Raw genomic sequence first — 144,179 nt, 5'->3', positions numbered from 1 at the left:
TGCCAATTATGCATGCTTTGTATAGCTGTAAGCCATTTCACGTACTTAATCTTGCATTTCGGGAGAGATTCCATGCATCGGGTGTGTTTTCGCCTCATTTCGGGGCTGTTTTCCCCCATATTTCATTACTGAAAATCTATTAGCATGCTTGCACATCATTCATGTCATTTGCATTGCGTATGCCATTGCCTCGGTTTGCGTGCCCGTGTGCACGCATTTCGAGGCACTTCATTTTCATCCACCGGCCTCTTATGTGAGTGCGGCTGAGGCTCTCTCATGTTAGTATAAGTCCATGTTGCATTCTATATGCCATTTTAGCCATATTACATTGCGTATGCCATTGCCTCGGTTTGCGTGCCCGTGTGCACGCATTTCGAGGCACTTCATTTTCATCCATTGGCCTCTTATGTGAGTGCGGCTGGGGCTTTCTCATGTTAGTATAAGTCCATGTTGCATTCTATATGCCATTTTAGCCATATTGCATTGCGTATGCCATTGCCTCGGTTTGCGTGCCCGTGTGCACGCATTTCGAGACATCTCATTTTCATAGCATTGTGTATGTTAGGATTGTATCTTAGTTGCATTTCATGCATGTCATGCATATTGCATCGTGTTCGGGATAGGAGTTAGCCCGGGCACGGGAAACGAGGTACATTCCGTACTCCGAGTGACGGAATGTGTCTCAATTCCCTAGTCACCGACACTCCGGATTATCCATGATGGAGTTAGGTTTTAGCTGTTTTCATGTGCATTCATTCTATATTGAGTTGTGCAATTCGACTCCTCGGCCATCATGCCTTGGTATGCGTGATTGGTGGCACGAGGATCGAGGCATGCATATATTTGTGAAAATACATTGCTATGCCCCTTTCCTGCTCTCTGTTGCAGCAAAATGAAGAATCAACAACTTTTCAGAGCTCGGCACGCTTTCCAAGAATAACTGCTAAATAGAGACTAATTGGGGCATCCCGGTGGATTTCCACGCAAGACAACCCGGACATGCATCATCCATCAGAAGCAAGGCAGTCCCTGGCTTGCATGCCAGTTTTATTTATTTTCGTAGTTAATTTATTAATTAATTAGGAATTTGTATATTATTTGGACTGTAATATTCTTTTATTTGGGACTGTATTATTTATTCGGACCCTCTGTGCGAGGGCATAATTGTAATAAATGTGCGTGTGTGTGTTGTGTGTCTTCCAACCCCACGTCTTTCTTCCCCTTTTATTTATCCGCTTATGATGGTTAGATTAGGGCATATTTAAATTAGCATACAGTATGACAGCATGTTTGCATCATTCATTTGTTTTGCATGCACTGGGCTCGGCGCATCATACTAACTGCATTGTACTTTCAATTCCGAATTGAATACATGTTAGCTGTAGCATTTCATATGCCATGTTTAGAATAGCCGAGCTTGCTATAGTTGCATTTTGCATGTGTTGCATTAGGCATTTTTTGTATACTTAGGATCATGCATGATTTCTAATGTAGTTTCTATTTTGGCTTGGAGTACTCGGTAAGTTTTATGCTTTTGCATCCTTGCATGCGTGTGAGTGAATGCCATGATAGCATGCTTACCATGAGGCTAATTGCTTATGTGATATAACTGCCTGAATGCCTGTGGGTGAAGGTTGGGTTGTTTAAATTGGAACAAATCATTGACTGTGAGTTTTAAGCCCACTAGATAGTGGCAAAACCATCTCTTCTAAGCCCACCTGAGGGTGGCAAAATCTGCATATTTTAAGCCTACCTGCAGGTAGCAAACCATTTTCAAAACAAACAAACATGAAATGTTTTGTTCCAATTCAGACGACTCAGTCTATACTTGTATGCTGTGCGCATCACATAGTAACCTAGGCTAATAACCGGAATAAGGACACACAAAGTTTTCAAAAATAGATATCATGGTTAGTAGAGGCCGATCTTTGATCGGGCGAGCGGGGGTGCTCACGAAGTGACCTTCCCCAATCGTACCCAAGTTCCCGAGCCGAGGCAACTTTGGTGATGACGGACACATGGCCTTTGGCACCGAGTCAGGGTTTCCTAAATTTCCCATTAAAAAACATTTAGGTGGCGACTCTGTATCTGGCAAAGCAGTCCATGTTTGGCACTTCTTTCAAAATCTGTTTTCTCAAAACGATTTGCCGGATTTGGACTCTTTGGTTCAGACTTAGAACCGTGACAAATTTGGAGAGTCCTGAGCTGTAGTGACCCCAAAATGAACAGAACGGGAGCTCGTTCCTCCCGGGAGCGTTCGGGGACGTCTACACTCACCCTTTAGACTAAATTGGCTAAATGATGGTTGGTAATCTAAAATCGAGTAACTAAAACTTGGAATTAAAAGTGAGCAAGATAAAATTTGGTTGTGTTCAATAGGATGTTACTTGAACACATGGAAACTTGAACCATTTCATACTCATTAGTGATGAAAAGATACATGGTTCCAAGGTCACCACTTTCCTTAATCATTCATGAAAGGGAGGAGGTTGTGTTTTGTTTTGGATTTATTGAACTTGCTCACTTGGTTTCATAAGCCATTATGCAATGAAATTGCATCCATTGATAGTTTGTGAACTGAACTTGATACTCCTTTGATTTGCTCATGAAAAGGAGGAGTGAGTTGTGCAAACAAACCCTTGAAATACCATGTATATTCTTTGTTTGTTCTCTGTTGCAGCAAAGAGAACTGGGCAGCAGTGGTTGGTAGACTACCTTTGATGGCCAGCAACACTCATTACTGGCCAGCCGGCCACTGATGCAAAATTTAGCAGTGTGTTCCTTTAGTAGAGCAGAGCTATTCTGGAAGTGGGCAACAGTGTGTGTGTTCTTTGCGTAACAGAGGCTCTTCGAAAGCAAAATAGTGTCATTTCGGATGGGAATCGAGCATGAGCATGAACATCCCTCATTTCCCGAAGCGTAGTAGTTAGTTGTTTAGTTTAATTACTTATTTTAATTGCACTTGCATTGTAATTATTTAATTAATTAATTAACTAATTAGTTAGTTAATTCATTTGTTATTATAATAATCAGTTAGCTAGTTAGTTAGTTAATTCATTTCCGTTTGTAATAATTAGCTTAATTAGCTTTAGCTTTAATTAGTTAGCTAGTTAGTTAGTTTATTTATTTGGACTCTCCTTCGTGAGAGCGAAATAATGTAATAATGTGTATGTCTTCCAACCCCACATCTTTCTCCCTTTTATTTACTAGCTTATGATGGTTAGTTTAGAGGCATCACGTTTTGTTTAGCATAATTCATGTTTGCATCCATTTGTATTGCATGCATCGAGGCTCGGTTCATCATTCTAATTGCATTGTTAGTTTAAATACTTCTTTGAATGCGTGCTTAGACCGCATGTTATTTCATTGATTCATATGTCATATTAGTAGCCGAGCCTATTAACTGCATATCGCATGTGTTGCATTAATCATGTTGTATAGTTAGGAATCATGTATCTTTTCTACCTTGTTTCTCTTTTTTGGCTTGGAGTACTAGGTGGGCCTTTACTTGCTTTAGCATATCACATACGTGTGATTGTTGCGATGTTTAGCATGCTTGCCATGAGGCTAATTACTTAAGTGCTATAGCTGCTTAAATGCCTGTGGATGAAGGCCAATTGCTTGAATTGGAATAATTTGAGTAATGTTCATATGCGATCATTTTTTCAAGTGGTACATATTTCGAAACAATTTTCAAAACAAACATGACTCGAAACGTTCTAATTCTTGCAATTTAGTCTATACTTGTGTGTGTGCGCATCACATAGTAATGCTAGCCTAATAATCGGAATAAAAACATATAATGTTGATAAAAATCATATCATGATTAGTAGAGGCCGATCTTTGATCAGGTGAACGGGGGTGCTCAATTCATGACCTTCCCTTCTCATACCTAAGTTCCCGAGCCGAGACAATCTTGGTGATGACGGACACGTGGCTTTTGGCACGAGTCATGGGTTTCCTAAATTTCTCCAAAACAAAATATTTAGGTGGTGACTCTGTATCTAGCAAAGTAGTCCATTTTGGGCAATTTGATTCAAAATCGATTTTCCAAAAGATTTGTCGGATTTGGACTCTTTGGTGTTAATCAATTTCACATTGCACTCGTGAGATTAGATTCAGAACTGCGGGAGTCCGAACTGTAGGGCTTATATTTCGAACTTCTGAAATGGGGTGCAAAAAAGCCGAGTTACACCTAGTTAAGAGCACATTGTAGTTAGAAGTAAAGTCTATTACAAAGAAAGTTGTTCCCATTAACCTGGAACCAACCTGAAGCTGTAACGCCACTACACCTCTAGCCTCAGATGACCCATCATCGAAATTACTTATATTCACATCAGTAAGAAACAAGTCATTGACAGATTTCCTAATAGCTTTCAATGTTCTAGAATGAAGAATGTTGACAATAGCTCCATTATCAACCAACACCCTTTCTATTGGCACCCCATCTAGATAAGCTCTGATATATAAAGGCCTTAAATCCCCGATGAGCTTATCTTCTGGTTTTTGTAGCACAACCTTTCTCCATCGACAAACCTAACCACCTCAATTGACCTTAGTGGCTTGGCTTGGCTTGGCTTGTGTCTCAATCATTGCTATCTGAACTGCTGGTTTAGTCAAATCTTCAACATCACTTGCCAATTTACCTGGCTAATTTGGTTTGGCCTGAAACCTCTGAGGGATGGCCATAATCAAATTACATTCCTTAGATGGAGGTAAAAAACCAAAGTGAATGGCAGCCAACTTCTCTCCAAAGTCACCACCAGAACTATCTGATTTAATTTCATCTTCTCTAACTCCTTCACTAACATTCATGATATCAGTGACCATTTCCTGGTCCTGATCATCCTTCATTGCCATATCCTTCTCATTACTGTCCTCTAAAAATCATACATTAGATCATTCTCTAACTCTTTCAGCTTCTGCCTCAACAAAGGCTTCTTAGAAAGCTTTCCAACAGGTCAGTCATTTGCCTTTTTTGGCTCCATTTTCCTTTTCAGAATCTAAACTAGTTGTATGGATAGGCTCTAGAAGTTGAACCCTTTACTTCTTTTCGTCTAGTAACAGGAACCAATCCATTTCTAGTCCATACCAAATCTTGTCTTCCAGCAGGCTTATCCCCTGCAGTTGTGGACATCATAGCATGAAACCTTCTTTGTTCTCTTCTTTTCTGTGTTCTTGTTTCTCCCATTGGTCTCTAACCACTCATGGGGAACTTTGGGTAAGACACTCCTTGCTATCCTAGATGATATGGTATTGGAGGCTTTACCATCCTTGGCTGAACTAATTACATTTCTAGCCTCACTCTTGGGCCATGATGCTGCTGTTAAAATCCCCCAAATGGTCTCACCAACTGTTACTGCCCTCCATGTGGCCTTCTAGTCTGTTGACGGCCACTATGTGATGCACTAGATTGCTGTTGCTGGCCACTATATGGCCTAGCCAGAACCCTTGGACTTCCATAGGGCTCAGAACCCTTGTGTTGCTTGAGCATAGCTCTCACATTACTTAATCCATCAAAGCATGGATGGACAAGAGCTCCTTGGAACAAGAATGGAGCATCATCTTTACCATAATTCTCTGCAAGACCAAATATCCCTGGGTTTGTCCATTATAGAACAAACAATCATTGTCGAAAATCTGCAGATCACCACTACCCATAGTGTTGAACCTCAGGCCAATATTCTTTCCAATTTTCTAAATGCCATCAATCACAATGGCCTTGGCTTTTTCATTCTCAGTAACACATCTGAAACAAATGAACCTCTCACCAGGTTCTTCTTAAACGTTTTTCCTTTTTGCTTCTTTTGCCATCTTCTCCATCCTCTCTTTGTGGAGCTTCTCTAATTTTACTAGGAGAACTCTGGGATTTTTGTCCTTCTTCTTTTGATCAATCGATTGAAAGTCAGTTGATACCATGTTAATCTCCACCATGTTTGGAAATGGGTCACTGTCGACTACGATAACCCCTTTATCTTTTTCAACATATTTCAACATTCCTTTTTGAATTAAGTCCTGCACACAATTTTGAAATGTAACACAATTATTAGTGGAATGCCTGAAAGAATTATGCCATTTACAATACTCCTTGCCAACCCTATCCCTTTCTTTGGGAATGTTGTGACTAGGAGTCAAAGTTAAAAAATTGTTTGCGAACAACTTATTAAATAATGCACCTGCTTTTGATAAGTCAAAAGAGTACTGTCTATGTGACATAGCCACATTCTTTTCGGCTAATTGTGTTGCTAGCATGCTCACAGGTTTATCAGCTTTCCTTAGTGTTTCACAAACTACAGGTTTTTTACCTATTACTTGAGCCACATCTATGTCAATATCCATTTCAAACTTAACCTCTTGGTAATAAGTCCCTAATAAGGCTGCATTCCTCTGAGAATGGCCTCATAACTAGTTGCCCTTGAAGACAACTCAAATAGGTCTCTAAACATCATACCTTCAAATTTTTTCCTAAGTTCAAAGTCTAAACCATTCTGGGCTAGTCTTATAACTTCTATTTCAGGTATGTACACATGACATCTGTTTTTTGCTTTCTTAAACATGTCGATGTACTGTTCTGCACTTTCTCCTTGTCTTTGTTTAAATTTTGACAAATCCACCATTGTCACTTCAGGCTCAGTTCTAAAGAACTGAGCATGAAACTGACTCTCCATTTCTTGCCAAGTATGAACAGAATTTTGTAGTAAGTTAATAAACCATGTAAATACCACTTTCGACAGAGAATGAGGAAAGAGTTTTAGTTTTAAATTGTCATCATACCCAGGTTCTCCACACTGGAGTATGAACTGCCTACATGCTCTATGGCTGATTGTCTTTCTTCCTCTATAAATAAAGTAAACTCAGGAATCCTATAATTTTTTGGAATGGGGGTTGTTTCTACCCATGGAGGGTAAGGACTCCTAAACATTGGCCTATATGGCCTTCTCAATCCTGGACCATACATTTCTTGTATGATGTTCATTATTTGCTGTCTATTATTAATCTGGGGGTCTAAGTATTGTTGTTGTTGTTCCCTTCCTTGGACTTCTGGTTGGAAGTAAGGAAAATGGGGACCAGGCCCTCTAGGCCTTAGATGTATCATGTTGGGTTCATAATATGGTTGCTGCATGGCATGATCTCGTATATTTTGAGGCCTTACTTGATTAATTGGCCTATTTCTTTGTTCTTCCATAGCCTGATAACCTACTACAGGCCCATCAAATGTATGAGTACCATACATTTTTGGCGTTGATTGCCCCGCAGGTCTCATTCCCATATTATTTAAGTTGTGTTTAAACATTGAGTTTGTGGGGTATTCCCTCTCAAACACAGGATTTATGGTCATTCCCTCCTCATATCTTTCTTGGAGTGTGGGAGGTCTATAAAATGACACAGGTCGCTACTGAAGGGTCACAGGAGGTATGAATTGTACTTTATTTACTTGAGTCTCATCCCCAACCCTTCTTGATTGGTGTAGACGTCCCCGAACGTCCAGGGAGGGAATCCCCCCCTCCCGGTTTTGTTCATTGCGCTCACTACAGTTCAGGACTCAATGTCACGGTCCTGTATCTAATCTCGCAGAGTGCAATGCAAGACCGATGAAATCATCAAAGAGTCCAAATCCGGCAAATCGTTTTTGAAAACAGATTTTTTTGAAAGAAGTGCCAAACATGGACTGCTTTGCCAGATACAGAGTCGTTACCTAAATATTTTTTAGGAAATTTAGGAAACCTTGACTCGTTGTCTAAGGCCACGTGTCCGTCATCACCAAAGTTGTCTCGACTCGGGAACTTGGGTACGATTGGGGAAGGTCACTTCGTGTGCACCCCCGCTCGCCCGATCAAAAATCGGCCTCTACTAACCATGATATCTAGTCTTGAAAACATTATGCGTTCTTATTCCGATTATTAGCCTAGATTTACTATGTGATGCGCACAGCATACAAGTATAGACCGGGTCGCCTGAATTGGAACAACACATCTCATGTTTGTTTTGAAAACGGTTTCCTACTCGCAAGTAGGCTAAAATGTGGATTTGCCACCCTCAGGTGGGCTTAGAAAATAAGGTGATTTGCCACTATCTAGTGGGCTTAAAACTCGCATTTAATGAATTGTTCCAATCCAAATAACCTAACCTCCACCCACAGGCATTCAGGCAGTTATATCACATAAGCAATTAGCCTCATGGTACAGTCCGAATAAATAGTACAGTCCGAATAAATAGTTAAATATTACAAAATCCTAATTAATTAATCAAATTAACTAGGAAAGCGATAAATCGGCACGCAAATCTATGGACCGCCTCAGCTCTGTTCCAAATGACGAATGATGCATGCTCGAGTTGCTCGGCGCGGAAATCCATTGCGGTGCCCCGGTTTGCCTCTGTTTACAATTAATGTCGGAATGTTGTGCAAGGCTTTAGAAAGCTGCTGATTTCTGATTCGCTGCAACAGAGAGCAACAAAGGGGCATGGCAAAGTATTTCACATATGTATGCATGACTACTCTTCAGGGAGTGTAGTCCTCGATCCTCGTGCCACCAATCACGCATGTCGATGCATGATGGCCGAGGAGTCGAATTGCACGACTCAATATGAAATGAATGCACATGAAAACACAACAAGTCCTAAACTCCATCATTAAAAACCCGGAGTGTCGGCGACGGGGAATTGAGACACATTCCGTCACTCGGAGTACGAAACGTCTCTCGTTTCCTGTGCTTGGGCTAACTCCTATCCCAAACATAATGCAAATGAGATGACAAACACAATGTGACTAACATACAACCTAGCATACACAATGCTATGAAATGGCATACACAATGCTCGATGTAACATGGCATACACAAAGCTCTAACATGCAACCTAGCATACACAATGCTATGAATTGAAAAGGCATACACAATGCATAATGGACTTACACCAACATGAGTGGACCTCAGCCACACTCACATCAGTAGCCATAAGATGAAAATAAAACCACCGAAATGCGTGCACACATGTGCGCAAATCGAGGACCGAACCTAAGGCACAACGTGTAACTCTAACAAGGCATGGCAAGGCATGAAATATGGCATATAGACATGTAAATTCCAGCACTGAAACATGATGCCAAATGATCCCGAATCATGGATATATGGCACCCGATACATGAGATGAGCCCCGAAATTCAAAACTAGGCACATGTATTGACTTATAGCTATACAAAGCATGCATTATTTGACCATGGAGCACAAAGACAGAGCCAAGGCAGTCCCAAAACATGAACATTTCTAGTTCAAAGCATGACCAAAAGATGCTAGCATTATGGACTAAAATAGCATGCAACTTTGACTAGCGAACATGGTTTACATGGCATATATGTGAAACATGTGAGATCTCACCAAACCAGCAAAAATCAGTGAATGAAACATGCCAACATGTGCAAAAATGAGGGGCTTCTTTGGAAGGCCAATCAAGGGGTTGTTAAGCACATATAAGATAGACACTTAGCATGGCAAAACCAACTCTGGAAATGAGTTATGACAGCCCTAAAACTCACAAAATTGGCCCTGAAATCAGTCAAGGGAACATGCAAAGAAAGGCCTTTTTGAAGGGCCTTGAATGGGATTGATCTACACATGCAACATAGACCTAAAATATGGTGAAATGGGCCTCAGACAGAGCCAAGGCAGACCTCAAAACCCTCAGAATGAGGCCTAGAAAGTGACTTCGATGCATGAAAAATGGGGTCCCTTTGGGAGGCCCAAAAGATTCCCAAACAAAACAAGGAGAGAAAGGGTCACCCCCCTCTAATTTTGGCCCTCAAAAATGCATCTAAGCCACTGAAAATCCACTGGATTTCAGTGGCTAAGAGGCCAAACCATGGCCAATGCAAGTGCTCTAATGCATAGCCTTAATCATGAAGGAATGAAGCATGCATAGGGGAAGATGATCCCAAACAGAGAATAGACCTTAATCAAACATAAAGATGATATCAAAACAAGATTTTTTTTCAGTTTAGGTCGAGGTCTAAAATGGCTCACAAATAAGGCTAATGTATCATGCAAAAACAGCCTTAAAAGAGAGATTGAACAAACAGGGTAGTAAAAGGCCTCAAACAGTAAATATCCCTTCAACAAAGTTGAAGAGGGGCTCAAAAAAATATACTTTACAGTTTATGGAAAATCTCAAATATGCTCACAAATGAGGTTAAAATATGATGCAAAAATAGCCCTAAAAGAGAGATAAAGGGAAAGGGGGAGTAGATGGACTCAAACAGTGAAGACCTTTTCAACAAAGTTGAAGAGGGGCTCAAAACAAGATACTTTACAGTTTGGCTCGAAGCCTAGAAATGCTCAAAAATAGGGCTAATATATCATGCAAAATAAGCCCCCAAAGAGGGATAAAACACAAAGGGGGAGTAGAAGACTTCAAATAGAGAAAAGTCCTTGATAAAACATGAAGATGAGATCAAAATAAGACTTTTTTTAGTTCAGGCCGAAGCCCAAAAAATGTAAGCAAAAGGGGCTAAGATATAGAACAAAATAGTGCAAAAATTGGGAGAATAGGAGCTTACCCTTGTAGCCTAACTTTCCAGCAGCCTTTGGTCCAAGGAAATGAGCTTTCAACCTCTGCAAATGACTTCCAAGGGGCTAGAATGGATGATGGCGGTGTGGTGCTATGGGTTGTAGTGTAAATGGACCAAGGAAGTTAGGGTTTTGGAGCTTGGAATGGTAGAAATGGAGGGAGAGGTGTATAAGCCTTAAGCAAAAGTGTCTAACCTAAGATACAAAGAGGAGGGCCTCTCTTATAGAGAAGAGAGGCCAAAGCTTCCCTTGGAAGCTTGAAAGATCCTCCATACACGTGTATGGAGGATGCCTCAAATGATCTCCAGCTAGCACAGCTGGATTACACTCAAAGAGAGGAAAAGCAATAAGCAGGCCGGCCACTCCCCCTGGTCGACCGACCAGGCATCAAAAGGTTCAAGAACAATTGCTGGTCGGCCTACCTAGAAAGGTGGCCTCCCAGATGAGTAGAACACAACCCTGTGGAGAAAAACCAGAAAAAGTGACCCAAGAGAGAGAAAAGCTAGCTTTTAAACAAGGTTTAAAAGGGTCAAGGTGAACTACTGGTCGGCCTATCCATATTGGTGGCCTCCCAGATGAGTAGATCACAATGGTGGTATGAAAAGCCAGAAAATGTGGCTCAAAAGTGGGAAAAGTCAGCTTTCTGTCAGAAAAATTGGCTTTTGGAGAGAGAAAATGAGAAAATTGGCTTTTCAGGGGAATGGGTGGCTGGCCACCATCCTACCACTCTCCTAATAGTGAATAGGGTCCCCACCAAAAATGGACCAAAACGAATGCAAAACGAAGGTTTGGGGGCCAAAACGCGTGGTTCGGGGCCCCAAAAATAGGCTGTTAGGCACCGGAAGTGGCGTATGACCACGAAGGTGGTCTCTACGGCCACAGTGTTCCTCTAAAGGGAGGAAATAAGGTGTGTGCCAAAAACCGGAGCAAACAGAGGTAGTTAAGCGGTCCCGAACCGAGACACACGGCAGACGGCTCTGAAAATCGAAAACCGGGCTCCAAACGGGAAAAATGGCCTACGACCACGAAACGTAGCCTACGGCCACTGAGAGATGATCTACGAGACCTCTCCCTCCCTTCAGGAAGAGAAAACGGAGAAAACAGGACCCGGTTCGCAAACCGAGACAAAGCACAAAAGAGCTCCGAAGTCTGGAGGCAAGGCTCGCAGCCGAGACTCTGAAACCTCAGAATGAGCACAATATGCAACATCACCGAGCACTCAACTGGTGACGTCTGAGTCTTAAGGTCGGTCAAAAATGGGGTGTCTACAGTTGCCCCTCTTTGACAGAACTCGGAAGTCATACGTGACGGGAGTGAATGTCAAAGCCTAGAGACGACCCATTTTTGACAAGGCCGAAGACTTTGACAAACATACAAGATAACAAAGATGTGCCCACAGGCATGCCCGCAGGCGAGGGCAAAATGCAAAATGATATGCACAACGCCGGATGTAACTCATGATCATGCAAAGCAGCAAGCTATAATGAAGCGCACATGCAACAGTTTTAAGCAAGAATGCAAAGCAATAACTACATTTCATGCAGTTTAAGAATGCGGAGAATTGTTCGATTCTCGCCACGTCTCATACGGAGAAGATACAATACCTGCACGATTTGTCTGGTCACACCAGCTTTCAAATGAACCGTACATACAATATCGTGCCTGAAAGATGAAGAAACTTAACAAGTACAACATAGTTAGCAACACATGTTCAACACTACATCGAATGCAGACAAACAGGATGTTAATGGGAAAGTGCATCGCAATACGAGAGATACGTGCGTAACAACGCAAGCTAAGCGTGAGGGTATAACAATACCAATGAAATGTGCACAACAATGCAGGCGGTATGTATGAGAATGCAAGTGATGTACATAACAATGCAGGATAAGTGCAAATTCGAATGCGTGTTTGACGCGAAACAACGAGCAAAGAAATGCAAGTTTCGACGAGTGTAATTTAATCGCGACCTCCGGTTTACCTCCCGGAAGGGTCACAGTGTGCTTAAAAAGGATACATCTTGCTCTTGACGAGTGACGATAAAACACGCATCGAAAGTTGGAGTTGGAGTTCCTGTGGAGGGATTTCGCGACAAAAAGTGCACTTTTCTTGTACTTTCTCGGGTACTGAGGACTCCAATCTTCACCAAAATTTGCAGAGACCTTGTATACCATCTTGGGAACACCACTGACCAGGTTTGGTCCCAGGGAGAGGTCACCGACCAGGTTGGAGTGCAAGGGGTGGTCGGCCTACCAGAAAAGGTGGCCGGCCGACCACCTAGCCCAAATCCGGGGCAGTTTGGTCTTTTTGCTCCCATTTCTTTAAATACACAAAGCCAAACATCTTTTGCTCATAACATCAAGTCCGAAATCAGTCCCTCTCCCTTCCTAGAGCATTTTCTTTCTCAGATCTGCGCTCTATATGCGTTTTCCAACGCCCCACGCCAAGTTGTTTCGCGAAAACTTTCAGTTCTCTTCACTTTGAACCGATTAATATTTGATTTCGGAGCTTCTTTTCTCATTTTTGCCACTTGAGGTAAGTTTGTCTCTATATTTGGAAGATTTTCTCGGGAGTTGACTTTTGTTGACTTTTTCATTTCCCGAGAGTTGACTTTTGTTGACTTTTTCCAATTTTGGCTCATTTTTGCTCCTTTTTGCAGATTTCTTGAAATGGCAGGTCAATTTCCCCACGGCGGAGGTTCTCCAGGCGCCGGAGGCGAGCCTGACATCATGTCTTTGCATCCGAGGGTTCGTCCCTTCATCCCCGAGAGGTACGATCCTGCGACTCATGTCCTCCTTTGGGCGATTTTTTATCATTTTACCGACTTCGACCCTCGAGCTCCTGTAGACCTGCTATTGCGGGAGCCGGAGTCCCATCTCTCTCATGAGGCTTGAGAGATATGTACTTCACTTTTTTACATTTCCTGCCTTAATTCTGCATTTTCCTTGCATTTCATGTTATGTATGCCTATTGCTCGTTCTGAACACATTCGCATGCCATGCTTCTGCTCATTTTAGCACACAACTTCTTCTGCACGTTTAGTGTATAACACAATACTCCGTCTTGAACACAAAGCTCAATCACTTGAATCCCTGAAATCTGAACACGCAGCCCAAATTTAATTGTGAACACGCAGCCCATATTTGTTGAAAATTGAACACACAGCCCAAACTTTAAACTTCTGAAATCTGAACACGCAACCCAAATTTGATTTGTGAACACGCAGCCCACATTTGATTGAAAGTTGAACACGCAACCCAAACTTTAAATTTCTGAAATCTGAACACACAGCCCAAATTTGATGGTGAACACGCAGCCCACATTTGATTGAAAGTTGAACACACAGCCTAAATTTTAAATTTCTGAAATCTGAACACACAGCCCAAATTTGATGGTGAACACGCAGCCCACATTTGATTGAAAGTTGAACACGCAGCCCAAACTTTAAATTTCTGAAATCTGAACACACAACCCAAATTTGATGGTGAACACACAGCCCACATTTGATTGAAAGTTGAACACGCAGCCCAAACTTTAAATTTCTGAAATCTGAACACACAACCCAAATTTGATGGTGAACACGCAGCCCACATTTGATTGAAAGTTGAACACGCAGCCCAAACTTTAAATTTCTGAAATCTGAACACACAGCCCAAATTTGATGGTGAACACGCAGCCCACATTTGATGAAAGTTGAACACATAGCCCAAACTTTAAACTTCTGAAATCTGAACACGCAGCCCAAATTTGATTGTGAACACGCAGCCCACATTTGATTGAAAGTTGAACACGCAGCCCAAAATTTAAATTTCTGAAATCTGAACACGCAGCCCAAATTTGATGGTGAACACGCAGCCCACATTTGATTGAAAGTTGAACACGCAGCCCAAACTTTAAATTTCTGAAATCTGAACACACAGCCCAATTTTGATGGTGAACACGCAGCCCACATTTAATTGAAAGTTGATTTGATTTGCACACAGCACATTTCCTTTATTTGCATACAGTTTATTCATTTCATTCTGAAACTAAATACATGTGTTTGTTATGAATGCAGACATCCTCCCGCGTTACGCGGGGATAGGATTCTATTGTTGCGAGGGATTGGTACGCGGAGCTCCCGGAGGCTGTCCGCGATTGGGTTGATCTGGCAGGATTCGGGACCTTTTGTACTGGGATATCCCGTTATCCAGCTAGCCGGACGTTAATGGGCGCCTTGGTAGAGAGATAGTGGGACACCACCAACTCCTTCCATTTCTCAGCTGCCGGGGACATGACCATGACCCCATTTGACTTCGCCGTGTTGACGGGCCTTGATGTGGGAGGCTGGGCGATCCCTTACGACGAGGACATGGGCGAGTGGGAGGCAGCCTGGATTCATCTGTTGGGAGCCCGCCCACCGGTCGACCGATCTTCTGGCCGAGTCTGATATACTTGGTTCTCTACACAGTTCAGAGGGACTAAGCCCGAGACTCCTGAGGAGGTTGCACAGTACACCCGCGGGTTTTTGATGTTCCTCTTCGGGACCACTCTGTTCGCCGACAGGGGGAACACCGTTGGGCTATATTGGCTGAGTGCCTTAGTAGACCTTACACAGGTTAGTCAGTACGATTGGGGTGGCGCCAGCTTGGCTACCCTCTATTGCTATATGAGTGCGACCTCCCGCGGACGGGGGAACATACTCGACGGCTATTGGAGAGCCTGGGAGGTACCTTCTGCCCTCTTGATTTACATTTCTGCTTTTCATTATCTGTACATTGCACACACGGCACACTTTATATTCTGTACTTGTATTCTGCTCTCAGCATTCTGTATTCAGATTCTGCACTCAGCATTCTGTATTCTGATGGCTTTTGCCTTGTTTTCTACAGTTATAGGTCTTCGTGTACTTTCTAACGCTAGCCCCGGAGCTTGAGGTGGAGGCCCCTCTCATGACCCCTTATTCACTCGTCTTCGAGGGCCAGTACCGGTCGCGGCCCCGGGAGACTCTCCCTTACCTACGGCAGTATTTTGACACTGTGTGGGGTACCGAGGTATGTCAGAACTCTCAGTTCTTCATGTGTTGATCTTTGATTTATTTTGCACATTTGCGATTTCTAACCGACTTATGCATTGGTCATCCGCAAATCTCATGACAGCCCTGGGCGCCTCTGGGTGAGGATCTTTGATTCCAGTTTGCCGGAGGATGGGCCTCCTCTCGGTATAAGATCTTGTTTGAGGGGCCAGTCGGTAGGGCCTGGTTCTTGAGGGAACGCTTTCTTCGTCAAACTATGGGCTTTCTTGAGCCGAGTGTCCCTTCGGCACCCCCAGACGATATGCAGCTCGCTGATAGGCTTACTCCCTAGGGTGTCATTGATGCCGGGCTGGGCATTGATGTACTGCTGTATTTGGACGACGGGGAGTACGCGACCTACCGTCACACCTACTTGATGCCTCCATTGACAGGTGTTCGTACTCCCTCGAGGAGATTTACCGGCATGCCGTCTTCGAGTCGCACTCGAGCCAGAGACATTCCTTTGGCCGGTAGGGCTGGCACATCCAGAGGTGGGGCTGGACTGGTCCCCCCGATTCCCCCGACTTATCACGATGCCGGATGGCCAAGTATCCCGACTGAGTTGACAGGATGGAGATAGGGGGCTTCCTACCCAATTCTGCTAGAGCCTCCTATGCCAAATCATCCATACACCAGAGACCCTGACTCACCACCGGTATGTTTTACAGCTTTTCTTTATCACTCAGATACTTGGACATTCATTCATTCACTGATGATTTACATTTGCATCCGTAGCCTACCACAGAGTATGCTGAGGGGTTACGCGGGTTAGTGGCCTCGCTCAAAGGCATGGTCTTGCGGAGAGAGGCGCAGCTGTCCATCATGGGCGTCTCGGTACTATTTAGTTTTCTTGCATTTATCATATTTCTGATGACATGCTGAATTTGAACATTTCACTGCATTGATTGACTGACTGTATGCGGAGAACACATCTGACACACACCATATCCATGTACTATATTTGCATACATCCACTCCATGTAGCTTTTTATCTGTACATCCGATATACATATTTTGGACTCTTTCTTTTCAGATGCCTCCAATATATACCGGACGACAGGCCGGGCCATCTGGGCCTTCCGAAGGAGCTGGGCCATCTAGGCTTTCTCGGAGAGTCGAGAGAGGGGAGTCGTCTCGTGGACGAGGCGGGCGCAGAGCACATATTATTCAGGAGGAGTCCAGTAAGGAGAAGGAGTCCGCGCATCGTCAGTCAGAGACATCTGCTGGCAGAGAGGATGACTCTAAGTCTGGTTCTGAGGGCGGAGATGGTGCCGAGGAGGATCTCGAGGATGACGGCTCTAACTCAGATGGCGATGATAGTGCTGAGGCTGTTCCGCAGAAGAGGACGAAGAGGGCCTTTTACTTCTGTGCTTGAGAGCATTGATGCAACTGTTCCTTGCTTTATGTGCCTTTTTTACTAGTAGTTGTAGCACATTGTACATTATTAGGCAGTTTTTATTTTCTGTAAAACTTGTACCCTTGTTGTAAAATGTTGTAACAAAGGAAGCATGATGGAATGAAACAGCTTTTGTTAAAAAAAAAATGTTGTATTTTATGTTCTTGCATCGCATCGCATTATTTTGCACAAAAATGAGATTGAATGGAAATCATGCATTGAAAATTGCCAAGTCAGGTAGTGAACCGACGCAACCAACAAAGCAACTTAACTTACTAAGAAAGAACAGAACCTTAGCAAGTTTACAACTCGATAAGCAAGACACAACAATGTTGATTAAACTTACAACTCGATAAGCAAGACACAACAATGTTGATAAACAAAGAGTAACAACTCAATACACAAAACTCGTCAACTCGACAAAGCTTAACAACTTGGTGAACTTGACAACTCGACAAACAAAGCAACAACTCGATAAGTAAAACAATAACTCGATAGGCAAAACAACAACTCGATAAGCAAGACTAAACAACAACTCGATAAACAAATACATTTTGGACGATCTGGGTGACGAAACGCATCCGAAACAGAGGAAAACTAGCACCTTTAAGGCCCCCAATGCATGGAAATGCTTGGAACTTTCTTCTAGAGGCTAGAACAAGACCAAAACCACCCTCCTCTTGATGGCCGACCACCTAAGGGAGCTGGCCGACCAGCTTTTTGCATTGGAGGGGAGAGGGGTGGTCGGCCTGCCAGAAAAGGTGGCCGGCCGGCCACCTAGCTTGGCAACCACCAAATTTTTGACACGTGTCCTCCGAACAGTGCCTTATCCTCTTTAAAAACTCCAGCCTCGTGGTTCTCTCATTTCATCTTAGTTTTGCACCAAAATGGAAGCATTTCTTACCCAAAATCTCACAACTTGGATTGCTTCTCTAGATGGCTCGGAAAAGTTAAACTTCCGGGGCTTCGGCTTGAATGCACTATTCACGCTGAGTCGTACTTCGCTGCACATTCCGTTCCTCCATGCCGCGATGAGGTTTTGGAATCCGGTAACACACGTCTTTAGCCTCGGCGGGCAAGAGATGTGTCTGACCTTCGAAGATTTTCAAGTTTTGATGGAATCCGAGCGCCATGAAGAGATTTTGTCTCAGCTTCACTTCGGTCATGCCCAAGCTTTAGGACAGATGTGTGGGCTCACCATGCACGATGCTCGGTCTCTGATTTGCAACGGGGAACTGGATATCCTTGGCTTGATTCACCGCTTTTTTGATGCCAGTAACCGCGGCGACCATTATTGGTAAGGTTTTCGACAACACGCCCTTTGCTTGTGCATACTATCTCACTTTTTGCTTGCCCCGGGCTTTAGCGGATCTAGCATCCGTCTGATTGAAGTTGCTCAAGGCTTGAAAGAAGGAAAGAGCTGCATTGCCATGACAATGGCCGAGACGCTGATGGGCTTGGATGCTTTCTATCGCCGAGAGACGACCAGATTCGCGGGAAGTCCACTACTGCTGCAGGTAATGTTTCCCACCCTTTCTCACATATACATTGCTCACATCACTCGACCCTCAGGCTCAGTTTTTCTCACAAAAACCCTTTTCTTACTTTTCTCTCATCGTATATCTCTCTATTCTTTATTCTCTCATTTTTCATCCCTTCCCAGGTATGGTTGATGGATAAATTGCAGGTTGTGGACTCTTGCCCGGCCTACTCAGCTCGCGGCTACTTCTTCCGACAACGACTAGTCGATGCCCTTGATGAGGGATGGTGGTTCGACTGGATGTGCAATTTGTCTGCGGATCACATTGCTTGGCGCTGTCCTTGGCTCAATCTTCCGGCAATGAGCTATAGCATGTCCCGACAGACCGGGATTCAGTTGATTGGTCTGACTCACTGTGTATTCTACTTTCCGTTCCGGTTCCGGCGCCAGTTCGGCCATGATCAGACTTGCCCGCCAGAGGGGATAGAGTATCCTGCTGCATTCCCGGTTCGAAGCGCACAACTTTGTGAAACCCCGTATTTTTATATAATAAAAATAATATATATTCAATTTTCTTAAGTAATTATTCACAATATTTTGAATTTAACAGTTTGTATGTTTTTAAACTAAAAAAAAAAAACCCCCGTATTTTTATAAAAAATAAATAAAAATAAAAAAAAAATAAAAAAAAATAAAAAAAAAATAATAATATTAATATATTTAATCAAACTCTAATGAAAGTCAATTAGACTAATTAAATTAGGTGAGATTTAAGATTAGTTATAATTAACTAATTTTGTGTCAATCAAGGTTCATTAAGACTAGGTATTGCTCAATTAAATTAATTAGTATAATGGCTTAAAAAAATTTAAGAGTGCATGTGGGTGTGGGTGTGGGTGTGGGTGTGGGTGTACTGAAAATAAAGTGTGAGTACAAAGACATCTGTTAGTGTGTGCATGTGAGAGTGTTGTGTTGGGAGCCTTAGATGAGTGCACATGTGTAGTGTGGTGCCTCAAAAGAAGTTGTGTGTGTGTAATACATGTGTTGGAAAGTTAGACTCAAACAGATAGAAAAGAGAAAAGAGAGAACCAAAGAGAGAGAGAGAGAGAGCTTCATTGTTTTTGCATGCAATGTAATTAATCTGCTGGTGCAAAACCATGAGAAAGAGAGAGACAACCGTGGGTGAGAAAGAGAGAACCGTGAATGAGGGAGAGTTCAACTCCTTAAATCTTTGCTGGAAATTTGAAGGAAAACCAAGGGAAAAGTGAAGAAAAGGAAGGAGAAACTCAAGCTTGGCTTGGATTTGTCAAAATTATGCAAGATTAAATGTCTATGAAGACTCTAGGTAAGGATTTGTCTCTCAAAACTTGAAGATCCTATGGTATAGAGTTGGATTTATGGGCCATTACATGTATTTTGCTTGAGCATGTTAAGAAGAAGGTGATTCCTTACATATATACAAGAATATGTTGGATTTTGAAATTATACGTTACATGCATTCTAGGATTGAGTTATGTTGAAGTTCAATCTTATAATTTGAAAGCTATGGAAAGGAATTTAGACTAGATTGATACATACATCATGAATTTTGAAGGAATTAAAAATAAAACTTTGTAGATATTATGAATTGTTAAGATTTGGGTTTGCATGTAAAAATCAAGTTTATGGAAAATAAATTAGAAGGTAACTATTAAGAAATTGATGTTGAGATTAAATATTTGAGTTTGATTTTCTTCATCCTTCACATATTCGAAGTTTTCCATTACATGCATGGTAAGTTTTCAAGATTTTAGAATTTAATTCATATTTTAAAGTTTATGAGTTTGAGATTAAATTCTGATATAAATTAAGAAGTCAAATTATAAATTGAGCTTGATGATGTAAAAATTGGTCGGATTTGGTAAATGTTTTACACATGCATTTTGGATTTTGAGGAACTTAAGGTAAACAATTTCATGTTTTGAAGAGAAGAAGGAAGAAATTTTATAAGAAAAATCAAGTTTATGGAAAATTAAACATTGGTTTAATTTTGAATATAGAAGAATTAATTAGTTTTAATCTTAATGTCATATATGCAACTATTTTCCTAAGGGTCATATAACTTCAATTTCATGTACATTAAAAGGAATTAGAAAAATGGTGTAGAATTGAATTAGATTCAAAATTATAGAAGTTAATTTGAAAATAACCCTTTTGGGTTTGAATTTATTTGTCTTATATGAAATTGAGTCATTCAAGTTCTTTTTGAAGAGATGAAGGAAATGTTTTAAGAAAGTCAAGTTTATGGAAATTTGGAATTAATCCTAAAGTTTTGATTTTATAATTAGATTTTTATTTAATCCATGCATGTGATGTAATTTAAGAATTTTATTCAATTTAGATACATTTTAGAACACCCATGATTATAAATCAAGTATTTGGTTAAGAATTGAGTTAAGTTGATTTTGTTATTAATAGTAAGATTGGATCTATTTGTATTATATACATCATGGAATTTCAAAAGGTTGGGAAGTCTAATTTATATTTTAGAATTGTGGGTTGATGTTACTAAGATGAATTAAAACTAAATTTAGGCAATTGGAACATGATTTTAAATGAATTGTTTATTTAAATTTTGTACAATTGTTTATTATTGTGTGACGTGTGTAATATTTTATGTTCGAATTTTAATGAGTTGGTATAACATTATTTGTGATTAAAAAAAAAAATTGGAATTATTTGTGATTAATATCAAAATTAACTGAAAGGATTAAAGGCATATACAAAGTTAACAATTGACGGTTAATACCGGTTTTCAGAGTGAGTCTTGGTTTTAAAGAGTGTATGAAATCAAGGGATTGACGACTAATACCGGTTGTTCAGGGTGAGCCCTGGTTTTGAGAATTCTCACGTAAATTGTGTTGCGAAACTCTAAGATGGCACGGGACTTATTTGAACCCTTTTCGGTATTTGGTTTTGGAATAAGGGTGGATGTGCCGGTGGCACACAGGGAGGTTACGTACCCCTGGCAGACCGTTTCCTTGGGGCAGACCACGGATGCTACTACTTGGGTATATAACTCCGGACGTGGGCATCCCTGGTAGTTACGGTTGGTAACACTTAAATATTTGACCAAGGGAGGGTTTCAAATTAACCGTTGCCATACTGAGTGGTTGGTGAGTTCAATCTCTTTGGTGAGATTTCAAGTGTTGCCTAATTTATTAAAATTATGGAAATTATTTTAATGGTTATAATTCATGTTTACAATTATATTATTATCTCGTGTTTATAATCTCATTATTTTTCTATTAAAAAGAATGGTAGGTTGGTTATGTTTCCTTACTGTGTTGCAAAACTCATGGCATATATTTTTGTTGCCCTGGCGTTTTATGCCAGGTCTTGGTGAGAAAATAATTGAAGCTGAAATGGAGTCGACGCTAACGTAGAGCCTTGGCTGACCTGAAACCTCAAGTAGAGCTGAATAAATTATATTATTTTATATAATAGCTATTAAGGACGTTATAATTTCATTGGATGTTGTATTTGGATAATTTTAAGTTTTTATCTATTGTTATTTGGACATTCGGTTATGTACGAGAGCTGGATTACCCTATTAAGATGTCAACTTCTGGTTTATTAAGTCATTTTGTTTATTTAATTTCCCTTGATATTTAAAAAAAAAAAAAAAATTTGGGGCATCACAAACTTGCCCGGTATGCCGTAGCATGGAAGATTAGAGAGCTCCTGGCCCCTACTCCCACTTTCAGTTGCACCTTGTCTGATGAGTGCTTGGATTGGCTCAATGAAGAGGCACAGGAAGGGCCCACTTTGGCATCAGAGGCTTCAACCAGCTCTGGGAGGGGGCGCAGGAACACGTGACTTAGCTATGCCCCGGATTTATTGCTTTATTAGAACTTTCAAGTTTTCTTTGTGATTGTAATAAAAAAAGCAACTTCAATTTGTATGCAAGAGCAGGAGAACTCTGTATTGAAATCAATGAAATTGAAGGTTGTAAGTACTGAAAATTTTCCGCTTTGGTCCAAAAATAGTCTAAGTTGTAAAAAGATTAATTTTGAACAAAGTCAACTTTTATTAAAACTTTTCAAAACCATTTTCGATATGGATCAGAACTGGACGTGCCTGAGATCTATCACTGAGATGCACAGCCCTGGATCCCAGCAACTGGAAAGTTGCCCCTAGTCTGAAGAGTACCGCGACACTGCACAGCAACGGAAAGTTGCCCCTAGTCTGAAGAGCACTGCACCGGAGATCATAACCGAACTCTTGAATGCTGAATAGACAAAGATGACTGAGATGATCAAATGGACAAAGTTGATTGGGGAAAAGTTTATGGCTGAACTTCAGGATGAAGTTGCCTACGTATCCCAAAGATGGGAATCAAGCCTTACGTAGTTCAGGCCTAGGTTCACTCGAGTATTTTCACTCTCCTTTTACGCTCTAACTTTTGCCAAGGCCGCCCTTTGCGGGTTTTCAACCTTGCGAGCTCAGTTTTTATATTTTTGAATTTTTCAATGCTCTAACTTTTGCCTAAGTCGCCCTTTCGGGTTTTCGGCCTAGCGAGCCTCTCAGGGGTAATATTTCTTCAACTTGTCCATGTTGATCGGTTTGCGAGAACTCTAAGCCATCTAGGTCCATTAGAACCACAGCTCCACTTGACCAGATAGCTTTGATGATGTAAGGACCAGTCCAATTGGGTCTGAACTTGCCCCTTGGGTCGTGGATGGGAGCTCGATTGTCCTTGAGCACCAAATCTCCTTCTTTTAGATTCCTGGACTTAACTTTCTTGTTGAAAGCCTGGGCGATTCTGCGCTGATAGCCTTGAACATGGTACAGTGCTTTCAGTCTGCGCTCGTCAAAAAGCATGAGTTCTTCAAATCTGTTCTGTTGCCAATCTGTGTCGGCTATCTGACACTCAGCCAGGACTCGCAAAGGTGGAACCTCAATTTCAATAGGTAGAACGGCCTCCATCCCATAAACTAATGAATACGGAGTCGCCCCAGTAGAAGTTCTGATTGAAGTCCGGTACCCCGACAGAGCAAATGACAGCTTGTCTGGCCAATCCCGGTAGGTTTCCACCATTTTCTGCAATATGTGTTTGATATTCTTATTGGCGGCCTCGACCGCTCCATTGGTTTGCGGCCGATATGTAGACGACTTATGAAAAGCTACGTTGTATTTCTCCAACAAGTCAATCACTTCCTTCTTGAAATGGGAACCATTATCTGAAATGACCTCGTTTGGGACCCCATAGCGACAGATGATGTTGTTCCTGATGAACTTTGCAACATGCGAAGCCTTCAACACCGCATAGGATTGGCCCTCAACCCACTTCGTGAAATAATCTATCGTGACCAGGATGAACTCATGCCCGTTAGACCCCTTCGGAGTGACAGCCCCAATCACGTCGATTCCCCAAACTAAAAATGGCCATGGCGAAGTCATATTGTACAGCTTCGACGGCGGGATGTTCATGCGGTTTGCATGGATCTGACACTTGTGGCATCGCTGAACAAAGCCGATACAATCCTCCTCCATGGTGGACCAGTAATAACCCTGTCTGAGGATCTTTCGTGCCAGCATTACCCCGTTCATATGTGCTCCACATTCTCCTCTATGGATGGTCTCCATCAGGCATTTTGATTCTTCAGCTTCAACGCATAGCTTATGCATTCCCAGATGACCTGTTTTGTACAATTTGCCTCCGCAGATGATGAATTGAACGGCCATTCTTCTGATTGCCCTTTTATCCTTGGCATTTGCCCCTGGTGGATACGCCTCTTTCTCCAAGAAGTTCCAAATGTCGTAATACTAGGGGTTCTTATCTTGAACCTCGTCTATAGTAGCAATTGACTCGTAAGCTGGCGCAAACTTCTGGTCAATAATGACTGGACACATCCGGACTCCAAACGGGATGTCTATCATAGAAGATAGAGTTGCTAGTGAATCTGCGAACCTGTTGTTCTCTCTTGCTAGATGAGCAAAGTTTAGCTTCTCAAACCGAGGAATTAACAAGTCCAGGGCCTGATGATACATCAACATCTTTTCTTCTTTGACTTTCCAATCTCCTTTCGCTTGAGACACAACAAGGTTCGAGTCCCCAATGACGTCCAACCGTTTTGCCCCTAGTTCCAGGGCTGCTTCTAAACCGGCAATGCACGCCTCATACTCTGCTTCGTTGTTCGAGACTTTGAACCGGAGTTTGAAGGCTAGAGGGATACGAAAATTGTTGGGTGCGATCAGCGACACTCCTATTCCATACCCATACTGGTTGGACGCTCCGTCAAAATACATCGTCCAAAACTCATCGTCGATATGCAAAATGGCCTCATCTGGGAATAAGTACTCAACTGCTTCACCCCCTTCCACTGGATGATCGGCTAAGAACTCTTCTACTACCCTTCCTTTGACCGACTTGCGCGTCACATATTTTAGATCGAATTCGGAAAGCAACAACAACCAACGAGCTAGCCTACCCGTAAGTACCGGTTTCTCAAAGAGATATTTGATGGGATCTAATCTCGAAACCAACATTACAGAGTGAGCTAACAGGTAGTGCCGCAGCTTTCTGGTAGCCCATACCAAGGCTAAGCAAGCCTTTTCCAATGGTGTGTAGCGAGTTTCATACTCTAGCATCTTCTTGCTCAAATAATAGATGGCCCTTTCCACTTTGTCCTCTGATTCTTGCGCGAGCATGCAGCCCATTATGGTCTCAGTTACCGAAAGGTACAATATCAACGGTCTTCCCAGTTCTGGTGGCGACAACACAGGTGGGTTCTGTAAATATTCCTCGATCTTTTCAAAAGCAGCTTGGCATCGGCCGTCCCACTAGAATTTTATTCCTTTCTTCAGGAGACCAAAAAGTGGTTCACAAGTCAAGGTTAATTTTGAGATAAACCGTCTTATGAATTGCACTTTACCCAGAAAGCCTCGCACCTCCTTTTCAGTCCTTGGTGGTGGCATTTCTAGGATGGCCTTGATTTTGGAAGGGTCGACTTCGATACCTCTCTGTGTAATGAGAAACCCCAGCATTTTCCCCGCTGTAACACCGAACGTACACTTCTGAGGATTCAGCCGCAACCGAAATTCTCTGATCCTTTGAAAGAACTTTTGTAAGGCGGTGTAGTGGCCCTCTCTTTCTTTGGACTTGACAATCATGTCGTCCACGTACACCTCAACTTTTTTTTGTGGATCATGTCATGCAATATCGTGGTTGCGGCTCGTTGATATGTAGCTCCAGCGTTCTTCAGCCCAAGTGGCATCACTCTGTAGCAGTAGGTCCCCCACGGGGTGGTGAAGGCAGTCTTTTCTCGATCTTCAGGTGCCATCACTATCTGGTTGTAGCCTGAGAAGCCATCCATAAACGAAAGCAGAGCATGCCCCGCTGTGAAGTCCACTAACTCGTCAATGTGCGGCAAGGGAAAGTCGTCCTTCGGACTAGCTCTATTCAAATCCCTAAAATCCACGCATACCCGGATCCTACCATCCTTCTTCGGCACTGGAACAATATTGGCCAACCAAGTCGGGTATTCGGATACCAGCAGGAAACCTGCGTTAATTTGCTTGGTGACTTCTTCCTTAATCTTGAGGGCCCAGTCCGAGCGGATCCTTTTGAGTTTTTGTTTAACTGGTCGGGCCTCGGGGTCAAGAGGGATCCGGTGCTGTACAATCTCAGAATCGATTCCAGGCATGTCTTCATAGGACCACGCGAAAACATCTTTGAAATCTTTTAATAAAGCGACTAAGCGCTCGCGTTCCTCCGAAGACAACGTGGACCCGATCTGGACCAGCCGCGGGTCCTCCTCAGTACCGACATTCACGGTAGTGATTTCATCCATTAAGGGCTTAACAAATCTTTCTTGCTCTTGATCAATTAAGCGTTGCAAAACCGAAGGAATTTCTTCCTCGTCGTTTTCATCAAAATTTTGAAAGTCTGAATTAATGCAATAAATCAAGGGCACAGAAAACTACTCAGAAACCACAACTACTTGATTCTCATTAAGCACATCCAAATCGTCCGATTCCTCGGTTATAACAGACTCAAAAGAGAAAGAAAAAGACGACCTGGACAAGACTGTGGCATCCGGGTTATCATCCCCAGGATTACCAGACTCAGACTCAGTCGAGCTGGAACCTGATTCCGACTCACAAGATTCGGTGGAATCAGATTCCGGCTCACTACCTGACCTGGTGTTGCTGGACAAAAATCCCTCTTCATATTGCCAAATGAGAGAGGGTGCGATAGATGCATCCAAAATGTTTGCTGGTAGGCTCGCAGCCGTTCCGTTCCCGATCATGCATACCGAGAAGTTATCCCCAAGCACTTCTGTTCGATCGGAGGATCTGAAAGTAGACATGCCAGCGCTACTCCCATTTCACTTTCGGCGTCCTCAGACTCCACTTTCTTGCTCTACTCAACCTCAACTATTGGGTCTGTTTGCTCTCCGGCAACGTCATCCCCGGGTAACTGCAGGTCAAAGAAGATCTCAAACCCCGGCACGCACTTCTTCTCCGCGTTCAGCCACGGCTCTGGGAAGTAACAGAACGGAAAATCCTCCCCCTCCCAGACGAAGCGTCCGTTTAGGGTACCCTGAATGGGCCGGTGCATTAAGTCAAAAGGCTTCCCCACCTTCTTCGCTCTGGCTCTCCCAGCCATCTCCTTACCCTTCCTTATCCAATCCTCTTTGATGGGCAGATAACCCAAACCAAAGATATGTGGGCTATGTGGCACCTCGGCCGATGCTGCAACGCCCTTCCGGTCGCTCTCTCCCAATCCCATCCCGGGGATATGTTGAAGCTTGTTCATGAGGTATACCGATTGAGCACTGACATACACCCCCTCATTAATAGCTAAGATATTCTGTACGACCCGGGCCTCAGCTAGGGTAAAACCGGATAAGAACACATCCTCCATACCGTGCTCAATTTCCAGAACTGGCGTAGATACTTCCGGCGGTGGATGGATCGATGAATTCCTAAAAACAATGGCTACTCCCTTTCCATGGGGGTATTTCACCATTTGATGCAAGGTAGAAGAAACTGCCTTTACTTGATGCAGCCACGGCCGCCCCAAAAGCAGATTGAAAGTGGCAGAAACCTCTAGGATGTGAAAATCAATTTCATGCTGCCCCGGCCCAACCTTGGTTTGAATTTTCGTTGTCCCTATGGCTTCCCTGCTTATATTGTCGTAAGCCCGAATCACCTGGGCTGTTGGCACAAAGTCCACGGTCTTCGAGCCAATTGCATAGGCAGTCCTGGCTAGACATACATTGATGGCGGACCCTGTGTCGACAAGTACCACGGGTATCCATTTATCTCTGCACTCCACAGAGATGTAGAGTGGCTTGTTATGGTTCGCACCCTCAGGTGGCAGTTCTTTGTCAGAAAAGGTCAACATCGGGGTAGCTCCTCCCGGAAAAACTAAGCCCACCAGCTGTTCGAGCGTGGTGTCTATAGAAAGCTTGGCCTTGTCCATGGCCGATAAGACAGCTTGTCGATGTACTCGCGATGCCATAAGTAGTTCCCAGATGGAGATGTCTGCCTGTATCTTCTTTAACTGCTTCAGTACAGCCTCTTCTTCAACTTGCTTATCTTTCTGTCTCTCAGCTTCCTTATCTTTCCCAGATGCCTCCGGCTGGTCTAGGTGCAGGGGCTTGAAATACCGTCCACTTCTCGTCATGTGATCAACCTCACCAATATACTAAGTATCATCTGGCTGATTACTTCTCCAATCCTCATCCGTGTGAGCAAGACATAAATCATCGTCTTCCCACCACATTCTGTCGGCAGCCAACAGACACCTGTCTGGCTCCGGTTCAAGTGCACTCGCAGTACTCTCCGTCCACATGCTCGCAACACTCTCCGTCCACATGCTCGCAGCATTCTCTATCTTCGTGCACACAGCACTTTCAGTCCCCTCAGGGTCTTTAGCTTTCCTAATTCTCTCGGCATCCTCAAACCTTTCTTGTTCCAGCTGCGTCAGTACAGCTGGCTGTTCAACAATTCCCGCATTCATAATGCCCAAGTCTCGAGTGGAATTCTTAGCACCGGCGCTCTCCGGCGATTGATTCTGACTTTCGGCCCTTCCGACCACCACTGATATGCTCGCCCCTGCCGGGCCCTGCTCCAATTGAGCTTCGTTAACAACATCTGGCAAGTCATTAAGCCAGCCAATAGCCTGTGTCGATTTCTCATAACCAAACCAGTCGACTGCCGCGTTTCCCAGATCTTGATCGTTGAAAAACTGGAAGTTGGCCAAGTCCTCTTCCACAACCGTCAAACCATCTGTCCCCTGCTCAAATCCATCTCCTCGGATCACACACAACTCTGCCCTCTCTGGCAATTCAATATTAGGCTTAAACTGGCCTGCTGGCAGAATGTAATCACTCGGATCGTAGGCTTCCCCAGCGACACTCCCAAACTGCTCAAACCCTGATTGAACAATTCCATCCTCTTCCGAAATCTCCTCTATTCTATCTCTGCCAGTTACCACCATTGGCTCGGGTTGGGTTCTGGAGATGTCCAACATGCACAAAGAGTCAGTGCAGTCAGGAAGGAGCACCTCCGGTTTAGGCAGGTGGGAAGGAGTGATATATATGCTGGGATCGTAAGACACGACCCCAGTCTGGATGAAGTTGATTCTTTTGGGAGGTGGAGCTTGGTTGTGTGGTGGGAGAGGGTTTGTTGTGACAATGGGTTTTTCGGGAGGTACAATCACCTGCTTGTCAATGAGGTCTTGAATCTCATGACGCAATCTGAAACATTAGTCAGTGTCATGACCGTGTTGTTGGTGATATGCGCAGTATTTTGCCGGGTTATGAGAAGGAGGGAATGGATTTGGCAATGGCCTCGACTCAAGGGGCTTTAAGTGCCCTTTCTTGATTAATACCCCTAGAGCCTTGGACAGGGGCATATACAGTGGGGTGAAGGTTCTTTGGCCTCTGGGTTGGAATCGAGTGGTTTGTGTGTTGCTTCCGGACGCGCCGGACAAAGGTGTAGCTGCCATGGGTCTTGGAAGGGGAGGGGGAATGGTGGTGACTACGCTTACTTTTGAAGCTCTGGCATTTGTGGCATTGCTGGTGCCTGTGTTGTTGTTGCAGTTGAAAGTTCTTCGGGATTGCTCTCTATCTTGGTCAATCAGACCCTGTTTCATTGCATCTTTAATTTGTACCCCCATTTCATGTAGATCTGAAAAAGTGGGAAAGGGGAGCACAATCATTTTTTGCATCAGTTTTGGCTGGAGATTACGCACAATCATCCTGATTTGGTCATTGTCGGTAGGCCTCAGGGTTATCATCGAAGCCTTTGCCCTCCACCGAGTTACAAAATTCGAGAAGCTTTCCTTAGGCTCCTGCCTTGTTGTTTCGAGATCTCGGGTTGTAATCTCGATTTGGGTATTATAAGAGTATTGCGCGACAAAGGCCTCGGCCATTTCATCCCAACTCCGCTTGACATCATCCTTTAACTTCACATACCAGATAGCGGCCACGCCCGATAGGGTCCAGCCGAATAGTGAAAGCTTTTGTGGTCTGGTGAGGCCCATTGGCCGTAGTATATCTGAAAATAGCCGGAGATGCACCATGGGGTCTCCAGATCCGTCAAAACGATCAATTTGCGACATTTTAAACCTATCCGGCAGCGTCACAGCCACATCGGTATATCCGTCCTTGATATCCGGAATAGCCTTTACCCCTTGGGATTTCTTGAACAACTTCTCAAGATTGCTCAATTTCAGTGCTGTATGGTCTACTTCGAACTCGAAGGGAGAGTCTGGTTGATTGACAGGCATAGGTGCCTTAGATAACTGGGGTAGAATTGGGGGCGGAGCTGGCCCCGTTGGTATGTCCGTATCTGCCTGGACATTTGGCGCCTCTTCGGGTGCTGGGATTCCTGGTGGGGGAGGAACTAGGTATGAAGCAGATGCCCCAGTTTGCTGTTGCAATCTGGCAATTAACTCTATCTGCTGGGCCATGATCTCGGCCTGTTGTTTAGCAAATTCATCCCGGCGAACAACATCCTGCTGCATGGCTCTCATGGTGTCCTGCATCTGACGCATCATTTCCTCAACTCCTATTGGTCCCGCCATACTACCCTGATCTGTCTGAACTAGTGGCAGGTCTATCTCTATAGCAACAATTGGGATCTCAATCCGACTGTCCACTGATGAGGTAATCCGCTGCTCTGGTAACCTCTGCTTAGATACACTGCACCTTTTTGGCCTCCGTTTGATAACCGGGGGTAGAGAGTGGAACACTGGTTGTCTGTCGACCAGATCCTCAGATCGATTGAGTCGGCGACCTCTTGTCCAGAGTTCTTGGGGAATCTCTGCTTGGTCTGGAGCAATTGTGCTAAACTACCTAGCAAAAAGATAAATAAAGCAATAATAAGGAAATAAATGAGCAGACAAACGGACAACATAACGGCGTAAATAAACACAACACACAGTCGGGTATAATTAAAACGCGATTGATACACTGTTCAAAGACTGATCATTATTCCCAAATCACTGTCCCTAGAACTGAATCTGATACCCGCAGATAACTGATTCCAAAAATACTGAATTGGCGCCCGCAGGCCCTTGATACCCAGAAATACTGAACCGGTGCCTGCAGGCCTGATACCCAGAAACACTAAACTGGTGCCCGCAGGCCCTGATGCCCAAATTTGCAAACTGATACATGCATTCATATAGAGACGCACTCTAAAAGCACATAACAAACAAGTGAGAGCCAAAACACCCCTATATTGGGGTAAGGTTTCCCTGTCCTATTTTGTCAGGAACTAGGGTTTCACTACGCATGCAGCGGTTTCAAACAACCTATAAACGGGTAAGCAACCTGTCCTAGTTTGGAATGGTCACTATGGATTCTGAATATGCACTAGGTCGAATGGTCGAAAAGGGTGCCCCGGTAAAACTGGGGTTTGTGCTCCCATACTGGCAGAGCCCGTAACCGGTCAGCCTTATGGCATGCTTTGACAAAGCAAGCCTCCGACAAACTGTTCAGGAATAGCAGATGGCAAACACGGTGTCCTAGGCGCACCAATGCACATGCAATACAAAGAAACACATAAGTGTAATCAAAACAAGATATCATGAGTTCGAATCAAGTTCTCTAAATCCCCAGCAAAGTCGCCAAAAACTGTAGACGTCCCAGAACGTCCCGGGAGGGAATCCCCCCCCTCCGGTTTTGTTCATTGGGCTCACTGCAGTTCAGGACTCAATGTCACAGTCCTGTATCTAATCTCGCAGAATGCAATGCAAGACCGATGAAATCATCAAAGAGTCCAAATCCGGCAAATCGTTTTTGAAAACAGATTTTTTTGAAAGAAGTGCCAAACATGGACTGCTTTGCCAGATACAGAGTCGCCACCTAAATATTTTATTTTGGGAAATTTAGGAAACCTTGACTCGTTGCCTAAGGCCACGTGTCCGTCATCACCAAAGTTGCCTCGGCTCGGGAACTTAGGTACGATTGGGGAAGGTCACTTCGTGAGCACCCCCGCTCGCCCGATCAAAGATCGGCCTCTACTAACCATGATATCTAGTCTTGAAAACATTATGCGTTCTTATTTCGGTTATTAGCCTAGATTTACTATGTGATGCCCACAGCGTACAAGTATAGACCGGGTCGCCTGAATTGGAACAACACATCTCATGTTTGTTTTGAAAACGGTTTGCTACTCGCAAGTAGGCTAAAATGTGGATTTGCCACCCTCAGGTGGGCTTAGAAAATAAGGTGATTTGCCACTATCTAGTGGGCTTAAAACTCACATTTAATGAATTGTTCCAATCCAAATAACCCAACCTTCACCTACAGGCATTCAGGCAGTTATATCACATAAGCAATTAGCCTCATGTAAGCATGCTATCCTGGCAGTCACTCACACACATGCAAGGATGCTAAAGCATAAAACTTACCGAGTACTCCGAGCCAAAACAGAAACTAGTTAGAAATCAATGTATGATCCTAACTATACAGAAATGCCTAATGCAACACATGCAAAATGCAACTAAGATAGGCTCGGCTATTCTAAAGATGGCATATGAAATGCTACAACTAACAAGTATTCAATTTGGAATTGAAATACAAATGCAGTTAGTATGATGCGCCGAGCCCGGTACATGCAAGACAGATGAATGAATGCAAACATGCTATCATACCGTATGCTAATTGAAACATGGCCTAATCTAACCATCATAAGCTGGTAAACAAAAGGGAGAAAGACGTGGGATTGGAAGACATACATCACACTCACGCACACTTATTACAATTGTGCCCTCACTCGGAGGGTCCGAAAGAATAATACAGTCCGAATAAATAGTATAATCCGAATAAATAGTTAAATATTACAAAACCCTAATTAATTAATCAAATTAACTAGGAAAGTGATAAATCGGCACGCAAATCTATGGACCGCCTCAGCTCTGTTCCAAATGACGAATGATGCATGCTCGAGTTGCCCGGCGCGGAAATCTATTGCGGTGCCCTGGTTTGCCTCTGTTTGCAATTAATGTCGGAATGTTGTGCAAGGCTTTAGAAAGCTGCTAATTTTTGATTCGCTACAACAGAGAGCAACAAAGGGGCATGGCAAAGTATTTCACATATGTATACATGACTACTCTTCAGGGAGTGTAGTCCTCGATCCTCGTGCCACCAATCACGCATATCGATGCATGATGGCCGAGGAGTCGAATTGCACGACTCAATATGAAATGAATGCACATGAAAACATAACAAGACCTAAACTCCATCATGGCTAATCCGGAGTGTCGGCGACGGGGAATTGAGACACGTTCCGTCACTCGGAGTACGAAACGTCCCTCGTTTCCTGTGTTTGGGCTAACTCTTATCCCAAACACAATGCAAATGAGATGGCATACACAATGTGACTAACATACAACCTAGCATACATAATGCTATGAAATGGCATACACAATGCTCGATATAACATGGTGTACACAAAGCTCTAACACGCAACCTAGCATACGCAATGCTATGAATTAAAAAGGCATACACAATGCATAATGGACTTACACCAACATGAGTGGACCTCAGCCACACTCACATCAGTAGCCATAAGATAAAAATGAGACCACCGAAATGCGTGCACACATGCGCGCAAACCGAAGACCGAACCTAAGGCACAACGTGCAACTCTAACAAGGCATGGCAAAGCATGAAATATGGCATACAGACATGTAAATTCCAACACTGAAACATGATGCCAAATGATCCCGAATCATGGATATATGGCACCCGATACATGAGATGAGCCCCGAAATTCAAAACTAGGCACATGTATTGACTTATAGCTATACAAAGCATGCATTATTTGACCATGGAGCACAAAGACAGAGCCAAGGCAGTCCCAAAACATGAAAGCATGACCAAAGGATGCTAGCATGATGGACTAAAATAGCATGCAACTTTGACTAGCAAACATGGTTTACATGGCATGTATGTGAAGCATGTGAGATCTCACCAAACCAGAAAAAATTAGTGAATGAAACATGCCAAAATATGTCCAAATAATCACTGAAATGCAGCCAACATGTGCAAAAATGAGGGGCTTCTTTGGAAGGCCAATCAAGGGGTTGTTAAGCACATATAAGATAGACACTTAGCATGGCAAAACCAACTCTGGAAATGAGTTATGACAGCCCTAAAACTCACAAAATTGGCCCTGAAATCAGTCAAGGGAACATGCAAAGAAAGGCCTCTTTGAAGGGCCTTGAATGAGATTGGTCTACACATGCAACATAGACTTAAAATATGGTGAAATGGGCCTCGGACAGAGCCAAATCAGACCTCAAAACCCTCAGAATGAGGCCTGGAAAGTGACTTCGATGCATGAAAAATGGGGTCCCTTTGGGAGGCCCAAAAGATCCCCAAACAAAACAAGGAGAGAGAGGGTCACCCCCCTCTAATTTTGGCCCTCAAAAATGCATCTAAGCCACTAAAAATTCACTGAATTTCAGTAGCTAAGAGGCCAAACCATGGCCAATGCAAGTGCTCTAATGCATAGCCTTAATCATGAAGGAATGAAGCATGCATAGGGGAAGATGATCCCAAACAGAGAATAGACCTAAATCAAACATAAAGATGATATCAAAAAAAGATTTTTTTCAGTTTAGGTCGAGGTCTAAAATGGCTCACAAATAAGGCTAATGTATCATGCAAAAATAGCCCTAAAAGAGAGATTGAACAAACAGGGCAGTAAAAGGCCTCAAACAGTAAAGAGCCCTTCAACAAAGTTGAATAAGGGCTCAAAAAAAGATACTTTACAGTTTATGAAAAATCTCGAATATGCTCACAAATGAGGCGAAAATATGATGCAAAAATAGCCCTAAAAGAGAGATAAAGGGAATGGGGCAGTAGATGGCCTCAAACAGTGAAGAGCCCTTCAACAAAGTTTAAGAGGGGCTCAAAAAAAGATACTTTACAGTTTGGCTCGAAGCCCATAAATGCTCAAAAATAGGGCTAATATATCATACAAAATAAGCCCCCAAAGAGGGATAAAACACAAAGGGGGAGTAGAAGACTTCAAACAGAGAAAAGTCCTTGATCAAACATGAAGATGAGCTCAAAATAAGACTTTTTTTAGTTCAGGCCAAAGCCCAAAAAATGTAAGCAAAAGGGGCTAAGATATAGAACAAAATAGTGCAAAAATTGGGAGAATAGGAGCTTACCCTTGTAGCCTAACTTTCCAGCAGCCTTTGGTCCAAGGAAATGAGCTTTCAACCTCTGCAAATGACTTCCAAGGGGCTGGAATGGATGATGGTGGTGTGGTGCTATGGGTTGTAGTGTAAATGGACCAAGAAAGTTAGGGTTTTGGAGCTTGGAATGGTAGAAATGGAGGGAGAGGTGTATAAGCCTTAAGCAAAAGTGTCTAACCTAAGATACAAAGAGGAGGGCCTCTCTTATAGAGAAGAGAGGCCATAGCTTCCCTTGGAAGCTTTGAAAGATCCTCCATACACGTGTATGGAGGATGCCCCAAATGATCTCCAGCTGGCACAGCTGGATTACACTCAAAGAGAGGAAAAGCAATAAGCAGGCCGGCCAGTTCAAGTGGCCGGCCGGCCACTTCCCCTGGTCGGCCGACCAGGGGTCAAAAGGTTCAAGAACAATTGCTGGTCGGCCTACCCAGAAAGGTGGCCTCCCAGATGAGTAGAACACAGCCATGTGGAGAAAAACCAGAAAAAGTGACCTAGGAGAGAGAAAATCAGCTTTTAAACAAGGTTCAAAAGGGTCAAGGTGAACTACTGGTCGGCCTACCCATATTGGTGGCCTCCTAGATGAGTAGATCACAATGGTGGTATGAAAAGCCAGAAAATGTGGCTCAAAAGTGGGAAAAACCAGTTTTCTGTCAGAAAAACCGACTTTTGGAGAGAGAAAATGAGAAAATTGGCTTTTCAGGGGAATGGGTGACCGGCCACCATCCTACCACTCTCCTAATAGTGAAAATAGGGTCCCCACCAAAAATGGACCAAAACGGATGCAAAACGAAGGTTCGGAGGCCAAAACGCGCAATTTGGGGCCCCGAAAACAGGCTGTTAGGCACCGGAAGTGGCGTATGACCACGAAGCTGGTCTCTAGGGCCACAGTGTTCCTCTAAAGGGAGGAAATAAGGTGTGTGCCAAAAACTGGAGCAAACAGAGGTAGTTAAGCGGTCCCGAACCGAGGCGCACGGCAGATGGCTCCGAAAATCGGAAATCGGGCTCCAAACGGGAAAAATGGCCTACGACCACGAAACGTAGCCTACTCCCACTGAGAGATGATCTACGAGACCTCTCCCTCCCTTCGGGAAGAGAAAACGGAGAAAACAGGACCCGGTTTGCAAACCGAGGCAAAGCACAAAAGAGCTCAGAAGTCCGGAGGCAAGGCTCGCAGCCGAGACTCTGAAACCTCAGAACGAGCAAAATATGCAACATCACCGAGCGCTCAACTGGTGACGTCTGAGTTTTAAGGTCGATCAAAAATGGGGTGTCTAAAATTGGCTAGGTTTGATGTTAGCCTTCTCAAACAAAGCCAGCAAGTCATCTATCATCACTTGATTCTCATATGCAAACATAGAACCAATTGTTTGCTGAGTATGCAGTAGAAGAGCCCTTCTTGGATCAACAGAAGGACAACTAGATTGGCCAGTTGTAGCCACATTTTGGCCATTTCCTTGGCCTATTTCCTGTTTGGCCCCTGAATGGCCATCACCTAGGTTACTTCTTCAAGTCCACCATCTAACTATTCTCCATCTTCAACCATTTTCTTAGGGTCATCAAAGACTTCATGTTGTTTCTTCCTAGCCATCATTCCAAATTAGACAGGTCCCACAGGGCGTGCCAAAATATGTTAGCAAAAATATGGTTTGGGTCAAATCGACAAAGGTGATTCAACAGAACAACCAAAGTTTCACAAACAACAACAGATCAAGCAACTGTGGTTTGAATATCCTATGCCTTGACAGTTTCAAGGACTTCTTTGGAGGTTGTAATGCGAAGAAACAAGTGTGAATAAACTGAAATTCAATTGAAGAATAAGTAAACTTGCCACTTAATTACAAGAATTAAATTTCAAGTTCAATGTGTATAACAATCGACAGAAGAAAACTTAGCCACAGAGGCTAAATTACAAACAAAAATACTCCTAAGTACAAAGGCTATTACTAATTAAGTTATGCTATTCCTAATTTCACATGGGTTGTGAATATTGTTGAAAAGATCCTTCTTTATTTCGAATTTCCAGCCTTTATGCTGCTGGCCTTGTTACTTCTTTGCTGCTACGTGTCCCACCATGGAACAAGTTACCTTCACTTCTTGTATAAACTACCCATGATCTCTATAACCGCTGGTAAATGCTTTTCTATTGCAACTTTCTCTTGCAAGCAAGACACGTATCCTGTATCATTTGCATGCTTAACTTCATGGCTTGACACCTGAGCCACATTTGGCCACATCCTACTGATGAATCGACAAGGAAAACTGCGCCTGTCACATCTCCTTCTTTAACTGTTTCACTCCTGTCACTTGCTTTGCATTCTGGGACCCGTATCTCATTATAAGCTCGTGATCTTTTCCCTTAGCATCTGTTGGATCAGCTCTCTGTACTTTGTTATGCTTATTCGACAGAGAAAAATAAATTTTAGTGCTAACAAAATAGTTGTTAAATGTGGAGTTGTTTGGATTAAGAGTTGATAAATACATGACTAATATAATGTACTAGCACTGAAGAAAAATATCAATAAGAGGTCTTCATTTCTATATCTTGCTTTGCTTCTGTAAATTGTATGATGATGAATTCATGAATTTCAATACTCCTCTCTCTCTCTCTCTCTCAGGCTTGATTTTTTTTTTTCTTTGAGTTAAAATGTAAGATATTGTTTTGCTTGCTTTAATTTTGGTTTGATTTTAAAAAGGTTTGCTTTGATTTTATTTGCTATGAATGGTACTACTAAAGGCTGGTAGCTGTTGGCAAAGGGTTTGGTCATAGCGGTAGTAAGTGCGGAAACCGGCAGTAAGGTTGGGTAATTGTTGGCAGTGTGATAGTGGTTGATGGCTGTTGCATCAACTGAGTTAATCAATTGTGTTGACTCCAAAGTGTACATCAGACTTCAGTGCATTTGTTCGGAGAATGTAAGTAAATCGTCCATTTTGCCCTTTACTAATGATCATGTGACTTGCACATGATCATTTTCCATCTACAATTCTAATTTCTGTATCAATTGTCCTTAATTGAAGTAAATTGTAAAATTTAGGATCAAATGTATTATAATTGAAATGATATAAACCAAACTGACGTAAGTGTTAAACTTGAGAGACTATTGATGTAATTTGCCCTTTATAATAATAATATTATCACATCATTCGTATTAAATTTTTTAAATAAATTTTATGTATTGTATAGAGTTTTTCATAAACTTATAATTGAAAAAAAAAAAAAAAAAGTCCTTTCTTTAATAGTTAGCCTACTATGAAAAACAAGAAGAAAGAGGAGTGGAATAACCCAGTACCATCATATTTACGTGCATTATTAACCACTCGCGAAGTAATAGAAAGAAAAGCAACTACGAGAGTGGGAGAGTCAGAATTGAAAAGAGGATTCCTCACATCTTTCGCTTATTCAAAACCATGCATTAGTATCACTATGATGTTGATTTTTTTTTTTTTTTTTTGTAGGTGGGTTCGTGGCAATCACGGGAGGCTGCTCTGTGGTAGACTCGTGGGCGTCATCTGCAGGTTTGTGGCAGCTTGGGTGCTAATTGGGTGGAGAAAATCAAGTACGACGATCCATTAGAGGTGGCACAACCTCATTGAGGCCATGTTTGTTTGGGCGGATTGAATTAAGTTGGATTAGCATTCCCATGACTAATAGTCCTAGGACTACGAATCCCTTTGGATTATGTATTCTATCTTATATTTGGATTGAGTTAGGATTATAAGGAAGGACTAATAGCCCAGACTTTAGCTTAGTCCTCCAATATATATCCCACCCCCCTCTATGGGATTGAATAACTTATCATATGTGGGATACCATATCCGGATGGATTGTCAGTCGGTACTTCAATTGTTTAACTAAACGTCGGATTAATAATTTTATTGGATTATTAGTCCAATCCAAAGCTCTTGTCCACCCAAACAAATATGGCAGTGCGGTATATGGGGGATTATCTTCACTGGATTGTTTGCCAAGCAGCAGTATGTGAACGAGGTGTATGCAGGGAGGCCCTTCGGGCTGTTGATAGGCGGTGGTGGGAAGCTTCTTGCCACACATTTTGTCCAGATTTTGGCCATAGTTGTGTGGGTGAGCGTCACCATGGGACCATTGTTCTTTGTTATGCATAAGTTACAGCTTTTGAGGGTTTCTCCTGAGGAAGAGATGGCAGGAATGGATTTAACCAGTCATGGTGGATATGCTTATGAATATGATGGAGATGGAGATGGTGATCAAAAGCATAGAGCTCTAATGACACCAACACATTTTTGAATTTGATTTGATTCGATCTCATTGCATTTAATTAGATTAATTTGCATATTTGCTTCTGTCTCAGTATTTCTCTAGTGTTCACAAAAGTTATCCTGGATCAGTGAATTTCGTAAATATTTGAAAATATTATCTAATATATGAAAAATGGAAAAAATAATTACAAAACTAATGGAATGGAAATGAGGAAATGAGAATTTTGTAGTTTTTTTTTTCTCATTACGTGAAAATTGTTGCACAATTTTCATTTTCACAATTTTATTCCATTAATTTTGTAATTATTTTCTCAGTTATTTATTAAAAATAATACCATTACCCTTAATTATTGTTTGCTTTCTTATATATTTTTTTATTTTTTTAATAATGAGCGATTTCATAAGTTGATGTGACTATTTTTTTAATTTTAAATTTGAATAGTAACTTTTTTGACAGTGTAAAATTACTCGTGTCAATTATAAGCCTAGTTTATGGGTTGAAATGCCTTCTTCTAAATGAGTAAAAATTGAGTGTAACAGTTGGTGAAGTGGTATTATTAACAAATAATAAACTCTATAGGAGAGGGATGAATCTCTACTTATTAAGTAAAAATACATTGTCACATATGCATAAGAAGTAAATGTTAAGATATTATTAAACGATAATACTATTGACGTGGTATTATATTACATTAAAAATTTTACCTTCTAAAGAAGACATTTGTTATAATACATAAGATCATTTTTTTTGAAGATAGAGAATCCATGCCCTAACTTAAGTTGGTGTCTACTTGCGATTTCAACAAATATTAATCGACTGCTAATTGAACTATTAGGACATCATCGAGCACAATATTTATACTAATCTCAGATTAATATGGAACATTATCTGGATTTGTGACGAGAGTGCACAATCTATAAATGTTTAAAACAAAATCGTTTCACTTCCTAAATTCTTAGTACAATGTGTTTGATTTGCCAATAAGAGGGATAACTTATCTTGGGATAAGTTAAGCGGTGTTTAATAACCTAATTCAATACTGTAATGATATTATTTAATAGGTGATAAATTATAATTAATTAATTCTGTTTGATAACGATATTATTTAAAAAACTAAGGTAGTGCTTGGTTTGTTTATATTTACAAAAATTTTATAAACTGATTTTTATTTATTTTTAGAAAAACATAAACTACAAACGCGTTTAGTTTGAACAAAATGTTTTAAAAAAATTAAAAATATAAACTAAAAATTATGTTTGTTCATGCCTAAAATATTTATATTTATTTTTTATTATTTATGACAATTGGATCATACACATTATAATTGAAAAAAAAATTAATTAAAAAAATTAATTGAAAAAAAAAATTATTTGAAAAAAATTTAATCAAAAAAAAATTAATTGAAAAAAAAATTCATTAAAAAAAATTGTTAGTCAAATTTTTAAATTTCTATTTAAAAACCAACATAAACTCATTTTTTGAGTTTACGTTTTTTTCTCAAATTTATAAACTGAGACAACCATTTATAAACTAAAAAAATTATCAAACAAATTTTTATGGCAATTTTTTAAATTTTCATAAATATAAACTGAAAACTGAAAACGAAATGGTTACCAAACAAGCCCTAAGTAACTCTTAAAATTTAGGTTAAAAGTTAAAAAATTTCAATAATATTAAACTTAATTAATTCTAATTAAATTTATAAATATTAAATATACGTATCGACATACATTATTATAAATTTACTACCACCGCCACTAGTATTATCACAACCACCATCACTATTGTTGCCGCTGCCACCACTAGCACTACTACTATTACTACCACTTTCATCACCATTTGTTACCATAAGTACTACCATTATTTCACTAATTTCTTCATACTACCACCACAGTTAACAATTCCACCACCGGCACCACCTCCACTACCATTGTCAACGTTGTTACATCTACTACCATCATTCAACCATTGCTTACCCCCCTTTTTATTTCCACAATATCACCCTTCCACCATCAATACAATCACTATCCCTTAATCTCTACCACTATTGTCATTGGCACCATAACTAAGTCTGCCAATGCCTACTCTACCACTAACAACGTATCATCACAATATAAAAATTATAATATATACAATTTGAAAAAAAAATTAAATTTGATCTTATACATATCCAACAATTTGTTTTAATTTAACACTTAATTATTTGTTGAATAACTTTTCAACTTAAAAAATTCAACATATAGTTTTTAATACTTAATTTTTAATTTTCATTTTTCTCAAACACCACCTTAGGACAATTCTATTTACAATATGATTTTCTCTCATTACACTTATCATTCTTACTTTTTTTTATTCTTAACCAAATCACTGGATAAAAATCTTAAAAACAAAATAAAAATTGTCTCCTTACCCGCTATTATCTCCTTCTACCCGCGGCCACCATTGCCAACTACCACCGACCACCGAATGTCACCATTGTCACCCCTTTCCCACCTCATTGATCACCGTTGCCTTCTCTCTCAACTGCCTCAACCAATGCACTACCAAATCTCTTTTTAAATTCAGCAATATGTGAAAAAGAAAATTGATTGATTATTATAGAAGATATGAAAAAAAGTTAAAAATTGAGTCTTAACTCTTTGATTAAAGTAACACTACTCACGAAAAAAAAAAATTATGAATAAATTACAGTAAACCCTCTTAAATTATGACTCATTTACATTTTGTTTCCTTAGAATTTCAAAACTCAACAGGTTACCCCTCAAAAGTATTATCTTATTACAGTTAAATATTTTTATTTGGATTCTGTTAAGAATTTCTAAAAAATCAAATTATGTGTAAAGTACATGATCCATTTATTAAATTGTTAGGGCAATAATGTCGATCACGTTTACACTTTGTCACTGAGATAAGAGAGACAAAGTGAAAATAAAATCACTAGATAACAGTATTATTATCCTAAAACAATCAATAACTAGTATCATTGTTATAAAAATTTAATAAATGTGTTATGTGCTTATACATGAACTGGTTTTTTTGTAAATTTTGTAACAAAATTTAAAAAAGAGATGAGTAATGATAGAAACCCCAAATATTCTACCAAAAGTTTTACCAAATGTCTCATGGGACCCACATTTTTGGGACATCTGGCATTTTTGAAAAGAGATTAGCTATAATACTATGTTATAAAGGGATTAACTAATAAATTTTGAAAGTACTTATAATTTAGTCACGTGCCTAATTTTAATGACATTAATGGAACGACCAAATTAAGATATATTTAAAAGTATAAAGTTAAAATTGTTATAACTGAAACATAATAAAGAACAAAAGTTAAAAGAATTTTGGTTTGATTTTCAATATTATGAAGGAAAAGTCCCACTTAAATCTAACAAGTTTGTTGGTCTACGATTCTCAGCTACGAAATCTTCGAGAATCTTGATCTTTCCGAAGCCCTTCTAAATCTCTCCATATATTCGAGAAATTACTCTACGAGTCAGGAACATCGTATGATCGTGTGTTTATCTAATGAGATTATCTCATTTTTCTATTATTTTATTGTTTTTAGTTTCATGTATTCCTTAGACCCTGCTATTGATTAGGCACACCGCTAACATGAAATTACAGGCACACCATATATTCTTCATTCACTCACTATCTATAAGCACACACGTGTATATATATTATCAGTAGTAGTAGCATTCAAAACCAAAACTCCATATAATATTCTTCTCCATTCTCTCTCTCTCTCTCTCTCTCTCTCTCCCCAGATCTATCTCATGGCGGCTCTCTCCTGCTCTGCTGCCAATCTAACCCAACTCTTGGGTGGCGCCACCAATGCCACCGCGGCTGCCGAGTTCATTTGCAGCCAATTCGACACAGTTTCAAACAAGTTCATCGGCACAGCCTTCGCAGTCGACACCACGTACCTCCTCTTCTCAGCGTACCTGGTATTCTCAATGCAACTCGGCTTTGCCATGCTATGCGCAGGCTCGGTCCGCGCCAAAAACACGATGAACATCATGCTCACCAACGTCCTTGACGCAGCCACTGGTGGCCTCTTCTACTACCTTTTCGGTTTCGCCTTAGCCTTTGGTGCCCCTTCCAACGGCTTCATCGGCAAACATTTGTTCGGCCTCAACAATTTTCCTACTCCTTCCTTCGACTACAGTTACTTCCTCTATCAATGGTGTTTTGCCATCGCTGCTGCAGGAATCACCAGCGGCTCGATCGCCGAGCGAACCCAGTTTGTGGCATACCTGATATACTCATCTTTCTTGACAGGTTTTGTATATCCAGTTGTATCTCATTGGTTCTGGTCCAGTGATGGTTGGGCTAGCCCTGCACGACCTAATACCCTCCTATTTGGATCTGGGGTTATCGATTTTGCTGGGTCTGGTGTCGTTCACATGGTCGGAGGCATTGCTGGGTTGTGGGGTGCACTCATTGAAGGCCCTCGTATAGGCCGGTTCGATCATTCTGGCAAGCCAGTCCCTCTGCGTGGGCATAGTGGGACATTGGTTGTTTTAGGCACCTTCTTGTTATGGTTTGGCTGGTATGGATTCAACGCAGGTTCATTTCTCAACATATTGAAGTCATACGGAGGAGAGAGTGGTTCGTATTACGGTCAGTGGAGCGCAGTCGGAAGAACCGCCGCCACCACAACGCTCTCTGGATGCATGGCTGCACTCACTACTCTCTTTGGAAAACGGTTGCTGGTCGGCCATTGGAACCTAATTGATGTCTGCAATGGTTTGCTAGGTGGGTTTGCTGCCATCACTGCCGGTTGCGCGGTTGTGGACCCGTGGGCAGCCATCATTTGTGGATTTGTGGCCGCTTGGGTACTCATTGGATGTGACAAGCTTGCTGAGAAACTACAGTACGATGATCCATTGGAAGCGGCACAGCTTCATGCAGGGTGTGGAGCGTGGGGGATAATTTTCACTGCATTGTTTGCCAAGAAGGAGTATGTGAATGAGATTTACTCCGGCAGACCGGGGAGGCCTTACGGGCTGCTTATGGGTGGTGGTGGTAAGCTTCTGGCGGCACATGTGGTTCAGATTGTAGTGATTGCAGGGTGGGTGAGTGTTACCATGGGGACATTATTCTTGGTGCTACACAAGTTGAAGCTGTTGAGGATATCAAATGACGATGAGATGGCGGGGATGGATCTGACCAGCCATGGTGGATATGCATATCACGGTGATAATGATGATGATAACCTGAAAAAGGGGTTCATGATGTCAACAATGGAGCGCACCGGCGCAGGCACAACTCCATGTTATCAAATGGCTGTTTAATTTGATCAACCTAGATGAACTCTGTATATAGACTAGGAAACTGAAAATAATAATAATGATAAGAAACCACTCACCTGCTGCTGTGACGACAAAGGGTATCACTGAAACTTGAAAAATGGTGCCTAAGTTCAGCTGCTTTCTTTAGCTGCTGCAGTTTCTTGCAATCAACTTCTTATTTTCAGCTAGCTTTCTTTCTTTTGCATCTTTTGAATTGCCTATAACTGAGTACCCAACGATTGTCGTTTACATTGAGTTTTTACTTCAAAGATTGCTGCAACTCCTCCCTGAAATATGAATTTTTGTTTTAAAAAAAAATAAAATAAAACTGACCAAAATGCATGGAAAAACTCACTTTGATGTGAGGACTACCTCTGAATCAGGTAACCAAATACAACCGTCCACAGATCTGCAAAAAGATTCGCAGCTGCTCTGTTGAGTCGCAGTTAGCAGTTAGCACGGTTGATCCACACACTTTTGTATCATCACAACCGATTTACAATTCGTTGGATCTATTCAACGTTTTGGAAACTACACTATCTTTCCTGCAACATCATGCACAGAATGCAAATAGACAGCAGTGTCATATAGTATAAGATAGCACAAAATCCTTTCGAAGGATGTAAAGACAGAACACACAAACCATCCTTAACTAGGTTTCTAGATAGCTTGCCCTCGATTTTTCTCAGCCACCACAGCCCAAAAAAACAAAAAAAAACAGACAAAAGGCTCTCTATCAAGTACTATAAGACGGGCGATAGGACCAGACTGACCATTTCATGCCTGGTTAGTGTAATTAACAGAGGTGATAGGACTGGATTGTTCATCTCATGCTTTCATGTTCATCACGCAGCGGAGACAAGCCCCTTCATGCATCAAGTCAAATGCTTTGTTGATCTCTGCAAGAGTCAAATTGTGGGGATGTATTCGTTAACCTTGATTTCCTGTTAAACAAAAAGATTTTAGTAATGACAAACTCCACCAAGGAACAATGGAACTTGTACATAAATGGTATGTATTTAGTTTACCTTCCTCATGTACTTGTTGACAAGCCAAGGCACCTGTGAACGGCTCTCGAAACCACCAAATGATGTTCCTTTCCAAACACAGCCAGTCACCGGCATGAAAGGACGAGTGGAAATCTCTGCACCAGCACCAGCACCAGCACCAGCACCAGCACCAGCAACACCACAATAACAGAGGTACCCCATCCCAGATTTTTTATTTTTAAGTCAGAAAAAAATCAGATGTGTATATATCAACTACAGCAATATATAAGCATGACTTGAGTAACCAAATCAGGACAACTTACTTTGTGACAGCACTCCAAAGCAGCTCTCATTACAGAGACATTTCCAATGCACTCAAAACTGTAGTCAACACCACCATCGGTAAGGTCAACAATAGCCTGTTGTATTGGTTTGTCATGGTCTTCTGGATTCACAAATTCTGTGACTCCAAAATTCTTTGCTGCAAATTAAAATTTCCGTGAAAAGAAAAAATCAGTCCTTGATATGATTGCTTGCTACTCAATTGAGACTCGAATATCAATTATTTGGTTAATGGTCTAAAAGGTCCAATTTGTACCCCTAAGGTGATGAACACATATTAATACGACTGGATAGATAGACCAATCTCTTGACAAAGGCAAGGGTGGATTTACCAAGTATTTATACTCATGAATCATGATAAGTCTGAAACACTGGAGGTGGTCTGACAAGAAGGTTCACATAACAATACATGAGCCCTTTGTATGGTTACTAACAGTAAAAAAATTGCAAATTGAACGATTTCAGAATCTAGAGTATAGGTACTAATCCTTGTTTTTTTTTTTTGATTATTTATTATTATTTATATTGTTAGTGTATAATTGTAATATTAATATTAGTGTATAGCTTTAATTATTAGCACTTTACTTTATTCTTTATGCTTTCGGTGAGCATCCAATGCACCATAACTCTCTCTATAAAGAGAGTGCCTTCTCTTTGTAATATACACATAGTTTTGACAGACAAACAACAATTCATTGTCTCTCTCTCTCTCTCTATCCTCTCTCACTTTCTCAAACTATTATTTCATGGTATCAGAGCCCAGTGTTACATTTCTGGCAATTTTCGATTTTGGTGTTTAGTCCCGTACACAGTGGCACTACATCAAACCGCTCGGAATTTCCTCACGATTCCAACGGCACCAAGCCCGTCCTCAGAAAACCTTCCACGCGCCCACACGCGCCGCCTTTGTCCTCTGCGCGTCACCACTTCCGCCACCACTCTCGCACGCGCCATCTGTTGTTGCTTACTTCCGCCACGCGCCCACACGCCCGCGGCTGACGTCAGCCCTGCCTCTCCCGTACCCCGAGCCTGCTATTGTACTCCTCTCGTGCGCCGCTTCACTAGTGTGCACCCGCGTGCGCCAAAACAGCTACCGTGCGCCGCGCCTGCGCCTGACCGCTATCGTGCGCCGGCGCTTCCTGCTAACGTGTTCCTCCCTACACTTTGCTAACGTGCGCCGCTGACATCATTGCTGACATCATCTCTGTCCAGCATACCTTTCCTTGCTATTTTCGCCCTTTCGGACTCACTGGTACACTCTGTTTTACCTAATTTTGCTCCTACAGGTCTATTCCTATTACTTTAAACCCTACTCAACTAGTATTATGGATCGTCATGATGTCTCCCATCCCATGTCTGTTATTTTGAATGATTCAAACTATGTTCTGTGGGCCCAAGCCATGTCCTCCTTCCTCAAAGGAAAGAAGCTCTGGCGAATTGTCACCGGGGATGTGATTAAACCAGTGAAAGACAGTGACACTAATGAAACTACTGCTCCTATTGCTACATTTGAAGACCGACTTGAGGAATGGGACAGTAAGAATTACCAAATCATTACTTGGTTTCGTAATACCTCTGTTACCTCTATCAGTCTTCAGTTTGGTCGCTTTCAGCTTGACTCTATAGCAACTCCTGCAAAAGACATCAGGGATTTTTTGAAAGAACAATACCAGACTACTGGTCTTGCCCATCAATATCAACTTCAGAACCAACTTCACCGCATGCGCCAAGCATCCACTCAGTCCATTAATGACTTCCTTTCTCAAATGTACTCTGTTTGGGATCAGCTTGCTCTTTCAGAACCAACTTGGCATAACCCCGAAGATGCTGTTTTATTTACTATCTATCGTAACCAGCAAAGGTTGGTGCACTTTCTCATGGCTCTTACTTCCTCCTTTGAGCCCGTACGTGCCTCTCTGCTTCATCGCCATCCATTGCCCACTCTTGAACAAGCAATTTCTGAGTTGCTATCAGAGGAGACTCGTCTCGGTACTTTTCAAACTCATCATGTGGACTCTGTTCTTGCCACTCCTCCGTACCGGCCATCATTTACCCAGCGGACCACTGCTTGCCTCTATTGTCAGAATCGAGGCCTTCCTTCAACCCATCTCCTGGTCAATTGCCCCGTCAGATCCTGCCGCTACTGCAACAAACTTGGTCCTGGTTATCTGCAACAGGATTGTTTTCGCAATCCATCCCGCTCATCCTCCAATAGCCACTCCTCTCACGATGGCTCTTCCCGGGGAAGCTTTTATCATTCCGGGACTCAGTCTCATCACACTGCTACTGCTGCTTCCGGGAATCAGTCTCATCACACTGCTGCTGCTGCTTCTGGGAATCAGTCTCATCACACTGATACTGCCGCTTCTGCGGGGTTCTCTAAGTCACCTGCTCCGTCTACCCCTCGCTTTTCTCCGACGGATGTCGAGGTCATGCTCAAACAACTTCTCTCCCCATCTGGTACACCTCCTCCTACTGCTTTGTCTGTAATCCCAGGTAACTCTTCTTGGTATTTTGACTCTGCCTGTTGTAATCATATGACCTCCAGTTCTACTATCTTTTCTTCCTTATCTTTATCTCCTCATATTCCCCCAATACATACTGCTGATAGTTCCCTCATGTCTGTCCGTCATGTTGGTACTGTTTCCACCTCTTCTTTATCTATACCTCAAGTTTATCATATCCCTGCTCTTACCTTAAACCTTATTTCCATTGGTCAATTATGTGAACTTGGTCTAACTGTCACATTTTCTGCTACTGATTGTTTGGTACAGGACCCTCAGACGGGGCAGACTATTGGGATCGGCCGTAAGCATGGGCGTCTCTATGAACTCATTCGCCTTCATGTTCCTGCCTCTCCTCAGATCGCTGCTCCTACATCTACTTCCTCATTATCTCCCTTTCATCTTTGGCATTGTCGCTTAGGGCATATTTCTATTAATCGCTTAAAGTCTTTGGTTTCTAGTGGTCAGTTGGGTCATGTAATTCTCGATAATTTCGATTGTATACCCTGTTAACTTGCCAAACAACCTGCTTTATCATTTAATAAAAGTACTTCTGTTTCCCTTGCACCTTTTGATCTTATACATTCGGATATTTGGGGGCCCTCTCCTACTACTACTATGGGGGGATCCCGCTATTTTTTTGTTTTTATTGATGATTTTTCCCGGTTTACTTGGCTTTTTCTCATAAAAAATAGGTCTGAACTTAAACACATTTATTATAAATTTGCCCAAATGGTCCACACCCAATTCTCCAAAGTCATCAAAATTTTTCGCTCTGACAATGCTATGGAATATCGGGATTCAGATTTCCTTTCCTTTCTTCAGTATCATGGTACACTGCCTCATCGTTCTTGTGCTGGCACATCCCAGCAAAATGGCCGCGCTGAACGCAAACATAGGCATATTCTTGACACTACCCGCGCTCTCCTTCTCTCTTCTTCCTGCCCTGAAAACTTTTGGGGGGAAGCGGCCCTCACTGCTGTTTACACTATCAACTATGCTCCTACCCCTGTCATCCATAATCAAACTCCCTTTGAACGTCTGCATGGCACTCCCCCTCCTTACGCCAATCTCCGGGTTTTTGGCTCTGCCTGCTTTGTTCTACTTCAATCCCATGAACACACCAAGCTTGAACCTCGTTCTCGTCTTTGTTGCTTTCTTGGGTATGGAATTGAACATAAAGGCTTTCGCTGTTGGGATCCTCTCTCTAACCGTCTTCGTATCTCCCGCCATGTCGTTTTTTGGGAGCACCAAATGTTTTCCTCGCTATCCTCCTTTCACTTACCTGCACTTTCCACTACTGTCCTGTTTACTAATCCTTCCATAGATCTTTTCTCTGCTGATTTTGATACAGGTTCCTCCTTCATCGAGACGCCCTTGCTCACTCCTGATCCTGTCCGGCCTGCTCTCCCTGAAGGTCTACCTCTTATTGCCACACCTCCTTCTTCACCGGTTCTTCCTCCCACCGATCCTCCTATGGGTCGACCACGCCGGGTAACTCAACCTCCTATCCATCTTCGTGATTATATTGTTGGATCTGCTGCCTTCTCTACTTATGAACCTACCTCCTATCGTGAGGCTTGTACTAATCCTCTTTGGCAACAAGCTATGACTGATGAACTCCAAGCCTTGGACAAAGCTCATACTTGGGATCTTGTTGATCTTCCTCCTGGCAAGACTGCGATTGGCTGCAAATGGGTTTACAAAATCAAAACACATTCTGATGGCTCTATTGAACGCTACAAAGCTCGTCTTGTTGCCAAGGGTTTCAACTAGGAATATGGTATTGATTATGAGGAGACATTCTCTCCTGTTGCTCGGCTTACCTCTGTTCGCAGTTTACTTGTTGTTGCTGCTGCTCGCCACTGGGGGCTCTTTCAGATGGATGTCAAAAATGCTTTCCTCAATGGTCATCTTCTTGAGGAGGTCTACATGCAACCTCCACCTGGGTCCACTTTTCCACCTCATCAGGTTTACAAACTACAGCGTGCTCTCTATGGCCTCAAGCAAGCGCCTCGTGCTTGGTTTGCTACGTTCAGTTCTACCATTCATGACTTCGGGTTCACCTCTAGCTCCTATGACTTTGCTATTTTTATCTGGACTACTTCTCATGGTACCACTCTTCTTCTTCTGTATGTGGATGACATGATTATCACGGGTAATGATGAAGCTAGTATTCTCCACTTCAAACAGTTTCTCCACCGACAGTTTGAGATGAAGGACCTTGGTACTCTTAACTACTTCTTAGGCCTTGAAGTCTCTCATGATTCTACTGGTTCCTATTTGTCCCAGGCCAAATATGCATTCGATCTTCTGGCTCGTGCTGGTCTTACTAATTGCAAAACTACCTCTACTCCAGTTGATCCTCAGATTCGTCTCACTCCTCTCGATGGGACTCTTCTCTCTGATGCTACTCTTTATCGCCAGCTCGTCAGCAGTCTTGTCTATCTCACAGTAACTCGTCCTGACATTGCCTATGCTGTTCACATTGTCAGTCAGTACATGTCGGCTCCTCGCACTCCCTACTATACGGCTCTACTCCGCATCCTTCGCTACCTCAAAGGCACTCTGTTCCATGGCCTTTACTTCTCTGCTTCCTCATTTCTTGAACTGCGTGCCTTTTTCGATGCTGATTGGGCTGGAGATCCTACGGATCGACGCTCCACCACGGGATTCTGCTTCTTCTTAGGGGATTCTCTTCTTGCTTGGCGTAGCAAAAAACAATCCCTCACTGCCCGCTCTAGCACCGAAACTGAATACCGAGCTCTTGCTGATACTACTCAGGAACTTCTCTAGCTTCGCTGGCTCCTTGCTGATATGGGTGTTTCTTCTTCTGATCCTACCCTTCTCTATTGTGACAATCAGAGTGCCATTCAGATTGCTCACAATGATGTTTTTCATGATCGCACCAAACATATTGAGATTGATTGTCATTTCATTCGCCAGCATGTTACCTGTGGTTCTGTTCATCTTCTCCCTATTGCTTCCGTTGATCAACCCGCTGATATCTTCACTAAGGCTCATCCTCCTGGCCGCTTCAGTGATCTTGTTTCCAAACTCAACTTGGTTGATGCTTTCCCTCCTTGAGTTTGTGGGGGGATGTTAGTGTATAATTGTAATATTAATATTAGTGTATAGCTTTAATTATTAGCACTTTACTTTATTCTTTATGCTTTATTCTTTATGCTTTCGGTGAGCATCCAATGCACCATAACTCTCTCTATAAAGAGAGTGCCTTCTCTTTGTAATATACACATAGTTTTGACAGACAAACAACAATTCATTGTCTCTCTCTCTCTCTCTCTCTATCCTCTCTCACTTTCTCAAACTATTATTTCATATATAATGGTAATACCCCCTTCAAAAATAGAAAACACAAACAACCATACAGTTTGGACAAAGGCTCTCAAGAGCAAACATTTGTAAGCACCAGGATTCCAGTTTTATGGAATACACTTAATAAAGAATTAGAATACAAGTGCTTCTTGAGCTAAAGCTATTCAAACTGTCTCTGTGTTAGTTGATAGTTTTCCAGGATTGGATGGTTTTTCAGGTTCATTCTATCACTCCATTGAAAAATCTACGGACAGGGTTCAGTGAACTATTATGGGGGTCATCAAATAAAAAATGCAGAAGTATCGTGGGGGAGCTTCAGAGTTACGTATCGAACAAAAGCTTATCATCATTCAGGTTGATAGAGAATCCAGAGGTAGTTTAGTGGAGATCATTGAGAGGAATCGACTCAGAAGTTATTCCATCAAGATCAATTTAGGGGGGAATTTTTTGGGCAATGCATGGTTTGCGACAGGTTTGGAGATGGTGCAAGGATTGACCATTTTTCAGCAAGTATAGCAGCAGTTCAACAGTATTTTGTCTTCAGAAATACAGCAACAAGGGTGGTGTCTTTGTCGAGTTGTCTAAATGGGTGGCTGGGGTACGAAGAAGTAACATTATTCTTCCGGCAGGGGTTGATGGTCAAGGGTGGATGACAGTGGCCAACATGTTTGAAAGAATTATTCATAGAGATTCCAGGGTTAAGGATGATGGGGAAAGGAAGTATCCAAGTGATCATGATTCATCAAGGACTCACACAGGCATCACAAGAGTGGACAGGTCTGATCAGCAGAAAACAGGGGCATACAGAGGTGCTTCGTATGCAGCTGTGCTCAGCTCTAAAATAGATCCCTTGGGAGGCAGTAGCTCTATTATGGAGATGCGCAAGGTGGTGGTCTGCACCAGACTGATTTCTTCAATGAATGGGCATAGATTGAGAAGGAGCTATGTCGATCTTTTAAATCTAATATTTCTCAGTGGCCTTTTCAATTAAACAGCGCTCTGTTTGTTCCAAAAAGCATTGAGGAGGCGGATTACTATGGTGGCCAGGGAATGTGTTTCTTTCATAGGAGCATTGCGGTGAGTTTGGAGAGCTGGTCAAATGAAAAGCACAGAAGGGCCAATGTCATTGCTTCAAATGGAGGATGGGTCTTTATTTGTGATTTACCTTTTAGTTTCTGGCAGTGAAGACTCCAGGAATTTTTGTTAGTGGTGTCAATCAAAAACTTAAATACCATATATCTTACAGAAAATTCACATTAATCATTATATCACATATGGAGAAAAAAATCAACAAATTAATTTAAATTCTAAAATTATAAACAAAAATATTTCAATATATTTATACTATTATTTAAGCAAAAAGACATGCTAATACACGAGCTTCTACAATTGACCACGACGAGATTTCATATTTTGAAATCGTTGCATAATAATCTCATTATCAATACTATCAAATAGTGGGTTCAAAAGAGTAGGATTTAAAACTATGGGTTCAAAATTGTATTTTAGTGGATTCAATTACTAATTTTTTTCCTAAAATCTAATATTTATATAATAATAATAATAATAATAATAAAAATTCAGCCAGGGGGTTCGGGTGACACCCCTGGCCAAGCCTTGGAGCCGCCCCTGAGTTCAAAATCATTGCATAATAAGCTCATTATCAACACTATCAAATAGTGGGTTCAAAAGAGTAGGATTTAAAACTATGGGTGCAAAGTTGTATTTTAGTGGGTTCAATTACTAATTTTTTTCCTAAAATCTAATATTTATATAATAATAATAATAATAATAATAATAAATTCAGCCAGGGGGTTCGGGTGACAGCCCTGGCCAAGCCTTGGAGTCACCCCTGGTTTCTGGACTAACACGATTTTTCAATGGATTGAGACGAAGTGTGGAGGTCTATTAGAGGTGGACAGTAGAACCAGGTCTTTCGGAAATCTCTTTGAGGCAAGATTGAAAATTAAAGGTCTTGGTTATGGGTTCTTACCGGCGACTATTGACGTTCAAGTAGAAGGAGTTTCTGCCGTGGTATGACTAAAGGCATTAACAAAGCCTAGTGGAAGACGCGAGGTTCACCGGCAATGGAGTTTTCAACTAGTTTCAGACGATTCCAGTACCGGAGAAAGGGGACGTGAGGGGTCTCAAGCGACAGTTGTAACGACCCAATCTTGGCAAGGCAAAACCCCGCCAAGAAGGTGCACCTCAAACGCTATAGCACCTTTACACCACAATTCCTATATAATCCTTACATCACATCACCACATCACCAAAAGTGCATAAGACCTTTCAATTGCCCAACATGTATGAGATGATCTATTCAAAGACAAAAAGTATTATCATGCTACAAGATAGTTCCCAAGCATTTCCTCCCCAAAAATAATACATACTATTCACGAATCCATCAATACATCCAACTTCATGAGCAATTATTTACAATCAACCTCCTTCATAAAAAAAATAAAAGATAAACTTACATCCTAGAATGACCCTAAGCAAAACCTCAACTATAAGATGCGCACCTTTGATCCTTCAAAAAATTTCTAGTCTTCCAAGTTGAGGCGAGCCACACAAAAGTCTATGAATCTGAAAAAAAAAATTATTTAAAAAGAATGAGCTAAAGCTCAATGAGTATACCAATACCATAGAGTTATAAAACTTGCTCCTTCCAATTGGGTTCAAAATAAAGATAATAAACATAAGAGTTTAATTGGACTGAAATTTAAACAAAATAAAATAAATAAATAAATAAATAAGATGAAATATAATTTTCATAAAACGTTATCAAGATTTTTCCAAGGAATCTCATAAGGCAGGAAAAAAAAATACATTTGAATAATGAAAGTAAACAAAAATACAACTTTTCAATACATTAAGATCTCATGTCCATCATACGAACCACTACATAGCCTTAGGGTCGCATTACCTCACGACTTAGGTGGTGACGGTACTGTTACCCAAAACATAACCATAGGAACATAACTCATGTCATCGTAGCACTTCAATTCTTGTTTCAACGTTTCGGTCCCCGGGACCCCTTATACATACAACGACCCTTATGGTCCTTAAAACATTTCGATCCCCAGGACCCCAAAGCATTTTGGCCCTTGTGGCCCCGAAGGCTATATTCGGTTATATGATCAATAAAATAAATACCCGCAAATAGCGTTTCATTGTCATTCAATCATCATAAAATTTGAAAGACTCAAGTTAAATAAGTTCTCATAAAAATTAGTGCTTCATTATACAAATGAAATCAGATATTTATTTAAACTCAACCATTGGCCTCAATAATTTTTCTTTTTATGCATATATCATGATGAAATGTACCATTTGCTTCCTTTAATTCAAAATCATCTTCAAACTTTGTAATAAAGATAGAGGTAAGGTAATTTCCATGGTAAGTATACTCACCTCCAAAAATAGCAAAAGTGTAGATTGAGACTCTACAAATTAATTCCCAAGAGGTGTAAAGACGCCTTCCTCCAATCCTAACAATTAATAAAATAGGACCTAAAATTAGGAAAAAGCTTTCAATGAAAAATTACAACATCTACAAAAATGATCCTAAATAAATTATGCTAAGGAATGACAAGCTAAAGAACTCCTCCAACTTCAAGTCACCCAAACAAATAACTTATCCAATCTCCACAACACCCATCCTTTGTACATCTTTGAGTTAGTAACTTTTTAAATATCCAATCAATTTATATGCACAATACCACCATCAATTAACTACAAAAGTCAAAAATCAACATTTTTTATAAACTCAACAACTTAAGTAAAATCTCTTCAATCATTTATAAAATTCCTCCATAGAACATAGAGATACCCAATCCACCATTTATCAAATCAATTTCAACATATAAATTTTCTAACACCAAAATCCCCAATTTTTACATCACATTCAAACCCTAGATTAACCCAAAATCTTAATCTCCAAAACAACCATCAAATTGATCATTTTTCAACATGTAAAACATTCATAGAAACTAATTGAGAGTATAAAATTCAACAATCAAACCCCAAATCATAATAGATCTAAAATACAAAAAAAAAAAATTCATCATCTCTAACTCAAAATATGTAAAACTTTAAACTAAACTTTTAGAGAAAGATTTTTACCAATTACGAGCCTCTAATCTATCAAGAAAATAAACTCCATGCTTTGATTCTTCAAAAGATTAAGAAAAATCTAGAGTTGGTACTTCTATTGTGCTATTTTCGGATGGATTTAAGGAGTGGCCGACCGGACCCTTTTTCCGGCGAGATAAGGTGGCCGGCGGTGGTGGAGATGGTGGGTTAAGGTGGTGGTGTAAGGGTGGAGCAAGGGTGTGGTGTTTGGCCACCAAGAAGGTAAAGGAAAAATGAGAGAGAATGTAGAGAGAAGTTAGAGAAGGATGAATGAAGACAACGAAGAAGAAAAAAAAATCTGCACTTCTCTTTTTTTCTTTTTTTCTTTTTTGTGTTGAAATGGGGTGTTTGGTCACACCTACTATCAAGTTTGGAGTTGGGTTTAGATATCCTAAATGGAGTTTAACATAGGAGTGTGTTTGGCTCTAGATGAAATGTTGGGAATATTATAATTCTACCCCCCTAAAGGAAAATTTCGTCCACGAAATTTATTTATTTATTTAGTCTAGTTCATACCTTGAAAAAGATATGGATATCGAATTTTCATATCATCCTTCCGCTCCCAAGTAGCTTCCTCCAAAGCATGATTTTTCCACAATACCTTTACTAGTGGTGTAGTCTTGGAACGTAGTACTTGATCCTTCATGTCCACAATCTCTATGGCTTCCTTTTCATAAGACAAATCATCTTTGAGTTGGATTGGTTGGAAATCTAACACGTGTGATGGGTCAGGCATGTACTTCTTCAACGTGGATACATGAAACACATTGTGAATGCGAGACAGACTAGGTGGTAAGGCCAAACGATAAGCAGTCTTGCCAATGCACTCTAGTATCTCAAATGGCCCAATATACCTTGGACTTAGTTTGCCTTTCTTACCAAATCGCATCACTCCCGTCCATGGCGAGATTCGTAAAAATACATGATCTCCCACTTGAAATTCCAAATCCCTCCTCCGATTATCTGCATAGCTCTTTTGTCTACTTTGAGCTGCCTTCAACCTTTCTCAAATAATATGCACTTTATCGGTAGTAATTTGAACAATCTCTGGCCCTAACAATTTTCTCTCTCCAACCTCATCCCAACATACTGGAGTTCTACATCTTCGCCCACATAAAGCTTCATAGGGAGCCATTCCAATACTTAATTGATAACTATTATTATATGCAAATTTTATTAAGGTCAAGTGTTCATCCCAACTACCTCGAAAATCTAGGACACAAGCTCTCAACATATCTTCTAAAGTTTGAATTGTCCTCTCGGATTGCCCGTCGGTTTGGGGGTGAAAAGTTGTACTGAATCTCAATTTAGTACCCAAGGCATTTTGAAGACTAGGCCAAAAGTGGGATGTGAAGCGCGAGTCTCCGCCTGAAACAATATACCGGCACACCATGCAATCTCACAATTTCATCCACATGAATTTTTGCTAATCGATCAAGTGAAAAGTTCTTCTTAGTAGCCAAAAAGTGTGCAGATTTGGTCAACCTATCTACAACAACCCAAATACAGTCATGCCCCTTCTGTGTGCGAGGTAGGCCCGAAACAAAATCCATGGCGATATGCTCCCATTTCCATTCAGGTATAAGAAGAGGTTGAAGTAAACCGGCTGGGCGTTGATGCTCTGTTTTAATCTGCTGACATACCAAACACCTTGACACAAATTCTGCTATCTCTCTTTTCATATTTGGCCACCAATAACTTTCTCTTAAATTTCGATACATCTTTGTACTCCCCGGATGCATTGCATAAGGTGAATTATGGGCCTCATCTAATATCTCCCTTTTTATCTCGGGCTCATTTGGAACACATAACCGATTTTTAAACATTAACACACCATCTTCTTTAATAATAAAGTCTGACAGAGTACTATCTTTCACTCGAGCTCGGGTCTTCTCCAAAACTGAATCTTTTCCTTGGGCTTCTCGAATGCAATCCACCAACAAAGGTCTCACTTTAATTGTAGCTAACAAAGATCCTGACTTCCCAACTGCTAGTTTAACTCCAATAGATTTTATTTCATGTAAGAGACTAAATTGAATGCCCTGAATGTGAGTTAATCTCCCTGTAGATTTTCGGCTAAGAGCATCGGCCACCGAATTAGCTTTTCCTGGATGATAATTAATGGTGCGGTCATAGTCCTTAATCAGTTCAACCCATCTCCTTTGTCTCAAATTTAAATCCCTTTATGTGAATAAATATTTCAAACTCTTGTGATCGGTATATATCTCACATTTTTCCCATATAAATAATGTCTCCACAACTTTAAAGCAAAAACAACTACTGCGAGCTCTAAATCATGGGTGGGATAATTGCGTTCATGGTTCTTCAATTGTCTAGATACATAGGCCACTACCTTTCCATGTTGCATCAACACACAACCGAGCCCTTGATGAGAGGCATCACTGTAAACAATAAATCCTTCACCACTTAATGGAATAGTAAGCACTAGGGCAGAAGTTAATCGCTTCTTTAATTCGTGAAAACTCTTTTCACAATTCTCCGTCCGCTCAAATTTGGTATTCTTACGGGTCAAATGTGTTAATGGTGCCGCAATCAATGAAAACCCCTCTACAAATCTACGATAGTAGCCTGCCAACCCTAAAAAGCTCCTCACCTCGGTCACGTTAGTAGGACGATCCCAATTCACCATAGCCTCTATTTTCTTCGGATCCACAAAAATACCTTCACCCGAAATCACATGCCCCAAAAATACGACACGATCTAACCAAAACTCACATTTGCTAAACTTCGCATACAACTTCCTTTCTCGTAAAGTCTGCAATACCACCCGTAAGTGTTGTTGATGATCCTCTTGACTCTTGGAATAAACAAGTATGTCATCAATAAATACAATCACAAATTGGTCAAGGTATGGTTGAAACACTCTATTCATAAGGTCCATAAATGCGATGGGGGCATTAGTTAGACCAAAAGGCATAACAAGAAATTCATAATGGTCGTAGGGAGTTCGAAAAGCAATTTTTGGTATGTCTTCTTCCTTAATCTTAAGTTGGTGATACCCTGATCTGAGATCGATTTTGGAGAACACACATGCTCCCTGAAGTTGATCAAACAAATCATCTATACGAGGCAAAGGATATTTATTACGCACCGTGACCCTATTCAACTGCCGATAGTCAATGCACAATCTCATGGGGCCATCTTTTTTCTTCACAAATAACACAGGTGATCCCCAAGGCGAGACACTTGGCCTAATGAAGCCTTTATCCAATAACTCTTGCAATTGCATCTTAAGCTCCTTAAGTTCCGCTGGGGCCATACGGTAAGGTGTACTAGAAATTGGGGCAGTTCCAGGAATTAAGTCAATAGCAAACTCAATTTCTCGATCTGGGGGTAATCTAGGTAGTTCATCGGGAAAAACATCTACGAAGTCACACACAATTGGTAAATCCTCCAGTCTTAGACCACTCAATTCAGAGTCAACCACATAGGCTAAGTATCCTTGGCACCCCTTCTTTAGCATTTTTCTAGCGGTAATAGCAGAAATAACATAAGATGGGGACGCATATCGATCTCCACAAAATCTAAATTCAGGTTCCCCAAAATTGGAAAATACTACCTCTTTCCTATAACAATCCACCGAAGCATGGTAAGAAGCCAACCAATCCATTCCCAAAATCAAATCAAAATCAAGCATCTCTAAAGGCAATAAATCCGCTACCATCTCCCTATCTCCCAACTGTAATACACAACCACGATATACCTCCTCAATTATAGCACAATGCCCAATAAGAGTAGTAATGGATAAACAATAGCCTAGAGGTTCAATAGGTTTATCAGCATGCAAAGAAAATTATAGAGATACAAAAGAATGTGTAGAACCTGGATCAATAAGTACATGTGCCTCCCTACGGAACACATAAATAATACCTGTCACCACCTCCGGATTAGCCTGAGCATCCCGCTGAGTCAAAGCAAAAACTCTCCCTTGTGAGGTTTGTCTATCGGATTGAACATCTCCTTTATTCTGCTTGCCAAACCTAGTCCCAACCTGACCTCCCCCTCGGCCTCCCCCTCGGCCGGCACCTGAAATTCTATTACTACCAACTCCAGTAATAGCAGATGAAGCGGTTCGTGTGCAATCTCTAGCCAAATGTCCGAGTTGTCCGCAATTGAAGCAAGCTCGTGTATCTCCCAAATTAGTCATTTTAGGAACTGTGCAATCTTTCACCAAATGACCCTTCTGGCCACAACGAAAACACAAGTCGGTACTAGTATGACAAACGTCTGTATGTGCCCGTCCACATTGCTTGCAAACACTTCGAGTAAACTGAGATGCTGTCCCACTAGACTGTCCATGACGCTGATTAGAAATGCTTTGGGTTGGGGTGGGATGCTCTCTATTTTTTTAATATACACTAGAGCTCTTGACTGAACCATAACCATGACCACCTCTCTTTGACGGTCTATTAGATGTGTTCTCATGATGGGATGAACTAAGGTGGCGCTTCTTCTGTTGTTCCGCTAACTTCATTTCTATGACATCTTTCTCAGCTGTTAAGGCTTTATCAACCAAGGTCAAATAGTTAGTTATTCCCAATACTCGGATACGAGATTTGATGTCCAAATCCAACCCATCTGTAAAACGACGACATTTGACCTCCTCATCATCCACAAACGAAGGGGCAAAACGATATAAAGAAATGAACTTAGCTTCATACTGAGCTACAGTCAAATCCCCTTGCTCTAGCCGAAGGAACTCTCTCTCTTTTTCATACCGATAGGTAGCTGGAAAGTACTTGTCATTGAAAACCTTAGTGAATTGGTTCCAGGTCAATCCTTCGGTGCCACCTGCCGTAAGTAGGCGTTGCGTGGCCTCCCACCAATATTCAGCCTCCTCCACCAGCATAAAACTAGTAAGTGCAACTCATTGCCCTTCTGATACTTCCATCACAGAAAATACATGCTCTACCCTCCTTAACCAGGCCTCTGCCTTCATAGGATTGGGCGATCCAGAAAATGATGGAGCCCCCAACTTCTTGAACCTCTCAATTGCAGTGAGGCGGTTCTCTATAGGTTGCACAAATGGCCTAGACTGTGCTGCATTATGTTGTTCAAGAATGCGAGTTTGCCTCTCCGCTAGGCTAGCCACTGACTCTAAAAGGCGCTGCACACTAGGGTCTAAAAATGCTGGAGCTACGTTAGCCCCTAGTGGTATAACTCTATCTGAATGTCCCACATTTGGATTGGCACTTGACTCTTGAGTTTGCTCATTATGCGATTCATGTTCAATCTCTTCTTCCTGAACCTGAGGTGGAACTTCATTTCCAACACTAAGATGTGGCTCTCGCTCTACCTCAAGTACTTCCATAAGGGGGCGACTCTTATGAACTTTTCGCCTTGCCATACGCGCTTGTATAACAAGACAATTAAAACTTAGAATACTGGATCGCTATTAAACATCATCACTAATCGAATTACTAGTTACAATACCTTATCAACTTTGATTCTAAAGTAACTAGTCTACAGATTCATAACCTAATGCTCTAATACCAAAAATGTAACGACCCAATCTTGGCAAGGCAAAACCCCACCAAGAGGGTGCACCTCAAACGCTATAGCACCTTTACACCACAATTCCTATATAATCCTTACATCACATCACCACATTACCAAAAGTGCATAAGACCTTTCAATTGCCCAACATGTATGAGTTGATCTATTCAAAGACAAAAAGTATTATCATGCTACAAGATAGTTCCCAAGCATTTCCTCCCCAAAAATAATACATACTATTCACGAATCCATCAATACATCCAACTTCATGAGCAATTATTTACAATCAACCTCCTTCATAAAAAAAATAAAAGGTAAACTTACATCCTAGAATGACCCTAAGCAAAACCTCAACTACAAGATGCCCACCTTTGATCCTTCAAAAAAATTCTAGTCTTCCAAGTTGAGGCGAGCCACACAAAAGTCTATGAACCTGAAAAAAAAAATTATTTAAAAAGAATGAGCTAAAGCTCAATGAGTATACCAATACCATGGAGTTATAAAACTTGCTCCTTCCAATTGGGTTCAAAATAAAGATAACAAACACAAGAGTTTAATTGGACTGAAATTTATACAAAATAAAAAATAAATAAATAAAAAAAAATGAAATATAATTTTCATAAAACGTTATCAAGATTTTTCCAAGGAATCTCATAAGGCAGAAAAAAAAAATATATTTGAATAATGAAAGTAAACAAAAATACAACTTTTCAATACATTAAGATCTCATGTCCATCATACGAACCACTACATAGCCTTAGGGTCGCATTACCTCGCGACTTAGGTGGTGACGGTACCTGATTAAGGCTGAAATGTGCATCATTGAGGCCGTTAATTAGAATCTCTTAATTTCACTTGTTGGTCAAACTGTATATTTTATGTGTGTTGAGTGTCAATCAGGTTATACATCGTCGGAGCATAAAATGAGCAAAAAGTCAGAATTTGAGCAGAGTTGACTTTTCCCGCACGTGCGTTGACTTTTCCGCACGTGCGTTGACTTTTTCTGAGAAAGTCAAACCGACGTTTTAAACCTGTTTGGACGAGATTGGAAGCATAAAAAGACAAGAAAAAGGCTGGATTAGGGTTCGGAAATTGTTTTGACCTAAAGAGGGAGGCTAGGGTTTGAAAAAGAGGAAGAAACAAAAAGCTTCAAGGATGTCTCCCACGGTGGTTCCTTCTCCTTCTACCTCCTTCCACTCCTCCATGAGTGGCTAGTCTTCTTTTCTAGGGTTTTGATGAAACCCTAGCCATGTAATTATGTAGTTTTCTTTTTTGATTTTATATTATGTAAGGTTTGAACCATTGTATGGTGTTTTAGAAATTCTTTATATATAATTTTCATTATCTTTTCAAATATTTGACTTTCTGTGATTGTTGAATATTATCCATACATGAGTTTTCTATTCCTTCACATTCAAGGTATGGGACGAACCATGCTACGAGGAACGAGTCGTATCACTACCCTAGTTTAGAGTGAATGATTCGTATTGCTTGAGATGGTTCGTGCTCGTACATTGAATGTGATAATCTTCTTGTTAAATGCTTTGAGCTTGTAGTTGTGAAGCATTAATTCGTTCAAACCATAGCATAATTAATTTCAATTGGAAACCCTAATTATGTGGTTAGTGGTGAATTCTCTACCCTAGGATTTTTCTCCCAATTTAGTAAATCCAATTTCATTTAATATTGATAATTTAATTCCTTAGTTTAATTTATTTGTTAATTAAATTAGGTTATGATCATTCAATCTTTTTATCAAAATTAATTTAGGAATTTAACAATTAAATTAGTTTAATTTCACAATAGTCCCTGTGGATCGATACCTGGACTTGCCATTATTCTGATAGAATTTGGTATAGTTTAGTATTTAATTTTGGTGTGTTCAACGACCCATCAAATTTTGGCGCCGTTGCCGAGGACTTATGGCGAAATTAGTTAATTTAAAGTTACATTCTTATTTTAATTTTTAGTTTAGGATTTTATGCTTTTGGTGTTGCTAAGTGTGCAGAGTGTTTGAAATTGGAGCTATCATTGAAGTGTAAGCGGAGCGCAGCCGAGCTTAAATAAAAACCGCAGCACTAAAGTGAGTAAACAGAAGCAAACACTCACAAGCAAAGCACCAAAGTGCTAAAACAGAAGTCAAAGCTCAAACAGAGGTTGGGGACAACGTCTACACGTCAACCATCCGTAAGACGAGTAAAGCATTTTCGTTAAACCGCTGTGAGTATTTCTTCCTTTGGTATTTTGCTTTCATACTTAGTGCACAGAGTCGGAACTTGTTGTGTGTGTTTGGGTAGTGTATGCACGGGCGTCGTTCTTGTCGCCCTGAATTATGGAGTTTGGACCTTGAACTAGAAAGGACCCTTAGGAGACTTAGGACCTCTGCCCGTATTCCTAGGCTTGAATATTCATACATTGAGCCATTAGAGATGGCAGATCCTAATATCCCGAATGAGCCTAACCGGACACTTAAGGATTATTTTACACCCACTGCATATACATCACCATCATGCATCCAATTGCCCAACACCACTGCTGCTCATTATGAGATTAAGTCCAGCACCATACAAATGCTCCCATCATTCCATGGACTAACTCATGATGACCCTTATAAGCATTTGAATGAATTTCTGGAAATTTGCTCGACAGTAAGGATCCAGAATTTCACAAATGAGGCCTTAATGTTGCGATTGTTTCCATTCTCGTTAAAGGATAAAGCCAAACACTGGCTAAATTCTTTACCTGCTAATTCAATCACAACTTGGGACCAATTACAGCAATGGTTCTTGGAGAAGTATTTTTCCATAGGTAAAACCAACCAACTTAGGCGAGCCATCACAAACTTTGTTCAAATAGATGGCGAGCAATTCCATGAGACTTGGGAAAGACTTCGAGACCTTCTCCAACAGTGTCCCCACCACTAAGTGCCTAATTGGCAACTTGTTCAAACATTTTATTATGGCTTAACTGAGCCACACCGCCAAATGGTGGATTCGTCCTGTGGTGGGACATTTATGTCTAAAAATGATGCTGAGGCATGGCAATTGTTTGAGAACCTAAGTGATAATTCCCTTCACCATGCCTCCGCAGCCCGGCAAGTCCGGCAACCCATGGTTGGAGCCCCGAAAAGAGGGGGCATTTATGAGGTCGGGCAAAACCTAGAGTTAGCCCAACAAGTAGAGGCATTGTCCCGCAAGATGGACCAATTATTAGCTACGGGACATGCTCCTACCCAACATGATCAGCCTCAATTTCACGAGGCATGTGTTATTTGTGCGAGCCCTGCTCATGACTTGAGTGAGTGCCCTTCGGCATCACAATTTCCAGAGTTAGTCCAAGAGCATGTGAATGCGGCTCAAGGATTCTCCAACCCGGGTAATAACCCATACTCCAACACATATAATCCGGGATGGAGAAATCACCCTAATTTCTCATGGAGGCCCCCTTCACAAGGCACTTCTTACAATCCGCCACCACCAAGGCAGAATTTCAATAATTTTGCCAACCAATCATCTTACCGACCACCGCAACCGTATAGACCCCCACAACCATACCGTCAACCACAACCCCCGCCTGTCCCTCAGGGCAACTCTGCCTTTGAGACTCAGGTGTTGGAAGTTCTTTCAGAACTTAAGGGGTTAGCACCGATAGTTCACTCCCACACTCACTCTATTGCCAAGATAGAGACCCAATTGGGTCAAATGGCTAACAACATGAATCGGAGAGAGGAGGAAAAATTACCAAGTCAAACTGTGGCTAACCCTAAGGGACAATACGGGGCAGAGAGTTCGGGTGGGAATGGTAAGCAACATGAGCAAGTGCAGGCGGTGGTTGCTCTAAGAAGTGGTAGGGAGTTAGAGCCTCAATCTGTTGCGTCTGATGTAACTAGAGTTAGGAAGGGTGACCACGGTGGTTCACCAAGTGAGAGCAAGGGTGAGGGGGAAACACTTAAGAGGGATGAGTTAGTCCCTAGCACTACATATGTGCCTAAGGCACCCTTTCCCCAGTGCCTTGATACACCGTCCCCTTTTAATAAGAAGGCGGCATCTATGGAGGCAATGATGGAGGTCTTTAAACAGGTAAAAATCAACCTTTCCCTGTTGGAGGCGATTAAGCAAGTACCATCATATGCCAAATTTCTGAAGGACCTTTGTACGCAAAAGCGTAAATCTAGGACACATGTGTCCCAAAAGGTCCTACTCACGGAGCAAGTAAGCTCCATCTTGTTGAATGACACACCTCCTAAGCTTAAGGACCCAGGCGCCCCAACCATTGCATGCATTATAGGGGACCACTTCATTGATAGGGCCTTATTGGATTTAGGGGCTAGTGTTAATTTGTTGCCGTACTCTGTGTACGAGGAATTTGGGCTTGGCGAGTTGAAGCCCACGACTGTTACTCTTCAGTTGGCTGACCGGTCCCTTAAAGTGCCACGGGGCATGATTGAGGATGTGCTAGTTAAGGTTGATAGGTTCTACTTCCCTGTTGACTTTTTGGTATTAGATATGGAACCGGTAGCCAGTTCTAGGAAACAAATCCCGGTGATTTTGGGTCGACCTTTCTTGGCTACGGCCAATGCATGCATTAATTGTCGGACCGGGGTTATGGAAGTTTCATTTGGTAACATGCAAGTGAAACTTAATGTTTTCCAAGGATCACAACAACCTCATGAGAGAGAGGAGTGTTTATTAGTGGATGTTGTGGATGAAATTGTTGAGGAGGCTTTGCCCTCCATTCTTGTAGAGGACCCTTTGGAGGCTTGTCTAGCTCACTTTGGGTTTGAAAATTTTGATATAGATGGGTCAATTGAGGAGGTGAATGTCTTGCTTAATTCTTCTTCTACATCGGATTTTCCTCCATGGAAAGCCCGGTTTGAGTCACTTCCTCCTCTGTCGAGAGAGCCTGCCACACCTTCTTTGGTCACACCACCTACACTTGAGTTGAAGCCACTTCCGGCCACACTCAAGTATGCATTTTTAGGGCCCCAAGATACTTTACCGGTCATCATTGCATCTGACTTGACTGCAGCGCAGGAGAGTCAGTTAATGAGTGTTCTCGTGGCACATCGGAGTGCTATAGGGTGGTCAGTGGCTGATTTGAAAGGGATAGATCCCTTCGTGTGCATGCATTATATACACCTAGAGGAGGACACCAAACCTTCTCACGAAATGCAACGGAGACTGAATCCTAACATGAAAGAGGTGGTGAAGAATGAGGTTTTGAAATTGTTAGATGCGGGTATCATATACCCCATCTCAGATAGCTGTTGGAAATGGTTAATTTTTTCCTAAGTTAGGTCTATTTTTAGGTGGGCCCCGAGTGTCGATTAACTCGGGTCAAAGTGGTAACGCGTTCTATGCCGCGTTGTGATTCACGTGGTATATTTGGTTGCTCAAAACCATTACCGAGTGAATGGGAAATTGAAGCCAAAGTGTGCTCCATGAAAATAGAGTTTTGGTGGAAATTCCTTAAGGTTGTAAATTGGCTTGTCCCACATTGATTTGGTGGGAGGTTTTGAAAGGGTTTATAAGGCTTAGGGTGAGATACTTGGGGTGTGCCCCAAGGGGTACCCAAGTGTTTTAGAGGGAGAGGTTATGGGCAAAATGGGCTAGACCCATTGGACCCAAAAATCACCACACACGCGCGCGCGCGCCGCCGCCGCCGTCCGTCCGGTCGGTCGGGCGGGCTGGGCTGGGCTTGGGCGCGGGTGCGTGGTGTGTGGTTGGGTTGGGCTTCTAATCTTTTTGGGCCAAAAACATTTGAATTTAATTTTATTTTTATTAAAATAAAATCCATAATTCAAATTAAATTGGTTTGGATTTTTTGTTCATCCAAACAGGGCCCTTCCCGGTTTCAAACAGAAATAACCTGTTTTGGAAATAGTGCACACCCAAACAGGGCCCTTCCCGGTTTCAAACAGAAATAAACTGTTTTGGAATTAATGCACACCCAAACAGGGCCCTTCCCGTTTTGCTATCTGTTTGAATTCAAATCCAACAGGTATCATACCTGTTCAATTCAAAACCAAGAGTTACATACCTGTTTAATTCAAAATGAAGAGCCACCTTCACATCTATAAATAGGACCACCCTCATTTGATGTTTTGCATTCAGAAATTTCGTATTTCACTTCTGTTTTCTATTCTTCATCTTGCTGCATTTTATTTTCAAAAGAAAGAGTGTAAACACTTAGTATGTTCGTAAGGCAAACAATTAGTAGTGCTGCTATTGTTTGTGGAAGATCATTTCATCCTGGGAGATAGACGTCCGAATTCTGAAAGCACCGTGGAGAGGACGAATCTGTCTTAAGGAGACAGTGTTAAACACTGGACTTGATCAGAAAAATAATTCGAAGAAATTAAATCAAGTAAGTTATTTAATTACTTTCAGTGTTGGTTTTATTTGTTTATTTATTCAGATTTTAATTTTGTTTTTGTAACAAAATAAAATCTGTTTTGTTTTTTATTTATTTATTTTTATTTCGAGTTTGATTTTTGTAATCAAACATATTCTCTCCTTTTCTCTATTTCTTTTATTCTTGTTGTTGTTTTGTACACAACAGAATTAAATCTGTTTAAATACAGTGAAGATTGTCCTACATCTTAAGACAGATTTCCTTTTTGGGTATCTTCATTGTATTTAATTTTCTGTGTTTTCAAATTAATATTCTGGTTGGAAAAACAAATAGTGATTTATGCTATTTGACAGATAGTAGTAATATACTGTCTCTTTTCTTTGACAACTACTAGTAGTACGATACTGGTGTCATTAACAATTCAGAATATTATTTGGTATTACAGAAAATTCTTGTGATATTTTATTTTTCTAGTTTTAGTAACAAGGAAAATAAAATTATTTTGTTGTTATAATTATTTTCTGGTTTTAGTAACTAGAAAATTAATTTGTGTTTTAATATTTTCTGATTTTTGTAATCAGAGATTATGGCTACTACAACTGAAACTGTATCTGGCAGTGGTACTCCTATTGTTACACCTACATCGGTCCCTATCCAGAACCATGTTCATGTACCAATCAATCATGGAGAAAAACCGGAAAAATTTAATGGTACCGAGTTTAAGAGATGGCAGCAGAAGATGCTGTTCTATCTTACAACTCTTAATTTGGCCCGGTTTCTCCATGAAGAGGCTCCAGCACTTAAAGAGGGTGAAAGTGATCGGCAAGTTGTTGCCGCTGTAGATGCTTGGAAACATTCAGATTTCCTGTGCAGAAACTACATCCTAAATGGCCTTGACAATATGCTGTATAATGTATACAGTCCTCTGAAAACAGCAAAAGAATTGTGGGATTCTTTGGAGAAGAAATACAAGACAGAAGATGCCGGCACGAAGAAATTTGTCGTCGGTAAATTTCTGGACTTTGTTATGGTAGACTCCCAAACGGTAATATCTCAAGTTCAAAATTTTCAAATAATTTTGCATGATATTCATTCGGAAGGTATGTCTCTTAGCGAGTCATTCCAAGTCGCAGCTTTAGTGGAAAAGTTACCACCGGCTTGGAAAGATTTCAAAAATTATTTAAAACATAAACGCAAAGAGATGACTATGGATGAATTGATTGTAAGATTAAGAATTGAAGAAGATAACCGAAAGGCTGAAAAGAGGAATGGGAAAAATCCCATTGAGTCCAAGGCAAATGTGGTTGAACAAGTTCATAAACCACATAACAAAAAGAGGAAGTTTACTGGAGATGGTCCTAAACAAGGCGATAGTAGCAAGAAGTTCAAAGGAAAATGCTATAACTGTGGCAAAACTGGACATCGAGCTTCTGACTGCCGCCGCCCTAAAAAGAATCATGGAAGTACAAGTAAGAAGACCACCAATCAGGCCAATGTAACAGAATTGGATTACATCTCTGACGGAGTGAATGACATCAACCTCTCTGCTGTGGTGTCTGAGGCTAACTTGGTTGGAAATCCCAAAGAGTGGTGGGTTGACACTGGAGCAACTCGTCACATATGTGCGGACAAGAAGATGTTCACTACCTACAATGAGGCTGCAAATGGTGAACAACTTTTCATGGGAAATTCTTCTACTTCTGCTGTGGCTGGACAAGGGAAAGTAATCTTGAAGATGACATCAGGGAAAGAACTGACCCTCAACAACGTACTACATGTACCTGACATCCGGAAGAATTTAGTTTCTGGGTCTTTGTTAAGTAAAAATGGTTTTAGGCTTGTATTTGAGTCTGATAAGTTTGTATTAACAAAGAGTGGTATGTATGTTGGTAAGGGATACATGAGTGATGGTCTCTTTAAGTTAAATGTAATGACAGTTGTACCGAAAGTTGCTATGAATAAGAATAACACATCTTTTGTTTATATTCTTGAGTCAAATTTATGGCATGGTAGATTAGGACATGTGAATTTTGATGCTTTGCGTAGATTAATTGGTTTAGATTATATACCAAAGTTTGAAATTAATCCTAATCATAAATGTGAAATTTGTGTAGAAGCGAAACTAACTAAGGCTCCATTTAAATCGGTTGAAAGAAAAACCGAACCTCTAGAATTAATTCACACTGATGTATGTGATTTAAAGTTTATTCAAACTAGAGGTGGCAAAAAGTATTTTATAACATTTATCGATGATTGCACAAGATATTGTTATGTTTATTTACTTAGAAGTAAAGATGAAGCCTTAGAAATGTTTAAACTCTACAAAACAGAAGTTGAAAATCAACTTGGTAAAACCATTAAAATGGTTAGAAGTGATAGGGGTGGTGAATATGATGCACCATTAAATGAATTTTGTGCACAACATGGCATTATTCACCAAACTACAGCCCCTTATTCTCCACAGCAAAATGGAATTGCTGAAAGGAAGAATAGAACTCTAAAAGAAATGATGAATGCCATGTTACTAAGTTCAGGCTTACCACAGAACTTGTGGGGGGAAGCAATATTGTCTGCTAATTATGTTCTTAATAGAATACCCCACAAGAAAACCAAAAGCATTCCTTATGAATTGTGGAAAGGTCGACCACCTTCCTACAAATACTTAAAAGTGTGGGGGTGTTTGGCAAAAGTTGAAGTACCTGTTCCTAAAAAGACTAAAATTGGACCAAAAACAGTAGATTGTGTGTTTATTGGTTATGCTCAGAATAGTAGTGCATATCGGTTTCTGACTTATAAATCAGATATACCTGATATAAATGTGAACACTATTATAGAGTCAAGGAATGCTGTGTTTTTTGAACATGTCTTTCCTTACAAGAAAGGACAGGAATTAAGTTCACAGAAAAGAACTTATGATTGTACACAAAGTCAAGAGACTAATGACAATCAAACACAAGAGACTAGTAATAGTCTCGACCAACAGGATTTAACTAATGATGAACCAAGACGAAGTAAGAGAGCAAGAACATCAAAATCCTTTGGTCCAGATTTTCTGACATACTTGTTAGAAAATGAACCTCAAAGCTTTAAGGCAGCAATGACAGGTCCTGAAGCACCTTTGTGGAAAGAGGCTGTTAATAATGAAATTGAATCCATTATGCAGAATCATACTTGGGAATTGGTGGATCTTCCACCAGGTTCTAAACCTCTTGGATATAAATGGATATTCAAGAGAAAAATGAAAACAGATGGTTCAATTGACAAGTATAAAGCAAGACTTGTTGTTAAAGGTTACAGACAAAAGGAAGGTCTGGACTATTTTGACACATATTCCCCTGTGACAAGAATAACATCCATTCGCATGCTTATTGCTATAGCAGCGTTGTTTAATTTAGAAATACATCAAATGGATGTTAAGACAGCTTTCTTAAACGGTGATCTAAATGAAGAGATCTATATGGAACAACCCGAAGGGTTTGTAGTATCAGGGCAAGAAAAGAAAGTTTGTCGACTTGTAAAATCCCTTTATGGATTAAAACAAGCACCTAAGCAATGGCATGAAAAATTTGATCATGCAATGCTTACTAATGGGTTTAAGATAAACGAATGTGACAAATGCGTCTATGTTAAAAACACTGACCAAGGATATGTCATAGTTTGTCTTTATGTGGATGACATGCTTATCATTGGAAGCAGTCAAAACATGATCAAATCAACTAAGCAGATGCTTAACAAGAGATTTGATATGAAAGATATGGGGGTCGCAGATGTTATATTAGGAATGAAAATTACTAAAACATCTGACGGATATGCATTATCTCAATCTCATTATATTGAGAAAATTCTTGATAAATTTATCAAGGATGATTTGAATTTAGCTAGAACACCTGTAGACATCAGTCTTTATTTATCGAAAAATAAAGGTGATGCAGTGTCTCAGTTAAAATACTCCCAAATCATTGGAAGCCTAATGTACCTAATGAATTGTACTCGTCCTGATATAGCTTATGCTATAAGTAAATTGAGTAGGTACACTAGTAACCCTGGAGAAGACCATTGGAAAGCGATCATTCGAGTTCTTAGATATCTAAGATTTACTCATGATCAAGGTTTGAACTTTACTCGATATCCAGCAGTACTCGAAGGTTATTGTGATGCCAATTGGATATCAGATACTAAAGATTCAAAATCCACTAGTGGATATGTCTTTACTCTAGGAGGCGCTGCTGTTTCTTGGAAGTCCACGAAACAAACTTGCATCGCACGATCCACAATGGAATCCGAGTTTATTGCTTTAGACAAAGCAGGTGAAGAAGCAGAATGGCTTCGTCACTTCTTAGAAGACATTCCAATGTGGCCAAAACCTGTGCCAGCTATTTGCATTCATTGTGATAGTCAATCTGCAATAGGCAGGGCACAGAATCACATGTATAACGGTAAGTCACGACATATACGTCGTCGACATAATACCGTAAGGCAATTGTTGTCAAACGGAATAATCTCAATAGATTATATAAAATCTAAAGAGAATATTGCGGATCCGTTAACAAAAGGTTTGACAAAAGAGCTAGTGTATAGTTCATCAAAGGGGATGGGATTAAAGCCTATTACATAAGAGTCGTCATAATGGTAACCCTACTTATATGACTGGAGATCCCAAGAACTAAGTTCAAAGGGACAACTAAGTTATGTATGGCTCGCCAGAAATCACCAAGGGATTAAAATTCCTACCCATTCCTATGGTGAGAGTGATATCTGCAACATATGTTGTCTGCAGGGGTATAAGGATAAGCTTTGCTTTTAATGATTACTTATATCTTGATTAAGGCATAAAATCAAGACGAGTATAAAGAGATACTCACAATAAGAATCACCTATATGAGTGTTGAACTGGGGCCGGTTCTATGAGAATGCAAAGGCTAAATTCTCTAGAAACACTTATGAAAACCAGGTGCGTTCAAGGCCAAAATGAACACAACAGTGAGAACCACGATGTGTTAGAAGATATCTTGTGTGAAATCTATTGTCTTGGCTTACACAAACGGCTGAACAATTCAAGGCATCGCGTCCATTGGTTAGCCAGTAAGTCCGATAGGTTATCACTAGGGAAGGTTCAAAGCCGAAAACTACCTATCCTGATGCAAGATATTTTCGACTTATACTCTTTCGTTAAGTCTGCATATTGTTGCATTTCCGTTGTCATCAAATTCCATTCATGTGGGGGATTGTTGGAAATGGTTAATTTTTTCCTAAGTTAGGTCTATTTTTAGGTGGGCCCCGAGTGTCGATTAACTCGGGTCAAAGTGGTAACGCGTTCTATGCCGCGTTGTGATTCACGTGGTATATTTGGTTGCTCAAAACCATTACCGAGTGAATGGGAAATTGAAGCCAAAGTGTGCTCCATGAAAATGGAGTTTTGGTGGAAATTCCTTAAGGTTGTAAATTGGCTTGTCCCACATTGATTTGGTGGGAGGTTTTGAAAGGGTTTATAAGGCTTAGGGTGAGATACTTGGGGTGTGCCCCAAGGGGTACCCAAGTGTTTTAGAGGGAGAGGTTATGGGCAAAATGGGCTAGACCCATTGGACCCAAAAATCACCACACACGCGCGCGCGCGCCGCCGCCGCCGTCCGTCCGGTCGGTCGGGCGGGCTGGGCTGGGCTTGGGCGCGGGTGCGTGGTGTGTGGTTGGGTTGGGCTTCTAATCTTTTTGGGCCAAAAACATTTGAATTTAATTTTATTTTTATTAAAATAAAATCCATAATTCAAATTAAATTGGTTTGGATTTTTTGTTCATCCAAACAGGGCCCTTCCCGGTTTCAAACAGAAATAACCTGTTTTGGAAATAGTGCACACCCAAACAGGGCCCTTCCCGGTTTCAAACAGAAATAAACTGTTTTGGAATTAATGCACACCCAAACAGGGCCCTTCCCGTTTTGCTATCTGTTTGAATTCAAATCCAACAGGTATCATACCTGTTCAATTCAAAACCAAGAGTTACATACCTGTTTAATTCAAAATGAAGAGCCACCTTCACATCTATAAATAGGACCACCCTCATTTGATGTTTTGCATTCAGAAATTTCGTATTTCACTTCTGTTTTCTATTCTTCATCTTGCTGCATTTTATTTTCAAAAGAAAGAGTGTAAACACTTAGTATGTTCGTAAGGCAAACAATTAGTAGTGCTGCTATTGTTTGTGGAAGATCATTTCATCCTGGGAGATAGACGTCCGAATTCTGAAAGCACCGTGGAGAGGACGAATCTGTCTTAAGGAGACAGTGTTAAACACTGGACTTGATCAGAAAAATAATTCGAAGAAATTAAATCAAGTAAGTTATTTAATTACTTTCAGTGTTGGTTTTATTTGTTTATTTATTCAGATTTTAATTTTGTTTTTGTAACAAAATAAAATCTGTTTTGTTTTTTATTTATTTATTTTTATTTCGAGTTTGATTTTTGTAATCAAACATATTCTCTCCTTTTCTCTATTTCTTTTATTCTTGTTGTTGTTTTGTACACAACAGAATTAAATCTGTTTAAATACAGTGAAGATTGTCCTACAATAGCAAGTGGGTGAGTCCCACACAAGTAGTGCCCAAGAAATCGGGCATCATTGTTGTTGAGAATGAAGGAGGAGAGTTAGTCCCCACACGGACCACTACTGGGTGGCGAGTGTGCATTGATTATAGGAGACTAAATTCCTCGACTAGGAAGGAGCATTTTCCCTTACCTTTCATTGACCAAATCCTAGAGCGGTTAGCAGGGCAGGGTTTCTATTGTTTTCTTGATGGCTATTCGGGGTATAATCAAGTCCCGGTATACCCTGCTGACCAGGAAAAGACTACATTCACATGCCCTTTTGGCACTTTTGCTTACAGGCGCATGCCCTTTGGGCTATGTAATGCACCGGCGACTTTTCAACGGTGTATGATGGCCATTTTCTCCGACATGGTGGAGAAATTCTTAGAGGTTTTTATGGATGACTTTTCGGTGTTTGGACCGTCTTTTGAGGAATGCCTTAGGAACTTGACTAGAGTGTTAGAACGATGATACTGAGGCAAACCTAATCTTGAGTTGGGAAAAGAGCCATTTTATGGTTCGTGAGGGTATAGTGTTGGGACACATTGTGTCCCCTCAAGGTATAGAAGTTGACAAGGCTAAGGTCGACCTCATTGCAGGCCTTCCTCCACCAAATTCCGTGAGTCAAATTAGGTCGTTCTTAGGGCACGCAGGTTTTTACCGTAGGTTCATCAAAGACTTTAGTAAGATATCACGTCCTTTGTGTAGTTTACTAGTTAAGGATGCACCTTTTGTCTTTGATGACGCATGCTTAAAGGCATTCGAAACACTAAGAATGGCCTTGACTACCGCCCCAATCATGAAATCACCAGATTGGTCTCTTCCCTTTGAAATCATGTGTGATGCCTCTGATTATGCTGTCGGGGCTGTGCTGGGCCAAAGGGTCAATAAGGCACCATTTGCTATATATTATGCTAGTCGCACTCTCTCAGATGCTCAAATGAACTACATTACTACCGAGAAAGAATTGCTAGCTGTGGTCTTTGCCTTAGACAAATTTTGATCTTATCTCCTAGGTTCCAAGGTCATAGTCTTCACTGATCATGCCGCTTTGCGGTATTTACTATCTAAGAAAGAGACCAAACCTAGGTTGATTAGATGGATTTTGTTGCTTCAGGAATTTGATTTAGAGATCCGTGATAAGAAAGGATCTGAGAATGTGGTGGCGGATCATCTCTCTCGAATCCTCGTTGAGTATAATAGCGACCCTCTTATTTTGCATGATTCGTTTCCGGACGAACAACTTTTTGAGCTGTCACAAGCGAGCCCCCCGTGGTTTGCACATATTGTGAATTACTTGGCCATTGGGCAAACTCCGCAGAATTGGTCTAAGCAAGACAAAGACCGATTCTTTTCACAGGTCAGGTATTACTTTTGGGAGGATCCGGAGTTGTTTAAATATTGCTCCGACCAAGTGATCCGACGGTGTGTGCCGGAGAGTGAGGTGCATAGCATTCTTACATTTTGTCATTCTTCTGCATGTGGCGGTCATTTTAGTGGGCATAAAACGGCCGCCAAGATTTTACAAAGCGGGTTTTACTGGCCCACAATTTTTAAAGATGCCCATCAATTTTGTAAAACTTGTTTGCGCTATCAGCAAATGGGTTCGATGTCTCGGCGTGACATGATGCCAATGTCCCCTATTCTTGTGGTAGAAATATTTGATGTTTGGGGAATTGATTTTATGGGCCCTTTCCCGTCGTCGTTCGGGTTTGAGTACATTCTCTTGGCAGTAGATTATGTGTCGAAGTGGGTGGAGGCAATAGCTACCCGAACAAACGATCATAGAGTGGTAATCAAATTTTTGCATGAAAATATCTTTAGTCGTTTTGGGTTTCCTAGAGCCATAATAAGTGATCAGGGTACACATTTTTGTAACCGATTCTTTGAGTCGGTAGTTAAGAAATACTCTATCACGCATAAAGTTGGCACTCCATACCACCCTCAAACTAGTGGCCAAGTAGAAGTCTCGAATAGGGAGGTAAAGCACATAATTGAGAAAACGGTGAGACCGGATAGGAAAGATTGGTCACAACGGTTAATTGATGCATTATGGGCTTACCGCACTACTTATAAGACACCCATTGGGATGTCACCATATAGGGCAGTGTTTGGCAAAGCTTGTCATCTCCCGGTTGAACTTGAGCATCGAGCATTGTGGGCCATAAAGAAGTTTAACTTCGATATGGCTGCGGCTGGGCTCAATCGGAAATTGCAACTCAATGAGCTGGAGGAAATCCGGAATGATGCATATGAGAGTTCGAGAGTTTTTAAAGCTCGGACTAAGGAATTCCATGACAAGCACATTAATAGAAAATCTTTTGAACCCGACCAAAAAGTGTGGCTTTTTAATTCAAAATTGAAACTCTTTCCGGGTAAGCTAAGATCAAGATGGGATGGCCCCTTTGAGGTTGTTGAGGCATTTAGTCATGGCGCCGTTGAGGTGCGAGATCCAAAAACTGGCCACACTTTCAAAGTGAATGGCCAAAGATTGAAACCATATATAGAGGGGATTGGGAATGGGGATATGATTGAGTCCATTGCTTTGATGGACCCATTTTACCATGATTGATAAATTGATTTCTTGTTCTCTCTTCTTTCCCTTCTATGCTATTTTGTTTTTCTGTGTTCTCGTTATGCTTTACTTGTGTCTAGGAGACTTTAAATCCTCTAAAGGTGTAATTCCTTTGGTGTTTGCCGTTCCCGAACGGCATCTGACGGTCTGGTATAGCCACCTAACTGTGTTTGTAGTGAGTTCCTAGGAGACCAACTGAGACGGTGGAAACTAGAGTTCGAATGGCAAAGCCTAGAACACAAAGGTTTGGGATTTCCGAGACTAAAGTCTGGTTTAAATGCCCAGGGGTGTGGAGATTGCTTCAAAACTACCTCGGCTTGAACTCTGTATGGCAGCCCCATAGATTGAGGTAGCTTTATGCGCCTCGATTCTGGATACCAAATCAACCTAGTCTGTCACCCTGTTGGAGAATAGGGAAAGTTACAAATACAGTTAGGGAGAAAAGTAGTACCCGTGGTTTTCGCGTGAAGATGATACTTTTAGTGGGCATTCCGTATTTCTTTTGTGCCATATTTATTTCGGATATCAATTGAAGATAGAAATGCTTTGTTTTCAAATAAATAAAAATAAATAAATAAATAAAATAAAATAAAATTCCCGCACCTGCGGAACTGTTCACGCACGTGCGGCAACACTTGAGCAAACAAAAGTTGCCCCCTGCTTAATAAGCAGGTGCGGTGGGATGAACTTTGACCAAGCCGCACGTGCGGCTTGACTCCCGCACGTGCGGGACGCCGATATATTAAAAAAAAAAAAAAAAATTTGAAATCGCCGCACGTGCGGCCTGGGCCCCGCACGTGCGGGAAAATTTGCAAAAACCCAGCTTGCACTCTGCTTTAAAAGCAGGTGCGGGACGGACGTGCGTTGACCAGCCGCACGTGCGGGACGAAGAAATTTAAAAAAAAAAAAAAAAAGAGAGAGAGAAGCGCGGGGATGGAATCGCCGCGCGTGCGGCCTTGACTCCCGCACGTGCGGGGCGAAAAAAAAAATAAAAAAATAATAAATAAAAATTTTGTTTTCTTTTCTTATTATTTTTATTCTCATTTACTAATTTTTTTATTTATTTTATTTTATTTTAATTTTCGTTTCCAAAAAAAAAAAAAAAAAGTTTTGTTTTCTTATTATTATTATTATTTATTTATTTATTTACTTTATTTTATTTTGTTATTTTCATTTACTAATTTTATTTAATTTTAATATTCGTACTAAAAATAATAATAATAATAATAATAATAATAATAATAAACCCATCTTATCTACTCTCTCTCTCTCTCCCAATCACTCTCAAACTCTCAGATCTCTATCTCTCTCTCTCTCTCTCTCTCTCTCTCTCTCTTATCCCCACAAACCATCTTCTTCTTCTTCTTCTTCCCTTTTCTTCTTCTTTCTTCTTCCTCACCACCATCATCTCACCGCCGGCACCACTTCCCTCTCCGTCCGGCGAAACTCCGGCGACCACCATTTTTTCCGGCGAACCTCCATTCTTTTTCTCTCTTTCTCCACTTTTTCAAGGTAAATTTTTCTTTTTTCTTCTTTTCTTTCTTTTGCATAGATTTGTGAAAGTAGAAATTATTTTGTTTGATTGATTTATTTATTTATTTTATCTGGATCTAGTGTAAAAAAAAAAAAAAAAAAAAAAATCTTAGAATGCATGTTTGTTAAAATGCTTGTTTGTTAGTTTCTTTTCTTTTATTTATTTATTTATGTTTTTTTATGCCTATTATTATTTTTAGAATGCATGTTTGTTAGTTTCTTTTTCAAATAAAAAAAAAATATTGGTACTAACACTAATCCTAATTTAGTTTTTTTTATTTATTATATTTGTTTTGTTTAATTGCTTCGTAGTGATTCTGGGTTAATTTAATTAGTTAGTGAACTTTAGTTTTAGTTTTATTTTTTTTATATACTTGTGTAGTTAATGATTTTCTTTTAATCTTATTCTATGATGTCATTGTTCATATAAGTACTAAGTAGTTTAATTTATATTTTATTTTGTTTTGTTTTTTGAAATTTTATTTACTTTTCTTCTCTTCAAAAAAAAAAAATAAATAAATAAATATAAAAAAAAAGTAAAAAAATAAATAAATAAATAAATAAACATGTTTAGTTTTGGTTGTTTGATTCTATAATTTAGTCTATTTTGTAGTTTAGTTATTTTATAGTCTAGTTTTGTTTTGTTTATTTTATAGTTTAGTAATTTAATTTCATGACATGTTACTTCATTTATTTAATTAATTAATTTCGTTTTTACAAAAAAAAAAAAAAAAAAAAATGGGAAGTGGGAATTGCATGTGGTACATTCTTTCATAATTTATTTGATTCTCATGCTGGTTTCACGGGTATCTGCATTTATTGTTGGTGTGTGCAGGATATGAGTCGCCGTGTCATTGCTCGGGCCTCCAAAAAGGCCAGGGGTGCCTCCTCTTCGGCGCCACCACCACCACCATCACCACCATCCTCGCCACCACCACCAGGAGACTTGCCCCGGCCGGAGTGGGCTTCACGGCCTCTTCATAAGCTCACACAGTTCAACCTGCCATTTTTTCAGCAGGATGAGGATACTACTTGGGCGGTTGAGCAGCTCCGACTCCGGCAACAGTTGGGCATCTGTGCTGTGACAGCGCCCACTTATCCTCGCTTGGTCCGATTATTCTACCAGAACCTGCATGAGACACCCACTGCGGTTGGACTGCTCTCTGACATTGATGGTCATGTTGTTCACCTCACCTCGGCCATGATTGCCAAAGTGTTAGAGTTTTTCGCCAAACCGGAAGATCAGCCTTTCCCGGAAGTTGAGGATCGCCAACCCGTACCTCGCCTCATCCAGCAATACTTCCCGGGAGCCCACGGTGACCTCAGTTTCACATGCTTGCGGCGAAGCAAGCTACCTAGCCGCTTGCTTCTCCTTGATTCCGTGGTCCATAAGAATGTCCTTCCACTTGGGCATCGAGCTGAGCGCCGTTTGGAGTTTGTGCGGGTTTTACACGGGTATCAGCTTGGCTATCAGGTCCCGCTTGAGGATTTCATTTTGCTGCATGTGCAGAAATTTCTACGGGAGGCAATTCGGCCTACTCCTCTGCAGAACCTGACTTGGCCCCTACCATTCGCCAATTTGTTGACACTTGTGTTTGAGCTGAACCACCTCCCCATTGCTGAGGATGAGGAGATTGATCGAGGGTATCCGACATTCGGCCGGCGGGAATGGCAGCACAGCATATCTCGCATCCCGCAGCCGGTGGGTGCCCCGGTTGAGGAGGCCTAGGACCCCATCCATGACCACCCGGCTCATCCTGTTCCCCCTGTGCCTCCCCAAGGGGACCCACTCTACATGACTCGCGAGGAGTACTTACAGCTTCAGCACTCTGTCGATCAGGTCCATCATACTCTTCGTGATCACCACCAGAGTCTCATGGAGTTGCGCACGAATTTTCAGGCTTTTCGCGACTATTCTCAGGCGCGTTTTGATCAGCTCCACGCTGACAACCTCGCCATCCAGCAACAGGGTCAGGATAATGCCTTCGAGACGCGCGCTTTGATGCAAGCCTTGTTTGCCCAACATTTCCCACCACCACCACCACCGCCGGCTTCTCCCTAGTACCCGCCTGTATCTTGCTTTGTCTCTTTTATTTTTATTTTTATTTTCCTTTATCTTCTCACAAAAAATAAAAATAAAATAAATAAAATAAAATAAATTAAGTTTGTATATGTTACTCTCTGCCTGCCTGGATATGCACCTACAATTCTGGTAATTTTCTCTCATTTCTCTTTACTTTTCCATTGGGGACAATGTCATATTCAAGTTGGGGGATGAGGGTTATATTTTATTTTGTGCATTCCTATTTGGCTCATAATTCATGCTTATACCTGTTTCACTTGACTGCATTACTTCACCTGATGTGACTTTTTGCTAGTAGGGTGATGATATTTGCATATGTTATTTGGAGATCATAGTAGACTTGTATGAAAAGGATTTATTGGGTAGATACTTGCATGCCATGTTTGCACGAGGAGAGTTGTCTGTGTTTGTGATTTTAGTACACTTGTCATGAGTATGTCTTAATTCACATGAACACACTATCATAGCGGTGATCTTTTTATTATAATCCCTAGTGTACATCATTGATAATAGCTATAGTTGCAAAAAAGAATAAATGAGGAGCCAAGATTTCAAAAAAAAAAAAAAAAAAAAAAAGAACACACTTAACTGGTTTGGGTCCGTAGCCTTTTTAACTCGAGTTATTAAGCCCGTAGGGGTGTCTCTACACTTAATGCCCTAAAACTGTCTGGTTTGGGAGTCATTGGCCCAAAACTTGCTACATGGGTTAATTAGAAAGCTTAAGGGACTTAGACATTGCACAGTTAAGGTAAAATAAGAAGAATGACTTGTTCAGATTCGTAGCCTTTTCAACTCGAGTTATTAAGCCCGTAGGGGTGTCTTTACACCTAGTGCCCTAAAACCGTCTGGTTTGGGAGTCATTGGCCCAATGCTCGTTACACGGGTTGATTAGAAAGCTTAAGGGATCAAGACATTGCACAGTCATTTAAAAAAAAAAAAAAAAAAAAAAAAGAAAACTTTTTAAAATCTTGGCTGTAACAGGTTAGCTTTTCTGTATATGATGGGTGTTATTATGAGTTACACTGGGCTATTATAGTGGATAGGTAACTAATATGGAGATTGCACTTTACACCGAGGGTACTCATGACTTGTCTACTAGCATGCACAAGTATAGTGAACTTTACTTTTGTATTAACTGAATTGTGGTTTTGACTCAATAGGTTCCTTCATGCTTGTCCACTGTGTCTTTAATGACTCATAATGTCTCAATATCACACTGTAGTGGCACATAAGTTAATTGTTAGGTGGAGTAGTGTGGTCATTTGTTGTTGAGTATATATGAATATGTTAATGTTTGTGGGTATCATTTCTGGAAACCCTCACGAGACTTTACTCGTCCACCTGGGGTCACCTTGTGGTTTAAAGGCTTGTTGCATATGCTAAATGCAACCGTTTTCCCACGAAAAAGGAAATAGATAGATTTTGTTTAATGTTATTTTATTTTACTTGCTTGAGGACTAGCAAGTAGTAAGTTGAGGGATGTGATTAAGGCTGAAATGTGCATCATTGAGGCCGTTAATTAGAATCTCTTAACTTCACTTGTTGGTCAAATTGTATATTTTATGTGTGTTGAGTGTCAATCAGGTTATACATCGTCGGAGCATAAAATGAGCAAAAAGTCAGAATTTGAGCAGAGTTGACTTTTCCCGCACGTGCGTTGACTTTCCCGCACGTGCGTTGACTTTTTCTGAGAAAGTCAAACCGACGTTTTAAACCTGTTTGGACGAGATTGGAAGCATAAAAAGACAAGAAAAAGGCTGGATTAGGGTTCGGAAATTGTTTTGACCTAAAGAGGGAGGCTAGGGTTTGAAAAAGAGGAAGAAACAAAAAGCTTCAAGGATGTCTCCCATGGTGGTTCCTTCTCCTTCTACCTCCTTCCACTCCTCCATGAGTGGCTAGTCTTCTTTTCTAGGGTTTTGATGAAACCCTAGCCATGTAATTATGTAGTTTTCTTTTTTGATTTTATATTATGTAAGGTTTGAACCATTGTATGGTGTTTTAGAAATTCTTTATATATAATTTTCATTATCTTTTCAAATATTTGACTTTCTGTGATTGTTGAATATTATCCATACATGAGTTTTCTATTCCATCACATTCAAGGTATGGGACGAACCATGCTACGAGGAACGAGTCGTATCACTACCCTAGTTTAGAGTGAACGATTCGTATTGCTTGAGATGGTTCGTGCTCGTACATTGAATGTGATAATCTTCTTGTTAAATGCTTTGAGCTTGTAGTTGTGAAGCATTAATTCGTTCAAACCATAGCATAATTAATTTCAATTGGAAACCCTAATTATGTGGTTAGTGGTGAATTCTCTACCCTAGGATTTTTCCCCCAATTTAGTAAATCCAATTTCATTTAATATTGATAATTTAATTCCTTAGTTTAATTTATTTGTTAATTAAATTAGGTTATGATCATTCAATCTTTTTATCAAAAATAATTTAGGAATTTAACAATTAAATTAGTTTAATTTCACAATAGTCCCTATGGATCGATACCTGAACTTGCCATTATTCTGATAGAATTTGGTATAGTTTAGTATTTAATTTTGGTGTGTTCAACGACCCATCAGTGTGATACCCCTGTTCTGTATTATGATAAATCGGTCCTTAATTTGTTTATGGTTATGTGTTTAGAATGATTTTGTGTGCCATTATGTGAAAATATGTGACCTTGAAGTTTTATCTGTTCACCGTAGGAATATCTGTTCGAATAATTAGCTTTGGAAATTTAATTGAGGGCCTTATCGGCCACAGAACCTGAAATTAATTACGCCATAGTGATTGGCATAATTTTTAGAGCCTACGGTGAAATTTAATTGAAAAATTGATTTGGACCAGATTAAGTTGATTAAGTTGGTAAAATGAGTACCCAATTACTCTATATTATTATATTATGACTTAGTGAGGCTCTATACACTCAAATACCCTCTTTATTATTCTCCTTGGCTGAATTAAACGCAAGAAAGAGAGAGGGGAGTCGGCTAGAGAGAGGGAAAAGAAGAGAGTTGGGTGTTTGGCTCAAAACTGTGAAGAATTGGAAGATCAAACTCAAGAAATTGCTATAGTTTGGAAGATTGAGCCTCTAGGTAAGCTTTTGGTCTTGAATTCATAAGTTTGAAACTGTGATCTTGTAAGTTCAAGGGTTGTTTGTGATCAAGAGCATGTAATAAGTTGATTTTTGTTGAGTTTGAAGTCTTGGAACTCATGCATGTAAGAAATCACTTTGAATTTGCATGTTTGAGCTTGAAACACATGATTCATGTAGAGTTTTGGTTAAAGCTCATGTTGTAATCACCATTTGTACCATCTAAGTTGAGAATGATGAGCATCTCCCACATGCATGTACAAATCATGGGAGTATAAGTCTTGAATGTCTGAATTTGAACATGTTGATGATGGGTTTGAGATATCTTGGGACATGCATGTAGATAAATCATGAAATTGAGCTTCCTAATGTTGTAATCTTGTATTAGTAGCATGTTAGCATGTGTAAGTGTGTAATTTGAGCCATTGCATGCAAGAAATGTAGATGGAAAACCGAATTGGAGCTCAAGAACACGATCTGGGAAACCCAGATTTTTGAGGTCCGCTCGAGCGGGGTAATGGCCGCTCGAGCGGGAAAATCGTGCTCCCAGTATTTTTGCAGAGTTGGATGTCCGCTCGAGCGGGACACCTCACGCTCGAGTGTGGAGTTTTGTAGACAGGCCTTCAGCTCGAGCGCTCTATTTCACGCTCGAGCGCATCTTTCGTGCAACCAGTACTTTTGCAGGCCTTAAGGGTCCGCTCGAGCGGATAAGTTTACGCTCGAGCGGGGACCCTGTTTCTTGGAATTTTGTTCATGCGTTCTATGTTTCGTTTTCCGTTCTCTTTCACTCGTAAGCACTCTTAGGCATATGTTAAACATTGTAAACGAGTTAATGAGATAGAAATAAAGCCTAAAGAGGAATATGTGAATTAAAGAACGGATTGAACTGTTAGTGACCCTTTTGTATTCATGAAATGTGTAGGGTCAAGCTCCAGGGCGCATCCACAAACCGATCACTGTGAGTAATATCAATATTTAAAAGCTTGTCAATGTCCAATTGTTATTCCCTTATAAACTTTATGAGTTGTTAATAGGGATTGTGGACAAAAGTCTGACAGGAATAAAGGAATGGGCCAAAGGCCGTTTTGACATGAAAGAGTGGGCCAAAGGCCGTTTTGACATGAAAGAGTGGGCCGAAGGCCGTTTTGACATGAAAGAGTGGGCCAAAGGCCGTTTTGACATGAAAGAGTGGGCCAAAGGCCGTTTTGACATGAAAGAGTGGGCCGAAGGCCGTTTTGACATGAATGATTGGGCCGAAGGCCGTTTCGACATAAGTGAATGGGCCGAAGGCCGTTTTGCCATGAATGGAAACCCGAATGGGCCAAAAGCCAGAATGTTTAGAACTACTTGATTTGAATTTTGTATAGTTATATATATTCGTTAAATAGAAGTATGAATTGGGCCCAAGGCCGTTTGGAGCATGTTGTTCTACATGTTGTTATGCAACTGTTATGTTTGATATTATTCACTGGGCTATCGCTCACGCTCATTCATGTATTTGTAGGTGAGCCAAGGGAAGTCCAAACCCAGCCCCAGTGAAGTCTGCTAGGAAAAATCCGAGTTTTGAGGAAGTCAGCCTTGCGTCTCACTCTTGAGACCTATCCTCGCCTTTGCTATGTAATTACATTTTGTCTTGCCGGCAGGGACTTTATGTATCTATGTAAATAGTTGTCATAGGTTGACTTGTTTTGGATGATCCTGTCTGTAATGTGACAACTGTACTTTTGAACTGTGGGTTATTAACGTAACTGATTATGGTTTGTTGTTGTGCATATAAGCACGGCTCTATGGACAAAGTTTTTATTTGTTGCTTCCGTTTGGCCCCCTTCACTCTGACAAATTATGTCTGTTTTGGTCTGAGGCCGTAGGTAATCTCAGGATTACTGGCCGGTTATGTCCTTAACCCATAGGGGCGGGTTCGGGCCATGACAATCAGTACCGTTACCCAAAACATAACCATAGGAACATAACTCATGTCATCGTAGCACTTCAATTCTTGTTTCAATGTTTCGGTCCCCGGGACCCCTTATACATACAACGACCCTTATGGTCCTTAAAACATTTCGGTCCCCAGGACCCCAAAACATTTTGGCCCTTGTGGCCCCGAAGGCTATATTCGGTTATATGATCAATAAAATAAATACCCTCAAATAGTGTTTCATTGTCATTCAATCATCATCATCATAAAATTTGAAAGACTCAAGTTAAATAAATTCTCATAAAAATTAGTGCTTCATTATACAAATGAAATCATATATTTATTTAAACTCAACCATTGGCCTCAATAGATTTATAGATTTATAGATTTTTCTTTTTATGCATATATCATGATGAAATGTACCATTCGCTTCCTTTAATTCAAAATCATCTTCAAACTTTGTAATAAAGATAGAGGTAAGGTAATTTCCATGGTAAGTATACTCACCTCCAAAAATAGCAAAAGTGTAGATTGAGACTCTACAAATTAATTCCCAAGAGGTGTAAAGACGCCTTCCTCCAATCCTAACAATTAATAAAATAGGACCTAAAATTAGGAAAAAGCTTTCAATGAAAAATTACATCTACAAAAATGATCATAAATAAATTATGCTAAGGAATGACAAGCTAAAGAACTCCTCCAACTTCAAGTCACCCAAACAAATAACTTATCCAATCTCCACAACACCAATCCTTTGTACATCTTTGAGTTAGTAACTTTTTCAATATCCAATCAATTTATATGCACAATACCACCATCAATTAACTACAAAAGTCAAAAATCAACATTTTTTATAAACTCAACAACTTAAGTAAAATCTCTTCAATCATTTATAAAATTCCTCCATAGAACATAGAGATACCCAATCCACCATTTATCAAATCAATTTCAACATATAAATTTCCTAACACCAAAATCTCCAATTTTTACATCACATTCAAACCCTAGATTAACCCAAAATCTTAATCTCCAAAACAACCATCAAATTGATCATTTTTCAACATGTAAAACATTCATAGAAACTAATTGAGAGTATAAAATTCAACAATCAAACCCCAAATCATAATAGATCTAAAATACAAAAAAAAAAATATTCATCATCTCTAACTCAAAATATGTAAAACTTTAAACTAAACTTTTAGAGAAATATTTTTACCAATTACAAGCCTCTAATCCATCAAGAAAATAAATTCCATGCTTTGATTCTTCAAAAGATTAAGAAAAATCTAGAGTTGGTACTTCTATTGTGCTATTTTCGGATGGATTTAAGGAGTGGCCGACTGGACCCTTTTTCCGGCGAGATAAGGTGGCCGGCGGTGGTGGAGATGGTGGGTTAAGGTGGTGGTGTAAGGGTGGAGCAAGGATGTGGTGTTTGGCCACCAAGAAGGTAAAGGAAAAATGAGAGAGAATGTAGAGAGAAGTTAGAGAAGGATGAATAAAGACGACGAAGAAGAAAAAAAAATCTGCACTTCTCTTTTTTTTTCTTTTTTTTTTGTGTTGAAATGGGGTGTTTGGTCACACCTACTATCAAGTTTGGAGTTGGGTTTAGATATCCTAAATGGAGTTTAACATAGGAGTGTGTTTGGCTCTAGATGAAATGTTGGGAATATTATAACAGCCAAGACACGTGGCAGAATGGAGGTGAGAAGTCAAGTTGGTGGACTGCGCAAGCTGGATGACGGCAACGGAAGAAGCATAAGAGACGAAAGGGGCCATCAGTTAGAGTGTTTGATTAACTTTGGGCCTGGCCAACCAGTGGGCTCAGCCCACGATTTGGTTATTTCAAATAAATAACTTAATTTTGGAGTACAGGATCAGGCTGGCCCAAATGATTTTCAAAGGTTTAAGGAATGCGGCCCAGAAATTAATGAGGGCCCTAATGTTTTTTCTTGTTTTAAGGAAAGGGGCCCAGGTATTGTGGACGCATTAAGGGCTTTTGGTTCCAACCCGAAGGAGGTTTCAGAGTTGGGTTTGGGTAGGAAGGATAGCCCAATTATTTTGGCCTCACGGGTTAAAGCTTCTGAGTCTGTCGGTGTCGATGGGCCTCAAGGACTTTCAGCGACTGAGGACAGGAGTAGACCCTCGTCTTCTGAAGCATCAGAACCAGTCGATTGCGATCGTCCTAGGTAGTCGATCACTCGCGAAGACCTTAGCATAGAGGAAGCACAACTAGGGCTGAAAGATATTGTGGATAGATCATGTAGGGATTTTCAGAGATTAAATGCAATGGCTAAGGACTTGCTGGAGATTAATTTGGCTTCGGAAAAAATGGTTCAGGACTTGGAAGAGGGTCATTTTGACACGCATGAGGTTTTGCAAGCTCTGGAAGACTATGGATCATCTAAGAGTTCAGATTCACAAACTGAAGGGGACAGTATGGAGGATGAGCACAGGATTGGACTCTCCATGATCTTTTCAATGTTGATTGTACTACTGATGGTGAAGATATCGAGCAGGTTTCTGACTCTCTGAATCAAGTCAGTCCTTCATTTTACCAAGTTTTAACATTGTCATCTTCGCTCAAGGGGGTACAAGCTATTCAAGTTTCTTCTATTTCTATTTATGGGGAAGGGGCTAAGGTTGGGGATTCTTCGGTTCATTCTTCTAAGTTGATTTGTCCTGTTCTTCAGATCTCATCAGGGGATATTCATGAACAAGGGGTTAACACAGATACCTTAAGGGCCATTGTGAATGATTCTACTGTTGTGTCTGAGTCTTTACAAGCTAATAGTACTCAGGGCCATGTGTATGACAATCAAGGAGGGATCTCAGGTAATCATGTTAACAAGAGGGGCCAGGTTTTTAGCAACGAGGTTGAAGAAACAGAGAGTTGGTTGAAGGAATTAAGTAAGTATGAGACTTGCCCAATTGAGAAGAAGGAGGTGTCTTCTTTTATGCAGTTACTTCAAGTTATGGGCTTGTCATTAGTTAAAATCAAGGGGACTTCTGGATCATTCAGTAAGAACATTAGGTTTACAAGGGAGAAAGATGGTAAAAACGTAGGAGAGAGCACCAAAAAAGGGGTAAGGGAACTTAGGAATTTAGCAAGTTCGATTAATTATGAGAGGCGCCGGGAGGTAACTACAGGTGAACATGTTTCCTAATAAAGATTATTAGTTGGAATGTGAGGGGGTTGGGTTCTCGGAGAAAGAGAGGTGTTATTAAAGATTTAGCAAGTTCATGAAGAGTCTTTGGGGTGTTAGGCATAGGAATTGGGCTTGTTTGCCTTCAGTGGGCAGATCAAGAGGCATTTTGGTGATGTGAGATGAGAGTTGTTTCTTAATGTGAAACTATAGTGGGGGAGTTTTCACTGTCAGTTAGGTTTAGAAATTTTATCAATACAGAGTGATGGTTGACAGGGGTTTATGGTCCTAATAGACTGTCTAGGAGAAAGGATTTGTGGAATGAGCTATATGAGTTATCTGGGCCGTGTTTCCCTAATTAGTGTTTAGAGGGAGATTTTAATATGGTTAGGAAAAGCTCAGAAAAACTCAATGGAATTCGAACCACTAGGGACATGAGGGACTTTGATTTGGTTATCAAAGATTGTGAGTTGGTGGGCCCTCATTTGTGTAATACTAGATTTACATGGTCTAATTTGCAAGAGAATTTGGTGTGTTGTAGATTGGATAGATTTTTGTTCTCCTTGAGGTGGAAAGGTTTTTTCCCCAATTTAAGGCAGGAATCATTACCGAGATTAACGTCAAATCATTGTCCTATTATGATTGAAAGTTGTCTAGTAAAGTGGGGCCCAACACCTTTTAGATTCGAAAACATGTAGTTGGAGCATCTATCTTTTAAAAGAAAGTTTGAGGAGTGATGGGCCAATGCTAGTTTTTATGGATGGGAGGGTTTTAAGTTTATGAAAAAGTTGAAGATGGTCAAGGAGAATGTGAAGTGTTGGAATAGAGAGGTTTTTGGGAATTTGGAGTTATCAAAGAAGGAGGTGTCGTGCAGAATCAAAGAGTTAGATGTATTGGAGGTGCAGGGGGGATGGCTAAGTCCTTTAAGAGGGAGAGATCTCAGTTGAGATTGAAATTGGAAGAGTTAGTTTTTAGGGAGCAAATTTCTTGGTCTCAAAAAGCAAAGGTTAAATGGTTGAAGGAAGGGGATGTGAATTCAAAAAAATTTCAAAGGGTGGCAGATGGGAAAAGAAAGAAGTTCATCAAGAGATTAGAAATAAGCCCAGGAGTAGTGGTGGAACGGGAGAATCAGATTGTCAATGGAATTTATGACTTTTATTCCAAGCTTTACTCAAAGGAGGAGATGACTAGACCGAGGAATGAAGGTCTTGAATGGGGACTTATTGATCAAACAGTTGCAGCATGTCTTGAAAGACCATTTGATGAAACAGAAATTTGGGAGGTAGTTTTTGATTGTGAGAGAGACAAAGCTCCAGGTCTGAACGGTTTTTCCATGGCTGTCTTTCAGGACTGTTGGGAGGTGGTAAAACAGGATTTGTTGGGAGTTTTTTTTGGAATTTTATGAGTCAGGGGTTGTTAATTTGAGCTCAAATACCACATTCATTTGTTTAATTCCTAAGAAAGCGAATGCGGTAAGAATTGGAGATTTCAAGCCCATTAGTTTGGTCACATCCCTTTATAAGATTTTGGGAAAGGTTTTATGAAAGAGACTTAGAATTTCATTGGGGGAGACTGTGTCGATGGCGCAGGGGGCTTTTGTGAAACGAAGGCAAATCTTAGATGTGGTTCTAGTGGCGAATGAAATAGTGGAGGAATATAGAAGTTCAAGAAATGAGGGAATTCTTTTTAAGGTGGATTTCAATAAGGCATATGATCACATGGATTGGCAATTTTTGGGTTTTGTACTGAACAAGAAGGGTTATGGTGGGTGGTGGAGATCTTGGATTAGGGGATGTTTGTCGACGTACAATATGTTTGTTTTAGTTAATGGTAAATCAGGGGAATATTTCAAGGCTTCGCGAGGATTACGACGAGGGGACCCATTATGTCATTTCCTTTTTATTTTGGTGGCAGATATACTGGGCAAGATGGTTGATAGAGCTAGAGAAGTAGGTCTTTTTGCGGGATTGGAGGTAGGGGGGATAGAGTTAGTGTCACACATTTACAGTATGCGGATGATATTATTTTTTTCTCAACAGGGGATGAAAGTCAGATAGTTAATCTTTATTCGATTTTGAGACTTTTCAGGATAATATCGAGGCTTAAGGTTAATTTGGAGAAAAGTAGTATGATGGGCATTAATATACAGCAAGACCTGCTTCGGAATTGTAATAACCCTCATCACTGATTACTGATAACCCTACTGATTACTGCTAAACTAAGACTGAATATGATAAGTAATTGAATCGACTGAAATACTGAACTGACTGATTGAATGTACTAGTTTAAAAGCATTTCTATCTGTTTGACTGTTAGATTATCTGTCCATGTTTTATGCTTTAAACTGCAAAATGAAGGCCTTGTCGGCGGTCGAATCCGAAATTGATCGATGTTTTATTATCATTAGAATTTATAAGATTTTATGGCATATTTATCTGAAATGTGATTTAGTATGATTAAATTAGATTAAAATAAGATAAATTGCATAATTGGCTCTAATTACCAAACTGCCACTTAGTGGGCCAAGTCTTAAGCCTTTAGTTGATTCACATATGCGAGCCTTAACACATTTAATCAGCCATTTGAGAGACATAAACCGACTATAGAGAGAGAGGGACCTAGAAGAGTTGGTTTTCATTTTGTTTTGCTTGGTTTTGCTTGGAAATTAAGAAGATTAAAGGAGTTCTTGCTTGATTGAGCTTCTAGACTTGTAATTGGGGGACCCAAGGTAGAAAATTCAACCTTTTATTGATGAATTTAAGTTTGTTCTTGCATGGTTCATGGTCCATTTGAGGGTGGAGTCTAGAATTGGTGCTAAATTGTAGAATGGAAGCTTAATCTTTGCATGCATGTTTATATCCTTGCATTTGGATGTTGATTTCATGGCAATTGGGGCATGCATGTTCATGTTTATGTTAAAGTCCATGATTTCATCTTGCTTTTGGATGAATTGGCTCAGTAGAGCAAGTATTTAAAGCTTGAAAGTGGTTTAAAGTCTTGCATGTTACACATTCATCATGTTCTTGAAGTGTTGTTTGAAATTGGGTTTAATTCCCTCACCTTTGGGCTTTGATTTTACAAATTGAGCTTTGAATCATGTCATACTATATATTTACAAGTGTTTTTCAGGAAATGGACCCAAATGAATCGAATTTGTTACATTTGAAGTTGAATTTGAGCTTGAGGTTCAAATCTGGGAATTCCAGATTTTGAACTCACGATCGAGCGGGGTGACTGGCGCTCGAGCGTAAAATTCATGCTTCCAGCACTTTACACTGTTTTACAGTCCGCTCGAGCGGGGTATTGGACGCTCGAGCGAGGACTTGTGCCACACGATCGAGCGGGTATCGAGCGCCCAATCGAGCGTGATTTTCACACATCCAGCACTTTTGACTGTTTTGCAGTATGCTTGAGCGGGTAAGTCTACGCTCGAGCGGAAACCTTTGTTTGCATGTCCGCTCGAGCGGGGAATCCCACGCTCGAGCGAGACCCCTGTTTTCTGAAAATTCTGAAAATGCTTTCTAAGTGCATCTTTGCATCCTCATTCCATTCTAGGCATTCTTAGGCCTAGTTTAAGGTATCTCGATGAGGATATTGATGTAGAACCACACCGAGTCAAGATAGGGATTAAGTTATATTTTCCCAACTGTATAGCTTAGTGTGTGTTCACTCTGTAACTGTGTAGGGTTGGCATCTGAGGACGCGCTCTAGCTTAACTGTAGCCCAGAACTCTGTGAGTAACAACTGTGTAAAGATATGTTCAAATATGATTATCTTCTGAACAATTGAACTGTACTATTTTATGGAATGATATTGTTACTGAATGAATGATGTCCTAATTGTGAACTGTATTGTGGCATCCTTAGCAACCTACTGTTACTGTATTGTACTGCTACTGTCACAGAGATCTCTGTCGGTTCCCATGTTGGAACCACTATTGTTTACTGATATAATGGCCATCAACTGACTGTTCAGTCTGATAAGACCTACTGTACTGTTTTGCTACTGGATGTACCACATATGACTGTAATGACTGAATAACTGATATACTGATTGAAATGATTGTTTTCAATACTGTAAGGACATTCATTCTTAACCTCTTTACGCATTATGTTATTCACTAGGCTTTAGCTCACTGCTCATATATATATGTAGGTATTCAGGCACCAGACCGTTGCTAGAAGCGTCGGGGTAAACTCTAGTTTTGTCAAGCCAACCACTGTGCCCCACTGCGAGGTTCCAAGTCTGTTCAAGCTAAGGCTACGGGGTGTTTTAGTTTCCCCCTTTCTGTTCTGTTTTTGTATAGACTGTATACACTGTACTGTACTGTTTAATAGGGATTAAGTCCTTGTCCTGAATGATTGTATACATTGTACATACTGTCTTGATACTGATTGTATATAGATATATGTATGAAAAATCTTTTTGCATACAGACTGTCACAACTCATTGGACATTGTCTATTTACTGTTTTGGCTTCTGCCAGCCCCTGTACTCTGTTTTACTATTCTACTGTTAAGCAGGCCTTCGGTAATCACGGATTACTGGCCGGTTACGGTGCTAAACCCATAGGGGCGGGTTTGGGTCGTGAGGAATATGGCGACTCTTGTAGGATGTGGTATAGAGGCACTTCTATTTAAGTATTTAGGTCTTCCATTGGGGGGTAATCCTAGAAGTGAAGCTTTTTGGAATCCAGTTGTAGAGAAGATTGGTAAGAGGTTGGAAGGATGGAGTAAGGCTTTATTGTCATGCGAGGGTAGATACACTTTGGTTAAGTCAATTTTGAACGGTATTCCTATTTATATTTTATCTTTGTTCAAGATACCGGCTAAAGTGGCAAAGGCATTAGAAAAGTTGATGAGAGATTTTCTTTGGAGGGAAAGAGGGATCACCTGGTGAGTTGGGATTTAGTTTTGTTGCCTAAGGAAAAAAAGGGTTTGGCTATTGGTAACATTTTGGCTAGGAACATAGCCCTTCTTGGTAAATGGCTATAGAGATTTCCACTTGAGAGTGATTCACTATGGCATTTGGTTATTAGAAGTATGGGACTCAAAACAATAGTAGCGACTCATGGGTGGTTCTGAGGGATAACTGTCGTGCTCCTTGGAAACCAATTTCGCATATCTACACCTGTTAATCTCGTCATCTTTCTGTAAGGGTGGGTAATGAGGCACTTGCTCGTTTTAGGGAGGATGTTTGGATGGGCCAATCTTCTTTTACTTCTGATTTTCCACATCTTTATAGAGTGGCTTGATCTCATAACTCTTCTATTGCTTCCATGGCTTGTTCACTTTTGGCTCCAATTTCCTGAAATTTTGATTTTTCTAGAAATCTTAATAATAGGGAGGCTGCATAGTTAGCGTCTTTGTTGTCCAGAATTGATAATTTCTCTTTGGCTCCTCTTCTAGAGGACAAGAGGGTTTGGGCTCTCCATTCTTCTGGAATATTTTCTTGTAAGTCCTTTTTTGATAAACTCATTGATAGTCCTCATGTTTCTCAATTTCTTTTTTGCAAAAGAATTTGGAAGGCTTGTGCTCCTCTTTAGGTGAAGGTGTTTATGTGGGTTTTGGCTCATGGAGGCATTTTGACAGATGATATATTGCAGAAACGGAGACCTAATCGATTTCTAAATCTTCAGTAGTTGTGTTGGAAGAATGGGGAATCCGTGGATCATTTATTTTTGCATTGCCCAATTGCTTTGACTCTATGGCACAAATTGTTTTTGTTAGGGGATGTTATGTGGGTAGCCCCTCAAAGGAGTGTGCATATGCTCCAAGTTGACTTTCACGCTTTCGAAGGATCGCAGAGAGCCAAAATGTTATGGTCTAGTGCGGTCTTTGTAACTTTTTGGGTTCTATGGCTCGAAAGAAATGCAAAGGTGTTTGAAGATAAATCCCAAGAGATAGATTGTTTATGGGATAGTGTGTGCCATTTAAGGGGGTTCCATTTTTTTGTTATCTAGAGATTGGTTGACAACATGTGATATGTAAAATTTTGCTTTGAGAGTTTCTTATTACGCTTTAGTTTTGTGATTTTCCCTTTTCTTTTGTAAGATGATGCCTTATCCTCACTTACTTTTTTTGATTTGTCAATAAAGTGCTTTGTTGTTGATCCAAAAAAAAAAATTTGGGGGTCATCAAATGATACTAAATTGTGATCAAATGATACTAAAATTTTGACAAGCAATGACATCCTCTCCACTTTCTTAGATTAGATGGGCACCAAAAGGCTTCTACTCCCAAGTGAATTGAATGATGTTTTAAAATGAAAGAAAGGAGCAAGTAATTTATCATACAACGTGTAGTTGGGATAGGGCTTCGCTAAAGCAAGCTACTGTAGAGGGGAGGATCATCAATTTTAATAAACAAGCTCTTTCTTACAAGTTGTGCTTGTTTAATTTTAACAAACAAGCTCATCCCTTGGAAGGTGAAGTTTACAGCCTAAACCGGGAGCCTATATTTAAGGGGGAAATAAAATTTAAAATACAAACTTCAGATACCTTAACATTACATAAAATTATTTAAATAAGGGATGATATTCTTAAAAGTACTGTGTGATCTATTAACAAAGATTTATGCAGAGGTAACAAGAATAATTGATCACTAAAAACTGATTCAGATATCAGAAATATCTATTTAGTGAGTTTGATTTCTATTTGTATGACCCTGATAAAAACAAGAACATTGAAAATAACATAAAAACTTATTGCTAAAATAGGTTAGATTATTTACGGAATAGTTCCTAATACCAAGTTGAACAATATGTACAATACTAGGCTATTAGCACAATAAATCGTCAACAAAGCAAAACTAACATTTTGATTGATTGCCTTTTCCTTTTCTTTGTTCCCTTGATAGGCATTAATTGCCTGAAATTTTGTACGAGGACATCAACTGAGTCATGATTTCAGCAATCTGAGTTGACATTATTCACATGGGGCCATGCATTGCCAATGCTTTTAGAACTAGAGTCCCTTAACATCGAAACACTTATGCTGTGTTTGGTTGGAAAATTTGGAGAGAGATTTGGAAAGGGAAAGGTGTGTGAAACTATGTGACATATAGGCATGTTTTATTCACATTTCACCTGCCTTTTCCATTTCTCTTTCCAAATCCCTTCACAAATCCTCCAACCAAACACAGCATTAGTATAGGTTCAGTGAAGTGCACTAAAGAAGATATTTAGTGACAACATAAAGATAATGTGATGGCCAATGGATCACTGGAGAATTTTAACTGTCTGCCATCAGAGACCATGTGGAGATTGCAGGTAAATACCTATATCAAACTTTTTGCTGTTAATATCAATACCGATAATACGTGAAGCACAAGCTGCTTTTGCACCCTCCGCCACCTCTCAAGTAAAAATATTTCTCTCATATCAGTATAATAGTTGCCCCAATAACATGACTAAATGGTCCAGTATAAAACTCACTGCAAAACCAACAGTCCCAAGGCCAAAAACAGCAACAATGGAACCAGGTTCTACTTTAGTTCCAGACTGCTCGAAGGCCTAAGAGACAACAAATACATGGTATAGTCAACTAAATAAATGAATATTAGATTAGAAATGAATAGTGCAATTTAAATTACGAAGTCAAAACATAAAAACTAGAAAGCAATTAGGAACCTGAAAAGCATTTGAAATGGAAAATCAAAGATTAAACAAAACAAACAAAATTTGTCTGCATAATAACGAACCATGTGAAGCAATCATGAATCATCAGATTTACTCCCAACAAAAATCCAGAGCTAAAATTAAATTGATATCAACGGCAAAGACAATATCAACAAATAGAGAAAGTACTAGGTGTAACGGGGTGCACCCCTCCCTCTCACAAACAGGTGGGTCCCGCAGTGTGTGAGCCCCACTTGTTTGTGAGAGGAAGGAGCGCATCCTTTACACTTAATATCTTCTCTGACAAAAGAGATTGCATCAGCAGACACACTATCACATTGACCAAGATCAATACTTTACACACTACAGAAAATAATTAACTGAATTTGATCTAGCAAGATTATGTCATTGTATACCAGAAAGTTTACATCATCATACACTATCACATTGACCAAGATCAATACTTTACACACTACAGAAAATAATTAACTGAATTTGTTCTGGCAAGATTATGTCATTGTATACCAGAAAGGAAAGTATTTATAAACTAGAATTCCACAGGAAGTATGACTTAAGACTCAACAAAACCTAGTCCAAACTACTTAGGGAAGCCACCACACTTTTTTCTAGGACTTTAATTTCATTTAACACATGCTATCAAGACAAAGTAGAGAGAAAATTATTTGATTTCTTTTCATAACCAATACATGCCAATGTAAATGATAATAGGAACTCAATTATGAGCAATGTCTACAAAAAGCCAAGTCACAAGGAAAAAAACACATAAAACTCAACAAAGACTTGCCACAATTTCCCAACTCAGAATGATATTGGAAAATATTCAAAAACTAGTTCGGTGAAAAAAATTTAAATATAAAAAAGCTAATTATTTTCATATAAAAAAAATCGAAAAACTCATTTTTTTATTATTTTATAATCTAGGGCCAACTTGCGCGCACCTCAACTAATCTTGAGGTCTAATGGCCCAATAGGGTGACTTGAACTCAAGACCTTAGATTTTATCCTCAAGTCTTTACCGCTCGACCAACCCATTGGGGTTTCATTATTCTCTTTTGTGGAGCATAAATAATTTTGAAAATTCAAAAATATCTTTCTTGGTATTTATTTTTTGTCAAACTAGTTTCTAATTTTTCAAAAAAAAAATCAGAAAATCAGTTCTGAAAACTCAACCAAGCAGAGGAATTTTTCAATTTCAAGCTTTGTACTTCACTCCTTTAAATTTTTTTTTTTTTTTTTTTTGATTGGCAAAGATGCTTTGTAGCTCCTTTCAAATATAATTATACAACAGATATTGCAGAGTCGAGAAATTTACATGCAAAGGCCACAAATACTAAGCAATTGCAATGCAGGTTGATCTAAATTTATTTCATCCTTTCAATATTGACCTGATAAAACCAATAACCTAGTTTCTCACTGACAACAAACAAACTATGTAGTATATATATATGATATTATGACTATATAGGCCTTCATCTTTTATCCTATGCTCAACACCAGTAGGGTCTGGTTCCAAAAGAATAACAACAACATCCCCCAAATAGGACACATTAATGTGTTTTTGGGAGAAGAAAGATTGGGTACACACCTCACCTTTGGCATAGTGTACAAAGTGGTTGCCCCGAGACTTGAATCCATAATCTCAAGGTTATTAGGCTAAAATTTTACCATTGAACCAATGGTCACCCTGCCCATTTCCAAAAGAATATTTTTAAAAAATGGGGTACCAAATATTGGAAAACATAGATCCATTGCTAACATGGGAAGTTTTCTCTCTGTTTCATCAACAACTTTGCTTTTCCCTGGGCTGGCAAGTCTTTTATGGAGCGGCCTGGGCAACGGATTGGTGCCGCAGGCACCTCGGCTCCACGCGGGCCAGCTGTGCCCGCGTTCTGAACGAGGGAGATCCTGAAAAAGACTGTCTCTGCCAGCTCATTTGGAAAGCTTTTGTGCTCACAAAGGCTTCCTTAAAGAAACATGACATCATTTCTACAACAAATCAGCAAAAGACAGACCAACACACGAATGTAGTAGTCTTATAAGAAATGCATGCTATATAAATTTATCTATTACCTTACCACTGCAAGAGCCAACAGTATATATCTTAGAATCCTTCATAAAACCAGATTTTTGCTATTCTTCCATGCACCACAGCATTGCTCTAAGCACCTTGCAAACAAGTAAAATATTGCAAGGATAACATCCCATATATTTCTTCATGGTCAGTGTATCAGTTAACAGAGATGTTCTTTAGAAGCCTAGTATACTAAAAACTAGAATATACACACCTAATTTATTTGAATTGAATTGTACTAATTTCTACATGTTGGGAATCAGTTTTCAATTTCCCATCAAAGGCACAATCAAAGGGAAGTTTACTCATGAGTCCATCGACTTAACACACAAGATAAACCGTCATCATGTCATTAATGGCAAACTGCAGACATGTGATGCTTAAAGGACACCATCACAAAAATTATCCTACATTTTCAAAGGAGTGCAAATACTGGATATCTTGGCAAAGATTCCCAGGTTTTCATTCTGAAAAAGCAATAGTATAATGAGCTCTGAGCAATTTGAAGTTACTAAGTTTAACAATGGAATAATATACTCCTTTTCAATTTTCCATTTTGTATCCAAAAGAGAAAAACCTTAACTTGAATAGAAAAGGGGGTAAAGTATAGAAATATTATGTCAAAAATGCATTATATCATTTTCCAAATCTCAGCAAGCAGGTAAAATTCAAACCAAAGGCATATAGGATTTGTGAATAAATCAAACATATTATGAATACATTTGATCAACTAGTCAGATAAACCACTAGAGTGTAAAACCATTTATATTCAGAAGCAAAAGAGCCTTTTACCAGTTGGGACACCACAACCTAGAAGGCACCCTTTCTCCAAGGGCGGCTTTTGGATCAATCTTTGCAACACTAACATCATGGACAACAGTGTACTGACTAAATGTTGAAGTTCCCATGTAACGATAAATGGAAGTTCCATTGATGGAGAAACGACTCTTGCGATCATTCATCATGACTCCAACTCCGATGGCAGCCCTAACTTTGCCACAGAGGTTCGTCTTTTCTGATTTGCAGAACTTACACTCCCTGCATTCTGCCTGGAAACAAGGTATGACATGGTCTCCAGGCTGAACTTCAGTTACACCTTCACCAATAATCTCAACAATCCTGTAATCAGAAGATTTCAATCATCCTCTCACCTTCCAGCTTCAATTTTAAAAATCTGATGTGAGATACGTAGAGTACATACCCTGCAGCTTCATGACCAAGAATGGAAAAGACCCTCAGGATCCGGCAATTTTTATGTAACAAATCAGATCGCAAGCCAGGACTTATAAGCAATTGCCAAAGAAAAATATTATAGAAACCTGAACCAGATTAGAAGAGACACTAATCTGGATGTAGGTAAATGCACAAATGAGGCTGCCTGAAACTTCCAAGATACCATTCATGAAACCAAAGAAGTACTAGAATGTAAGTGATGAAAGAAAATCCAGGTGTAAGGCTAGTAATATACACAATCAGTTCTTTGACTCCCTCCTTCCCTTCTTACTCTCTCATTTCCTCAATTCAAAATCCAAGAAGATTCAACTACAAACATGTTGGATCAGAAACTTTGGGATTTTGTCATCGGCTATGAACTTCTAGTAAAAACTGGCTTGATGGAAACAATTTTGAGTCATGTTACAATGTTTTTTTTTCCTAAAGGCAGTATTTGCCCCCATCAAAGATTAGAACAAATCCGACTTTAGGAAACAACAAACTTGATGTAAAGATATTTTGTCTCCATTTGCACAAACTAAGACAAATTCCTTCTTAAAACAAATTCAAATTTGGATTGCAAGCCTTTTATATAGGCCTCCAAGCACTTGATGGGATGGGTCATGTCCGTTGATTGCATCCGATCAGTTAAGAGTCAAATTTGGCCTGGGATCATATACCTACGGTGCCCGACCACAAGTATATTAACTGGACACATCTTATCGTCATTGAGTGCCATTTGATCCGTCCAATTGCACATTTACTCTATCAACGGCCAGGATCGCACCTATCACAATCAGACACGCAGTCGTCTGATCTGATTGGTTGTTTGACTCACCAACTGTTGCTGACTGGGTTGCACCTGGATCGCACCACATCATTGCCACCAAGGTTTTTGTATCAAATAGAAAAGCACGTCCATGGCGCCACCAATGCACCACATTGCCCATGCTATGCACGCGTGAGTTGCACCATCCTTACGGTGCGCATACATGCATGCATGCGTACTAGCATCCTTCTCCACAATTCCTTGTTCAAGGAAATATTCCAGCTAGTCCTTTATTAATTGTTGAAACTTTTGTCATGTTTCGGACAAGCATTAAAAGTGTTTAAAGAAGCTTTCCTATGGAATAAGAAGGTTTTTGAAAAAACAAACAAAATAAACTCAAATTAATTTTCAAAAAATCCCTACACAACGTCTAGTTAAAACCCACAGCATTCTCTCAGCCCCTTAGCTCTGTAAGCAGGAAATTACAATATTGTCCCACAACCCCCCCCCCCCCCCCCCCAAAAAAAAAAAAAGAAAGAAAAAGAAGTCCCAGAAGACTTGAGATGAATTTGAATCTAGAATCCCGTCTATGAAATGACTCAAAATCAAGAAATACAATTCCATGGAGACTGATAAGCAAAACAACTTTTGAATTACAAACTCCATATGCATATGAATAATTCTATGAACCTTACCCCGAATGTGTGGTTAGGATTGAATTTGTATTCTAGAGTATATTTGTAGAATAAATTTAAATCATAAGATGATAGTTAAGTCTGGATTTGTAATATTGCTGTCCATCGATCGATCCATCAATGAGATCACACTCCAAACACATAGAGAACCAAAAATTGTTAAGGGTACAAATCCAACAACAGATAGTAACTTCAAATTTAGTGGAAAAAGAATATAGATCTAAACTAGGATTAGTATAGTTGGGAAAGCGTAGAATACAGGGTGCAAGTATAGAAGCATTGGGTGGGTGTAAATATAGTTTTGCTGTGCTTGGTTGGGGAATTTAAAAAGGGATTTGGAAAAGAAAAAAGAAAAAGTAGGTAAAATATGAATAAAATATTATTACATTTCAACTAATTTCACACATTTTTTTCCTTTTTCTTTCCAAATCTCTCAACCACACACGGTATAAATGAATGGTTCCCTTCCCAAATCTCTCAACCAAACACAGCATAAATGAATTTGGCTTCCCATTAAATGGAACAGACAGTTGAGATTTCATTCCGATAAAATGGAGATTTATTATTAGTAAGAGTTATTTACGTGGTGTTTGATCGGAAAATTTAATAAGAAATTTGAAAAATAAAAGAAAAAATATGTGACAAACTAGGTAAAATATAAGTAAATTTTATTCATATTTCACCTCCCTCTATCATTTTCCTTTCCTTTCCAAATCCAGCCACATATCCTTCAACCAAATATAATTTGAACGAAGTTTCTTATCGGTCTATAAGAAGATAGGCCAGTTAAATGTTTTCTTAACATTCTTATCGAGTCTTTTGTTTAATAATTTTTATCGATATCCAGTTGAAATTTTAACCAATTCCATGAATACCTTGTCAGTATAAGCATGGGTGTGGCAGAGTGAAGTGAACAGTATCTGGATTCGGACTTCGCCGGCTTGAGGCGGACACACCTGTACCTCTTCAATCACCAACGCCTTTTTCGGTTCCCAATCAACCACAGCTTTTACCCAAACAACATCAAAATCAATCCCATTTACCCAATTTACATGCAGAGAGAGAGATAGAGAGAGACTACATATCTTTTTATTACAATATTATTTTTAAATAAAATTATTATTATAGACATCGATACACTCTTGAAGTTTTTTCGATACGTATCTTTAAACAAGTAAAAATCTTCTATATTCTACTCTCTTTTTTTTTCACTCACTCGATTATCACATATGAAAATTCATGCAAATTGTAAACTAATTTTCTGAATTTATTTTTTGCACATTTGAAGACTTGTGTTACCAATCACAATCATTACTGAATAATTTGTCTAAGTTTAAACTTGTGTTACTGAATAACCTAGTTTAGTTAGATCTTGTCGAATTGTTACCTCTAATTCAATCATGAATTGTCAATTTTTTGAAATATATTTGAAAATTCAATACGAAAAAAAATATCAAATTGATATTGTTATTATTATTATTTTCGTGTTTAAAAACACTCATTATTATAAGATTAGCTTTTTTTAAATTAAGAACCTCATCAAAGCTACGAATTTCATCTGAACTGACATTGTGATACTCTATTCATCTCACTGTATTGGGATTGTCAATTCATATTATGTTAAGATTTTATGGATGGATTTAATTCTAATTGGAATGGGTATCTCATTAGAAGACTTACTTTTTAATAATTTCATTTGAAATTATTATAATAAATAAAATAAAAAACTAATAGGTAAGGGTCCGAAGTAATAAAGTAGACTATTAGCACCACTCTATCCAAATATAAGTAATAAAGTAAACTATTAGCACCACTCAAATGTATGAAAAAGGAGCATTTGGCAGAAAAAACAAGTAACAAAATGCATCCATCAAATCAGAGTAGATTTCTTTCTTTTTTGAGAACAGAGTAGATTTCTTTCAATATGCAGGGGTCTGCCAACAACTCCATTTCTTTTTCCAAGATAAAGAGCATAAACACTTGAAATTTTTACACCATTGCCTTAGATCATCTCCAACGCTAAATCAAAATTGGTATCAGATTCAAATTTTGATAAAAAAGTTACTTTTTTATGCTCCAACCGTTACACCAGATTGATATCAAAATGAGATTTCAACAAAAAAAGCATCAAACTGAGAACGAGACACAGATTTTACCAAATCACTGTTACTGACCGTTGAAAGAGGTACACCGGTCAACCAGCCGGTTGCCTGGCCGGTTGACCAACCGGTCAACCAGTAAAAGATTCAAACAGTTCAGGAAAAAAAATTCAAACCGTTAAAAAAAAAAAAAATATTTGCCTAACCGGTCAACCGGCCGGTCGACCACCCGGTCGTCCCGAAAAAAGTTCAAAAAGTTCAAAAAAAAGTTCAGACAATTCGTGAAAAAAAAAAAAAAAAAAAAAATTTTGCCTAACCGATCAACCAGCCGGTCGACCACCCGGTTGTCCCGGGATAGATTTGGTGAAAGATGAACTGTTGGAGTGAGTGGTATCAAATTTGGTGAAATGGGTCATTTTTTACTCAGATTTGATGAAAAATTTGAGTCAGCGTTGGAGATGCTCTTAGAGAACAATCCGATAAAACATACTCAAATATATGAATTTTGCTTCCCAACCATACTCCAACAAAAGTTTACCATACCATGTCTAAACATTTAAGGCCATGTTTGGCATGTGACAAAAAAATTAAAAAGTCAAAAAATTACTCAAAAAGTTAAAAAATAATCACTTTTCACCAAAAGTCAAAAATTACGATTGCACAACTCTCAATCCTAATTTTTTCCTACACACTAATTTATATAATTTTTTAATACACATTTTTCTATAAAAAGTCAAAAAGTTAACCCAAACAACTATATTTTTTTCCTCAACTTTTTAGTCCAAAAAGTGCACTTATTTAGGACATCCCAAACAACCCCCAAGTATCAGATTGAAAGATGCAAGAGGAAAAAAGCATGGCAAGAAATGAAGATTTACAAGGGAAAGATATGTGCCAAAATTTGGAAAGACGAAACAAATTGAACCCACATATTTACAAATACACCAACCAATAAAATTAGAATGAAAGAAAAGCTATATATATACACATATTTAGCACATCTCAATTGCCTGTTTTCTCAAGCTGTCTTCTTATTCTTAGAACGGCTTGGTCCCCATACACGAATTGTTTGATCATCACTTGCTGATGCTAACATCTGAGGCCTCTTAGGGTTCCAGCTCACACAATTCACAGTCATTGAATGGCCAGAAAGGACCTCAACTGGATTAGAACTTCGCCGGTTCCAGATGTAGACCTGGTAAGAGACAACATTTTGAGCTTGGTTTGCTTTGTGAGAAATTAAATATTGTAAATTTTGTGCAAACACATCAAGTTCTTCATATGTAGGTGTACCAAGGTTTTCAATTGTTAAAACAAGTTTTTAAAATAAAAAAATAAAATTAAAATTAAAAAAAAAAAAGAGAAAAGAAGCAGCCGCTCACTAGGGGACTTGGTGAAAAAGCGTACCTGTGAATCCTCACTGCCGCTGGCAATAAATGTGCTATTCAACCCACCAAAGCAGGACCGTATCACATACTTGTGTTGCTTGTGACCCTCATACTTCAAGGGTTTCACCCATATCCCAGCAACATCCCACATATGGATCTCCTGGCTGTTAAGGTTGACTATAAGGTATTTACTATCCCCTGATATGGAAAGGGATGTGATTGGGTGCTCCTCTGAGATGACTCGCTCAGCATTTGTTGTCACATTTAATATCCGAATTTCTTTGTCAGAAAATACGCTGATAAGATTTTGTCCATCTGGTGTCACAGCAAGATCCAAAATCTTAGGCATCCTAGTCCCTTTCCATGCCTTAATCTCATTACCTTCACAGTCCCACATGTAGATGCCCTTTTCTGCTTCGGAGCTGCCACAGACAAGTCGCTTTGAATCAGGGAACCAAGCACATGAGCTAACCGTGAAGCCAGGATTCCCAAATGTGTGCTTGCAAGTACCTGTTTCCACATCCCACAGTTTGAGGACTTCCCCATTTCCACACGTGAGCAACATTGTGTCATTAGGGCTCCATGATACAAAGGACACTGGGTTTTGGTGGCTTCGTAGTGTGTGTTTCAATGTTATCTTACCATCTTGCAGCACCTTGAATAAATAAATCAGAATAGAAATTGAGTACTATAACATCAAAAAAAAAATATTAGAAAGTTGTACTTCAAGAAATGGAAAAGTAGAAACGTCGCACAAAGCATAAAATCCGACACTAGATTGACTCAACATGGAATTTAACACATCACAAGAAAGTTGATGCAGTTGGCACAAAATTTCCAATATCCAATGAACCTAATGGTTAGACCACAAAATCATTTGAATTTATACCAACTAACAAGTGTTTTAGTCAACAACAAAATTCAGCAACTCAACCAAGTCCAGGAATTTATGGTTTTATTGACAAGTATTAAAGTGTCCTAAGGCCCGGATTCATTGGATTTAACCATGTTTCTGAATAAGGAGTGTATACTTCAGAAGGATCTCATACTTCAAATTCTCACACTTAGTGTAAACAACTAAACAATCATTGTTTCTTGAGGTCATAAAAAGCATATTAAAAAATTTTAATGTAACACAATAAAAACAAATGTATTCATCACTATTTCCAGGTTCGATATTCGTCCGAGTTATCAAACTAAACATTCATGCCTCACCTGAATTGGCAGTTGGAGTCACTCAAGCCACTAAAAGATTTAAGTGTCCAACTTTCCAGAGGTGCTTGGTTAAGAAGTTTTAACTTCCTGAACAAGCGAAAAGGAAAAGTGAAAAAAATGGAGTAATAGTCAAGTCTCCTAAATCAGTGGAGTATGATAGAAGATGAAATAAAGAATATCAGAAAAATTCCATCAGTTCCACATTTTCTGCAGCTGCCATTTGGGTGTTCAATCGTTGCACAAAAAGATCTCTTGATTATCTGGGAAAACATTTCAAGCATCATATCTATGTAATTCAACATTTCAGCTAAGGTGTAAAAAACACTGACGGTTATCAGATTAGTAATCACACAAAACTGTCTGTATTGCAAACAATCTCAAGCTATAAGTGAAATTATTCTAGATAAGTCCAAAAGCTGTGTTCCTTTCTTCTACATGTCCCCTTTTAATTACAAAATAAATAAAAACTGATTTGAAGGGGAATAATGCCAAGAAAATATAACATGGTAGAGATATTTACCAAGAAGGGAGAAACAAGGAAAACATCCATATCCAGCATAACTGACCCAATAGTAACACTAGAGACCCAGTTCTCCCTAACAAAGGGCAAAAAAAATTAAAATAAAATAAAATAAAGAGCAAAAATATTGATTCCTGTAACATATGCAGAAGTCTAAACATTTTATAATTTCTCTCCTTCACAAACCCCATATGGACGCTTCCATAATAACTTCCATCCAAGACAAAACACCTTCATATGTCATCCTTCCTGCTATTTGATCCTCAAAAGATAATATTCATCCATGTTAGACCATTAGAGTTCAAACCAGGCTTAGTGAAATCATACTGCAATTTAAAGATGACATATGGCTCTTTCGGAATGCCTTTCATTCTAAGCTGAAAATCAAACACAACCTGAAATATTTAAGCATTATTTTTGCTCCATTAAATCTATTAAAAAAAATCCCAATCTGCCTGAATCAGTTCACCACTAACAATCAAGGTTGCCATGTAATAGAGAAAGGAGAGTTGATAGGCATAACTCAACTTAGAACAATATTAACTGATGAGTGAAAATGGTCATCGATTTTTGTCTTTTTCAAATTTCAGTGATGGCCTCTTGCTGTAGCTATTGAATTTTATGTGGATGAAAATCAAAGGTTATCATAAGCAAGTGGTCCATAAAATTCTGGCTAGAGCTTTAAATCATTTAACAACTCAGACTCTTGTCAGGTGTTCAAGTCCTCATGATTTTGGGTTATGAAAAGCAACTACAAAACCAAATCATCCTTCATCAAGGGAACTGGCTTTCTGACAAGCAACAGAATAAGGGATGAATTCTAGAGAGATGTTTTATTCAATGTTGTTATCTTACTATGATTGTTGATGATCTTTATATCAACTTCAAAGAGTTGTGACATTGTTGAGAACAAAGAGTGTTTCTAGAGATATCTACAACCTAGGAAGTGAACACCCTTAAAATCCAGTCTCACTTGTACAGCATCATTATGGTGGATACTTCTATAATAAGGTAAGATGGGCTCAAACAATTGAAAGCAAATCATTCTTCACATCTTTGGATTCTGAAATTGTAAGTTTAAATTGTCGTTTGATATAATTGAACTACTAAATTATTTAATTCAACTGAGCATATAGCTCTTGATAGAGCTGAATGATCAAAAAAATATTCATATAGCCGACTCTACTTGATTGGGACACAAGGCTAAGTTTGGTCTGATTTATATAATTTAATTAAACATTGTCTGGTTTATATAATTTAATTAAACATCCGAAAAAATAAACAGGTAGGATCAACTTCCACCTAGTGAATGACTCTTTTTACACTCCTCTTTAACTTTTTGTTAGAGCCATATTTCACAAAACAACCCATGGGATTCATGATTCTTTCATGTTTGCAAATTTGCAGAGACCAGATAGAAGCAAGGCTGCAGAGAACTGTCACAATTCTCGAACTTATAGTTACAAAAATAAGATGAAATGTGAGTGCATGGATGAAACAGCTCTTTGATCTCTAATTGGCCTGAAATTTTGCATGCATGATGGGCATGGGCCATGGGAGTAGTATGTAATCCAAAGGTTATTTTTTGAAATGTCAATTTGACATATAGTTAGTTATGAAGAGGTAAAAATATAAATTTTATAAATTTTTACACCGGATATGTTGATCCTACCTTATATCTTCAACACACTTCATAATATATATATATATATATATGACTTTACACTTCAGTGAAAGAAGGCATGAAGTGGGTACCACCTGTATACATTATAAGAAAACCAAACAAAACACCTACATATATGGGGTGTTTGGCCAAGGCTATTTTTTGGCTTTTTGGGCTAAAATCTACAAAAAGACAAAATAAGCTAAAATAGCCAATAAAACAAAGGCTTCGTTTGGGAAGTTGCTATTTTAGTAGGCTATTTTAGTTTTTGACTATTTTAGTAGGCTAAAATTTTTGTGTTTGGGAAGATGATTGGATTTTTTTGTGGTTGGATGTGATGTTTGTGAGAGAAAAAGTGAAATGATTATGGGTTTGATGTGATATTTTGTCTTATTAGCTATTTTAGCCTATTTTGTCTTTTTGTGAATTTTAGCCTAAACTAGGCTATTTTTTTTCTTGCCAAACACCCCCAAAATGTCATATCAAACTCATAATCATTTCACTTTTTATCTCACAAATATCACATCCAACTACAAAAAAATCCAACTATCTTCCCAAACACACAAATTTTAGCCTACTAAAATAACCAAAAACTAAAATAGCCTACTAAAATAGCAACTTTCCAAACACCTACATAATATACATATGCTCTTTACTCAAAAATCTTTATAAAGTCAAAACATTAGTTCTAGAATGGTTAACTAAACCTGAGAACCAATACAAAGTAATGCAACCAAAATGCAAATCAGCATCAAGTTGAGAGAGAGAAGACAAATCCCCAATTAGGGGTAAACCCCCAAGGGTTAGAGAGAAAAACCAAAGCTCTTAGGATCAAACAAATTCTATTTTCTTTAATTAAAAACTAAGTACAAATGAGATTAGATCACCCTATTTATAGGCTACAGGACACTTGATTTACTAATTGAACATTTACATACAACTCATTTTTAACACTTTTTTTTTTTGATAAATAAAAGGAAAGCATAACTCATTTTTAACACTGAGCCTAGTTATTCTAATTTCTACTATATCAGCACTCCTCCTATTGGAAGAAAGTTGCCCTCAAGTTTAAGCAGCAGCTAAGTGAACTCAATCACACCACTCAGCTAAGAAACTTGTCCTCAAGTTTATGCATAAATTGTGTTATGAAGAATGTGGAACATTGTTATTATGAAGGGATTCATCACATAAGACGTGTTCAAATGGTTCAAGCAATGTTGTCCGCAAAGTGTCAATAAAGTGTCCGATATTATTAATTTAATTTTTTTAGTAGGATACATTGAAGAAGTGTCAGACACATTTCTAGAGGTGTCGGACATAAAATGCTTCCTTTGCAGAAGTGTTTGTCCTATACCTTAAATGGTGCATCATCTTACCAAAATTATGTATGACATGTAAAGTCCATGTGAATTGGGGAAAAAGGACAAAGGCTAATACACAAAAGGCATCACACATAAAATGTATACAAAGAAACAAAAGAATAGAACAGATTTTGAACAAATATAAAGCAATAATAGTGATCCAAAACAGAAGAAATTATTGGGGATATTATATATTTTATAAAGTAAATAAAGAAGACTACCAATGTAGGCCGAAAGGTACCACATTAAGGCCGCTTAAGTTACATTTTATGGTCCTTGAAGTATGGTTATTTGGCAGAGATGATACGTTTTGTGTACTTATGCAAGTTTGGTGAACAACATGCAATTTCAAGCGAAAAGTGGCACATAAGCAAGTCCTCCACTCGAATAATAGAAAATCGCCACCTGTCAGTCCGCCACACGTGCCCATCACTGCTCAAGAGGCCTACCTTAGGAAGCGTGTGCGAAATTTCTAGTGCGTTTTTCTGAGAATAAAAGGAAGAAAAATAGACTGGACTAGGGTACGGAATTTTTGGGGGCTGCACTAGAGAGCCTATGAAGCTAAGACAAGCAACTTGTGATCATCCATGGAGGCTACCATTACTACCATCATCTTCTCCCCCTCTCCATGAGCGGCTAAACATCTCTCTTAGGGTTCCCTAGCCAAGCAACCAGAATTGTAGTATTTGATTTTGTAATGTTTTGAGTGAGATATTCATGAAATTTTTGAGTTTTAATTCAATGTTATTCTACCTTTACTCTTCATTCAATTTCTGTGTACAATACTTTAGAATGAAAAAAGAAAACCCTATATCCAACAATAAATTCAAAATGAAGCCAAAAAAATTTCATCATCCACATAGGTTTATAAGATATCCTTCAAAAAGGAAGCCAAAACCAAACTTCCAATGGTTTGAAGTTTAAAACCAACTCATTTTCATTGTATCATTCATCAGCTCAGAGAAGGATAATTGAGTTCTAGTGATGGAAACCCATGCTGTATTTAATATCTTCAGGGGAATAGCTTATTTTCTTCCTTCTAATATTATTCAATTTTTATACAAGGGACTTGACTTTCTGAGATTCAAATGACCATATATGCGATGTACTGCCGGAAGAATGAGTTTCGGCCCAAAATAGACAAACCATTAACAATAGGATGAATTAGACCAAAACAACTGAATATTCATCAGGATGGAACAAAGGGTGTATTACTCAATTTTCTAAGCTGAAACTAGAAAATTCACTGTGAAATTCAAAAGGATTTTGTAAATATTGTTCCAAGCACTGCAGATTTATAAAACATTTAGAAGATTATTAGTCATCCCAGCAACATAGATCTCCCTCCCAGGATTTTCTAAAAAAACCAAATTCCATATTCCATATAGGAATTTCCCAACAGAGACCGGGGATTGTTTGGGAAGTGCTAGATTAGTATACTTTTTGATTTTTTACGAAAAAATGTGAAATGTGGATTGGGGTTGAAGTGATGTGGTATAGAGGTCATATGACCCAAATAAGATGATTCTGATCCAAATAAGATGATGTGCTAAAATAGCACCACCCAACATTCAAACTCTTATTTGATGTTTCTACTGCATACTTTAGTATAAAAAAAAATTCCCGGCAATTTGCATAAGATGAGATCCATATCACATAGCCCATAATAAATAATCAAATATGCTAAGTAGGTGTTTGGGATAAACTAAAAAAGTGCACTTTTTTTACCTACATACACTTATTTGGGTCACATCAATCAACATCTATCAACATCTCCTCTTTACTTTTCTAACCACTCTCTCTACTTTTCTACACAATTTTTTATAAACAGTCAAAAAGTGCACTTATTTAGAACATCTCAAACCAAACATACAAGTAATCAAACATATGATATTTACTAAGAATGACATAAACTTGCTTTTATAATTCAAACGCACGTAGCTTAAAGGAATGATTTAATAGTACCTTCCATATAATGGCCGAGCAGTCACATGATGATGAGGCCAAGTGTTCCCCATTGTTGGAAAACTGGACGAACCAAACTTCATGCTTATGGTCATGCAAAATCTGCAACAATGTAAAATTGTAATTCAGTAATACATATATTTAACAATAGAATATCAGAACAAATAAAACTTCCTAATTGGTCCAACCCACATTTTCAAGAATTTACAAAAATAACATGCATCACTTTTCAAAAAAAAAAAAAAAAAATCAATAAAAGAACCTAGTAATCCCATGGTTATATTTCATATCTTCAACAAGTTCTACCAAAGCAACATGGAATGAATAACTATATTTGGGAATTTTACATCACTGGTCAGGTCATAACAGCTATGCATATCATATATCATACAAAAATATCCAAAAATACATCTACCTGTACTCAGATACACTGTCACAGTAAACCTACAAAAGCTGTTATATCTAAACATGGATTCTAACCAACAATGCATCCCCTAAGCAAAACAACTCTACAAATAAGAATTTCACAATTCCATGAAAAGGACTGAAATTTCTAGATCACACTCACAAGCACACATGCTCTGAGACTGTCCATGCCACCCACAACCTTGTACTATTGATTTATGTAACTTGGGAACAAACACTACCTAATACTATTGACTAATATAACTCAAGAACTAGAAACAATGGAAATGAAATGGAAGAATAAGAAGGCTTAATGAAAGAAGTGGTAACAAACATATACAAAAATTACAATATTGTAGAATCCAACTCAACGAGCAAGTAAAGGATCATATGTAGTAAGAATGGGCTTGTCAGAATGGGCTAGACCAAAATGAACGCCTAGCCGTACAAGATCGATGGTCGGAAAAGGTGCACCAACTAGACTTATCAAGACGAGAAGCACAAAAACCCTGATCAAAGGATATCGGGGATGAGAAAAGATAAGCAGAGATTGACAATAGAATAAATCATTTCACTGATCTGAACTAATTGACATTTGGATTGAGAGTGGCGTCGCATGGGGATCTGCAAGAACTGGAATTCACATTCCAAGAAAATATTCCATGGGAAACAACACTCAACAATGACACACAATTGTATAAAAAGGGAATGGGAAGAAGAATGGAGGTATGAACAATTGAAAACATTACTACCACTTTTCATTTCTATTTTCCCAAAAACTAAGTGCGTATCACTTACTTGACTATTGGACCTTCCTCCTGCCGGAAAACCCTTGTTAACTCTCACTGGTTGTGCATTTTTGTAGGAACCCAGAGGCCATGCAGGATCATCTTGCTCTCAACAGCGGAATGAATTTTCCCCCACACAGTTGGTGTTGTCTATGGGAAAAAGAGTCCCAAAAGATGAGCAGGTGAACCTCAATGGAAAGAAATCAAGAAGATAATCTCTTAAAAGGAAATTATGGAGATCCATCCCAAAACAATGAGAGAAACTTAGGGAAACAACTATACAGCAAGAACAAGCACTTCGTGAAAAAAGCGAGGTCCACAAATTGAAAGCACGAGTTGATCAAAGAGAAAGGAAGATAGATAAGCTCGCAGATCAAGTCTATTGCTCGAGTCCGAACTAAGAAACATGTGAGGAGAACCTGAAGATGAGACCCGAGGAAGACAGAACGTCCAAACCCCATTTGGACTAAAACCTGCGCAACACAGGGATCTGCGTGCGTCGGAATAATGATAGGACCTTTCCAATGAAATATTCCATGGGAAATGACACTCAATAATGGCACACGATTGTATAAAAAGGGAGTGAGAGAAAGAAAGGAGGTATGAACAATCACCAACACTATTTTCCATTCCCATTTTTTCTAAACATTAAGCGCATATCACTGACCTGACCATTGAAGCTTCCTCTAGCCACAAAACCTTCAGTTGGGCAACTCTCAATAGTTGTGCTTTATGTGGGAACCTGGTGGCTCGTGCAGAATCACCTTGCTCTCAACTGTGTGTGGAATTTCCCCCTCACACGTAAGACAGTGATTTTGCAATTATGGTAACCAGTCTTAGGTACATCAATAGGGCTTATAAAATCTGGTTCTTACAATGACAAGCATAATCAAGTCTCCCATCACTTTGCTTGTAATTAGTTCATTAACGAAAAACAACACTCTATTGAAGAGAGAAAATAAAATGTGAATGATAAAGAAGGAGATCTCATCATAAAATACAACAAGGAGATATTGTCATATAAATAATGAGATATAAAAGGGAAAGTCAAACCATAGTATTAGTAGTACACAAACTACTACAATAATAGATTGCATTTATCCAAAAATTACTCTAAGCATAACAATGTCTCCAAAGAGAAACAAGTTGACAATTGAACCAGCTCACTCAAAACAAGAAGTGTTCCAATAAAACAGGATTCAATTTAGGAATGGCAATTTCTCTGGCCCCACCCCAAAATTAAGAAAATAAGGCGGGGAAGAGTTTTACGTACCCTGCCCCTGCCATGATTATATTTATTAAATCTCTTTGCATGTATATCATATATATATATATATATATATAATTCAGTTTTCTTAAATACAGCAAGACTAAAACACCAAAATAATACACTTAACACTCATTTTCACTTCTTTATCTCTCATCTTACATCTTTTAACTTTCATCAATTATCAATCATTATCTGTCAATCAATTAGCTCCCAAATTTGACCATTACAGAGAACAAACACAGCACAACCAGAGTGTTCTCCACATAAAAGTGAACAGCCAAGTAAATCAATAAGTTGGGGCTCTTATGAAATAACAGCATGACAAGCTATACCAACCTTCCAATCAAGTTGAGTGTTAAGAAGAGTATTCCGAGTAATAATCATCTTTAAATTTTAGTACAAACAGCTTATAAGGAAACCAACCATAGATCTAATCATAACAATGCTGTGCTGGATGGCTAACTATCAGAAAGGATTGGCAGAAATTCTTATATATCAGATAGTTTAACTTAAAAAGTGAAGCATTCTAAGCTTTGAAGCATACATAAATTTAACATTGGCAGTTGACACACCTGAATGGTTTCTGTAGGAATCTGATCTCGACCACATAGATGGTCCTCGTAGAGTGATACTGAATCAAACGAGTTGTGGTACATACATGAATCTATTTGGCCATTAACAGCCATTTCAACCAGATGATCCAATCTCCTATCCGGAAGTGTTATAGGAGGTGGAAGCAATTTTTCCATTTCAGTCAACAATTTTTTCCGTGATTCAATGACAACATCATCATCATCAACCTTACCCAAGCCCATCTCCTTGAGCGAAAGAACTCCAAAAGCAAGGTTGTGAACCTTCTCTCTACCCACATGTAATGCAGAAATCTGTTTGCGTAGAACTGACAAAGCCGAAGAATCATCCCCGCGAATCAAATACTCCAAAAAGCTTTGTCTGCACACGAGAAACAATGCCGAAGCTCTTGTTTCATCCGTCAACTCCTTAAGCCCATGAAGTGTGTCAATGCAAGTATCCCAATTTGCATTCAGAATTTGAGATTCAAGCAATCCTAATTCCACAGATTTGTATGAAATACCAGACTCCGATTCCAACAAAGCCGCTGACTTTTTAAAACCCAGAGAATAAAGACATTGAATAATAATCCTTACAAATTCATGTTTCTTGATTAGGCCTTTAGGGCCAATCATTGTTGGCCTATTCTCCATTGATGCAGGACCTTTGGCTGCAAATATGGCCAGGAGGACGACTCCTGCCTAATATTATTCCAAAAATTCAAAAGAGTCCCTAACTTTGCGAGTAAGAAATGAATCAATAGTAACTTTTACACCCAAAAGATTCCCGCAAGCACAGAACTATAGAAATTATAACAGATTAGATAACAAAAATTGAAACCAATTACCCAAAAAACAACATGAAAAGGTTTTGGAAGAAAAACCCCGCATCTCAAGTACCCAAAATTGACAAATGCCCTCTGCCCCAGACCCCCTCAAAATGATAACTGCAAAAAATAGCAGAACAAGATAGGAAAAATTAACCTAAATACAACAAAACTCAAAATGACAACTGGAAAAAATAACCAAAATACCTTAATTTAAGGTGAAATTTTTGGCATAAAAAAAATATCTCAAGGACCCAAAAGTGTCTATTCCATTGAAAGGCCAAAAAACCAAAGATTGGGAGAAAAAAAATATATTTGTGGAATTATTAAGGAGAAATGAAAGAACCCTAAATTGCAGTAACAAAGAATACCCAAAAACAGCTATCTGAACTCGTAGCCGAGCTACCCAGAAGAAGTGGAAACAAACTAAGAGGACAAATTCGAAACTGGAAACTGGAAGAAACTGCAGAGAGCAGAGCAGAGAAGAGAAGAGTCGAAAGTGCGGTTACAGATCGAGAGACAGAGACGGGGAAGACCGGTCGACGCCTCCTGTAGCCAACGAGGAATTTTTGGGTGCCAATAGGTAGATTTGGATTTGATAGTAAAATATATTACACTTATGAAAAATACTCGAGTATCCCCAGTCCAATAAAAAAACCATTCAATACGTCACCTGTTCATATTTCATGATTAATCATTAGAGTTAGGATATGAGAAATGTTTGGAGCTTTTTTTTTTTTTTTTTTAAGGGAGGTTTCATGATCTCAATTTAATCTTGGACCATGATCTTGGACCATGATGTATGTATGAAGTATTCATGTATGTATAAACCTCACATTATGAGTTGTTAAGATGATAGTGAGAGTTGTGGTGATCATGTATGTGTGGAGATGATATATCTCCTCTAATTGAAATAATACTTACCGACTCTAAAAATTCAATTAAATATCTCACATGAGTGTGAGACATGTGAGACATTCAATTAAATTCAATTAAGTCTCATATGGACCACACACTCATGTGAGACATTTGATAAAATTTTTACGGTTTAGTATTTTTTGATTAGGAATGGCAATTTAAACCCGGCCTGACGGGAACCCGACCCAACTAGAATGGATTTTTCTCGAAAATTACTCGCCCTAGGGCCGGAGATGGTGTTGAAAATTGAATCTCGGACGGTTTTCGGGCTGGCCGGGGATAGGTTCCTTGGCCCTACCCCTGCCCCGAATAATCCCCGAACATCCCCTTATATATATATATATATATATATATATATATATATATATATATATATGTTTAGGGTTATTCTAAATCTCACTTCTCTTCTCTCTCTCTCTCTACTGCAAATATTTACGACGTCGGCAATGGCTCATCATTTTTTTCTCACTGGCATCACTTCTCCCTCACGGTGTCATGACAGTGGCTCATCTCTCTCTCTTTCACGGTATCTCCTCATCTCTAGTTACGCTATCTCTCCCTCTCTTTGTTTTTTGCCTTTGTTCTTCAGATCTAGAAGTTCTGGTCATCGGTGCCAAGTTCTTGACCACTTCCATGGCTAGACTACAGTGCCAAAACACACCACCATGGCTCAATCTCTTCTTATCAACATTCAAAATTGAAATCTCTATATACTGCGTTAGAATATGCTCTGTAATACATGTGTCTGTTTGTGCGTTATATATATATATACATACATATATATAAATATATGTGCACGTGGAGCAAAACTTGTTAGTTGCCTCATATTTTTGATTTGTTGAATTGAAGCACAAATTTCCATCAGTCCACATCCAAGATGCTCTATACCATCTTCAAATAATTGGACTATGTTATAAGTCAATTTTTACCTTGTTCTTTCAATAATCAAACAATAACAACATGTTTTCTGTAAGAAAAAAGCACAAAATCTGCAATAGCACAAATGAATAGAACATGCAAGTGATGCAGACATATTTTCCAAAACCATAATTAATTTTTTTTTCTTGCCATACCCATTGAAAGGTTTTAATTTGCAATTGCAATCACTGCCAAACTTCCGAAGCATGGGTAATTTCTGTTAATGGCCTATTGGCATAATTGATGAGTCATAGGTACTAACATTTCAATAAGAATAGTTGAAAACAAAAGGAATAACAAATGGCATACTACCATAAAAGTTGCTATTTAAAAGCAACTTTAACTTAGAAGTCAAGAGAGAAGGTCAAATAATGTTTCCCTAAAGAGTAGGTTACACAAAACAATTTACTAACGGCTATTAGTTTTGGGTCCTCCAGGTACCACTCCTCATTTCCCCATTATGCTACCTAATTAGACGCTACAGATTCACCGTGAATCTAAAATTGGTAAAAAAAGTTTAATACAAGAGATATAATTATTAATTTATTAAATATATGATTTCAAGGTCTAAAGATCGATACAAACAATCAAGAAAACTAATGGGTATAAGGGTAGATTATATGTATGCATATATACATACCTATATGCATATGATATGCTATCTCTATGTGTGTGTATATATATAAACAACGCCCAAATAGTACACATTAATATGTGTTGGGGAGGGAAAAGATTGGGTACACACCTAACCTTTGACATAGTACACTGAGTGGCTGCCTCGAGACTTAAACTCATAACTTCAAGGTTATTAGGCTAAGATTTTTACCATTGAACCAATGGTCACCCCTGTGTGTGTGCACGCATATATATATATATATATATATGTTTCTAACTGCTTAGTTTCTTCCAATTAATCTATTCTGTTGTTCATTTGATTAATCACGTTTTCAGTTCATCTTGATCACCCGAAAGATCGGTCTGTGTTTATCCACCTGGTTTGAGTCACCCACTTTCGTTCCCTGTCCAGAGTAAGTCCTTAAGGTTAGGCAGTATAGGACATAGGGGTCTCCCGAATAGGGTCTGTACTTAAACCAACTGGTATGTGGTAAAACTGACAAGAATAGGGTATGTATTAAGATATCTGTAAAACTGATTAATTAAAACAGAACAATGAATCGATTATTTAGAAGTAACTCATCAGTCAGTTCTAGGTCAACAACTTTGCCCTCAATACCTAATCACGGATTAGTAATTAATGAAGAAGATGTTGAAATACAAAATGATAATATTGATTTAACTTGGAATATACCAAAATTACCTATTAAGGAAATTTATAAAACTACCTTTTTACAGAATGCTTTTCATGTTAATCTGCATGTTAAAACAATTGAACAAATTTATGCTTTAGCTAAACCAAGGGAAACCTGCCAGTTATTTGATCAAAATATGATAAAAAGACATTTAAAAAATGGTAACAATTTTATTCATTTAGGATTAATTCAAGTAGGTGTTAAGCCATTAACCCAACAAGGAAAAGATGCTTCTGTTTTAATATGTTTAAGAGATGCCCGTTTTATTGATTATAATGATAGTTTAATGGGAATGATGGAAACCGGTCTGCATAAAGGTCCAGTCCATTTTAATTGCTTTCCTGACTTTACACTTAGTTTACAAGATCCACATATTTTGAAAGCATTAACTTTAAATATTCAATTAAATGGTTCATTTACCAATATGTTAGATAAAGTTCATAATATTGCCTTAATTTACCGTGTTCATTATAAATGCATGAAAACCAATTTAAATGTTCAAGCCTTACATAAAAGCCCAAAGGATAAAACTCTGTTAATCCAGAATAGTAATAATGAATCACATATTAATGTTCCTCAAATGATTGAATGGAAAAATATTACTCTCCCTGACCAATGGCTTACAACTAATGAAAATTACAAACATAATCAACAACAATCTTCAATTCAAGATATCCAAGATATTCAACAATATAATGATGGTTCTGTCCGAATTAAATTTAATCGAAGTCAATCCTCTAGACATAGTACTTCTAGTGTCCCTACTGAAATAACTACTGAAGATGAAATATTTAATACTCCTTTATTTCGGAAAAACAGTCAAATACATCTTGGTCAAACTAACCAGACTTCCCATAGTAAATTAAAAGGAATTGATAATTCTACTACTTCCCAGATTAGTAAACCTGTTTATACTACTCCTACACATTTACCAGAAGAAGATGTAGCTTCCAATACTTCCCCAACTCAAACTGATTTCGAAGAATTTATACCTCCTGTCAATCCTCAATTAATGACAATCAAAAAAGATTTTACTCCTGATTTAGATAAATTACTTCTTGATTTTCGATCCACCGAAAATAGAACCAAAAGACATGCTTATCGTGCTAAATATAATTCTACTCAGCAATCCAAAATCACTAGAGAATGGTATGTTTTTATGGTACAATATGGTTTTGAGTTATCTTTCTTTGATTATCTAGAACAATATTACAAAAAGATCAACACGATTACCAAACATAAATGGAAAACTTCTCCTAATTCTTCTGTTAGCTCTAATCATCCTCCATTAGAAAATATAATTATTGATCATCAAGGTTCTGAAGTTCCAGCCTCTCCCTTTAAATTACCTGGTACTGACTCTGAAATTAAAAAAGTTATTGAACAAAATAATTATACTAATCGATGTTTAAAAACTATTGGTAAACAATTAGATAAAATAGAAACTAATTTAGATGAACAGTCTACAAAATCTACTAAACCCTTAGATCAACCTTTACTTAATCTCCCTAGCCATCGTTCTAAACGAACTAGCCTAGTTACCAATGATCAATCTACTGTCAAAGCCATTGAACACTTATTTACTAAGTTAACTCCTAATGATACTTCCAAATCCAAAGATAAAGGTATTACTGTTTTAAATCAACAACCTATTATCACCAACACTGTTTCTGATCAATCTGAAACTGACACTACTGATAATGAAATAAATCAATTAGCTGAACAATTTCAACCTTCTCATCTTAATAAAATTCATTATCCCAAAGTTAATCCACACATTATCAAAAACTGGTATACTCGACCTACTCCACCTGACCTCCAATTTGAAGAAACTAATTTCAATAATCAATTTTCTGTTTCTGCTAAAAAATTATATGAGTGGAATATTGATGGTCTCAGTGAAGATCAAATCCTTCAAAAATTAAATCATTTATCTATGGTAGCAAATAGTTATCTCAGTAATTATTCCCAATATTCTCAACCTGAAATTGTTTCCGTACTTACCTCTGGTTTTACTGGTATGCTCAAATCTTGGTGGGAAAAATACCTTACCGAAGAACAAAGAGACACAATCATATATGCTAATCAAACCGATGAAAATGGTCTACCTATTTTTGATGAAACTATTGGATGTTGTCACCCTGATGGTATCAATCAATTAATCTATACAATCGTTCGACATTTTATTGGTACCCCTACTAATATATATTCTCGCATCCACGATCAACTTAGTAACCTTACCTGTCCAACTTTAAGCGATTTTCGATGGTATAAGGATGTGTTTACCTCTAGAGTTATGTTACGAGATGACTGTACAAAATCATTTTGGAAAGAAAAATTTATAAATGGATTACCTAGTTTATTTGCTCACAAAATTAGGGATGTTCTTAGTAAACCTACTGGTGTTATTGAATATGATAATTTAACATATGGAGATATAATTAGCACTATTCAAAAAGAAGGTTTAAAAATGTGTATTGATCTTAAACTTGCTCAAAAAGCTAATAAAGATAAACATAAAGCCAAATATGAATTAGGCAATTTCTGTGAACAATATGGTTTACCTCCTGTTGCACCCTCTCGTAGGAAATCCCACAAATATTCCAAAAAGAAACATAAATCATCATACAAATATTCTAATAAATATAAAAAGAATTATGCACCTTCTAAATCCAATGATAAATTCTATACTAAACCTAAAAAGAAATATTATAAATCTAAATCACATCTAAAATCTAAATCCACCAAAGATATTACCTGTTATAACTGTGGACAAAAAGGTCACTATTCAAATAAATGCAAAGAAAAACAAAAATTAAAAGATAGAGTTAATCAACTTCAAATTGATGACAATTCCAAAAGTCAATTATATGAAATCTTTCAACTCAATCACTCTACTAGTAGTCCCTCTACTTCTGATCATCCTAGTACTTCATCTGATTCCCAATCACCTAGTGATGATTCGGACAACAATATTAATATAGGATGTAATGATGTTTGTTGTAAACCAGTTAAACAAATTACTGTTCTTTCCAAAACTACTCAAGAAGAATCTGCTCTTATTGACCTAATTAGTAAATTAGATGATCCTAAATTAAAACAAAAATATACTGATAAATTAAAATCCTTATTAATTCATTCAGATTCCAAACCAAAGTTTGACAAACCAATAATTAGTTTAACCAAAACTTTAGAAAGATTTAAAAATAAACACAGAGAAGTTACCTTACAAGATTTACAACACGAAATCAATCACATTAAACAAACCATCAAAGAACTACAACAAAAGGATAAAAATTTAGAAGACGAAATTATTACTTTAAAACTTGATAAAAGTCTCGATAATTTCCAACCTAATGATCAAGAATCCCCACATGACTCTGATCATGATCCTGATCCACCCAATCCAGATCATTTGTTATTTGACAATCAAGCTCAATCCCATGGTCCTGACGAAAAACGATTAAGTCTAATTAATAAACTTTATATTCAAAAATGGTATTCTAAAATTAAGATAATTGTTAACGATTTTGAAATAGAATTAATTGCTTTAATTGATACTGGTGCTGATTTAAATTGTATTCAAGAAGGTTTACTTCCTACTACATACTATGAGAAATGTCAAGAAAAATTAACTTCTGCTAATGGTACTAAAATGCATATCAAATATAAATTACCTAAAGTTCATGTTTGCCAAGATAATGTATGTTTTAAAACCTCTTTTGTTTTAGTTACAAATATGACTGATAACATTATTCTAGGTTCCCCATTTATATATTTATTATATCCATTTACTACAACAAGTACCGGCATAACTACACATGTTTTAGGTCAACCTGTTACATTTAAATTTTTATCTCCTCCTGAAATGTTAGCATTAAACCAATTAAAAGACTGTTCTATTTCTCATACGATTAGTCGTTTAACTCGGCATTTAAATTTTCTCAAAGAAGAAATTAATTATAAACGCATTGATCAACAATTAACTGATCCAGTTCTTATTTCTCAAATTAATGATTTCAAATTAAAACTCGAATCAACTGTTTGTTCTACCTTACCTACTGCATTTTGGCATAGGAAAAAGCATGTAGTTACCTTACCTTATATTAAGAATTTTGATGAAAAACATATTCCTACTAAATCTAGACCAATTCAAATGAACCATGAATTATTAGAAATGTGCAAAAAAGAAATTAATGAATTACTAAGAAACCGAATCATTAGTCCCAGTAAATCACCATGGTCTTGCCCTGCTTTTTATGTTAATAAAAATGCTGAATTAGAACGAGGTGTCCCTCGATTAGTTATCAATTACAAACCTTTAAATGCTGTCTTAGAATGGATTAGATATCCTATTCCTAATAAAAAAAGATTTAATTAAACGACTTAATCAAGCTGTTATTTTTAGTAAATTTGATTTAAAAAGTGGCTTTTGGCAAATTCAAATTCATCCTCGAGATAGGTATAAAACTGCATTCAATACACCCTTTGGTCAATATGAATGGAATGTCATGCCATTTGGCTTAAAAAATGCTCCTAGTGAATTTCAACACATCATGAATGACATATTCAACCCATTTAGTCATTTTTCAATTGTTTATATTGATGACATCTTAATTTTTTCCAAATCGATTAGTGAACATTGGAAACATTTAACTGCATTCTTTTACACCATTAAAAGTCATGGTCTTGTCATTTCTGCTCCTAAAATTAAATTATTCCAAACTAAAGTTAGATTCTTGGGATATGATATTCATCCAAATACTATTTTACCCATTAGTCGATCCATTGAATTTGCGTCCAAATTTCCTGATAAAATTCTGGATAAAACCCAATTACAAAGGTTCTTAGGATCCCTCAATTACATTGCTGAATTTTACAAAGACCTTAGGAAAACTTGTCAACCTTTATTTGATCGGTTAAAGGATAATCATCCTCCTTGGTCTTCTGTTCATACTTCTATTGTTCAACAAGTCAAACAATATGTCAAGTCTCTTCCTTGCCTTGGTATTCCCACTGAACATTCATTCAAAATTATTCAAACTGATGCCTCTGACATTGGTTATGGCGGCATTTTGCTTCAACAAGTTACTCCTCAATCCTCTGAACAAATTGTTCGCTTTCATTCTCGTGTCTGGAATAAAGCACAATCCAATTATAGTACTATTAAAAAAGAACTTTTATCTACTGTCTTATGTATTCAAAAATTTCAAGATGATATTTTAAATCAAAAATTTTTACTTCGTGTTGATTACAAATCTGCTAAATTTATTTTAGAAAAAGATGTTCAAAATCTTGCTAGTAAACAGATTTTTGCCCGTTGGCAAGCTATTTTAAGTGTTTTTGATTTTGATATTACCTATATACCTGGTTGTCATAATTCCCTCCCTGATTTTCTTACCCGGGAATTTTTACAGGGGGGTAAGGGATGACTGCACCATTTACTTCCTACCATAAAACCCGGATTACCTATTTCAAAACCCAAATTAAACAACTTACCCATCGTATTCACCGTCTCAAATTAGCCAGACCAACTATTAAAAGAGCCCAATATATCAATTTCCATCAAATTCAAGCCCGTCGCAATTTACTTGCTCACAACTACAACTGCTTACATCACCATCAAGATTATTTAGACCTTCTTTCTGGCTGCTAACTATTATTTCTTTCTCCACAGATGTCTCGCCCAAGGCCCCCTTCAAAGGCTTTGGTTCCATCTTCCAGTAAACCTAATCAACTTCTTGTTCCACCTCCTTTGGAGTCAACCTCCCAATCACACTCTCTTGACCTGGTTAACCGTTACCAAGCTCTTGGTAATATTCATCACCTTGATTACTCCTCTGCATTGGCCTCTGATCCTTTTGCACCTAATCAATCCGTTTCTGTCACTCCATTTCCAGTCAACCCAATCCGGTCATCCAAAACTGATTATACCAAATCACATGTTACTAATCTGTTCTACAAAGAACCTAGTCACCCAAAAAGCCAACTCCTTAATGACATTGCTAAATCCTATTTTGGTCCTGGATGCCATTTCACCCTGTCACATCCGGAAAAAACACTCTCCTATTACAAAGATATTTTACTCCATCACCAATCAATCCTGATTAAACCAATCCAAGATCGCACCTATGCTTACAAAATTCTGTACCATTCCATTTACATTCACAACATTGTTTCTCTAGCTGAATAAGGACCTCCTTATCAGCCTCGAGATTTACCTGGCCATTCCATCCAGTACAATTACCATGATTACATTGATGCCTGGTTCAAGATTTTCTTGTACCAAAGTGAAACTTTCAGTCACTCATGGTTCATTTCATTTGATCAAAAATTCAAGTCTGAATTACCTTCCTGGTTTCTGCGATGGTGGACTCACTATGGTGCCATTTCAGCTATTCTCCCTGATAATCTGCTTGAATTAATCAACTATTTTGCTACTGTCTACCCATTCACCACTCGTCAAAAATCCTTCCCATTATTGTTAATTTTTATAGCCAAGTATAAAATCCCTTGGATATTCAAATGGCATTATGGGATTGATGGTGACATAATCATCCGGCATCATTCAGTCAAATGGTGGGCCAAATACAATTTACCCCGCATATTTGAAATTGTTCATGAAGAATTTCCATCTGATCAATGTGCTCCAACTCCTGCTATTGCTAAAGCCCAGCAGAACCCAACTGCTGCAGTTTCCAAAGGAAGTCAGCCCAGTCTTCCTCCAGTCAACCTTGGAAGCCCCTCATCCAGTGGTTCCAAGCCCAAATCATCCAAATCCAAGTTCAAGGCTGTTGCTGCTCAACCAGCCCAATCAAAGCCCAAATCAAAATCCAAAGTCCAGGCAAAGCCCATTCCACCTCCGGCTCAGTCCAAGGACAAGTCAAAGAATAAATCCAAGTCAGCTAAAGCAGATATGATCCAATTGGCCCAGCGACTTTTGGCCCAAGCCAAAACCCAATCCACCAGTTCAGAAGAAGATTCAGACGGTTCAGATGATTCAGAAACTGTTCACTCGTCTGAAGAATCAACTAATCAGTATTTGGGTCCAGAGTTTCAAGATGCTCAAGACCCGTTTGCATAGGATTCCATATAAATACAAATTAGCTTCAGTCAATACTCTTTTGAGAAAAGCTGCTAATTTGTATATATATTGATTCACATGTTCCACCGAAAGTGATGAATAGTAAAAGTTACTGTTCACTTTTACAGTTCACCATCACTATTCACCCAATCAACTTTTGTTTAAAGCTGCTCAACTGTTCAATCAATCAGCCGAAAGCAACCGACAGCATCTACTTTGTATCATGTCCTGCCAGCTGCTTTCATCAATCACATGTTTACTGTTTTGCTTTTATTTCTTTAAATTGTAATCAATTGTAAGCTCTCGGACATCCTTGAATTTTTCTTCTCCATCAGTGTTATAAGAAAAACCCAGAGTGTTCTGAGAGCCCTTTTTAGTTTTCTGTTTTTCCCTAATCAAGATCCTTGCAGTTGCTACAATTGTAATTGTAAGTTATTTTCTGTATTTTAGTCAATGTATTTTCAGTATGAATCAAATGTATTTTAATTAAATGTTTATTTTTTAATTCAATGGTTTCATGCTGCTTCCGGTACTTGTTGTAGTAAATGGATATAATAAATATATAAATGGGGAACCTAGAATAATGTTATCAGTCATATTTGTAACTAAAACAAAAGAGGTTTTAAAACATACATTATCTTGGCAAACATGAACTTTATATATATATATATATATATATGTATATCTTAAATATACAAATATGAGAAAGTAACATTTCTCACAGGAAAGTAAGTTTCTAGTAAACCAAAAAATAGGTAAACAAGAAGTATTATCATTGAATCTGTAAACAATGTTCAAGATTATCATTATCAAAGGGTTCAATAAAACCACAATACACATACACACAACGAAATGATTTTCTGGATAATAATTTTTGAAGAATTCATCAAGAAAATTGGTTGCACCTGTCTTCAACTAGCCTAAGTTGAAAGAAAAGAATTCATCAAAAAAAAATTATTTATATTTTTTTGAAAATTTTGATAAAACTCTAATTTGAACGAGAGTGTTAAGATGAGTTGGGTTTTCCCATATCACACTAATCTTGCACACAACTTTCAAATCCAAAATTTCATACCAGGAAGTACTAAACAATCCAAGAAGGCTCTTTTGATTCTAACATATTAATCAGAAACTCAAACAAGGTCTACAATTTCTTACATATCTATTAGTTTTCATAAAAAAATCATATGATCAAAACAAGACCCAGATAACTTATTCTATCAAACAACACCATTCAAGCTCGATCCACAGATCATCTTAAGATAAGTAAAAACACCAATTAAATTATATTATTTTATTATAAATTTTCTTTTACACATTATTATGTTAAAATTAGTGTTTGTTTTATATGTCTAGATTTTTTATTTTACTTGTGTCTAATAAAAATTTGGATCTGCCAAACTTAAAAATAAAAAAAAATAAAAAAACACTAAAACTTAAAAGTAATTTTGTAGCTTAAAAACAGAGAAAATTTATTTTATATAAAAATTTACATTGTAAAAAAAACTCGTTCAGATTTTTCTCCTTAGGTGCACTTTTAGATTTTCTCAAAAAAGCTTGAGCTGGGTCGCTTGTGTGTTTAATCAACATGTAGACGTATAATGCTATAGCAAAGAGAAAGCAATTAAACAAATGCCAATATGATTGAGAACCGATGTTAATTTTGAATGTGAACAAAACTTAATATCATCAGCTATTCACTTTTTAGGGTTAGGGTTTTGAAATCAAAGCCCTATCTTGGGTGGTTACAGATGTTAATTTTGACTGAGAACAAACCTTAATATTAGATATTCAATAAGGGTTAGGGTTTTGAAATCAAAGCCCCAATGGCACAGCTATCTTGGGTGGCTGTAAATAGGAACATACCTGACCTACAGAAAAGAGCTCTCGTAAATATTCAATTCGACTAGAAGGGAAAATATTTGCTGACAAACCCATGGTGGAGACGTGAATAGAGTGATGGCTTGTGAAGAAGATGTCAACAACGGTGGCGTGGATCGCCGACGGGGCTGGTGGTCTTTGGCCATGGCGGAAGCTTCAGCTATGGTGGAAGAGAAAAGAAAGGTAAAGAGCAAGAGAGAGAGGGAGGCCAATCGTTCTTCTCTCGCTATGGTAGAAGAGAAGAGAAAGGTGAAGAGCAAGCGAGAGAGGCTATGGTGGAAGAGAAGAGAAAGGTCAAGAACGGTGGCCCCAACGCTTGACCGTTGAACTTCGACAATCTCTGCAACTTCGGCTATGGTGGAAGAGAGGAGGGAGGAGAAGAGAAGAGCAAGAGCATGAACCAGTGCAAGAGAGGGAGACAACTGACTTGGGGCCGTTGGACTTCTGATTTTGGCAACTGGTTAGACCGGTTGCCAATTCAAAATTAAATTATTAAAATAATTTAGTTATATGATAGTTATAAGATAATATGGCATATATAAATAACTAAACATAACTAAGTTATGAGTTAATATGAGAATAGTTATGATTTATATGATATTAGTTATGATATCAAACCACATAATCTCATAACTAATGTATGGTACATCCAGATGTACCATAGCATCACCTATGTCATACTGCATATGAAAAATGGTTTGAAGGTCAGGATTACCAAAATACGTGTTTGATGCATGCCAAAATGGTACTGTTACTGCAATGACAATAAAGAATGAAATGGTTTTTATTTGTAACTGTTAGAAATTGGGCGCCCATGTGGCATGACCTTTTGAACCTTTCGAACCTGAACATTTTGAACCTTATCCATGTAAGTTTGAATTTGAATTCAAAACTTATTTGGATAACTATTCAGGATATCTATATCTATCATATCAATAGATATGGATAGATGGATAGATAGATATTGGTTGTTATATCTGATTATATATTTTATATATAATATATTAAAATCAGATACGTATATCAGATATACGATATATGGGTTTTTACCCATAACCTTTTTTTCTAGACTCTCTCTGACTCTCTCCCATTAAACAACGATCAAGCCATTTTGCACTGTGATTTGTGTGGGTGATATTCACTATTGTAATATCACTCCATTGCTGGGTTAACTGATCAGATTCAGGAAGCACGTGATTTACCCACGAGGTTCTTCGCTAAAAGGTATGATTTTGATATTTTATCCGCTGCGTTATTATGCTTTATGATTTACATTGGTATCAGAGCCCAGGTTATAGGTATTTTCGTGCTTATTTGTATGCGATAAAATATGTGTATAATTTTATACAAATATACATATACATTATTTGCATGAAAATTAGATTGAGAATGTGATACATCTCATTTTTATGTCCATTAAATGTCATTTTTGAGACTATAAATGTATTTATTGTGAAAAATGGAGTCTGGCAGTACAAAATCGAACCAGAAAACACCTTGGAAGGCGGAGCGTGGGCCTCATGCGCCACCTGACGCCGTGGGAGGCTTCCACGCGCCTCCACGCACTGCCACGTGCTAGGCGCTCTTCCCACGTGCTCCACACACGCGCTGTCCGCGCCCTTCACACGCGCGCGTTAGCCGCGCCGCTTCGCGCCGCGCCACGTGCGTAGCCACGCGTGCGCCGTGCGCCGCACCGTCGTTGAGCCGCCTCGCGTCGAGTTGTGCTGAGTTGAGCGGTGCGAGCCGAGTGTAGACACCCCATTTTTGACCGCCCTCAAGACTTGGGCGTTACTAATGGTTTACTTGTGGAGAAAGGTGTGCAGGGCAAAGGTTCAGTTTTTTCGGCAAGGAGAGAGACAAATCTCAACTTCACACCCTATTTTTGACCAAAGTTATTTTGGAGGGTTTTTAGACCTTAGAACCCTCTCTTTCAAAACATTTTTGAAATAAAGTTTCTACAATGTTCCGAGGCTCACATTTTATCAAATGATGCGCTTTTCGATAAACCGAGTAAGGACAAAGTGGAAATGAATAAAAGAGAGATGAAATCTTTGAAAAATCTTTCAAAACACCTTGCTTAGGGGTTTGAAGTTGAAGAAAGAAGGGGAAGAGAGAAGAAACCAAGTTGGAGAAGAATATAGGCAAGAATCGCTAAGAGAGGGGCGAACAGTTCTTACTAAATCAAGCTTATCTATCTATACAAATGAAGTTAAGCTATGAGGCCACCACCATTGGAAATAAGACTTTCGGGGCTTCATTTTTTATTCAAGAATCTCTTAAATCCGAGTCCGGATGGCAGAGATATGATTGGTTGAAGTTGGGCATCATCCCGGTTGGACCGAAACTGAGCAACCTTCACCAAAATAATCATAACTTTTTTCATAGTTGGAATTTTTATGCAAGGCTTATTCCATTGGAAAGCTTACTTCCGGGGCTTCAATTTGGACACAAGAATGACCTGAAAAGGAGTTCATATGAAGGAGTTATGCCCGTTTGAAGTTGGACCTGTAGAGCAGATTTTTTCTGCCGCCCGACCAAACATTCTGCCGACCGACCAAATAGATGGCTGACCGACCAGAACAGATGGCCGACTGACCAATTAAAGTAGCCGACCGACCAATTTTGCTAGCCGACGACATTCTGGAGTATTCTACAAATTGAGTGGATGCCAGCTGTGCCAGCTATTTTGCACCAAACCCCTGCCCGAGGGTCTGCCCTTTTGGAGGGGAAATTTGAATTGGTTTTCCCCTCCTTTTCCTCCACTCCTCCCTCTATAAAACCAGACCCCCCAGCTCCATTTTTCAGGGTTACAAAATTTGGTCTTGAGCCCTTGCATTCAATCTCTCTCTCTCCCTATTCCAACCTTCAAAACCACCTTGCTCCTACACCATTTCTACATCAACCCATAGCATAAGGCCTCCATCTTCTATTCCAGCAACTTGAGGCTGCTTTCCAGAGGTGAAGAGCTCCCAAACTTGGTCCAAGAGCTGCTGGTCCATTGGTCTACAAGGGTGAGTCCCATTTTCCCTCTTTTGTGCCTTATTTTGCTTTGTATCTAAGCCGTACTTGCTTGCATTTTTGGGCTCCGACCCAAACTGTAAATAGTCATATTTTGAGCCCTTTTTCATGTTTGATTAAGGGTCTTTCTCTGTTTGAGGCCAGCAGCTATCACTTGCATCTTTAACTCTCTTTTAGGCCTTATTTTTGCATAGTATTTTAGGCCTATTTTTGAGTTGTTTTGGACTTTTCCATAAACTGCAAAATAACTTTTTTTGAGCCTCTCTTCAACATTGTTAAATGGATCTCCTCTGTTTGAGGCCTCTTGCTATCACTTGCTTCTTTATCTCTCTTTTAGGCCAATTTTTGCATAGTATTTTAGGCCTATTTTTGAGTTGTTTTGGACTTTGCCATAAACTGTAAAATATCTTGTTTTGAGCCCCTATTCAACATTATTGAAGAGCTCTCCTCTTTTTGAGAACAGAAGCTGCCACTTGTCTCTTTACCCCTCTTTTAGGACTTTTCTTGCATGATAGTTTGGCCTTATTTGTGATTATTTTCGTGGCTTGATGTAAACTGTAAAGTGCCTTGTTTTGAGCCCTTCTTCAACTTTGTTGAAGGGATCTTTGCCATTTGGGGCCAGCTGTTGTCCATTTGTGTTTAATCTCTCTTTTAGGGCCATTTTTGCATGATAGATTAGCCCTATTTGTGTTCATTTTTGGGGCTTGTTATAAACTGGAAATATGCATGTTTTGGGACTGTCTTGCATCTTTCTTCATTCTTCATGATAAAATAATGCATTTTCTGTATAGCTATAGGCCAATGCGTATGCCTAGTTTTGAGTTTCGGGGTTCATCTCATGCATCTTGGTTGCCTCATTTTCATCACATGGCCATTGATTTTGGCATGCTTGCGAGCTATCCATGTTAGTTTAAGTCCATCATCGCATGTTGTTGCATGCCATGTTTGCTTACATGTTTAGGTTGCGTGCCTCGCATGCATTGCTCATTTGCATGTTCATATTGCATACTTAGCCTCCATGCCTAGGTTGCATTTTATTGAGCATGCATCCCTTGCTTCTTGATCAACCATGATAGGGGTTGGGGCCCTTTGATGTGTTTTGTGCTTGCATTTCATTTGATATCGAAGTTGCACACTTGGCTTTTGGGCCATCATGCATTAAAATGCATGATTGATAGCCCGAGGGTCGAGGGCCATACTCCCTTGAGTCCATTGCATGATAAGGAGTGTGTCCATGCTCACATTTGTTTGAAAATTCCATGCCATACACTGCTTGCCCTCTGCTGCTGCCAGCTGCAGGTTTCAGCAGGGAGAATTGGCCGGCCGGCAGTGTTAGGTGCCGACCGGCAAAACATGTTTGGCCAATAGCTTATTCAGTGGCCGGTGATCATCCCCTCCGGCCGGTGGCGTTTCTACTTGGTCGGTGATACTCCCCAGCATCCAAAGAGCATATCCTTGGACTTTGGCAGTCCTCGGAGGAGCAAGGCAGTGTTAACAGAGGCAACAGTGCTATGACAGCGAGTTTCCGGGCGAGACGAGTCAAGCATGCATCATTCACGCATCCCGAGGCGGGGCTGCGGCCACCCTTCTTCTGCATTTAATTTGTTAATTAATTAGAAATTTTTGTAATTAATTATTTAGCTTGAGAGTTAATTAATTAGGTGATTTGTAATATTTATTCGGACCCTCCGAGTGAGGGTAATTGTGTAATAAGTGTGCATGAGTGTGTATATGTCTTCCAACCCCACGTCTTTCTTCCCTTTCATTTACTAGCTTTTGATGGTTAGCCTAGGGCATGTTTCAATTAGCATACAGAATGATAGCATGCGTGCATCCATACATTCGTCTTACATGCACCAGGCTCGGCGCATCATACTAATTGCATTTGTATTTCAATTCCAAAATTGAATACATGTTAGTTGTAGCATCATCACATGCCATCTTAGAATAGCCGAGCCTATTGTAGTTGCATCTTGCATGTGTTGCATTAGCCATCTAAACATGAGCTAGGATCATGCATTGATTACTAACTAGCTTTTATTTTGGCTCGGAGTACTAGGTAAGCATTTATGCTTTAGCATACCGCATGCGTGTGAGTGTTGCTATAATAGTATAATTACCATGAGGCTAGATGCTTATGTGATATAACTGCTTAAGTGCCTGTGGATGGAGGTTGAATTACCTAAATTGGAATAATGCACTAAAAACCTTGAGTTTTAAGCCCACTAGATAGTGGCAAAACCATCTTTTCTAAAGCCCACTTGAGGGTGGCAAAACCTGCATTTTAGTCTACTTGCAAGTAGCAAACCATTTTCAAAACAAACATGAAATGTTTTTTTCCAATTTAGGCGATTTGGTCTATACTTGTTTGCTGTGCGCATAACATAGTAATTCTAGGCTAATAACAGGAATAAGAGCACATAATGCTTTCAAAACAAGATATCATGGTTAGTAGAGGCCGATCTTCGGATCGGGCGAGAGGGGGTGCTCATAGCTGACCTTCTCCAATCGTACCCAAGTTCTCGAGCCGAGGCAAATTTGGTGATGACGGACACGTAGCCTTTGGCATCGAGTCAGGGTTTCCTAAATTCCCTCATAAAAAATATTTAGGTGGCGACTCTGTATCTGGCAAAGCAGTCCATGTTTGGCACTTCTTTTCTAAAAATCTGTTTTTTCTCAAAACGATTTGTCGGATTTGGACTCTTTGGTTCAGATTAAGAACCGTGACAAATTGAGTCCGAACTGTAGTGAGCACAAACGAACAGAACGGGACTCGTCCTCCTGGGGCGTTCGGGGACGTCTACAGTTTCTGGCGACTCCGCTGGGGATAATAGAGAACTTAACTCGAACTCATGATACCTTGTTTTGACTGCACTTATGTGTTTCTTTGTATTGCATGTGCATTGGTGCGCTTAGGACACCGTGTTTGCCATCTGCCATTCCTGAACGGTTTGCCGGAGGCTTTTGTCAAGGCATGACCATAAGGCTGACCGGTTATGGGCTCTGACAGTATGGGAACACAAACCCCGATTTTACCGAGGCACCCTTTTGACCATTCGACCTAGTGCATATTCAGAATCCGTAGTGACCATTCCAAACTAGGACAGGTTGCTTACCCGATAGGTTGTTTGAAACCGCTGCGTGCGTAGTGAAACCCTAGTTCCTGACAAAATAGGACAGGGAAACCCTACCCCAACATAGGGGTGTTTTGGCTCTCACTTATCTGCTATGTGCTTTAGAGTTGGCCTCTACAGGATTGCATGTATCAGTTTGCAAGTTTGAGTATCAGGCATGTGGGCATCAGCATCAGTATTTTGGGAATCAGTTATATCTGCGGGTATCAGATTCAGTTTTGGGGCAGTAGTTTGAGGAACAGTGATCAGTGGTCGAATACAGTTATTCAACTATGCTCATATCTGTTTTGGTGAAATCAGGCTGAGATGCTGCATATTTTCTCTTTTGCTAGGGGTAGTCCTGGAATCATAGCTTCAGAAGGTTCCAATATTCCCCGAGGTTCATCGGACTTGTGCTGATAGACTTTGTCAAGTCAGAGATTCAGTTCAAAGGCAATCGGTGTTCCTTTGCCAGAGGCAGGGTAAAAGGGCCGGTCAGGCACAGATCACTAGTTCAGCAGTTACCAGATCGGTGGCCCTTATCCACCCTACCAGTGAATAGTCAGGCTGAGGCCTCAGTTTTTATCAATTTTTAGTCGCCTCACCAGTCAGTCAGCCGGAACAGCAGAACATGGCAGGGATGGAGGAAATGATGCGTCAACTCCAAGAAAGTATGAAACTCATGCAGCAAGACGCTGCCCGGCAAACGGAATTCGCCAAACAGCAGGCTGCGATCATGGCCCAACAGGCTGAGCTAATCGCCAAGCTACAACAGCAAAATGAAGCATCTGCTTCGCACCAAGCCCCTCCCCCACCAGGAGTTCTAGCACTCGAGGAGGCACCAAATGTCCAGGGAGATACGAACATTCCGACAAGACCGGCTCCGTCCCCAATCTTACCCCAACTGTCTAAAGCACCGATCAACCTGCCGGATTCACCCTTTGAGTTCGAGTTAGACCCTACAGCGCTGAAGGTGAGCAAGCTAGAAAAGATGTTCAAGAAATCTCAGGGAGTAAAATCCATTCCGGACATTGAGGACGGGTATACCGACGCAGCTGTGACGCTGCCGGACAGATTTAAGATGCCACACATCAACCGATTTGATGGATCTGGCGATCCCATAGTGCACCTCCGGTTGTTTTCGGACATACTAAGGCCGATGGGCCTCACCAGGCTGCAGAAACTTTCATTATTCAACCGGACCCTGTCGGGTGTGGCCGCTATCTAGTATGCAAAATTAGAAGATGATGTCAAACGGAACTGGAATGAGATGGCCGAGGCCTTCGTTGCGCAGTACTCTTATAACACGCAAATCGAGATTACCACCCGTGATCTTGAGACAACAAGACAAGAGCCTAAGGAGAGTTTTTCTGATTTCGTAGCCCGCTGGAGGGCCAAGGCCTCAATGATGACCCTTAGGCCCACTAACAAAGATCAAATTCGGATGATTGTGCGCAATCTCCAGCCCAAGCTTATGCAGAAGATGATCGTTCTCCCCTTCCCTACCTTTTCAGATTTACATGAGATGGGAGTACAGATCGAGGACGCAATGAAACAGGGCCTTCTTGACCAGGAGAAGGAGCAGCCCAGGAGGGCGTTTTCCCACGGTTCGAATGCGACCACCAGTGGTGATGCAGCTGTGAGATCTTTTGAAGTGGGCATGGTTACCACCACCGCATTAAAAACAGCTACCCCATTCACTGGTGCGTCCAGAAGTAGCTCACAAGAAACCAAATGTCCACCTCAAGTCAAGAGGGTTTTCACCCCACTTCATATGCCTTTGTCAAAGGCTCTAGAGGTCTTAATCCGGAAAGGACATCTGAAACCATTGGAACAACGGCCCTTACCCAATCCTATCCCTGCAAAGCATGATCAGACTAAATACTATGCCTACCATCAACAAACCGGTCATGACACCGACAGTTGCTTTCGTCTGCTCCATGATGTACAAGATCTGTTTGACAACGGGGTCATTGCCGCACCAGGTCCTGCAAAGTCTATCGGCACTTGATCAGTAAACTTGTGGGGGATAATGTGATGTGATCAAGGGATGAACCACCTGCAGGCGGCGCTCAGTTTACTCCTGATGTGGCGTATGGCACGCACTGTTTCGAGCATTTGTGAATGCTAGTTTTTGTACTTTCTGACTTGGGTATTGGGTCAGTCTGTTGTTTTGTATATAGTCAGTCTTTTGGTACTGAGTCAGTTGGGTCTGTCTTGTTGTATCGAGTCAGTCCTGTTTTGTTAGAGTTGGGTGATTTCGGGGGTGTTACCTCGGACATCATTTGTTTGTTTTGTGTTTGTCTTTTTGCTTTTTTTTGAGTCTGTTTCTGCCTTGGAGCCAGTTATGCCAACAGATCTGAATGAAACAGCAGTGATTTTCACACTCTTGTGTTTGCTTCTGCCTTGCGCCAGTTATGCCAGAAATTTTGAATGAAACGGCAATGCTTTTCACCTGCTCTTTTGTGCCTTGAACTCATTGCATTGACCTAAGTTTTTTAAAACCTTTTGAACACTGTGGTGAAAACAAAGAGGAAGGAATTCCTCGGGATTCGCAAAACTTTGATCAAATTGAGAGAAAGAGAGGCGTGCTAAGCCCTTAATGATTGAAATCATGCTTGTTGGCGTGAGTACTGAGAAGGACCCTGGCTTGATCCAGACTAGTTCCACACTATCTTCAGTGCGAGCGATTTGTCGCTTCTTTAAAAACTTTCAAAAACAAAATGTCTTGCGCGATCTTGCGAAGACCTGTGTGAAATCGCTCTTGAGATTGTGCAGCTTAGGATCGCTCTCAGCCTTAAGGCTTAAGCTCTTGCTTTAAAACCTTGAACCACAATTCGAAGTGTTCAACGATCGACCATCAAGGGAGGCCTGTGTGGCCAGATTGGAAGCAGCCCTCGAGTAAGAGGCACCAAAGTCAGATCAAGAAGATCAGATCTCATCAGAAGAAGCTTGTAAAGCTAGAACAGAAGCACCCCTCTAACTAGGGGCAAAAATGTCCAATGTGTTCGAAGAGCCGAAGATAGGTCCTTCAGCGAATCAATACAGCAGTTATTTTCCTAGACTCAAATGACTTCAGGATCTCAAAACCATTTGGCATGGACTTGTTACATTTTTACCCTTTGAGAGGCTTGCTAGGCCGAAAACCCGAAAGGGCGACCCAAGCAAAAGTTAGAGCAAGATAAAATACAAAAAAAATGCAAAAGAAATGAAAAGAGAAAAAAGAAAAGAAAAAAATTGAAAAATGAAAGAAGAACAAAGCTCGCAAGGTCGAAAACCTGCAACAGGCGCCTTGGCAAAAGTTAGAGCGCAAAAGGAGAGGTTAATACCCGAGTGTACCTTACCTCGAACTACGCAAGGCTTGATTCCCGTCTTTGGGATACGTAGGCAACTTCATTCTGAAGTCCAGCCGTAAAACACTTCAAATCCGACTGTGTCCATGTGATGGTTCTGGTCATCTTTGTCTTCTTTGTATCCGAAAATTTGGTTGTGTTCGTCACTCTGAGGACTGACTACAATGCGCTGCGGGGCCATTCAAACAAGGGACAACTTTCCGTTGCCATTCAATGCGCTGTGGTACCGTTCAAACAAGGGGCAACTTTCCGTTGCCATGTAGCTCCCTTCAAGTAAGGGGCAATTTTCCTTCGAATCTGAGGTTGTGTATCTCGAGAGTGGGTTCTATGCTCGTTGAGCAGTGGGTGTTTGCAAAAATAGTTTTTGAGAATTTTTACTAAGGTTGACTGAGTTTCTCTCGAAAACTATCTCATTTTTCCAAAACTGGACCTTTTTCTTGGACCCAAAAAAGGAAAATTTTCAGTGCTCATAACCTAACTTGCATAATTTTGAATCAGAAAATCGAACAAGCGTGTTAATTTAACTCTCATGTTGGTCAAAATTGTTTTAGTAGAAAGCCAAAACAAAAAAAAAATGGTCAAAATAATGAACTAGGGGCATAATTGAGTCAAGCTTCCTGTCTTTTCCCTGTTGTCAATGCATTTGCCAGAAAGGGCACCATACTTGCCAAGAAGGACACTCTACCTGCCGGAAAAAGGCACCACTGAAGCTGACCGCAACAGGGGAGAAAGCTCTCATATCCTCCAAGCAACGAGGTATCAAGTCAAGTGCGAAGCACGAATTGGAATGGACCAAGATATTCCACTCCCTCATCTGGACAGATCTGATCACGTCCAAACTCCCCAGCAAAGCATCATCAACCGATGCTAGCTGTAGATTTGCTACACAACCAGTTGTAGCGCAGCCCCTCTGTGGGAGAAACTCACTGTTGTAAACAAGATTGAGAATCTGGTAGAATACCAGGGGCAAGAGCCCACAATTTCCAGCTTATCCATCAACCACCCAGGGGAGGGATGAAAAAAATGAGAGATTGAAGAATAGAGAGATGTGAGCTGAGAGAAAAAGTGAGAAAATGGCTTTTTTAGAAAAACAGAGCCTGAGGGCCGAGTGATGTGAGAATCACAAATTAGAAAGGGTAGGAAATAATACCCGGAGAAACTGGCTCCTCGTGCACTGAAAGGTCTCTCGTCTTTGTAATACGTCTGTGTGTCATGTCTTTTGTTTTGTTCGTCTCGATTCTTGTTTTGAGCCGTTCCGAGCGTGTCTCGATGTGTTTAGGGTGTTTACTTTTGTTTTCCTTTGTTGAGTCGTGATGCGCTATGTCCATTCGTAGACTCAATACCCAGTTAAGAATTCATTTTCAATTTCGATTTCAAAATAAAATCGTTTTGTGCTCAGAATGTTGTGTCATTCTCCACATTTGTGCAAAATAGTATTTGTTCTTTCATAAAACCGTAGGGTTCAACCCAGGTCATGTCAGAACAGTAAAACCAGGACCTATTTGAAGCTATATGGGTTCCGGACTACAAAGCAAAAGAAAAGAGGGAAAATATCGGGTATCTGAGTTTGTTTCAACTTCAGTAAGTTCCGAGACTACATTCTGTGTGTACCTCTTCAAGTCTTGCCAATGCTCCGAAGTATGAGTGTGCCTCTACCTCAAGCTCAAGATCAAGTCTGCTTTAAGCCAGAATGGCGATCAAAAGTGCTCTCCCTGAGTACCATTCCCTGCCAGAGGCATCTTGGCTGTGTTCGCAATGAGTTCCTAAGAGACCAACTGCGAAGGTGGAAACTAGAGTTCGAATGGCTGATGCCTAGAACGTAAAGGTTCGGGATTTCCAGGACTAAAGTCTGGTTTAAATACCCAGGGGTGTATCTCCGACTTGAAATCTGTATGGAAGCCCCATAGGTTGAGATAGCGTGTATGCACCTCAATTCTGGATACTAAACCAACCTAGTCTGTCACCCCGTTGGAGAATAGGGAAAGTTGTGAATATGATCAGGAAGAAAGGCAGCATCCAAAGTGTTCTACGTGAGGAACCCTTGTCAGTATTTCAGAGCCTTTGTACTGTAAGTTGAAGGTAAGTGTTCGAAGAGCACGAGGGGAGATCCCCGTCACAGTAGAGTAGTTCATCGCCACTCACCCCGTGAGGTGCTTTCTAAAGCGCTGCTACGCTTGTTTATTGCGTTCCTTAAACATCATGCATTGTATTGCATTATACCTATCAAGTTTCTTTCTCATTCATGCACAATATTGTATGGACGGTTCATTCAAAGAAGTTCTGTTTGAGATCATTTATTTAGTGTATCAATCACACTTCATTCAGTTTGTGTATCAATCACACTTCATTTAATTAGTGTATCAATCACACTTCACTTCCTTCATTTACTTAATGTATCAATCACACTTCACTTCCTTCATTTACTTAGTGTATCAATCACACTTCACTTTCTTCACTCACTTAGTGTATCAATCACACTTCATTTATTTAGTGTATCAATCACACTCTCTTCACTTAATGTATCAATCACACTTCTTTCATTTTTGTATCTATCACACATATTCTCATTTTCTGTATCTATCACACACATTCTCATTTTCTGTATCTATCACACACATCCTCATTTTGTGTTTCTACCATGCACATATTCACTTTAGTGTATCTATCACACACATTCTCATTTTCTGTATCTATCACACACATCCTCATTTTGTTTATCTACCATGCACATATTCACTTTAGTGTATCTATCACATACATTCTCGTTTAGTGTATCTATCATACTTCGTGTTCATTTAGTGTATCAATCACACTTCATTCATTTAGTATATCAATCATACTCTGTTCACATAGTGCATTTATCACACTTTGTGTTCACATTCAGTATATCAATCATACTCTGTTCACTGAGTGCATCTATCACACTTCGTGTTCATTTAGTGTATCCATCACACTCGTTCACTAAGTGCATCTATCACACTTCGTGTTCACATTTAGTATATCAATCATACTCTGTTCACATAGTGCATCTATCACACTTCGTGTTCACATTTAGTATATCAATCATACTCTGTTCACATAGTGTATCTATCACACTTTGTGTTCATTTTCAGCATATCTATCATACTCTGTTCACTAAGTGCATCTATCACACTTCGTGTTCACATTTAGTGTATCAATCACACTTCATTCATTTAGCATATCAATTATACTCTGTTCACATAGTGCACCTATCACACTTTGTGTTCACCTTTAGTGTATCCATCATACTCGTTCGCATAGTGCATCTATCACACTTTATATTCACCTTTAGTATATCTATCATACTATGTTCACTAAGTGCATCTATCACACTTCGTGTTCACCTTTAGTATATCTATCATACTCTGTTCACTAAGTGCATCTATCACACTTCGTGTTCACATTTAGTATATCAATCATACTTTGTTCACTAAGTGCATCTATCACACTTCGTGTTCCCATTTAGTATATCTATCATACTCTGTTCACTAAGTGCATCTATCACACTTCGTGTTCACATTTAGTATATCAATCATACTTTGTTCACTAAGTGCATCTATTACACTTTGTGTTCACATTTAGTATATCTATCATACTCTATTCACTAAGTGCATCTATCACACTTTGTGTTCACCTTTAGTATATTTATCATACCTGTTCACTAAGTGCATTTATCACACTTTGTGTTCACCCTTAGTATATCTATCATACTCTGTTCACTAAGTGCATCTATCACACTTCGTGTTCACCTTTAGTATACCTATCATACTTTGTTCACTAAGTGCATCTATCACACTTCGTGTTCACATTTAGTATATCTATCATACTCTGTTCACTAAGTGCATCTATCACACTTTGCGTTCACTTTTTGTATATCCATCATACTTTACTTCATATAGTGTATCCATCACACTCGCTTCACTTTGTGTATCTATCACACGCTTACCTAATGCATCTATTACACTTTGTTCCCTTTGTGTATCTATCACACGTGCTCACTTTTATGTATCTATCATACACGTTCACTTTGTGTATCTATCACACTATACTTACTTTGAGTATCTATCACACGCTCGCTTTGTGTATCTATCACACTTTACTTACTTTGTGTATCTATCGTACATGTTCGTGAAGATTTCACAATTTTCAAACCGGCTTTGCGTAGTGTATAAGTCCAATTATCAAAGTCTTCCTGCATATCATTTGCATCTTGCCCTTGAATTATGCTGGTTTGATTCCTTGCAAAGGAATACGTAGGCAGCCTGCGGGCACAACCATTTATTTATCGGCATTTTGTTTGTTTGTCCAAGTTTTCGGCCTTGTCAAAAATGGGTCGTATCTAGGGTTTGACATTCACTCACGTCACTTCTTGACTTCTGAGTTCTGTCAAAGAGGGGCAACTGTAGACACCCCATTTTTGACCGCCCTCAAGACTTGGGCGTTACTGATGGTTTACTTGGTGGAGAAAGGTGTGCAGGGCAAAGGTTCAGTTTCTTCGGCAAGGAGAGAGACAAATCTCAACTTCACACCCCATTTTGGACCAAAGTTATTTTGGAGGGTTTTTAGACCTTAGAACCCTCTTTTTCAAAACATTTTTGAAATAAAGTTTCTACAATGTTTTGAGGCTCACATTTTGTCAAATGATGCGCTTTTCGATAAACCGAGTAAGGACAAAGTGGAAATGAATAAAAGAGAGATGAAATCTTTGAAAAATCTTTCAAAACACCTTGCTTAGGGGTTTGAAGTTGAAGAAAGAAGGGGAAGAGAGAAGAAACCAAGTTGGAGAAGAAGATAGGCAAGAATCGCTAAGAGAGGGGCAAACAGTTCTTGCTAAATCAAGCTTATCTATCTATACAAATGAATTTAAGCTATGAGGCCACCACCGTTGGAAAGAAGACTTTCGGGGCTTTATTTTTTATTCAAGAATCTCTTAAATCCGAGTCCGGATGGCGGAGATATGATTGGTTGAAGTTGGGCATCATCCCGGTTGGACCGAAACTGAGCAACCTTCACCAAAATAAGCATAACTTTTTACATAGTTGGAATTTTGATGCAAGGCTGGTTCCATTGGAAAGCTTACTTCCAGGGCTTCAATTTGGACACAAGAATGACCTGAAAAGGAGTTCATATGAAGGATTTATGCCCGTTTGAAATTGGACCTACAGAGTAGATTTTTTCTGCCGGCCGACCAAACATTCTGCTGACCGACCAAATAGATGGCCGACCGACCAGAACAGATGGCCGACCAGCCAAATAGATGGCCGACCGACCAGTTAAAGTAGCTGACTGACCAATTTTGCTAGCCGATGACCTTCCGGAGTATTCTACAGATTGAGTGGATGCTAGCTGTGCCAGCTGTTTTGCACCAAACCCCTGCCCGAGGGTCTGCCCTTTTGGGGGGGAAATTTGAATTGGTTTTCCCCCCCTTTTCCTCCACTCCTCCCTCTATAAAACCAGACCCCCCCAGCACCATTTTTCAGGGTTACAAAATTTGGTCTTGAGCCCTTGCATTCAATCTCTCTCTCTCCTTATTCCAACCTTCAAAACCACCTTGCTCCTACATCATTTCTACATCAACCCATAGCATAAGGCCTCCATCCTCCATTCCAGCAACTTGAGGCTGCTTTCCAGAGGTGAAGAGCTCCCAAACTTGGTCCAAGAGCTGCTGGTCCATTGGTCTACAAGGGTGAGTCACATTTTTCCTCTTTTGTGCCTTATTTTGCTTTGTATCTAAGCCGTACTTGCTTGCATTTTTGGGCTCTGATCCAAACTTTAAATAGTCATATTTTAAGCTCCTTTTCATGTTTGATTAAGGGTCTTTCTCCGTTTGACGCCAGAAGCTATCACTTGCCTCTTTAACTCTCTTTTAGGCCTTATTTTTGCGTAGTATTTTAGGCCTATTTTTGAGTTGTTTTGGACTTTACCATAAACTGTAAAATAATTTTTTTTGAGCCCCTATTCAACATTGTTGAAGGGCTCTCCTCTGTTTGAGGCCTCCTGCTATCACTTGCTTCTTTATCTCTCTTTTAGGCCAATTTTTACATAGTATTTTAGGCCTATTTTTGAGTTGTTTTGGACTTTGCCATAAATTGTAAAATATCTTTTTTTGAGCCTCTCTTTAACATTGTTGAAGGGCTCTCCTCTGTTTGAGAACAGCAGCTGCCACTTGTCTCTTTACCCCTCTTTTAGGCCTTTTCTTGCATGATAGTTTGGCCTTATTTGTGATTATTTTTGTGGCTTGATGTAAACTATAAAGTGCCTTGTTTTGAGCCCTTCTTCAACTTTATTAAAGGGCTCTTTGCCATTTGGGGCCATCTGTTGTCCCTTTGTGTTTAATCTCTCTTTTAGGGCCATTTTGCATGATAGATTAGCCCTATTTGTGTTCATTTTTGGGGCTTGTTATAAACTGGAAATATGCATGTTTTGGGACTGTCTTGCATCTTTCTTCATTCTTCATGATAAAATAATGCATGTTTTGTATAGCTATAGGTCAATGCGTATGCCTAGTTTTGAGTTTCAGGGTTCATCTCATGCATTTTGGTTGCCTCATTTTCATCACATAGCCACTGATTTTGGCATGCTTGCGAGCTATCCATGTTAGTTTAAGTCCATCATCGCATATTGTTGCATGCCATGTTTGCATACATGTTTAGGTTGCGTGCCTAGTATGCATTGCTCATTTGCATGTTCATGTTGCATACTTAGCCTCCATGCCTAGGTTGCATTTCATTGAGCACGCATCCCTTGCCTCTTGATCAACCATGATAGGGGTTGGGGCCCTTTGATGTGTTTTGTGCTTGCATTTCATTTGATATCGAAGTTGCACACTTGGCTTTTAGGCCATCATGCATTGAAATGCGTGATTGATGGCCCGAGGGTCGAGAGCCATGCTCCCTTGAGTCCATTACATAATAGGGAGTGTGTCCATGCTCACATTTGTTTGAAAATTCCATGCCACACACTGCTTGCCCTCTGCTGCTACCAGCTGCAGGTTTTAGCAGAGAGAATTGGCCGGCCGACAGTGTTTGGTGCGGACCGGCAAAACATGTTTGGCCGATAACTTATTCAGTGGCCGGTGATCATCCCCTCCGGCCGGTGGCGTTTCTACTTGGTCGGTGACACTCCCCAGCATCCAAAGAGCATATCCTTGGACTTTGGCAGTCCTCGGAGGAGCAAGGCAGTGTTAACAGAGGCAACAGTGCTATGGCAGCGAGTTTCCGGGCAAAACGAGTCAAGCATGCATCATTCACGCATCCCGAGGGGGGGCTGC

At 39.4% G+C, this 144,179-nt stretch overlaps 2 protein-coding genes, 2 long non-coding RNA genes and 1 pseudogene across 7 annotated transcripts; 2 read left to right on the top strand and 3 right to left on the bottom strand.

The window, feature by feature from the left end:
• Positions 1-43,096: 43,096 nt before the first annotated feature.
• Positions 43,097-102,793, bottom strand: LOC114319201 (alcohol dehydrogenase class-3-like; annotated as a pseudogene). Its single transcript, XR_014345554.1, has 11 exons — positions 102,759-102,793; positions 102,100-102,300; positions 99,749-99,791; positions 99,340-99,666; positions 96,273-96,350; positions 96,116-96,191; positions 46,047-46,203; positions 45,762-45,947; positions 45,106-45,677; positions 44,811-45,020; positions 43,097-44,658 (listed from the first exon to the last, which is right to left on the bottom strand). The product of XR_014345554.1 is annotated as an alcohol dehydrogenase class-3-like (transcript).
• Positions 43,216-44,921, top strand: AMT1;4 (ammonium transporter 1;4). The gene has a single exon (XM_028266194.2). It carries the CDS (start codon positions 43,216-43,218, stop codon positions 44,734-44,736), a length of 1,521 nt encoding a protein of 506 aa, XP_028121995.2. The 3' UTR covers positions 44,737-44,921.
• Positions 61,699-87,367, bottom strand: LOC114318517 (uncharacterized). Its single transcript, XR_014345633.1, has 3 exons — positions 86,912-87,367; positions 86,203-86,279; positions 61,699-61,991 (listed from the first exon to the last, which is right to left on the bottom strand). It is a non-coding gene; the product is annotated as an uncharacterized LOC114318517 (long non-coding RNA).
• On the top strand, positions 87,796-93,269 carry LOC145804060 (uncharacterized). The gene is made up of 2 exons (XR_014345632.1): positions 87,796-88,232; positions 92,994-93,269. It is a non-coding gene; the product is annotated as an uncharacterized LOC145804060 (long non-coding RNA).
• A 1,386-nt stretch (positions 102,794-104,179) lies between the features above and the next one.
• On the bottom strand, positions 104,180-116,023 carry LOC114319181 (transducin family protein / WD-40 repeat family protein). 3 transcript variants are annotated; one of them, XM_028266193.2, is made up of 5 exons: positions 115,665-116,023; positions 114,470-115,413; positions 111,435-111,536; positions 104,730-105,365; positions 104,180-104,517 (listed from the first exon to the last, which is right to left on the bottom strand). In XM_028266193.2, exons 2-5 carry the CDS (start codon positions 115,118-115,120, stop codon positions 104,341-104,343), a joined length of 1,566 nt encoding a protein of 521 aa, XP_028121994.1. In that variant the 5' UTR covers positions 115,121-115,413; positions 115,665-116,023; the 3' UTR covers positions 104,180-104,340. The 3 variants fall into 3 exon arrangements, with proteins under 3 accessions (XP_028121994.1, XP_028121993.1, XP_028121992.1); XM_028266192.2 differs by having other exon boundaries at positions 115,501-115,919; XM_028266191.2 differs by having other exon boundaries at positions 114,470-115,959.
• Between the last annotated feature and the right edge of the window lie 28,156 nt (positions 116,024-144,179).

The sequence above is a fragment of the Camellia sinensis genome, chromosome 12, assembly GCF_055761805.1.
Source record: "Camellia sinensis isolate YWXY chromosome 12, ASM5576180v1, whole genome shotgun sequence".
Lineage (NCBI taxonomy): Eukaryota > Viridiplantae > Streptophyta > Magnoliopsida > Ericales > Theaceae > Camellia > Camellia sinensis.
This window is presented reverse-complemented; position numbering and strand designations above follow the sequence as displayed.

Bases quoted from the DNA above. Each gene is read 5' to 3' on its own strand.
- LOC114319181 (XM_028266193.2), bottom strand. From the start codon at position 115,120: ATGGAGAATAGGCCAACAATGATTGGCCCTAAAGGCCTAATCAAGAAA. The intron at 105,366-111,434 runs GTACTATTAAAT...TATTTATTCAAG, and splicing joins GCTCGGCCATTATATGGAAG to GTGCTGCAAGATGGTAAGAT. The intron at 104,518-104,729 runs GTACGCTTTTTC...GTCTCTTACCAG, and splicing joins GCGGCAGTGAGGATTCACAG to GTCTACATCTGGAACCGGCG.